Genomic DNA, 144,179 nt, shown 5'->3' with positions numbered 1-144,179 from the left:
TCTTGTTTTGGTGGGCTCAGCTCTAGACTTGAAGAAACAGCTGGGAGCACATTCCCAGTTCAGGTAGTAGAATAACACCTTGCTACAATTTTGCAAGGCTGCATTGATTTGTTGCTACAACTTGCAAAGACTCTCAGGGCATATTCACTTAGTTTCCTCCTACTTGTTATGACACCAAGGCTCACCCTCCACTGCTTGAAAATTTTCAAAAATGATATAAATTCTAAAAAGCAAACCTTGATTTTTCTAGTTTCCTCCTGCTTGTTATGACACCAGGGCTCACCCTCCACTCTGTTCTACATCCAGCTTCTGGCTAGAAGGAAAAACAGTCAGCCCTCTGTATCCATGGATATTTTTTTTATCCGTGGATTCAACTGCTTGAAAATATTCAAAATGATATAATTCCAAAAAGCAAACCTTGATTTTGTCATTTTATATGAGGGACACCATTTTACTTCCATTGTATTTAATGGGACTCGAGCATCCACAGATTCTGGTATCAATGGGGGGGGGGGGTCCTGAAACCAAACCCCAGCAGATACTAAGGGCCCACTAAAAGCAAGATTAAATGGTCCTTATCCTGTGTCCATAAGTAAATGAAGTGGAATAACCTTCTCATTTCACCTTGATCTGGGACCAACCCCATTAGCTAAGACTTCTGTCTCATTTTCTAAACAGGAAATATGTCTCATGTTGGTCTGTCTGCTTGAATGATAAGCTTTGAGCAACTATGGTTGGTACATTTGGCTTGGAAGCAACCCTACCCACCAAATGTTATTTATAGCCAGTAAAACTGTGGCCTATTTTCACCCAGCTGTTGTACGAGTTTGATTCTTTCTCTCTTTCCTGCTCTGGCTTACTCCCTACTCAGTGTACAGTTCCCCAGCTTTGTGGCTCAGCCTTGGTGGTGGGTGAGGGCATGTCAAGTGAATGGCATGGTCAACTGGTGGTGCCTCCTTGTGCAACCATTGCTTTACTTCCTCACACACACATGCATGCACAGGCACATGCATAGGCGCACGCACATACACACACACAAAATGGATAGTATGTCAGGGATGATGGGAGTTGTTGCTCTTCACCTCTGGCTCTAACTTACCACCTTGTTATGCAGCAGAGCTGACCAGCTTTGGTCAGTGGTTAATGCTTCCAAAGCAGCAGAGTTTCAGAGAATAGGCTGAAGACCCTGACAAACTCTCCAAGCCTTCTCACTCTTCTTCCTCAGATGTCTCCAAACTTCTCCAGGATTCTGCTGACTCTTGTATCTTCACCCAAGACACCAGACAACTCAGTAGTCTTATATAAAAGATCTACTTTATTCTACTATATATATAAACTATATGCCCTACAAATCACAATCTCTACAATCTCCAAAATATCTCCAAACTACTCAACTATCCAAAACTATCTACAACTACCCACAAAATACATTGGCAAACATAGCAATTATTATAGCCATTGTTAATCACCACCCACTAGTCAGTTTCCACCCAGTGGGCGTGTACACTCATTTTGATTGGTTCACATAGTTCAACCCATACTTAAGAATTTCATCATTTCACCTTGATTAATTATTAATTAATTGATTAATGAATCTCAGGTGTTTCCAATTGTACATTCTATAATTCTGCCCTTGACATTCAAGTCTTCTAAATTACATTAGCTTTTTCACCTGTGTGGTTTCTTAATTGCTCTTGCTTAGTCATTGTGACTTTCACATACATGTTTTATTTCTTTCACTGTATATCCCATGTTGCATTTTCCTTAACATAGTAGGCTAAGGGACTTCCAGAATTCTTCAGCCACTATGGCCATGCTGAAAATGGCAGTATATAAAAAAGGAAGCTTTCCAAGCCCTTCACAAAGGCCCAATGTCTGATCACTGCCTGTGGTTAAGCAAACCAATAATGTTTCTATTGAGTACTTGATCTATATTTTCTTGCTAGCTCCAGTAATAACATGGGTGCACTCTTGAATTAAAAAAATTAATAATCATTGGCCTCCCTTACTAATTAATTAATTAATAGCACTTTACATGGGCTCATATATCATGTGGATGCCACTTTCTGTCACTGCATCTAAACTTTTAATAAGACAGCCTATTACAAAATGAGATTTTATTATGGGGGGGAAGAGTGTGTGATAAAAGCACGCCCTTTTACTGACTTTCCCTCCCTTTCAGCACCTTGAAAAGATAAATATGCTTTATGATTTGGAATGACAGTCAAATGGCAGCCAAAGTTATTCTGGCTCATATGTGTATGTGCTCTTTGCTTTTTTCCCCCAGTTGTGATTTGTTCATTTTTTTATATATAGAAACAAAATTAGAGTGAAGGCTGGCATCCAAAAATCCATGCAAATGCTTTGAAAAGTCTGTATTGTGACATCTAAATAAAGAAGAGAACAGAATTTGCAATACAAATAATTAAGCTTTTGGAATGACTAGAATAAGCAAAAATACAATGTGTAAAATGCGTACAGCTCACCCTGTCATGGAAACTTTCTGAAGGATAATTTGTCTCATTCAGTGATTTTGTCATAAATTATGAACTGCAGCCAGTCATCGTGATCTTTGCCATGGCTACACTTCCAAGAGAAGTCTAAAAATGCAGACAGATGTATTGATCTTTATCTACCCAAGTCAATAGTATTCATCTCCAGTGGAAGCAGATCTTTTGTAAACCTGATGGATCTCAATTTGCTGTTGTAATTTGCATTACAATATATTATAGCTCAATATATTGTATACTGCATTACAAAAACAATCCATGTCCCCACCCCCACCCGTTACATTGAGCACTGAAACTAAACTAGCAGGAATAAGAAATGGTATGTGGGGGGTGTGTGTGTGGGGGGGTGTGTAGCAGATGATATTATCCCTATTAATCACAAAAGAAAAAAAAACTAATTGTTTTGATCCTGTGAACCTTGAATCATTTTCCCTCACCTATTTTGTTTTTGGGACCTTTGTTTGGAAAATTTAAATGATCACTTATTCTATTGAATCAAGTTCAGATATACAGTTGCCCCTCCATGTCTTTGGACTCTTTATCCATTGATTCAACCATCCACAGCTTGAAAATATTTTTAAAATATATAAACTCCAAAAAGCAAACTTTGGTTTTGCTATTTTATATAAGGGACACCATTTTATGATGTATTCGATGGAACTGGAGCATCTATAGATGTTGGTATCCATGTGTGGTCCTAGAACCAAGCCTCAGCAGATACCAAGGGCCCACTGTATAAGTCTGTATATTTTCATCAATAACTGGGAAAATGCACATCTGAGAGGCAAAGAATTACATAAAAACTGTCTCTAAGAAATTGGTGTTCATCCATTGAAAAAGCTGGATCTCAAACTTTGATTAAATTCCTGCCTTGCAATCCTTACTCAAAGATGTGCCAGCTGTAGTGGGTTATGGTTAAGCACAAACCCTGCTGACAGAAGATGCGCAGAGATCTGCTGACAGGGCAATGTGCCAGCAGAACAACTCTACTGGCTAAGATTTGCTCACAGAGGAACTAAAAAAGTGTCAGAGAAGGGATGAGATAAGAGAGAAGCCAAGTTACATTATATAATTTGGCCTTCCCAGACTGACCTCCTAATAGAACAGAACTAACCATCCCTCCAAATTAGCCCTCCTCCCCATACTACTACTCTGGCTTAATTGTTTTTACAAATTGTTAATGTGGATTTATGGTTGTTATTTTAATTTTTATATGTGATGATGAGAGGATTGGGGGGTGGGAGGAGACTAGGGAATGTTTTTGTTATTATCTCTGTATTTGCATTTGGTATGTTACCGGCCTCAATCCTCATAAAGGGAGAGGCGGGATATAAATAAATATTTTATTATTTTTTATTTATTATATCCCCGTCTCCTCCACCCAGAGACAGCCACATGTCAAACCAGGAAGAAGTTCTTCTATCTCTTCCAACACTCCTAAGGTGGAATGTGTTTGGGTTCAGCATTGCTTCAGCTAGCCTAGCTCAGTTCACCAGTCCTATGCAAATTTTCCTTAGGGTAATTCAATTAAATTCAGTAGGACTTGTGTAGTAGACATGTATAGGACTCTCTCTCTCTCTCTTTCTCTCTCTCTCTCTCTCTGTGTGTGTGTGTCTCTCTCTGTGTGTGTGTGTGTGTGCACGCGCACACACGCCCAACAGGCTACATATGGTGACTGCATTAATTTCATAGGGTTTTCTTAGGCAAGATGTGGGTTTGTATAGAATTATCCAGCTGGATTTTTTCACCTTCTATTTGGCATTCAGTAACCACATCCCATCACATCCTTCTAACACTACCCTAAGAAATCTTCAGGAGAGAAGAGAGATGGTCCTTAAATCAGCTGATACAAATGATGTGAAACTGGAGGTGACATCTTTAAATGCTTGAGGTAATGCCAGAAGATGCATGAACCTTTCAACCAAGATCTCATAGCAACTCCCAGTGATTGCATTTCCAAGAGAGAAAGAGAAAGAGAAATAATAATATAATGATGATGATGATGATGATGATGATGATGATGATGATGATGATGATATAATTATTATTATTCATACCCCGCTCTTCAGCCAAAAGGCTATCAGAGCATGAAAGAATAAAAGAGATATTAAATATTTTTCAATTAATAGATAAATGGTGGAAGAAAATTACTTAGAGCCTTATCACATCATGACAGTATGATGGCATACCAACATAACAGCACTGAATGACACTGTAGGTGTCTTGGCATCATACCATGGTATCACCATTGTAAATGTTCATTTTTTCACTTTGAAAATAATCCATTGCTGATGATCATGTCACTGGTTACCAGATGAAGGCCCCATTCAGACTGGCATCAAAAACCTGGAAGGAACTGGGCTAATTCGGATGCCCCTCCCTCGAATCTCTCCGTTAGCAAGTGCCCACTACAAAAAGAGGGGCATTTTAAATCGAATGCATTCTGTGCCTGCTGTGAAGGTGCCTGCTGTCAATCAAGCGATCGTCATGGTGACATTTTTGCAGGGGCATCAGAGGTGTCCTCCCCCCTCCTTTTTTTTAAAGAGCCATGCACAAAATGCCCCAAAGTGTCATTTTTTTAAAAAAAAACCTCTTTTTTGTGTGTTGCGTGTATATGTGGGCATTTGGGTCAGATCTGCCCCTGTCCCCATTTTCAATCCCATGCAAGCTAATGCACCCCCCACTCCTTGCCCCCCAGAATGCCTCTTACACATGAAATAATAATGATAATAATGATAATGATGATAATAATAATAATAATAATAAATTCCTCACCTCAGAAATGCCAGTAAAGGATGCAATTGCCATGTATTCTTTTTTTTTTCTTTTCTTTTAAAAGCAATTCAGGGCTGCCTCTGAATTCAGTAGCAAAAGCATGTATCATTATCTAATTGACAAGAGCAAAAATGTAACATTCGCATTGTAGGATTGTAACATTTGCATTCGCAACATTTCCCCTTTGCTTGAAGCGAGCAGAGAAACCCCTTGCACAAGCTGCTAGCCCTGCTCTATCTGCCTCAAGAAAAAAAATCATGCGCATATTTGGTCAAAAATAATTTTTAAAAAATATGAAAAGGGGGGGTGCCTGATGTGAGCTCCGTTTGTGCCCTGCCTTTGACCTGACCTGACCTGACCCTTTTCCTCCTGCTAGAGGAGCTTTGCCATTGCCTTCCACTGAGGCTGAGAGAGTGTGACCTGTTCAGTTCCAACTAAAGTAGACCCATGGAATCAATTGGGAATAAAATGGAAATGCAGCGCAGGCATTCCTGTAGCATCCTCATATAACACAAATAATAAGAATAATAATAATCCAGGAGCAAGAGGAAAGTAGAACAAGCAAGCACCCAAAAAATAATGTGCATAAATTGTCAAAAGAGGCTGATTTCCCTACATGCTCCAGCTTGGACCCACAGCCCTACTTCCCTGGGCAATCCTCCTTCCTTCCGACCCTCTCCTCCCTTTCAGCTTTCTCCACCCACCCCCCACCTCCCTCTGACAATAATCCAGGCGCAAGAAGGAATGAAAGAAGAACAAGCAGCCTGATTTCCCTACATGCCCCAGCGCAGCCCCACAACCCAATTCCCCCTGGAAATCCTCCTCCTCCTCCTCCTCCTCCTCCCTTCAGACACTCTCCTTCCTCGGGGATGCCCACTGACCCTTTCCTCCAGCTCCTTCATCCTCCTCCTCCTCCTGCTCCGTTTTAGGATCCCCTCCATGGCTCCCTTCCTCCCACAGCCCCTTTCTCCTCCTCCTCCTCCTCCTCTTCCTCCTTCATCACTTTCTCCACCCCCCACCTCTCTCCAGCCTTCTGCAGCCCAAAAGTCACCCCTGATTTCCCCCTTCTCCTGTCACCCTTTGCATCCAGCGATTCCCCTTTTTTCGGCTCTTTCCTCCTCCTCCTCCTCCCCTCTCCCTTCTGATGATGGGAGGGAATGCTCTGACCTCTGCCTGCCCCCTGCCCCTAATCCCTCCCTAATTTGCCCTGATCATGAGCGAGGGCAAGTTCAAATTTCAGGCAACCCGAGTCTTTGGGGAAAAGACGGATTTTAGCCTGAATCTGGATACCCCGGGGTAAGGGGCATTTCCTTGTGCAAGCCCTGACATGGATTGTGAAGAATTCAGATCCAATATGATCTTCACATGCAAGAATCGGTTTGAAACCCGGGTTTTTTTGTAGTCTGAATGGCCCCGAAGTGTAAGATGGAGCTTCAACCAGAGCTTGGGAAAGTTACATTTGAGATGATAACACCCAGGATTTCTGAGCCAGCATGATCACCACCATATTTGCAATGTTTTGCGAGCTGTCATCCAAATGGTAGCTTCTCCCAACTCTAGCGCTTCATCACTCAATGCACTAGTGACCAGGTTCATTCTTTCACACATGACGAAAGGAAAGGAAGAGTGAAGTGCTCTCAGACAACACTTCCCAGCATTAGCTACGTATGTTGCAAGGTTGCCAGCAGGCCTCAGCTGGCACCTGCTTACTCTTCCTCTCACTTCTCTGTTGAAGACCAAAGGCTTCTCAGACAATGAATGCAGGAGCTGTCTGAGAACATAGAAAAGAACTACACTCTCCAGTCATTGAATAGAGACTGCAGGAATGCTCTTAACCAGGTAGGAGGGGAAAAGGCTTTGGGGAAGAGAGAGGGGTTATAGAGAAGGGTTCTATGAGGAGCCTTTACATAAGGGATGGGGATGCCCATCTCCACTCCCAATCACAGAGAGACCCCTGGGGCAGTGGTTCTCCCCTTTATCTATCGGAAGAATTCTCAGAGGGTAGTCTTTAGGCCAGTGGTTCCCAACCTGTGGGTCAGGACCCCTTTGGGGGTCGAAGGACCCTTTCATGGGGGTCGCCTAAGACCATTGGAAAACACCTATTTAATTACAGTTATGAAGTAGCAACAAAAATAATTTCATGGGTTTGGGTCACCACAACATGAGGAACTGTATTAAAGGGTCGCGACATTAGAAAGGTTGGGAACCACTGCTTTAGGCTATCCATGGCATCCTCATCACTTTTCTCCAGCACCACATCTCAAATGATTTTCTTTCCGTTAGCTTTTTCACTGTCCAGATCTCATATCTGTATATGAGGATGGCTTGGACAATTCTAACTTTGGTGCTCAGTTGAATATCTTTACTCTTTAAGATCTTGTCTAGTTTTTTTCATAGCTACCCTTCCTATTTAACTATTTTGATTTCCTTATGACCTAGGTTGAATTTATATAACTCTTCTGTGGTCGTTATTTTTGTTTTCTTTAAGTTTAACATTAGGTCTGCCTTTGCACTTTCTTCTTTGACTTTCTTTAATGATTGTTCCAAGTCTATGCTGTTTTCTGCTAGTGGTATGGTTTCATCTGCATATCTCAGTTTGTTGATATTCCATCCTCCTATCTTTACTCCTTCTGAGTCAAAATGTGCTCTTCGTATGATATTTTCTGCATACAAGTTGAACAGATAGGATGATAAAATGCGGCCTTGCCTAACCAGTTTTTCAATTGAGAGCCATTCTGTTTCTCCATATTTTGGGACCTAGCTGACCAACCACCAGCCTGGGAGACCCCACCCCCTATTCCAATCCAATCCCAATTCAGGGATCAAACTACACATTTTAAAAACTGGGCCCTCTTGAAAACAGCAGAGTAAGCTTGAGGGTTTTTAAAAATTGCTTTAAAGCCCTCAGGCATTGAAAAAAAGTGTTTTCACATCAGAAGGAGAGGGACATAATGTGTTTTAACAGGACTGGGATTGAGGTAAGGATGCATTATTTAGGTTGTGTAGATTCAGCCCCAGATAAAGCACCATGAATACAAAACATTGTTCTTCAAAAGAATCCAGACCCCATGAGGCTGCTTCCCACAATGAAACTACCAATAGATAAATGTTTTGCATCAACAGGATCTTCCAAGTCAAGAGGAGTATTCATTTAATTCATTTCTGGACTGGTTTTACATGTTCTTGATATTTTAAAAAATCTTAGAGGCAGATTCATTTTTATGAAGATGGAAAAGAGAAATTGACTTGACTTGAGAGAAGATGAAGTTGCATGGTAGAGAGCAATTGACTTGAGCTCAGTATATTATCCTGTTAGTCACCCGATCACGGCTATTAGAAATCCTTTGTTGCCATTGCACTCTAACAAAGGTGAAGCTATCCTGGAGAGAACCTTAACTTTTGCTCACTTGAGAGACACCAGTAAAAGGACAGCCTATAATCCACATTTACATTTCTATACCGCTTCACACTGAACAAAGTAGTGTGTAAGTAATTTACAACATGTAAGCTAATTGCCTGCAACAAGCTGGCTACTCATTTTAGTGACCTATGGAAGGATGCAAGGCTGAGTCAACCTTGGAGTCCTGGGATCAAACTCACAATCTTGTGGCTGCATTAAACCACTGTGCCATCAGGGCTTCACTTCAATGATATCCATTCTCACCAGAGAAGACGTTTTTTCCTGTTTATACATATTATTCAAAAAGATTCAACAGTTATTCTATTCTAGACTATTTCACAGTATCAAAGAATTGGAGATCATTTTGTTTTAAATGACAAAATGTCTATCCCAAACCTATCACTTTGTACCTTAAAACCCACTCTGGCTAGACATGAAAGATTTGAGATTAAATCTCCTGATGGAATTTACATTTCTTTTTATATACAAGTTAATATACAAGATAAATATTTCATCTCATATGTCCATTGGCATATTGGAGAATTCTCTAAAGGTTGTAGTATGATCTGAATGTATAAAAGAACTGCTACCTCAAGAGTCTCTCTAGAGCAGCTAGGGATGTTTTGTTAACTGATATGCAGGGCTTAGAATTCACACATAAAGCAAATGGATACTGTAATATATGTAGGGGCGAAACAGATCACCCGAAAGGAGTGGCTTCTAGCCGCCCCTTTGAGTGCTGGATTGAGGCCACAGCAACCGCATGTTACAGCCCTGATCTGGCATTGTCCCAGTGCAAAAAGAAGCAGCAGAAAGCCATTTCTTTTTGTGACATAAAAAAGGCACCTTTGCCACAGCAGTGGCATTTTTTCTGGGTTTCTGTGGCGCAATGTGTGTGAGTGCTGCACCACAGAAATGCCATGAAGCAGCCACACATGATCAGCTGTGTGGCTTCCTGGCAGTGTGGGGCCGTGCTGCTGTCTGAACGCCATGCCCCCATGCTGCCAGGAAGCCAGCTCTTTTTGCCAGTCTGTACCGGCCCATATTTTTTATATTATATAAACATTATAGTATAATTAAACAAAACAAATTTAAAAAGTGGATTTGGAATTCCTAACCTGTTTCTTTACTATGTAGCATGTTTGATGAGGCAAATTATTTGACTGGTGGAAGAAGATTCTGTGAAAATTAGACTCCCCATAGCATTTACTGCTTGAAATGTACTACTAAAAATTTTGCATTACAAAAGTAGGGAGACTATCACATGGGGGGTAGGGGAGCTAGGAGTAAAAGGCATACTCCTGGCAAAGTCGCGTGATCATGGCGAAAATGTTTGCAATCTGAAAGGACTTATCCCGGGAAGAACCAAGAATGCTCCAGCAACAAACCATCCATGAGGAAGTCCTGATCTTCCTGGATAAGTTCTCTCCGATCGCGACGTTGTCTGAAAATCTTTGCCACAATTGCACAACTTTACTGCAAAAATGCCTTTTGATTTCCCAATTTTCCTCCATGTGATAGTCTCCTAAGACAGGAGGTAGTGAGATAAAAGTGGCTTTCTGTCTACATCTCCGCATGCCCTTGAAGCACATCCATTCTGTGCCCAACCCCTGGTACTGGTGCTAGCAGTCTGGATATTTCAACAGTCCTGAATCAGGCATATACCCTTCCATGAAACCGTCACCTTTAGCTCCACATCTTCCCAAAAGTTCTGGAGCCCTCCTTTGTGATGCCAGGTAGTTGTTTTGATCATGTCCCACTTTGTGGCCCACCACTGCAAGTGAGAATCGCTCACTCTTGAGATCAGAATGAAGGACCCAGCCATATGATCAAGGCTGGGCACTTCATTCTGACCTCAGAGTGAGTGATTCACTGACAGCAGTGGTCAGTGGGAAGTGGGAAGTGTGTGCAAACAGCTACCCAGCATCACAGTGGGAGTGCCCAAGTAGCAGGTAAATGCCACCACCAGAGATAGGACATTCAAGCAATGAGAAGAACTGAATAGGGTTTGGGCGAGCATGAATGATTTCATAGTTCAGAGTTAATGTGTGATCTAGTTGTATATTACTAAATTTCTACATGTCTGTTCTTTTTTACAACTGTATCTGGCTGTTCCTGTTAAATTTTGATAGATGCCTACCACAGTGAGCCCACAGAACAACACATCCACTGGTCAACATAGGATACGAATCACCTTGAGGCCCAAGTATCAGGTCCAGGAAGGGATCTCAAGAGGGAAAGGGGAATGACAGGAGCCCAAGGGTTTGGAACTGTGGGGTCAGCCTGCAGATGGGATCCATCATAGTCTGTTTTTCCTAGGAAACATGAAAATCTCCTGCATAAGGATCTCATTAGGTTCTTTTGTGTGGTAGCCAGAATGGTTATTGCTAGCTGCTGGAAGGAATCCAAGACACTTCACTTATCTGATTGGCTAAGCAGTTTATGGATAATTGCTTTATGGAGAAATTGAGCACCCAGGCTAAGGAAGCAAGCAAAGCAAAACAAAACAAAACAATGGCTTATTTTATGAAATATGACAGACTTAACATTCTTATACAGTTGTTCCTCCATATTCGCTAGGGTTAGGGGAACAAGACCCCCATGAATATGGAAAAACCACAAATAACAAAAACACAGTTTTTACCTGAGAGGACACCTCTCTAGGAATCTCTAGGTCCTCCAGTGCAACTCTGTGGTCAATGTCCAACATACACTGACCATAGAATGGCACTGGAGTAGCTACAAATAGTTTTTCAGTGCAACTTTTAGTTAAAGTTGACCACAGAGTTGCACTGGAGGACCTAGACAGTCCTAGAGAGAACATATTAATGAAATCTGTGAATAATCAAATCCGCAAATATCAAAGCTGCAAACGTGGAGGATGACTGTATAAATGGAAATACAGAGAGCTATTATCTTCCATCAACAAACAGTAATTTATGGAGGGACTTATTATCATGATTGTTCTTTTAAATATGTAGGTTGTACTCTGTAGACTTTGTGGGTACACACAGAGAGAATACAATGTGTACACATAGTGTTTTGTCACTCTATCTATAACTTTGATCATATTTTATTGTAGATTTTTATTATCTGTAACATATTAGTTTGGAGAATCTTCTATCAATTTTTCCTTTAAAAATGATAGATCGTTTCTGAGAAGGGATGGTAAACACCCCGCTGCCATTAGTCCCTCCTCTCCAGAATGATGTGATTCAGATCCATCGTTCCCACTTGTTGAACACACTTCAGAACTGATTCTTTTCAAAAGAACTGCTAGAAAACTAGTGTCTGGAAAAAAGTGTTTGTGTGTGTGTTTGCCTCACTTTATTGCCATAGAAACTGATCAAAGTAGGATTGGAACCGGTTTCAAGTGGGAACGACAGTCATATACCTTGATCAGAGATTCGCTTTAAATCGAATAGTGGGAACGTGCCCATAGTCTAAAATGGCTTGAAGGCACACAACAACAAAATGTATTATTTTTAGATGTTTATCATTTTAGATGTATATAATACTGTGATTTTTAGACTTGTGACTTAAAGTTAGAAAACAGTTTTTTCTTTCATTCCATACAGCATTCACATTCCCGTTATATTTCTCAGGAGTTAAAGATGTTAATATACCTTTCACTTTGCGGTTTTGAAATAATAATTTTTTACAAAAGCAAATGAACTGAGGTAAACCATCTTACAGCACCAACATCATGCTCCAACAGCTGAAGAGGCAACACCAAGCATTTTTGCTTTGACAGAGGCAGAAAAGTCTCAGCAACTAAACTGCAGGGCAAGAAGTTTATGGGGTTCACAGTGACAATTCCTAGTCTCCTCCTTCCCAAAGGGGCTTGGCCAGGTAAGTAGAATTGTTGAGAAAGTTTTAGACCTCAGCCCAGATATACAAATACCTTAAGATAGGGAAAGGGGATTGTCAAGGAATTTCATCAGTTGGACTGCTGGTAATAAATAAACCATGCTTTCATCACTCCCTATGGTATTATGCTACATCATTGAATTTCACTAGCTAGTTTTCTGAATGGACAAATTACTCTCTCTTCAAGTACACTATTAAGTAAGATATTATTATCATATATCTCAAACTTTATCAGATTTAACTGGCTGGTGCTCTAGGGCAGGGTTTTTCAACCAGGGTTCCCTGGATATCCTAGGCTTCTGCAAGAAGTAATAACTGGGGGTAACCCCTTTTTTTGAGTTCTAGGTATAATAATTTTTATGCAGGAGTTCTCTAAGAATTATTTCAAGGGTTCACCCCATGTAAAATGTTGAGAAAGTCTGCTCTAGGGGGCCATGACCAGAACAAAATCAGCATAAAACCAATTGGCAAGATACAATTAAATGATATTGTTTAAAACACACACACACAAATTACACAGCTAATAATATTAATTTTAAAAACCCTAAATTATGCAATGTACAACAAATACACACACACACGTACTGCAGAAATGAACCTGATTTGATAACTCAAACACCATCAACATTAAACCAAAACTTTTGTACCCACTCCATAAGAAGGTAAGATCTTATTTTAGGAGAAAAAACATGCAGACACTCAATCTGTAAAACATAACATAATATGTTCTTGAAATATTTAGTTGCAAACTAGTGTTGAAGTTCAGGTATTCATATGATACCATAGGAAACACAAGATTTCTCAATGAGCTCACAACATAGCTTAAACTTGAATTTATTTTCATGGTTTGAACAGTCAAAAAAATATCCCCAAGAATGAGATGACCATTTCACATGAATTTTGTCTCAAACAGAAAACTGGTCAAATGTTACAAACAACACCAAAACTACTGTAATGAATGATTTCTAAAAATAAATACTGATTTGCCATACTTTCTCATTTTAAAAAAAAACCACCCTCTGTCCCTACACAAATAAATTTCCTTGATACCCTTATCAGAATTTTTCATTTGGCCTTTTCCATTTTGTTTTCTTCTTGTCTGGTATTGAAATACATGAAAATAGCTGCTGCAAATCCCATACATGTATCAAGAAGAAAACACCACATAGAATGTATTTCATATATAACTATTAAGCTCCTTTATCTGCCTTCAGCAAAATTAACAAGTGCACTTGCCTTCAAGTGGCTATTGCAAAAAACCAAAACCAAAATCCATACTCCTAATTCTTCTTTTTAAAAGAGGCCACTCAACATGTGTATCACAATACAACTATACTGTAACTAGATTGTACACTCCTCCCTTTACAATGTAATGATGTTGTCCCAAAACATGAGGACACCAGGCTGGAGAAGACCAGATTAGACCAACGGAAAGTGGAAGAGAGCAAATGTTACATGGCAGCAACAATTTCACCATACTACAGCAGAGGAAAAAAGGAGTGGCCATTCCATTATTTATTTGAAAGACCATCTCCTTTTACTGTCAGCTGACAGCAGCCATTCCGTCAAACTACAACAGAAACAGAAAGGAGGATCTTTGCATCAGCTCCTTTGGGTTCCTCCACCAATTATCATCTGGCAGAAGACATTCCACCAATCTTTAGCTGAGGGAGATAGGAAGGAGAATCATTCCTTCAGCTGTGCTATAAAACTAACTCCATTGGGCTCCTTTGCCATTTATCACCTGGCAACAGATCCTTCTCTGATTGGACAGTTTCAGGTGATCATTGTATTCAGGTGGCCAGGTGGACTTAGAATCATAGAGTTGGAAGAGAGCCCAAGGGTCATCCAGTCCATTCCCCACCATGCAGGACTCAAAATCAAAACACTCTTGACAGATGGCCATCCAGTCTGTTTAAAGGCCTCCAAAGAAGGAGACTCCATCATTCTCCGAGGAAGTGTGTTCCACTGTCGAACAGCTGTTTCTGTCAGGAAGTTCTTCCTAATGTTGCAGTGGAATCTCTTTTCCTCTAGTTTGCATCTGTTGCTCTGGATCCTGTTCTCTGGAGCAGTAGTAAACAAGCTTGCTCCATTTTAAGTATGACATCCCTTCAAATACTTCATCACACCAGCCACAATTGTGCTAGTTTAAGAATAAAAGGATACCAGTTTGGCATCATTTCTTATCACACTTTCACCCCATGACAGCACTTTGGCAATTCATGGTTGTGTGATCTGTTTTCCACACTGCCAGATGTTACCTTCCAGGAGGAAGGGTGGGAATGAGTGGTTGTGGCTGTTAGCCACCTCCCAATGCTGGCTACTGTGTGAATGTGCACATAGCAGTTTGATCCGGGAAGCTGTTGGCAGCTGGGATTACCTCAAGGGGGTGAGAAAGGAGGAGGAGAAGAATCACACCCACTCACACCATGTGGCTGCCTAAGAATCAGAACTGCAGTGAAAGGAACCTATCACACAAAGGCAATAATGGAATAGCTGCAAGACTGAGAGCCTTTTGACAGGTTTTGTGCTACAGTAACAAATGGAATGCAAGGCAGCAGCAGGACAGACATGACGCTGTGTGGTAAGTACTGACCAAAAATGCTTTTATCCTATTAAAATTCCACTTCATAGCTTCATGTGAAAAGGTCCTAAAAACTAATATTTAACTTTTTAAGAATTCATGCTCGACATTTCCTGTCCATCACCACCCACCTTTCCCACCCATTGTTTTTCCCTTTGTTGTCTTGTCTTTTTAAACTGTAAGCCTGCAAGCTGGGATGATCTTGTTTATTGATTTATATGTAAGATGCTGTAGAAGACTTTTTCATCTGAAGAGAGAGGTAAAATGGTTTTAGCAGCAGGAGTAGCAGCAATCACAACAACAACATGCGATGCTGGAGACTTGCTTCGGAGCATCTATTAAGTCATTCTGGGAGACAGGTTGCCATTTGATGGTCCTGTTTTTCTATTATTCCTGGCAACAAATTGCTCCCTCCCCCCACCCCCACCCCATCATGCCTTTTTCACTGGAAACATTCAAAATGTACATCAGCATTTTTCATACTGGAAAAATATAAAATGTACATCAGAGCATATGGTTAATATGATTTGTTGTGCTGTTTTCTTCCTACAGGAGAAGCCACTTAAGAAATTGCTTGCGTGTGGCTCAGAATGAGTAATTCCTCAAAAAGATGACCATGTTTCATTATAGTTGGAAAGCTGATACAGCTACTCCACCACATGGATGGAGTTCTTCTGACGACCTGCATTATTTCATAGAGAAGGCATTCAGACTATGCTACCAGCGGAGAACTTGCCTTATTAGGATGAGACAGGCTTTTCAGAGAGGCTGCATTTTTTCATAACCCAGCAAGACAGTTAACAACTAACTCTCAGACTGAATGTACCTTTTAGGCCAAGCTAAGCTACAAGATCACACACACACACACACACACACACACACACCCAAATGACACAACCTGTTATTATAAAAATAACCTGTTATTATAAAAACACAGTGAGCTTTCTTAAGTGATCATTCTGAAGGAATTTTTCCTTGCTGTTCATACTTTCCACATCTCACAGATGAAAGCAACATCAGAGTGTGGTCAAGATGGCAAGAGGGATTAATCAAGAAGAACACACAAGCTATGAGAGGCTACAGCAGGTTGCTTTTGCTTGAGCCCTCAATAAACTGAGATGTGCTTGAGGGAGGCAGCAATTCATAGATCAACACAGTCTATGAATGAAGACCAAAGAGCCTAGCTATAACTGATGGCAGTAGCCCAAGTTCTCCTGCTGCTTGACATGGGAAAAAAGGGATTGCTGCTGTCCCCTATTTTCCATTCCCCTGTTCACTGTCTGCCTGTTTTTGTTTTTGTTTTGTTTTAAATGATGGCCTGTTCGTGCTGGTTTTGTGGAGATGGTGGTGACAAGAATAAGCATGAGTGAGCAAATGGGAAATGGAGCAAAAAGAAGGAGGGCACTTGCTGTCACACCTGGGCAAATGAGCAGGAATGGAGTGGGCATCAGGAAGGGACAGTATTAATAGCCATTGTTGTGTAAGTGAACAAGGGTAGGAGATGCCATGCCTGGGAAGGACAGAGGAAGAAGAGGTTTAGCAGTATGCATCAGTCAAAGTTTGGAGCAGAGGAAGGGAGGGAGAGAAGTTTCAGGCAAACACCACAGGAAAGTGTGATGACATGGGCTGGGAAGGATGTGACTTGAGATACCAGCAACAGGGCTTTCTCGCTGTAAGTCACCTTGAACAGCACATTCCACCAGTCCTAACATGCTACTGTCTGAGGCCATTGCCTCACTCTGCTTAATGATAGGGGCAACCCTGTTCGTGGTCTGTAAGCCATTCATCAGTTGTGTGGAGTTTTGCTTCAGTTTGCAGATTATTATAGCTATGTGAAGTGGAAGGCTTCCACAGCCAGTCTCCATAGCTTCCTGATGTTAAGATGAAGGTGAAACATCAGGAATAAATTTTTCCAGAAAACGGCCATGTAGTCTGGAAAACCCACAGAAAACTATTGCATCAATGTCTGGGTGGAAGACTGGAACCAGTTGGATGAGAAGGAATTCATATGCAATTGTACAAGCATTGACGATTGCCTAATTGCTTGTTAAGAACCTGTCATTGGGTGGAAGTACATCCTACCATGGATGAGCATATTAACATATTTAATATGAAGAAAAATTGTACAGGACAAAGAAAAGAAAAACAAGAACATATTATAGTTAAAAGTAACTATGGCCTGATACAAACGGGCATGAAGTGCCGTGCTCACGCCGATTTTAGGGTTAGGGACTGCACACCAACCGCATGGTCCCTAACCCTAGTACAGCACGGCAGCACAATAATGGCAGCATCCCGTCCATATGGGTGTCACCATTTTGACATAAGCAACGGTCAGCATCCGCATGTCACCACAAGTCACTTATGTCATGAGTGCGCCACTGGCGCACTCACAATGTCACACTGGCACCACAAAAAGAACCCGGAAATACTGGGTTCAGTTTACTCTGGAGTGATGGCGGGTGGTTTGGCAGCTGCACCATCCCTCAGTTGTTCAGCTGCTCTGTATAAATGGGGTCTTACTATATAAATGGTATCAAGGATGAGGCATAATGGAAGAAAAACATGTGGCGACCAATATTATTAATTTGTATAATGTATTTGCACATTATCCAACTTTTCATAATATATGAATTATGCTACCTGGACTTAGAAAACTGGAATATGGCGACCCTATCCCAAGGCCATTTTGTGCATCTTCTGCTTCCCCTAACTCAATTTGCTTCATTCACTGCTGACAAATTACACCACTCAAAAGAGTCCATTTAAAAAAAGAAAACCATTGTTTCCTCTCCTTTTCCATTCTGGAAGGGATGGAGACACTCTGGTTTGGAAAGGCTCTGTGATGCAGCTGGATCCTCTGACATCCTGTATCATAGGTCTAATCTGCACTGCAGAAATAATGCAGTTTCACACTGCTTTAGTTACCATTGACTCATCCTATATAATCCTGGATTTTGTAGTTTATTGTGACACCAGAGCTCCCTGTCACAGAAAATTAAATATCTCACAAAACTACAAATCCCTCAACTCCATATCATTGACGGTGAACATCTAGATGGCAATTCCATAATCACAAAAAGTCAACATGGGTTTAAGAGAAACAAGTCATGCCAGACAAATCTGATCTCTTTCTTTGATAAAATTACCAGCTTGGTAAATGAAGGGAATGCTGTGGATATAGTATATCATGATTTCAGTAAGGCCTTTGACAAGGTTTCCCATGACATTCTTGCAAACAGGCTTGTAAAATGTGGGCTAGACAAGGTAACTGTTACATGGATTTGTAATTGGTTGACTGGCTGAACCCAAAGGGTGCTCAACAATGGCTCCTTTTCATCCTGGAGAAAAGTGACCAGTGGGGTCCCACAGGGCTCTGTCCTGGGCCCAGTGTTATTCAACATCTTTATCAATCACTTGGAGGACAAAATTGGGGGGCATACTTATCAAATTTGCAGATGACACCAAATTAGGAGGAATAGCTAATACCCCAGAGGACAAGATCAAAATTCAAAATTATCTGAATAGACTAGAAAGCTGGGCCAAAGCTAACAAAATGAAATTCAACATGGAGAAATGTAAGGTACTGCACTTAGGGCAGAAAAATAAAATGCACAGATATAGGATGGGGGACACCTGGCTGAACAAGACTTAGAGCTTTATCGCACTGCGTTCCTTCCGTTCCGTTCTGAGCACGGAACGGAAGGAGCAGGGACGAGTGCAGAACGAGTAGGGGACGGATTTTACCGCGCGCACCCATCCCTCATTCATTCCGTTCCCCCTCTCTTCCGTTCTTAATCCATTCCAGAGGGGGAAATTTTTGAGAACTGTTCTGAACAGTTCTCAAAACGCGTTCCCTCTGGAACGGAATGGGCAGGAAAGAGAGGGGGAACGGAACGAGTGAGGGACGGGTGTGTGCGGTAAAATCCGTCCCCCACTCGTTTCCGTTTCCTGCCGGGCCGGGCCGAGAACCCGGTGTGATAAAGCTCTACATGTGAAAGAGATCTAGGAGTCCAAGTAGACCACAAGTTGAACATGAGTCAACAGTGCGATACAGCAGCTAACAAGGCTAATGCGATTTTAGGTTGCATCTATAAAAGTATAGTGTCTAGATCAAGGGAAGTAATAGTGCCACTCTATTCTGCTTTGGTCAGACTCTGCCTGGAATATTGTGTCCAGTTCTGGGCACCACAATTCAAAAAGGACATTAAGAAACTGAAGCGTGTCCAAAGGAGGGCGACTAGAATGGTGAAGGATCTGGAAACCATGCCCTATGAGGAACGACTTAGGGAGCTGGGGATGTTTAGCCTGGAGAAGGGAAGGTTAAGAGGTGATATGATAGCCCTGTTTAAATATTTGAAAGGATGTCATATTGAGGAGGGAGCAAGCTTGTATTCTTCTGCACCAGAGAACAGGACCCAGAACAATGGGTGCAAGCTACAGGAAAAGAGAATCCACCTCAACATTAGGAGGAACTTCCTGACAGTAAGGTCTGTTCAACAGTGGAACACACTTTCTTTGGAAGTCTTTAAGCAGAGGCTGGATGGCCATCTGTCGGGGATGCTTTGATTGAAATTTCCTGCATGGCAGGGGGTTGGACTGAATGGCCCTGGTGGTCTCTTCCAACTCTATGATTCTATGATTCTATGATCCATGGCAGCTAAAGTGGTGTCATTATTTCTGCACTTCAGATTTGACCAGAGAGAAGCAACTGCAGCCTCCAAGGATGTCTACCCTGAAATAATGTTACACTATGGAGTTTATCACACAAAGGAGATCAGGAGTTTATCCCGGGAATATCTCAGAAAAATTCCATAATTACACAAAATGATTTCACACGATGCCGCACAAAACCCGGCATTAAAGTGGTCACAAAGAAGCATTAACACACATCTTTTTACATTCGGGATTTCAGCGACAATGCGTTTCTGATATCACTTTATTTGCACAATTGTGTGTGATAATCATTCACGTAATTACTTGCCATTTTAGCTTTATTTGTGGGATGCTTTAAATGCGCTTTAATCTTTCTTTAATGCCAAAATTAGTTCCACTGTGATAAACTCCATAGTTGCTGTGTAATACTGTGTTTGGCCTTACAGTGGTGACTATGGATGTATCTAGCAGTAGTTATTTCCACAAATCTTGCTATGCCATGTCCTTGAGATGCCTTTGCATGACTTCATTTCCTCCTAAAGGAGATTGCTGTCCCTTTACATTGGAGATCACTCAGTGTGGCTATTTTTGAGAGTGATTTTGTTCAACTGATGATATACCAGGGTTCCTCGCCTGCACTTTGTTTCTGTGAAAAGAACAATGGCATGACTCCAAATGGATTCTGGCATGTTTGATGTCACTGAGAATGGCATCTTGATAGGGATCTTTAACAGAAGCCAGGACTGCTGTCTTCACTTTGCCTCTGGCTCCAGATAAATGTTCATTGAGAAAATTCTGTCAAAAGCTACAAAGATATCATGATCTCTCCCTATACTGTCTTCCTTAAAGCAGTTAGCAAGCTAAAGGCAGATTCTTCTGCAATGTTATACATACACAAATGCCTGAGATACAGCTAGGCATATCCCAGGAATCCAAAATGTTTGACCCTCCATCTTTTTTGGACAAGCACTCTTAACAGTCCCAGTCATTGGCCACACATTCTGGAGGGCAGAAAAACATGACACCAGGATTAGGGGGTGGGAAAGATTGTGATACACTTTAGAATAGGGGGGAATATTTCTGAATAACAGAAGCAATTCAAGTGGTTTTAAAAAAGAAGAAGCAAAAAACAACCCACTAATGAGTTCAGTTGACAGAATATGAACAGAATGAGTAAGAAACAGAAAAAATGTAAAATGATACAGTAACAGATTTGAAATAATTTATGAATTGTAAGCAAACAGTTGTTTTTCTATTTTTTATGATTGACTTGTTTTAATAATAATTTTCCAAATTCTGGATACCAACTAATATCCATCAGCAGCTACTAGATATTATGAACCTGTCAGAATAGTAAGTTCTCCTTAGGGAAGAGCTGTCTTTTGGTCTCACCACTGTCACAAGCCTGCCTGGTAAGGATACAGGAAAGAGCCTTTTTGGTGGCTCTCCCAAGGGGAAGAATGCACTCCCTCAAGGAGGCTAAGCTAGCCTCCTCTCTGCTCTTTTTTCACCATCCGGTAAAGACCATACTGACATTAAATGATTAATTATAGACTCAAGTCGATTCAATGACTCCACTTGGACTTGACTCGACTTACTTGAGTCAACTCATATCTTGTATATTTATACAGAAACATTACAGAATGGAAAATGGTTTTCCTCCTTTGAACAACACTTCCATCTCACTACTTTTTGCCTACCAGTCATGTGACTTAAGTAGTACATACATATGCTGTACAGAACCACCACCACCCCACCTCAAGCCCATTGCCTAATGCATTTGCTGTGCTCTCTGTCAAATGTACTCTGTGCTCTGTAGCTGAGGTAGGGGTTAGGTTCTACTTAGTCCTTTGTCCCCACTTTTAGAAGGAAAAGCTTTCTAAAGCTTTTCCTAGGAGCAGCAGGTAAGACCCGCCCCCATAGTGCAGTCCACGTTTCTCGGAGGGGAACAGCAAATGTTAGTCAATGGGCTTGAGGCGGAGATTGGGGTCTATTTAGCAGTTTGTCCCCGTTACAATTTGGAGGAGCCTTCTAAAGTTTTTGAAAAGTTTTAGATGGGGACAGATTTGGCATGCTTTTCTAAAATACAGTCTTGATAAATTGCCTATAATATTTCAAACATAATTTTGTGCATGTCTTCTTGAATTTCTAGTTACTGAGTTATTGAAACTCCACTCCCCCACTCACATCACCACTATCTCCTATTTTTCTGTTAAAGTTGTTTCCCAGACTTAAGACTCAACTTGAGACTTGACTAGAAGTATCTTGTAAGGAATTGAGACTCAACTCAACTCTAAAGTTACTATTGTACTTGGGACATATTGTTGAGACTGTTGTACTTTGGACATATCATAAGATGCAATGACACATTGTAAAGTGGAAGGCAATAGCAAAGAAAAAGACCACTTCTAGTTGAATTGATTTGGTAAAGGAAGTGGCAAGTTCACAAGATCTGAGTTCGCAAGATCTCAGCAGAGCTGTTAATAACTGACATTTGCTCAGGGCTGTGCCCATGCTGTTTAATATTGACATAAAACTGCTGAGAAAAATCATCTGGAGTGTTCAGGTTCAGTGTCACCAGTACACTGATGACACCCAACTCTTTCTCTTCTTTCCATCTGCTAAAGCTGTTTCTGTACTAAATCAGTGTCTGCTGTCAGTAAGGGCTTGGATGGGAGTGAACAAACTGAAACTTAATCCAGACGACAGAGGCATCCCTGGTCATTTGGAAGGAAGATCAAGGAATAGGAATTCAGTCTGTGCTGGATAGGGTTACACTCCCCTTGAAATCTCAAGTTCACAGTTTGGGTTTACTCCTGGACTTGGAACTGAGTCTGGATGCCTAGATTTCAGCAGTGACCAGGAGTGTGTTTGCACCAGCTGTGCCCATTCTTTGAGAAGTCAGATCTGGTTACAGTGACACGTGCTGTGATTATATCCCATTTGGATTACTGTACCATGTTCTGTGTGGGGCTGCCTTTGGACACTGTTTGAAGACTTCAGTGGATCCAAAAAATGCTGCGGCCAGGCTCTTGACCGGGGCTGGTGATAAGCTGAATTTGTACAATACCACACTTGATCACCAACAAAATATAATAACCCATACAAAACAGGAAAAAGAACAGGAAACAATTGCCAGAAGTAACAGTATCATAACACAACATACTTCAAGTTCAAGCTAAATTATATGTTTAGTACCTATTTAAGAAGAGATGTTTTGTGCAGTGATGAAAAACTTCCTTTTGTCATAGCACATATTTTTCTTTACCTCTGTATTCTGCATTAAGCGGTATCTGTTTTGTGACTGGTCATTGGAAGGCAACAAGGGCTTAATTTGCAAGTCTGATTCCTCAGACAGACATCTGTGAGGAAATATCACTGTGGGATCAAACACAGGTTTATCAAGTTTTATCACAGTGGATATGTATTCCATATATGTCTACAGTAGGTAGACCAGCAGTGCATTAGGCAGCAGAAGGAAATCCAATTTACTTGTCTCCATCCCTCTGCAGCTCCAGTCCAAACCAGAGCAGGGATATAACGTTCTGAAAATTTTCTTCAGGGACTTAAGCCAGACAGATACTAATTTACTAGTTATTGTTTCAGTACAGAAATGGTAGAAACTCATTGCAAAACCAGGTTTTGTGGTGTGGTATATATTGGCCGTGTGTCTGTAATGTCATAAGAGATGACTGAAGTTTGATCAGTCCTTCTGTTCCAAGTGACAGCATTTCTCCAGTGTTTATCTGCTGAATGTTTCAAATTGCACAGAAGTGAAACCTGATCGTGAGCTTGTCAGTCAGTACTCAAGCAAATGACTTCATGAGCATTTTTAAAAATAACAGTTTGCAAGGGCATGGGATGAATGTGCACTGCAGCCTTTTGAGGGAAAGTGGCTTGAAGACGAGTGAGATGCTGAACCCTGGAAAGTACCATGGCTCTTGAACTTGCACAGTAGGAGCTAATAATAAACACATAGCACTTGTCCTTTCACTCGGGGTTACTATCATGTAGCTAATGCTCACTTAGGCTTCCCTGAACCGAACAGGCAAAGCTGAGTTCATCAGTTCACCTTCTGTGATGAGCTAAGAAGCAGAAAGACAGCAAAATTACAAGTACATCTCTAAAATATCCACTCTAATCCTTGATAAACACTGAATCTGTCACCTTGAACTCTAATTGAAAAATCGGCACAACAATCTAAACCACCAGAACATGGAAAGACTCTCATCGTATTTTAAAAATTAATTTCTGATCTATCATTTAGCATGTGTAGCCTCTTTGCATGTGTTCTAAAAGCTATGCTTCTGCTCCCATTCCACTGGGTTTCAGGGCAAAGGAACAAGAGCATGGTTATGCCATTACCTCTGCTGAGAGATGAGCTTCATTAGGTCTTTCCTCAGGGATCACTTCATGGCAGCCATTCCATCAAGATGAAGAGTAATGGTGTAGTAGACTCAAAATATGAAAGAGCCTAGACATTTTGGTTATCTGAGTATGATGACGACATTTGCCACCTCCCTTGGATTCCTCCCCTCCTTCTAATCTTAACTGCAAAACTATCAGTTAATGGGAGAGGGAGGTATTTCCTCTGTAACAATACATAGTTGTTTCCCTTGCAAAATATTACAACAGAGACCACTCACAAATACATGTAGCTCTGCACAATACCTGTTCCTAGTGGCAGTGGAACTAGCTAGAACTGGCCCATTGACTTTGCAGTAAAGGCTACCTGCATTTTTGGACTTGGCACGGGGACATAGCTATGTATACTTCAAAACTGCCTCCACCACAGACCCTGTCCTCAACTGCTGTGCTCAAGTCCTGCAGGCTCAGGACCATGGCTGTCTAATTACACTGTGTAGTTATCTGGCTTGGTATGTCCCATTCCATTAGCTCACTCATCCCAAGTGTTGCAATGTTTATACATTCCATTTCTTGTTTTGCCATGTTTATCTTCCCCTGGTTCATTCTTCTCACATTCCTATAATATGCATTGTTCAGCTTCAGACTTCTTTCACCTCTGAGCAAGTCAACAGCTGAATGTCATTTTGGCTTGAGTCCAGTTGCATCATTAGCTGCAGCACTACTCACAGTAAATAATAATAATAATAAACTGTTTATTTATAGCCCGCTTTTCCTGGGAGATCAAAGCGGGTTACAACAAAGGTACTACACAATGTACAAATTTACAAACAGCATCCACATAAAAAATCCATGACAATACATCAGATTATTAAAAACAAGATAAAAATTGCAAGATTAAAAACCACAACAATAACTAGCTTAAAATGCTCGTGTAAAGGGGAGAGAGCAGAAATCACAGCATCTGGGGGAAAGTCTGTTGGAAGAGAGGAAGGTCTTCAGCTTCTTCCTAAACAGGTCAAGGGAGGTAACCGAGTGGAGCTCATCGGGAAGGGAGTTCCAAAGCTGCGGGGCCAAGATGGAAAACGCCCTCTGTGCAGTTGCGATATACAGCGCGCCCGTGCCATACGCGGGCGTGCCATACGCGGCCTTGAGCATACGCGCTCAAGCCACGGGGCGCGTGGGGTGGAAGGGGCGGTGCGTCCCATTCAATTGGATGGGCGCGTGCGCCCGTTGCACCCGCGCCGCCGCACACGAGCCCCATTGTTTCCAATGGGGCTCGAGCATAGGCGGAATTCACCTTACGCGGAGGGATCCGGAACGGATCCCCCGCGTAAGGCGAGGATGGACTGTACTTCGTGTCAGGAACCCTCAACAATTGCTTCCTGGCCGATCTGAGAGCGTGGGGCAGATTATATGGGGAGAGGTGGTCCTCCAAGTACCCTGGGCCCAAACCATTTAGGGCTTTATAGGTAATAACCAACACCTTGTATTGGGATCGGAAGCGAATAGGCAGCCAATGAAGATCTTGCAAAATAGGTGTTATGTGGCTAGTCCTGGAGGATCCAGTGACTAACCTAGCTGCCATATTCTGCACTAATTGAAGCTTCCAGGTTTGGTACAAGGGTTGCCCCATGTAGAGCGCATTACAGAAATCCAACCAAGAGGTCACCAGAGCATGTACCACCGTTTCAAGGTCCCCCCGGCCCAGGTAGGGTCGCAGCTGGCGTAACAGCCGAAGCTGATAACAAGTGCTCCTGACCATCACATCCACCTGAGATGTGAGGTGGAGCGACGAGTCTAGAAGCACCCCCAGACTACGAACAGAGTCCTTCAGGGGGAGCGTGACCCCATTCAGGACAGGTGGACAAATTTCCATCCCCGGGCCCGGGGAACCTATCATGAGTACTTTCTTTTTCTCTGGATTCAAACTGTTTTCCCTCATCCAGCCCATTACTGACTCCAGACAGGCATCTAGAGGAGAGATGTCATCCCTGGTCACTGCATCAGTCGGAGGCACAGAGAAGCATATTTCACAGTTGTCCTCTGCTCTACTCCAGTAGCTTGGTGAATGCCTTCCAACCTGGGACACTTATCTTCTGGCTCTGTCTTAGGGAGCTGGGTATGTTTAGCCTGGAGAAGAGAAAATAAATAGGTGATATCATAACTATTTGAAAGGGTATCGTATTGAGGCTGGAGTGAACTTGTTTTCTGCTGCTCCAGAGAATAGGACCTAGAACAATGGATGAAAACTACAAGAAAAGAGATTCCACCTCAACACTGGGAAGAACTTCCTGACAGCACAAGCTGTTCAACAGTGGAACATGTTCCCTCGGAGTGTGGTGGAGTCTCCTTCTTTGGAGGTCTTTAAACAGAGGCTGCATGGCCATCTGTCGGAGGTGCTTTGGTTGTCAGTTCCTGCATGCCAGAAGGAGTTAGAGTGGATGATGCCTGAGGTCTCTTCCAACTCTATGATTTTAAGATTTTTGTTTCATTTTAGATTGTCTCATCATAGAGTTTTCATAGTAATGGGCATTGAAAAGGAGTTTGTCAGTGCCTCCTTCTTTGTAGTACTAACAAGTGTTAACTATGGTGCTACTGCCATTGTCTTGGAGAGATCATCTTCCAGTGTCATCTTCCACTATTGCTGCTTCCCAAGAGTTGCTTGGCACATTAGTTCATCTCCTCAGCAAAAGCCTGCCTGACATGAAAGACCCTATCAGTGGCACTGCTGTCATTTACATAGCCTCTTGCCTCTAAGGAGCATGCAGTCCCACCATGGCAGAAAGGTAATGATTCAGATGGGAAAAAATCTTGCATTCAAAAGAAAATGCAGTTGTGAAATGAAACAACCAGGTCAGATAAGCCTTGCATATGTAAACAGAACATTTTGAATGTTCTACAGACCACAAGAGGGCTTCTTCCAAAATGCATCCAGGTGTCTTTATTTTTTTCCCCTTTCACCAGCCTCCACCTTTCTTAAGATTTTCATTTTAGTGGCCAAACTTATAGGTCAATTATTTTTTCTTAACATGATGGTGGGCAGAGGGGGGGGGGGGAGCTGGTGTGTTAGACTTATCTGCTTTCCCCTTTTCTCTGTATTTTGCTTTTCGCATATGCTCAGTAAATTCTGGAAATACCTGATATTTATTTTGCCTAGAGTGGTTCCTTTTTAGGGAGCATGCCCGTGCTGCGCCATGCGGCTGGCACGGCACTGACAAGAGGCAAAAACGGACAGCATGGAGCCACCCGTCTGTATCCCTTCTAACTCTTTGAGGTTTCTACCTCCAACAAAGGTTAAAAAACTTTTTTTTACTATAATTGACTGAGTTTTACCTATTCTGAACCTAAAAGATTTTCCAGATGTTGCAGTAGAGAGACTTCTTGAGATATTCAATGTTCTTTGGCTCTGCGGCCTGTAGCTTCACAAGAGACAGATAGACCCTGGATACCAAAAAGAGTTACTTAAATGCTCCTGATGGAGTTTAAAACTGTATTTTGTCTCAGTCTCCATTGGCCAAGAGAGGCATGCCCTCTGTCTACACAGAGGCCTCATTCCTAATGACATTCCTACTCACTCCGTGATTTGCCTCTGCCCTGGGTCTGAAAGCGATTCTAAAAAAAACCCAGTCCCCACTATCAAAGGAGATGTTTTCCTTACCCCAGTCCAAGTGACTTAATTTGCTCCAATTGTTATCCCCACTGGCAGCACTGCTTCAGCATCCCCTGTCAATCATCCATGATGTAAGCAGCTGCCCGGCTTGGAAATTGGGGGGGGGGGGGTTGGAGGCTGAGAGAGTGTGATGCGTAAGAGAGATGCAGATGCTGAAGGGTCAGAGGGTCAGAGCGGCACGAGGGGGAAGAAGAGGAAGAAGGAGGCAGGAGGAGGAACAGGAGGAAGAAGGAGGAAGGGTCAGAAGCAAGAGGGGGATGAAGGCTCTGGCAGGGTGAGGAAAAGGTGGGGGCTTGGGGCCCGACTGAGGAAGAGGAGGAGGAAGAAAGAGGAGGCAGGAGGAGGAGGAGGGACCCAGGGAGGGCACCAGCATCCAGGGAGACTTGTAGGAAGGAGGACAGGGCATTTTTTTCTTTTCTTTTCCTTTTTTTTGTAAATACAGTTATTAAGCGCTTAAGCGACAGAGTAGTTCAGCACCTTTGCAAGTAGTTGCTAAACCAACTGAACCATACAAAAACAACAGCTATACAAAATGTAAGCCTGTGAGTCCAACACCCTCACTTTTATTCCTCCTGTATAATTTTTTAAAACATCTTTCACCTGATAGAGAAGCCAATGGAACTTCGAAATTTTGCATTATGAGTTTTGACTGGCCAGTAATTACTCCTTTGTCAGTTCTGAATTTTGCTACTCTGAATAAGTTTTATAAGAAACATGGCATAATCCCAAGTGATTTGAATTTTCATAAGAAGTTTAAAAGATTTTAAGATCTGCAGCCAGGTGCAATAACATAAAGAGCTGGCAGAATAATCATCAACTTGATGTAGGAAAAAAAGAATAAATTATGGAGGGGCATGTTTTGTGACAGTATGATGCCATTCTGTGGGAGAAAATATATGTCAGACTTAAAATATTTCCTGCCTTAATTCTTTGACAATTTTGACTGAAAAGACATATTTCTAAAATGTCCTTTCTTAGAATCTCTCTTTCTCCCACCCTACTTCATCAGATTCATAATTAAATGGAGAGAAGAAACAGTGAATTTATCCATGCTACAAATGCATATCAGCTTTATTGCACTGTTAAGCATCATTGTTTCCCAAAGAATCTTGGGCATTATAATTTTTGTCAACTTGTTCAGAATGTCTCCTCAAGCTTCTTTCCTCAACCTCACATCTCAGGTTTCCTCCATAAGCAGGATAATAATTTTTCTACTTTACAGAGAGCAGCCCACTATTTCAAGAACTATCACAAAACAGTCCTCTTTTTCAAGGTGTCTAAGGCCAGCATCCTGTTAGTGACATACATATGTGTAAATAGCACTATTCATATATTGGGCTAGTTCTGGAACTCCCAGAACCCAACAAGGTTCCCCTTAGGAACACATCATTGCAGATCCAATAGATCCAAACAATAATACCTTTATTGGACCAACAAAAATGCACAATTACATGTTGCAAGCTTTCAAAGCCAAACTGGCTTCTTCATCAGGCAAACAGGAGAAAGAAATTTAAGATGTTATTCATAGGCCTGCATTTTCTGTTTCTGGTCTTAGTTCAGATGGTAGTATACTGGTCTTAGTTCAGATGGTAGTATTACTATAAACAAATACATAAATAATAACATCCAAAATTCACAAAAGAGTGCCAGCCACAGATGCTGGCAAAACGTCAGGAAGAAACTCTTCTAGAACATGGCCACATAGCCTGAAAAACCCACAAAAAACTATGGATGCCGGCCATGAAAACCTTCGACTTCACATTGACGTACGGTATGTTTTGCAGAAAGTAGCAGTGGGAATGAACTGGGTGTCTCCCAATGTTGCAAATGTCTCTTATTTGGCTGCTTTCCTGGGCACTAATTCTAAAGACCCTTATTGTTTTAAACTGTAACATTTCTGGCTTATTTGTATGTTCTTTTCACTGACCAGAATGATGCCAGCCACAGATGCTGGCAAAACGTCAGGAAGAAACTCTTCTAGAACATGGCCACATAGCCCGAAAAACCCACAAAATACTATACCGTACTTCATTTGTTGCTAGAATTTAGGAGGGGAAAGGGGAGATGATGAGGGTGACAGTGACTGTTCATTTACTCACCAAACCAGCTGACTCTTCCCTCTCACTTTTCACACATGGAGTGACAACCTCTGTATTACACAATGGACATCTTTTGCTGACAGAGGTGGAAGCAGAGTTGTACAAAGCTAGGGTGGGCATCATGGGTTGCCATGTTGTGCATTATAGCACATGCCATGAATAACTGTCCATATACAGCTTGCCACTTGCACAGTGCAGGACCCGAATCTGGAGCTTCAGCTGTGAAAAAACATGATCTATGAATAAGTGGACTGCACTGAATGGCCACTCTACAGGCATCCTAGCCTGCCTGTGTGGAGTCAGCACTTAAGGCAGCAACGAATGCCCCATTTCACCTGGAATATGTGAGGAGGGCAACAGCTCACATGTCAGAGATCATGCCATAGCCACACGTCCAGACAGCAGCAAGGGTGTCCTTTTTCCATCCCAAAAAATGAGCTGTATTTTACTGCTCCTTTTTGGGCTGGAAAAATGCCAGATTGGGGCCACAGCACTAAGGCTGATTGTCAGATGAGACACTGGCAGGACACTCACAGCTTGATTTCTTCCAGTTATCCATGGTAAACTCATGATAACACAACAGTGTAATGAGAGGATGTTCGGCGAAGGCAACAGTTACAAAGCAGCACCTTTTAACAACCAGCAACAAGGACAAAGGCAGATGTACCAAGGTAAGCAGCCACTGCAACGAGAGGCCTGTTTTCACCATAAGGTGAGCAAGACAATTTAGTTGATACCAGGGGATTAACTACACGGCAGGGACACACAAGGGAGGGGGTGCATGGACACACAAGGGGAGTGCAGTCAACATTGGGTGACACGGGGGGTGACACCACTGCTTCCAAAATGTCTGCCTTTTGGCAGAAATGGGCTGTGGCATTTTCCCGCTTCCCTTTAAAACCTTGGAGCTCAGTAGAAGAGAAGGCATGAGTGGGATGAGGCTCGGTGGATGTAGAAAGGAAAGGCCTCCATTGCTGATGTTTTTTAACTTTTGCTCTTTTAAACTTTTCTTGAAAAATGTCACATCTTACCAAATTTTCACCTTATTCACAAATTTTCACTGTAATCACATGAAACTAGGTAAATGCAAAAACATTTAGGCTTGCTTATAATACTGTAATTTAAAGGTATAAATTTAAATAAATTTTATTTATTATTATTATTATTAATTTTGCTAGTTGTTTATATCACAACCATTGCCATTACAGTCAGTGATTTATGGAAATTATGATTTATGAGTAACATTAGTACAAAAAAAATTACTAAGGATTCGTTATAGTGTGGTATGGGAGGATGTCACTGGGGAGTGACACCATGAGTTACCATACCACATGATGCCAATTGGAGTGACACCACCACCAATACATCAATCGCGAGTCTTAAATGACTTAAGTGACATCACACTGATTATCTAAACTCAACAGAAAGAGTGAAAACTGAGGGAAGCTATTGATTCTGTAGTCAAAATGAATTGCAGAATTCATTGTGATGCATTCCAGGGCTCATGTAAACAGATATTGCTTGCCCCAGAAGTATCTCTGAAGAAAAGCAGTAATGTGCCAAGCTCTGAAGATCTTGTTTGCTCCTCCATTTGATCCTCCACTGGGCCATTTGATGTGGGGTACTTTTCACAATTTCTTTTCACCCAGTGAGAGGATACGTGCGTCAGGAAAGTAGAACTTCAAACAGTATTTGCAGATGGAATGTAAAGCCATTTTTGTTGTTAACTGCCTTTGAGTCCATCTTGACCCATGGCAACCCTGCTGATGAGACATCTCCACCCCCCACCCCCCACCCCGTTCTCTACTGCTCTGCCCTATTCCTGCAAACTCATAGTCGTGGTCTCTTTAATGAAGTCCATCCATCTAGCATGTGGCCTTCCTCTCTTTCTACTTCCTTCTACCTTTCTCAACATTATTGTTTTTTCCAATGATTCATGCCTTCTCATGATGTGTCCAAAGTAAGTTTTGTCATCTTGGCTTCTAGGGATACTTCTGGCTTGCTCTACACTAGGACCCATTTGTTTGTCTTTTTGGCTGCCCATGGAATCCTCAGCACTCTTCTCCAGCACCACATCTCAAATGAGTTGATTGTCCTCCTATCTTCTTTCTTAACTGTCCAGCTCTCACATCTATACATGGTAATACGGAATACAATGGCTAGTATGATTCTGACTTTTGTGCTGAGTTGTATGTGCATGTTTTGTTCTGACAGTAGCCTCTTGTCCAGCGTACAGATTCCTCATCAGGACTGTGCAATGATTGTAAGTCATGCTGAATCATGACTGAGAATTGTCCGACTGACATCCACAAGCCCCAGTGGGAGTGTGCTGAAGCTGACAGCCATGGTGACTGCTGCTACTCCAAATGGGCCTGCAGGATACCCAGGAGTGGAACCATCTCAACAACTGTATATTGTATATGAGGAAGAAAGTCAAAAGAATGCATGTCTGTTAGTGTGTGAATCCTTAAAGCTCCTTCAGATTTCTCAATGAGGTACTGTTATGGCTGCTGGGTAACCACACTTTGAAAAAAATTAAGTGCTTGCCAATAATCAGGAATTGTCAGTTAATGCTTTCTCAGCAAAAACTAATGACCGGGGATGTTATCCTGAACAGGCAATTTAACAGCAAGGCTGTGGTGTGTAAAGTATTTTCCATGTTTTTTTCTGCTGGACTTGGCTAAAATGGAGGTTTCCTTAGGGTGCAAGTTGCTGTCTTCAGAAACCTGGTGCACCACCTTCTCTTTTATTTCAAATAAGTATTACAAAGACCCCATAGTTCCACAGCACTCTCTCAAGTAAAAGATGCAACATCCTTAATAATATTTCCTCTGGATTTCCCACCACTGTGGGAAGTTGGAAGTAATTTATCTGTATTTTCAAATGCAAATTAAAGCTCTTTATTGTTAAAAATAACCTTTTTGGCTAAAGAAAATTTGCTTCCTAAGCTTTGCTGATGAAAGAATAAATGATCCTTTCATTTACAAACATGTTCTAGGTGCATTTTTGCTGATACATCAGTGTTCAAGTATTCTTTGTCCATTCACAGGCTTGGTGGAGTGCCAAGCTTATGCAAACAGTTATAGCAGCAGCTTTAATCTGCAGTTGGGTGTCTGAGTGACAGTGTCTTCCTTTTTTTTCTTTTCAGAGTCTAAATTTCTCTTACTATGCATTACTTGCAGCATGGAAATTAATGCATTATAAAGCCAGTATTGTAAAAGATTAGAAAATATATGCGCAATCACAGAAAACCAGAATCAACCTGGACACATCCAAGATGAAGAACTGAATACAATGCAATAAAATGGAATTACCCACCTTGTTTTGGTTCCTGAAACACTTATATCCTTCCTTTCTCCCAGCATAGTATTAAAAGAAGGTGACCAATGAAAAAGGACCTTAAAACCAATTCTCTGTTGTTTCATTCACTCAGAACATTGAATATTTTCCCCCTTCTAGGCTATTATTAATATTGGAGAACAGGGTTCAATAGCCATTTCAGCCATGTAAAGCCACTGGGTGACCTTGGACAAGTCACATGCTCTCAACCTCAGGGAAAGGCCATGGCAAACCTCATCTGAACAAATCTTGCCAAGAAACCCCCATGATAGGTTCCCCTTAGGATTGCCATAAGTCAGAAATAACATGAAGGCATACAACACACACGACACACACACACACACACACACACACACACACACGTGCATGGACTATTACCAAGGAGAAGACTTGTCCACTGTAGAGAAACACTGTATAGATTCTCCCACATCTGGGTTCTTCCCATCCTGTTCTTTCTACTTTTTTCTGTCTGAGGTCAGTGCCTCACTTTGCCTAATAGTGGGGCCAGCCCTCTTTATAATTGCTAATCATGTTCGCTAACCTATAATAAATGAATAAAACTTTTATTTGTACCCCACTTTTTATTAAAACAATCATAGCGGCTTACAATGTTAACCTACAGTGACCAATGCAAATAAAAGGTACATCTGCACTACAGAAATAATACAGTTTGACACCACTTTAATGGCTATGGCAATGCTACGGAATTCTGTAATCTGTCTTGTAACAGGGTCCTACACTCTTGGACAGCATCATCCCCACTTTATTTACCTAAATAAAGCTTTCCTAGACAACCTCTAGGCTGCATCTGCACTGCAAAAGTAATGCAGTTCAATACCACTTTAACTACCATTCTGCAATACTAAGGAATTCTGGAATTTCTAGTTTTGTGAGATATTTTAGCCTTTCAGAGAGCTCTGGTGCCCATCAACAACAAATCCCAAAATTTCATAGCATTGAACCATGGAGAAGTGGTGTCAAACTGCTTTATTTCTGCAGTGTGGCAGCAGCCTGTCTATGTCAGTCCTGATGAAAACTGAGAAAAACTATTAGGTGTTGCATTTCCACACTCCTGATATAAGACCATAAGGAGTTTGTTTCATTCTGTATTTCTGTGGATCAAAAACTCCATAGTATTGACCCATGTTAGTTAAAGTGATGTCAAACTGCTTTATTTCGGCAGTGTGGATGCACACTCACACACACACACAATCAGACAGAAATAGGACAATGATAAAAATTAAGACCATTTTTATAACTGCACTTTTAATGCCCATGTACAGAATACTATCCATCCCATTTTCCCCAAGTGTTAGAAAGAGAACTCATATGCATTTCAAAGCATGTGCAATATCTCTTCCCTACTTAAGACTCCATCTAGTGGTGCTTTTAAAAATAATTCATAAAAAGGAGGAAAGAAAGAAGAGAAAAAGTCTGAAAGCAGCAATGTACTGGAACATTACACTTATCTGCTAGGTCAATGGTTCTCTTTGGCACAAACAAAAAATTATCCACCAGAACAAATGCTGTCTATTATATCATAGGACGTTTATTAAATATCCATGGCAACACTTAAAAACTGAATATCAGAATTCTGCCTCTGCCCCTTCTTCCGCTGCTTTATAGACAGATTATATAAATGTTTTGATGGTAGTGCATCAGAGTAGGATGAAGCTACGATATACCTTACTATATAGGTCAAACTACAATGGAATTAGCCACAGAGGAGCAAGCACTTATTGAAAGAGATGTTCCCATTGAAAGGAAATAGTCCTTGTTAGTACAGCATAATCATCGAGTTTACATACAGTGGAGTGGGCCCTTATAGACTGGAGACTGTTAAGACTCCTGGAGTAGGTGAGAACATTTTGTTTCAGCAGCCACCAGGGCAAGATACACTTTGGTCCCAGTTGCGAAAGATTAGCAGCATTTACCATCATCCAAATTGCAGCGTTTCCTAAGGAAGCAGCAAAGAACTTGTGCATAGTGCTTCTCTTCTCTCCTTCCCCAGATGACTTTAGGAGGGCTTCACAAAAACCTTTTCCAGTGCCATTTATCAGACAAGGGAAATTGGAAGTATAATCCAATGGCAATCGAAACGCAATCATGGGGTTTCACGTCATTGCGTGACAGACTACCACACGCAATTTCGGGCAATGGCAAGCTATTTTCGGGCAATGGGAAGTCAGTTCGAATGCAATTCAAATTCATGTAAATTCACTGAACTAGCGAATTCACATGAATGCATTCTGGCCCCACTTTCTTTTCATTCGAAATTAAGAGAAATTCCTTCCGTGTGATAAACTCCATTGTTAGAGTGGATTCCCAATCCTTATGCAAAGAGGACCAGCTTTGTGGGAGGATTCTCTGGGCTCAAAACACATGCCTACAAGCTGGCTTGGAGCTAGGACTAAAGTATGTTTAGAAGAGAGCCAGATTTTTGTTTTATTTTGTTTAAATCACAACTACTAAGAAACAACCAGAGCTTGGACACATTACTTTTCAAATAATAGCTCCAAGGATCCCCCAGTCAGCAGTTAAGTACTGTATATACTCATGTATATGTCTAGAAATTTTAGTAAAAAAAATAACCCCCAAAAGCTAAATTGACTTATCCATGGGTCAGTGTAAGTACTGTACTTTAACTCTTATTAAAAAGAAAAAAACTGAGGAACTATTCCCTGATGAAAGGCAAGTGTGTAATCTGTCCTGGAAACACTGACCCCCTTCTACTTTCTCATCCATCTGTCTTTCAGGGTGAGCACAAACAGTTAGGTCGGATGAAATTTTGTAAATTGTTTGGCACTGTTTCCCTTTGCTTCATTCTTTAGATCCTTTGTTACATCTCCCTAAGTTTTATCCTCGACATATCCAGGGACCACATCAAAATCCCTAATTTTGGCCTTCAAGCCTGCCCTCAATTTATAAATGATGATGACTTATAAAAGAGTATATACGGTAATTCTTGCCAAGCATTATTATTATTCACTAGCAAAGTTCCTCTCATTATGACAGGCGCCTTTTGTGCAGAGACAAAACAATGTGTGTTGCAAGGATTCATGGTGATCAGGTTAAAATAATTTACCCTGGTGGCAAAGTGGTTAAATGCCAGTACTGTAGCGACAGCATTGTGAGTACGATCCCACAGGGCTCCAGGTTGATTCAGCCTTCCATCTTTTCATAGGTTGATAAAATGAGTATCCAGTTTGTTGGGGGCAATTGCCTTACACATTGTAAATGGCTTAGAGAGTGCTGAGGTTACTATGAAACGGTATAGAAATATAAATGCTATTGGTATTGCAATCTCTTCAACAGTGGGTAGGCTTCCTAGGGGTAGGAGTGGTACCTCATTGCTAAAGTATTGTCTATAAGGTGGTGTCTGCAGAGGCCAGAATAATCCAGGAGCAGCTGTCCCAACGTTCCCTCCTTACTTGGGCACTCTGGAGCAATAGTGGGTGGCTGTTCACACACATGCCCTGCTGTGTCACCTGCCACTGTGGATAGCCCCCTCTGAAACCAAAAACAAGGCAGGCAGTCAGGGACGTAGCCAAGGGGGGGGGGGGTTCTGGGGGGCCGGACCCCCCTTCCATTAGAAAAATGAATGGTGTGTGCTGCTGCACCGCCGCACCCACTAGAAATACATTGAAATTTCAGACAGATTAGTGCAAGAAATGAGTCTTCCTCTAGAGGCGGGGGGGCAGGAGTGATGATATCAATCAATTTTGTTATCGGTATCAATAAAGGTATCAATAGAGGGGGGAGGCAAGTCTAATGGATCTAATGCAGGGGTAGGCAACCTGCGGCCCACGGGCTGGATGCGGCCCGGCGAGACCTTGGGACGGGCCCCAGCCCGGTCCTGCCGCCGATTGCCGCCGGGGACTTTGGCGTCTCGCACGAGGGGCGTGGTGGGACAATTGTCTATAGAAGCCTCGGAAACATGCATTTATCTTAACATTTTTTAAAAAATCAGCAAATTTTTTCGTGTGTCCTCCATTTTTTATTTAAAAGTGCCCTCCATTTGAAAATTTTGTCCTACATTTGTCCCAGCTTATTTATTTATTTAATTTTTTAAAAAAAATTATTTAATTATATATTTTTTTGGCTTCGGCCCCCCAGTTGTCTGAGGGACAGCAACCCGGCCCCCGGATCAAAAGGGTTGCCTACCCCTGATCTAATGGATCTAACCTAGTGTGGAAAGGCCTGCCTGAAGAGATTTGTCTTAATAGCCTTTTTAAAGGTTCCAAGGTGGTAATATGGTGGATCTCGTCCAGCAAGTCGTTCCAGAGCCTGGGAGCAGCTGATGAGAAGGTCCTCTGAGTCACTGCTGAAAGTCTGCTCTTCTTAGGTTGTAGCAGATTCTTCCCAGAGGACTGAAGTGTGCCAAGTGGATTGTATGGAAGGAGACACTCCCACAAGTGGTCAGGACCCAAGCCATGTAGGGCTTTAAAGGTTAGAACCAACCCCTTTTACCTTGCCCAGAAACTGATAGGTAGCCAGTGGAGAGATTTTAGAACCTGTGTAACATGGGCAGTTCTGGATGTGCCCGTGAGCAGAACTGGTTTCCCTTCTATTGGTTCTGATAGGAGGAAAATGTGAGGGGTATGTCCAGGGAAATAGGGAGGCTGTGAATCTAGTAGTTACAAAATCCCCCCAATCTCTCCTTGACATGTCCCCAGAACACCTCCTTTGGACACTTACCAATGTTAGAACACCAGTAGCAAGATGAACAATGATCAGACGTCTCCTTGTGTGTGAAGAGGGAAGTCAACTATATCCTGAGACCTCTGTTATGCCTTAAGAGTGTCTTTACCCTGCTGACCAGAAAATTAATGTCCAGCCATAGAGACTCTAACGCTGTTTTTTATTGTTCTTGCATCATCTTTTCATCAGCTCTATCTCTTTAAAACGCATTTGCAAAAGAGAGTAGTGATATTACAAAGTCACTCCCAACAAAATAAAGGCAATATAGCTAACTTATAGGCAAAATGTACATTATGTGTTGCAATAAAAATAGACCTTTATATAGTGATAATGTCACACTTGGTACCTGTGACTCATTTCTAAATATAGATCCATTTTCATTAGGGGAGGGAAGGCAGGGAATTTGAACCAAGCACTGGTATGTTTGCTATCCTTTAAATTTTTAAATCTAAGATTTCAGTTCTTGCGCCTGCCTGTGGCAACTGACACCCAGCCTTTCCACACCACACAGGGTAACATTCTTAGTTCAATGTGGCCATCAAAGAGTATTTTTAGGCACACATTCAAGCTCCCTTAGATGGGAATCAAAATCACAACACAGATGTATAATTTCTACCCACTGCCATTCAAATGACACATAAGTCATGCATCCTTAATTGTATTTGTCAAATATAAGACTAGGAGACATTGCCCTTGAAGGTTAGCATGGCAGGCAGGACTGGCTTTAGGTATTTGGCCATACTAGGCGAGAAATATTTAAACACCCCCTGTTGCCCCTCATAATTATTTTCACCCCTTGATTTCCACTGTTTCATTTGTTAAAGCTAAACATGACATAAAACTTAGGTTCCAATCTCTCATCATAGTATTGAGAATTAGTCAAAAAGCCCAAAAATTATACAAAAAAAGCCACCAAGCCACCCCTAAATTTTGTCACCCTAGGCGGCTGCCTAGTTTGCCTATATGGATGAGCCAGCCCTGATGGCAGGCTGCATCTCACTTCAAAATTAAGACATTCAATATGTATATTTTTCCTCCTTTTTGCTGATTGTACTGAGAAATTAAAACAACACCATTTATTGAACTAACCAAGGCTAATGTATGAGGCATTTTGTGAAAAGTCAAACACACAGGTCCTTTTACCAACTTGAGTTGATCCTATACAAGGTTTTCAAGCAACTTTTTTTTTTCTTGCACCCAGTTATTGAAACCTCTGAGGCTCATCCATAGACTGGTAGGACTCAGAGAAGCCAGCGTTCAAATCCCAGTTCAGCCAGGGAAACCCACTAGGTGACTTTGGGCAAATCATTCTCTCTCAGTCTAAGAGAAAGACAGTGACAAATCCCACTGAATAAATCTTGCCAAGATAGAGGTGCCATAAGTTAGAGTTGACTTGAAGGCACATAACAACGAACCATCATTCAACAATATATGATGCTCTTGATGCAAACCCAATTCTGTAAGCATGGGGAGGCAGGGGAACTATTGCCTTCTAGAGCCCCAAATTGCTAATGATCCCAAGCATGGTATTCTGTAGAACTGAGTTCAGTTTCTTCAACAAATCAAAGAATCACGACATTGCTACTTTTTCACAATCACAGACTATTTTGAACAAATAGACTATATTCCCCCAATGTTTAAGCAAATATCTTGAGTGGGAAATGTCTTACCAGCATACTTTTAAGGATGCTAACTGACAAACACCCACTTGTTGGAATGGTTGTGGGTTGATAAGACAGCTTTGTTTCTTCAATAGGCACTCATGATAAGAGATTACCCTTTGATTGCTGGTAATCTGAACACAAAACAAAACAAAAAATTCCTATTGCTATATATGGATGTGAGAGCTGGGGAGTTAAGAAAGAAGATAGGAAGAAAATCAGTTCATTCAAGTTGTGGTACTGGAGAAGTGTGCTGAAGGTCCTGTGGACAGCTAAAAGACAAATAAATGGGCACTAGAGCAGATCAAGCCAGCACAATTTCTCTGGAGGACATATTAATCAAATCCACAAATAATTAAATCTGCAAAAGTCAAAGACAAACAAATGGGGACTAGAGCAGATCAAGCCAGAAATCTCCCTTGAAGCTAAGATGACAAAACTGAGGCTGTCATACTTTAGCTACATCATAAAAAGGCATGACTCATTGGAAAAAAACAATAATGCTAAGAAAGGTAGAGGGAAGCAGAAAGAGAGGAAGGCTGCATGCTAGATGGATGGACTCTGTTAGGGAGGCCACAGATACAGGTTTGCAGGAACTAAGCAAACCAGTGGAGGACAAGGAGTCTTGGAGATGTCTCATCCACAGGGTCACCATGGGTCGAAATTGACTCAAGAGCAGTTGACAACAACAACAAATCTTTCTTGACCTTCTGGAATATGATACCCCTTCTTGACCTTCTGGAATATGAAACAGCCATAAACACAGTTTGTGGTTTTAGCCTGTGCAAAGAAGGAGGGAATGAGAGAGAGCGCAGGTTTTAAATAGAGATGAGCAGAAATGCTCTATTGAAATTATGTACCCTCTTTGTAATTTTGAAAGCTCAATTGCGCTCATCTCTTGTTTAAATTTTGTATCATCTTTATGACTGCCTGTATTATTCAGTGGTTTGAATGCTGGACCAGGATTCTAGGAGTTCAGGGTTCGAATCCCTGCTCACCTATGGAAACTCACTGGGCAACCTTGGGCAAGCCACAAGGTCTCTCTAGAGGAAGGCAGCGGCAAGGGGTCTCTGTAAATCAACTTGAAGGTACACAACAACAACAAACCCTCTTTGTGGGAATAAAAATGAGCAAGGACAGTATCTTAAGTTTCTCCAGGATTAAGACAATTTTTCCAAGTGATCTTTGTAGGTGGAACTCAGAAATTTGTGGCAGTAGCACAGCTTCACTTCTCTCCTCTCCTCTCCTTCCTTCCTTCCTTCCTTCCTTCCTTCCCTCCCTTTTACACATTAAATAAAAACCTGGTGCAAATTATACAAGTTAGGAACCATATTGGCAGTCTGGTCACCATTTTGCATCCTCTACAATGCATTCTGATGTATTATGGTAAGGACAATAGTGGAAAATATTCAAAGAATATTGTGTAAAGTGTAAATCATAATTTTTTCAGTAAAATTATTTTAAGAAAGTAATACGCAGCTCTGTTTCTAACAGATGTTAGCTGACAGTGTGAGTACCACACTGGTGGTGGAGGATTTTCTTCTCTTTAGAGCTCCCCTAATCCATTAGCCAGTATGGAAGCTGTAATCAAGAATAATTTTTCCAAGCTCTGTTCGGCAGTAGGGACCACATAACAATACTATGAGCCAGCATATGGCAGGCTATATATAGAGCTATTCTAGAATAGCTCAAGGATGCTGGAGCAGGACAGGATGTAAATTTACGCAGTGTCAGTACAGGATATTTGTTGTCAACACTGTTTTCTTTCAATTTATACCAAGGAACTAGGATTTTACTTATCCTCAGTGCACTCAGATGTTTTTACAAAAGTGGTTTTTTTTAATTAAAAGTCATATTTGTTTTCAAATGAAAATGTGTTATGCATGGGGACTTATAAAGGGCATACTTGAGATGGAGAATGTATTTTATAGTTATCCTGGATAGATGTCAGTAGAGGCAAATCCATACAAGTATAGTAGCCCCTCCCAAATATTCGGGTCCCATTGAAAATAATGGTGCACGCACACACTGCCATTTTCTCCCTCCCTGCTTGTCCCTCCAGCGAAGAGCAAGACTCCACATTCACAAAAAAGGAAGGACAACTGTATTAACTGTATTAACTAAGAGGAAGATGTTAGCTTCCTAAAGGAAACTGAATCTGTTCCAAATACAGTGGCCCCACCAAATTCATTGGGGTTAGGGGCACAGGACCCCTGTGAAAGTGGAAAAACTGCAAATAAAAAACACTTTTTTTACCTGAGAGAACACCTCTCTGGGAACACATCTCTATGTTGCAAACTATATATAGGACATTTTTTAAAAAAAAAAAATCAACATCCCAATATAATTTCATAATTGATATATAAGGAATATATATATATATATATATATATAGAGAGAGAGAGAGAGAGAGAGAGAGAGAGAGAGACTTTTAGAAAACTAAAAATGGTACAGAGAAATGAAGGAATGAATGGATAGCTTGGTTTGCGCAGTCGTTAAGAGGAATCTCTACATCTTCCTGCAAAACTTTGTAGTCAACATCTGCCAGCATATGACCACAGAATTATTCTGGAGGACCTACAAATGTCTAGAGAAGTGTTTTCTCACTGTAGCATCTTAGGCTTGTGGTCTCCATCTGGTCTCCATCCTTCATCATTCTGTATAACTCCCAAACTGGATCTGAGGACAAAACCTCTTTTCTCTCTCATTGTTTGTCCTCAGTTTCTATCTTCACAGAGCCTTCCCCAACTCAGATACTCTAGATACTGAACTACAAATCCCATGATTCCCATCCAGCATGACAACTGAACGGGGTGGCTGCAGATTATGAGATCTTGGAAAGTGCATTGTAGGAAGGCTGATTTAGAACAATGTTTAAGCTATCTGATCTGGCAGACCTACAGATTTCCTTCTGCAGTGTGCCCATTGGTTACAACTGTCTCTTGGAAACTCGCATGGGATCAGCAGCTGATGGCTTGTGGACTGGAACTGGCCCATGGACTACTACTTTCCCTAGCATCTCTTTGTTGTTGCTAGGTGCCTTCATGTCAACTTCAACTTCTGGTAACCCTATTCTAGAATTTTCTTGGAAAGATTTATTCAGAGAAGGTTTTCTATTCCCTTCCTCTAAGACTGAGGGAGTGTGAATTAGTCAAGGTCATCCATGCTGATCTCCCTGGCTGAGCATGTATCTGAACTTTATGTTCTTGAAGCCCTAAGAGTGCTGCACCATTTTGTCTCTCTAAGGGGGTGTTCTCATTGGCTTATATTCCATGCTACAAATCGAATCCAAGATACATCGTTCCTATTAGAAACCGAATTAACTCTAGAACAGTTCTAGAGCAACCCGCAATCGTTCCCACTAAAATGCGAATCGTCAATCTGATTTTAATTTGATCCGTGTTAAAGGCGTATAACCCGTGTTAAAAAAATAGAAGGGTCGAACCAACATTTTTTCCTTGATCCGAGATAGGAATCAGGTTATTTAAATAGGAACGATCAGCCTCAGAAATCGGGCTAGCTGGATGGGAGGAGCGGAGCGCGATGGGCTGGCTCGGGGGAGTCGCCCTTTCTTGTCCCCATCCGTCGTGGCCGTCGCCATCTTGCTTCCCTCGCTCTTTGTCTGCAGAGGTCTTGCGATAAGAGAGGTAAGTTATTTTTTTTATTTTTAAATGTCTTACAACAGACACTTAGTCTATTCATCGTTTATGCGTCTGAATTCCCTTTAGCTTAAGCGCCTGTGTATCTGTCAAAACCAGTGCTGCAGTCTTTTCCTGCATGATGTGACAACTGACCTTTTTTTCATGTGTTATAAGTTAAATTTAAGTTTACGTTTAACCTGATTAGCCATCAGTTAATCAGGTTAACAGAGCATTTAGGTTTCCCCCCCATTTGGGAAGGGGTGGGTGGTGTATGTTTCCCCCCATTTGTGGGCATCAGGTTTGGCAATTCAAGCAGGAGGGGGAAGGGTGGGTGGTTCAGCAGCAGCATTGTAGGTTTCCCCCCATTTGGGGGCATATTCAAGCGGGAGGGAGATGGGTTGGTGTGGTCCTCCAAAGAAGGTGGCTTCATTTATCAGTTATGCCTGGTAGAAGGAGAACTCTATTTGACAAGAAGCAAATAGGGTGGGTGGGACGTATGACACTTCATTTTCTGCAGGCATCTCCTACTTCAGTGCTGAGAAGAGACAAGAAGGGAGATGGGGAGCAAGAGTTGTAGGAATGGCAAGTGAAGGACTGAGGAGAAGAATAAGAAGAAAGAAAGGGAGAGAGGGAAGGAAGAGTGGCATTGTTAGAAGGGGGGTTCAGATCGCACTAGGTGACACCCTAAGGAAGGTGACACCACTGCTTCTCAGACATATGCATTTTGGCAGAAATGGGCTGTGGCATTCACCTGTTTCCATTTAAAATGTTGTAAGAGATGGGGTGAGTGGGGTGGGGTTCAGTGACAGAAGAAAGGAGGGGCCACAGTTTTTTCCCCAAAAATAAAATTTTAAATTTCAGAATTTTCAAAATTTTTAATTTTTTAAAAAATATTCCTTTATTTTTTTTTTCTTTTAAAACAATACATTTTACCAGATTTTCATTTTAACCACATGAACCTATGCATTTATACATTTAGGCTTTGTATACAATGTTGTAATTTTAAAAGTATAATTTTAATTTTGCTAGTTGTTTATGTCACAACTATTACCATTACATTCATTGATATACAGGAATTATGATTTATGTGTAACGTAAGTACAAAAAAAGCATTAGTAAGGATTCTATATGGCGTGGCGTGGCATGGCATGGCATGGGAGGAGGTCAGTTCAAGGTGATACCATTAGTTACTGCACTAGGGTCCAAAACACACTGAAGAAATAATCCTGTTTGAAACTGCTTTAATTGCCCGGCCTCAGTGCTCGGGAATTGTAGTTTTGTGAGACATTTAGCCATCTCTGGGGCCATTCAAACTACCTTTTGTACCAAATTGTAACTTGGATTAAAAGTGGGAAGTTCCCATTGGCACTGGTTTTAACACATCAGGATCAGGGTCTTTCCCACCTAATCCAGAGCAAATCCCCCTTAGAGCGGATTTTCTGAAAGTGGATTATTTCCTGTTTCTTTTTGGAAAACCCGTTTCTTCCCTGCTGCTGGCAAACGTGATCGGGTCAAGTTCAAGGGAGGGATTTAGGGCAGAGGGGGCAGAGGGCAGAACATGCCTCTCCTCTCGCAGGCAGCTCTCTCTCTCTCTCTCTCTCTCTCTCTCTCTCTCTCTCTCTCTTGTAATTTTTATTTCTGACAGATTATGCAAATGCTTGTGCTACAAGTTGATATATATTGATAGAATGTGTATGCTTGTGCTACATTTCCCTTTCGTTTGCTTGCTGTCGGCATGGCACCTCACTTTGCAAGTGGCATTTTTTTAAAATTATTTTTTGTGTGTGTGAGAGACAGAATATGCCAATGCTTGTGCTACATATGTTTCCCTTTCAATCTGGCAAATTGATACAATGTATGAATGCTTGTGCTACATATGTGTGGGAAACGGAGGGAAAGCAAGAGGATGCAAAGGAGGAGAGAAGGAGAGATTGCATTCTGGGATGGGAAATGGAGGGAAAGCAGAGGATGCCAGGGGGAGGGAATCTGAAATGACCTGAAGGCACACAACACATGCACATAAACACACAAGTTGAAAGAATATGCGAACACTGCCACCAGTTTTTTTTAAGAGGGGGGAAATCACCCATTCCATTGCCCAATGGTTGTAGGACACGACCTTTGATGAAAGCGGAAGTGAATTTGATTGACAACAAAGGAGGCTCCATTTTAATGCGGTATTGCAAATGTGAACTTCAGAGAGGCAAATTACATCAATCAAGGTAAAGGGTAGTGGGAACATCTTTTCAGGGAGATTCGGTACTGCCTCAGCGAATCCGGACTGGATCTACCCAGGGCAAATGAGCTAGTGGGAATGCAGCCTCTGTCAGAGAACTCTGGTGCCACAATAAACTACAATTCCCAGGATTCCCTAACACTGAGCCAGGGCAGTTAAAGCAGTCTCAAACTGGATTATTTCTGCAGTGTGTTTTGGACCTTGGTGGCACCAACCCTAAGGGATTCTGTAGCAGAAGGGATTCTGTAGCAAGATAAGAGATGAAAGCTGACTAAAGTGTTATAGTAAGGATTCAGAATGGAGGTTAACTGGGACAGATGTGGGAGCAGGAGTGAAAGAGAAGTAGACAAAGAGAAGCACATAATTTTTCATTATCTCTTTTTCCATCATGTCTTTTACCCCAACAGGAATATATGCTGTCCCTGTTTTGTCTCCCAATAGTTCCAGACAAAGCTTTTTTCATGTTGTCTCCCTTGTTCTTTACCTGATTTTTATAGGTCAGCAACATCCTCCATTCATTACTTCCACCAACTTGCATTTTCTCTCTCTGTTATCATGGAGTATCTGTTGCACAGAAAAACAGAATGAATGCATTATGCCTGTTATTGTGTCTATAAGCAGCCCCCTGTTTGGAACCCCCCCCTCGAATGTAATTATGCTCTGATTAGAAAGATGCTTCTATGCTTACAGCTTCAAACACTACCAGTCCAAAGACATTATACAGCTATTTTATCTTTTCTTTAACAGATGTGTTTGTGTCTGTATGTGTATGTGAGAAGGGGAGTGGGAGAAGATGTGAAAGAATACAGGAGTAATGCAAGTGTAAGTTGATGTCAGGACTCCTTGTAAAATTCTGTGAATGAAGCAGAGTAATTACAGTCCAAACCCTCACCACAAAATTAAAAAAAAAAAAACATTCCAGTATCACTTGCAGTAGTACTATGGGAAGAAAATTCACTACTACAATATCGTGATTGTCTGCTCAGTGCCTGTCCTCCAATATTCTTGACTGACTGAGGATAATCCGTCAGAAATTGAAATTCAGCATTTTGATCTTCATTTGTGATGCCTTAGTATGCTTAGAGCTACTCCAATAATAATGAGATCTACATAAATAAACCACTTGATTCTTGGAAAAATAGACTCAGCAGGGGAGGGAGCTGACATCCTATTTATAGAACAAAATTGGGATGACAGGTAGGGTGAAGCATTCATCTTATTTTATAAATTTTAAATAACTAGAATTTTTAGAAGTCCTATTCAGACCCAGAGAAACTTGAGTGCGATTGACACATGATATACAACAGTTGAGATACCTCAAACCCGGGCAAGATCGAAGTGGCGTCAATAATAAGAATAGGCATTGGTCATCTGAAAGGTTATTGTAAATAGAGCTTCTTAACTCAGTCTGAATAGGAAGGATATAATAATTTGACAGCCTTAGAGACTCTGAAAGAAAGAATTCTCAAATCAATTTGGTTTCATACAAAGGCTGCAAGCCTGGGCAACCTTACCTGAGTGTGAGCTCCCCTGAACACATTGGCACCTGTTTCTGGGTAAACATGCAAATTATTCCTGTTACTGGCTAATCTTTTTCATATTCCTCTATGTCAATGGGAACTGCTGTCAAACAAATGTACTTTGAAATAGTCTCGGACCACAATTCTCTGGAGAATGAACATGCAGTTAAACTTACTGAGTTCAATGGGACTTATTCTAAGTAAAATTGGTAAGATTGCACTGCTCAGTACCTCTGTATGAACATGTAAAATATGTTTTTTCTATCACCAGCTGAAAATACTGGAATTTATTTAGTATGAGAGATACAAGCCCTTAGTTATGGTTGTCCTCTTAACAGCAAGAAAGAAAAAAAAATAAAACAGGAAGGTTACCTAAAATGCTAGTTATATGCTTGAACCACTTGTCTAACATCACCTTTTCTAAAATGTTCAAGAATAAATATTATAGTTGTCTGGGATGCAACAGAAGTAATTCCTAACCAGGAGGTGGCAACCTCTTCTCACGGGAACTTCATGGGATTTTCTTAGGCAAGGAATGCATACAAGTTTAGAATTTGGGATCAGTTTATTAGCTGTTTTGGACAAGACTAGGGGGAAAACATCCAGCCCTCTGTGGTAAAGAATGAAAGTCCAAAGTTTCAAGACCTAAGGCAAAACTCACATACAGTTTTGCGCACATTAATTGTCATGAAATGGCTTTTGAGAAAACAAAATGAGAAATAGGAGACAGAAAGGACCTGCAGCTAAGCCAATGGGGAGCAGGAGATAAGAAACTCTATAGATCTTTTAAACTCAAGCTCAGAGAGAAGCACCTCCCTGTTTAAAAAGATATAAGGGAATCCTGTAGCATCTTTTAGACTTATTAAGAAAAAATAAATTTCTAGCGTAAGTTTTTGTGGACCCGAGTCCACTTTATCAAATGCATGGAGTGAAGCCTCTTTGAACAGACATATATAGCAGTGGTTGGATCTGTGTGCAAAATATGAAATAGAAATGCAAAACACATAGAAGTGGTGATGAGATGACAAGATAGTCTCCTTGATGGTTATAGTCATAAAGAGTAAGGACAAAGATGAGAGACAGGTAAACATATGAAGAGGAAGTTATTCATCTAGTAGTGCATTGAGATAGGGTTGTAAATTAATAATTACAGTTGGCCCTCCATATCCGCAAATTCTTTATCCACGGATTCAAACATCCACAGCTTGAAAATATTTTTAAAATATATACATTCCAAGAAGCAAATCTTGATTTTGCCATTTTATATAAGGGATACTATTTGACTGTGCCATTGTATATAATGGGTCTTGAGCTTTTGGTATCCATGGGGAGTCCTGGAACCAAACATCAGTGCATACCAAGGGTGCTCAGTACAAATGGAGTGAGCGAAATAATTGTTCTTAACCAGGGAAGGTTTGTCTAAGTATATTTTTGATAAGTGTTGACAATTTGACAAAGTTTCTGCCAAGTACTAACCAGGTCTAACCCTACTTAATTTCTAAGGTTAGAGAGATCTGGTGCCTTTAGGGTATTAAGGCATACATTAGGCAGCCCTATATGCTTTGTTGTTGTTGTTGTTCTGTCCCCAAACACTGTGTTTGGGACCAGAAATAATCCAGTTTGACACCGCTTTAACCGCCCTGGGAATCCTGGGCTATTGTAGTTTATTGTGGCACCAGAGCTCTCTTTGACAGAGGTTAAATCTCTCACAAAACTACAGTTCCCAGAATTCCCTAGCAGCGCCAGGGGCAGTTAAAGCGGTATCAAACTGGATTATTTCTGCAGTGTGTTTGGGACCAGAGTCATGGCCGTCGAAGTGTTGGTGTCAAGGTGCTTTAATGCTCCAGTGTGGAGACTACACTCAATCTAAGCTGTGAGGAATGGCCTCAAAAACTCCTCTAGTGAGGCGCGAGTGACGTAACAGTTACGTCAGCAATGGAGAATCTCTCTGAAGCGCCGGGAGCGGGAGCGGCTCTCCGTGCCAAATTGCAGCAGCAGCTTCCTTTCTCTGACGCTACGGACTTTTCGTAGCCGCCCTCTATCTCAGCCAAGCCTCCTAATAAAGAAAATGGCGGGCGCGCTTTCTTGTGCCCCGGCCTCTAGGAGGCGCAGCGACATTGAGGGCGCTTAGAAAAAGGAGGGGGGAACCCATCCTGAGGCAGTTTAAGGCTGCATCCACACTGGGGAAATAACCCAGTTTGGTACCGCTTTAACTGCACTGGCTCAAGGCTATGGAATACAAACTCCAACTCCCAGAATTCCATAGCCTTGAGCCAGAAAATAGTTAAAGCTTAGTGTGGATGCAGCCTAAGAGAGAGAGCAGAAGTGTCCGTCTGACAACCCCCGCCTGCTTTTCCATTAAAATTATAAGCGTCTGGTGTCTTTTGTCTCCTTCCTGCCGGGGGCGTCTTGATGGCGACGAAGAGGGAGGGATGGAGGGACTGGGATAAGGCCGCCTCCGCTTATTCCGGGGGTGGTTTCAACGGGTCGGCCTCGTTATTCTTGTGACTCAAAAAGCACACAAGTGTAGCCCTCGCCAAGGGGAAGAGCGAAATAGGAAAGGGAGGGAGGGAGGAGGCTGGCATCTTCTTCTCCCCGCTTGGCTGAGGAGGATACAGGGAAAGTCTGGAAGGGGGGAAAGGGATCCCTGGGGTTTGAAGTGGGAAGGAAGGAAGGAAGGAAGGAAGGAAGGAAGGAAGGAAAGGGAAAATAGGAAAAGGGCTCTATGGGGTTTGAAATTAGGATACAGGAAAAGTCTGGAAGGAAGGGAAATGAGGGAAAAGGGCTCCCTGGGGCTTGAAGTGAAGATACAGGAAAAGGAAGAAAGGAAGGGGTTCTGTGGGGCTTGAAGTGAGATACAGGAAAAGTGAAGGGAGGAAGGAAGGAGTTCTCTGGGGCTTGAAGTGAGGATACAGGAAAAGTATGGAAGGAAGTAAGGAAAAAGAAGGAAAAGGGTTCTAGGGGCTTGAAGTGAGGATACAGGAAAAGTCAGGAAGGAAGGAAGGATTATGTGGGGCTTGAAGTGAGGATAAAAGAAAAGGGAGGAAGGAAAAAGGAGCAAAATGGCTCCCTGGGGCTTGAAGTGAGGATACAGGAAAAGTCTGGAGGGAAGGAAGAAGGAATGGGGTCCCAGTAACTTGAAGTGAGAATAAAGGAAGGAAGGAAAAGGACGAAAAGGGTTCTATGGGGCTTGAAATGAGGATACAGGCAAAGTCTGGACGGAAGGAAGGAAAAGGGGGGGGGGGAAGGAGGAGGAAATGGGTTCTGTGGGGCTTGAAGTGAGAATGGAAAAAGGAGAAGGGCCCCCTGGGGCTTGAAGTGAAGATACAGGAAAGGTCTGTAAAGAAGGAAGAAAAAAGGGGAAAGGAGAAGGAATGGGGTTCCCGGGGGCTTGAGGGTTGGCTGAGGAGGTACAAGAAAAGTCTGGAAGGGAAAAAAGGAAGAGGAAAAGGGTTCCCTGGGGTTTGACGTGAGAATAAAGGAAAAGTCTGGAAGGAGAGAAGGAAAGGGGGGGGGGACAGAAAGGGGTTCTGTGGGGTTTGAACTGAGGCAAGATTTGGTTGATGGGGTACAGGAAAAGTCTGGAAGGAGGGAAGGAAAATGGAGGAGTAAAAAGGCTGGGGCTTGAATTGAGGCAAGAGTTGGCTGGGGATTCAGGAAAAGTCTGGAAGGAGGAAAGAAAAGAGGAGGAGAAAAGGGGTTCTGTAGGTTTTGAAGTGAGGCAAGGCTTGGCTGAGAGGATACAGAAAAAGTCTGGAAGGAGGGAAGAAAAAAGGGGGGAAAGGAAGAGAAAAGGGGCTCCCTGGGGTTTGAAGTGAGAATAAAGGAAAAGTCTGGAAGGAGGGAAGCAACAAAGGAGGATGAAATGCCTCCATGGGGCTTGGAAGTGAGGCAAGGCTGGGTCTGTGTGTGTGTGTTAAGGAAAGACTGACCAAGCGTCCTCCTTTTCCAGGACACAGCCCTCCATTTCCTCCTTGTAAAGGAATTCCTAAAAAAAAGTCCTCCATTTGGAGCACTCCCAAGAACCATCCATTTTATATTATTATGAGTGTATTTAGTTGTTGTTATTTTTTTTAAAATGTGGTCACCTCCCTACATATGTTTTGTTTCCTCCAGACATATTTAAAGCGGTGCCAAAACAGGTTATCCCTCCAGTGTGGATGCAGCCATTGTGTCTCTTGGCAGGAGGATGGGGGCCTTTGAGGTAAAGGGGTTGCCTAAGGTAAAATTGGTGGTGTGTGTCTTTTGGGAGGAGGGGGAAAGAAGGGGGTGTTGTTGGGATTTGGGGAGGAGGGGAAAGGGAAGGGAAGGGAAAGAAGGGCAGGGGGTGGCAGGAGGGAGGAGCGACAGAGAGAGAGAGAGAGCGATGTCGGTGCTGCCAAGCCAGCAGCAGCCTTCCTCGCAGGCAGCCTCGGATCTCCTCCTGCCAGCGGACGTGGGCGAGAAGCAGTTCTTGCTGGGTTGCAAAATGGACGAGGAAGGGTTGGGTCCCCCTTCGTCTGGGAAGGAGGAAGAGGGGGTGGCTGCTGCGGAGGAGGAGGAGGAGGAAGAAGAAGAGGGAGGAAAGGAGGAGGAGGAGGAAGAAGGGAAGGAAGAAGGGGGAAAGGAGGAGGAGGAGGAGAAGGAAGAAATCCAGAAACTGCCTCCCCATCTGATTGAACCGAGGAGAGCTTCTGGGGTAGGTACCAGCTTGTGCTGCTGCTCCTTTGACTCTGATGCTCAGGAACCTTCATGATGCCTTCATTCATTCATCCATTCATTCACAGGTGCTTCTGCTAAGATCACAGATGCTTTGATAAGAGAAGCTTGTTGTGTCTAAAATTTGGTTGCAGGGCAGCAAAAGACCTATGATTTGTCCCCCTTGCCATGATGTCTTGCAGGGGATACAGCTAGTGGCCCCTAACTGATGGCTGATGGATGGAGGAGGTCAAAATGTTCCCCTTTTTTGTCCACTGGATGGAGTCAGGTTGGTCTCCTCCTTGCCATGATGTCTTTCAGGGATGCACCTAGTGTCCCCTCAGTCTCATGGTTGATGGATGGAGGAGGTCAAAACATCCCCATTACCATAATGTCTTGGGAGAGATGTACCTAGTGGCCCCTGATGGCTAATAGATGGATGTCAAAATGTCCCCCTTGCTATGATGTCTGGCAGGGGGTGTACCTAGTGCCTCCTATGCCTGATGGCTGATGGGTGGAGGAGGTCAAAATGTCCACCTTGACATGATGTCTTGGCCAAGATGCACCTACTTTTCGCTAAGTCTCATGGTTGATGGGTGCAAGAGGTCAAAATCTCCCCCTTACCATAATGTCTTGCATGGGATGCGCCTACTGTCCCCTAACTGTCGGCTGATAGATGGAGGAGGTCAAAATGTCCCCCTTGCCATGATGTTGTGGACAGGATGCACCTCGTCCTCCTTAGATATCATGGTTGATGGATGGTGGAGGTTAAAATGTCCCCCTTATAGTGTCTTTCAGGGGATGTACCTAGTGGCCCCTAAGTCTGATGGCTATTACATGGAGGTCAAAATGTCTCCCTTGTCATGATGTCTTGGACAGGATGCGCCTGGAGAGGATATTGCTGAAATGGACAGACTAACGAGACTAAGATCTGATAGAAATTTCAAAATATTTGAGAAAGATTGGGAATGTGTGAAATTATATATGATACAACAATGGGCTGCTTTAGTAACAGAAGGATTTCGACAATAGTTGGTGAGAGAGGACAAATAAAACAAAAAGGAAGTACTTTAGTAAGAGATATAGCTTAGTTAGAGATATGAATGTAATAATTGCAAATGTAGAATCTTCTGTCATAGGGTAGTAAGTAAATGGATGAAGATGAATGTAAAGTTATTTTGTTAGTTTTAACAAGAGAGAGCTATTGATATCATTACAAAGGGATAAGAGATGGGAGAGATGTATGGAAGGGGGTTAGAGGTGAAGTATGCAGATGGAGGATAAGATTAATGTGTATTGAGGGTAAGAGGTATGTAGAAGTGAAAGGATGTTGAGAAGAGGAGACAGAGAAAGTAAAGGCAAGAGGGGGAAGAGGATGGAATCTAAGAAGGACTGGAGAAGAAGGAGTTTAAAAGGAAGAGGAACAGAGTGGGATGATATAGAAGATATAACCTAGAAGGAGCAGGAGGTAATGCTATCAAGAATTGTATGTTACACTTATAGGGATATAAGGGTGGGGGTTGTAATGTACTAGTTGGTTGTGGTGTATGTGATGATTATATTCAGATCCAACTGACGGTTGCCTTGGAACTGGAGAACTCAAAAGAAACACATTTTGACATCCTCCATCCATCAGCCATCAGACTTAGGGTGCAATATGTGCATCCTGTCCAAGACATCATAGCAAGGGGGACATCTTGACTTCATCCATCCATCAGCCATCAGATTTAGGGAGCACTAGGTACATCCTGTCCAAGACATCATGGCAAGGGAGGCATTTTGACCTCCTCCATCCATCAGCCTCCAGGCTTAGGGAGCCCTAGGTACATTCCCTGCAAGACATCATGGCAAGGGGGACATTTTTCTTTTCTTTTTTATTGAATCTTAAAAGCTACACAAACATTTAAGACATACAAATTTCCATAGACTTTACACAAATAACTGTATCTCTGCCAGGGAAGAGGAGAGCAAGCTCCCTGCAGTGGCTTCTTCACTGGCAGATGGCTAGGGCCAGGACTATATCTGCCTAGCAGTAACATCCATATTGGTTTTTCTTACACCCTCAGAGGTTACGAACATGTCAGTGAAGTACTGTAACCCAATGATGTATTGACTTGGCATATGTATTTACTAATATCAACCAAAAATAGACCAGGATTATTGGCTGTGCTCCCAAAAGAACTAAACTAAGACAGATTGCTTATGTCTGGCTGCCAGAACTGCTTTCTTTTTTATAGTTGAATTCTGATAGGTATCAATACATTAAAAACAACAACCATTGATGTAAATGAAAATTAAATTGCTGTTATTACAACAGGGAATTAAGCAATTTTTCATACCTCCATATAATATAAAACTATATGTGTTTTTAAACCCACATATAAGGAAGTCTTATAGGAAATTGTAATTCTAACATCTAAGTGATTCTGACGGTTTTATGGGGACCCTCTTTACTTGAAGTTTAAAGCATTCAGTGATTCCCACCATCTTTGCAGATAAATACATATGTTGCATGTGCTATAACTTGATCATATGCATATTTATTCAGAAGTATAACCTACTGCATTCAATAGACTTTACTCCATAGCAAGTACCTCTAGATACATTTTATAAGATTAGATATACCTTATGTGATGCAGTCAAGAACTGGTTAATCATATTCCACATCAGTTTTAACTTAACTTTAAGCCATTTACTTTCTGGCTTTATTTATGTTATTACTTTAACAGGAAGGAGTACAGAGCTGTATAGAACAAGAAGGCCCTGCCTCCTGGAAATACTGCTCATTATCAGTGTCATTTTGAATGGTTTGGGGGAAGAGAGGGTTGTCCCTGGCACTGAAGAATAGCATGTCTGGAAAAGGCTAGATTGATCTCTCTCTCTCTCTCTCTTTTTTTTTTTTTTTGATTATGTGCCATGCCATACCATTTATGGCACATAAAAACCTGTATCTTCAAATAATCTTAAATTAAATCTTAAATATTTAAACATCCCTCTCTGAATGGAATGAGGGAAAAGGTTCTGTCTTTCCCTGAAGTTATAATGAAGGAGAAAGCAGTTTTTGTATCGTCCAGCTGTCCCAAATCACCCAGGAATCTTGTTATGGTTATTAAATGATAAGCTTGGGTCAACTACCACCTTGTGAAAATATATATATATATGTAGCAGAGTCACCCATGATGCTTTATGAAAGCCAGACAAACATACTGAAAAATTGACCAAAGTTATGTGCTGCTTTGTTCCTTTAAGAGATATTTGGAGTTATTATCTTGACATAACATACCTATTTAATGGCATCAACCATTAATAGACAAGAGATTTTTGCTAGCTATAATAGCTGAAGATCTGGAGAACAACAGATCTCAGTTCCATAAGGCACAGTGAAAGCAGCTTCAGTATGTGTGACTTCTAAATATATGAGCATTGATGTCTGATTAAGTGGGGTAAAAGCATGCCAGGAGGCGGAATGAGCAGTGTTGGTTCCTGTCTTTTTCCTTTCTCATATGATTCATTCTCAGAGGAAGTAGGAAGGGAACATCTCTGTTTTCAAACAGCTTTGTTTTTGAAACAACAGACAACCATTCAGCCTGCCCAGAGATCTCTCAGCATGGCCACAGCTTGGAGGTGAGGCCTGGATTTTAAAGTGCATATTAAAACTGCTCCAAGCTGTGAGTCAAAGTGATGGTTTTCTGCGCAGCAGGCCAGACTATGACAGGTTCAGTTGAGGCAGGAATGAAAATCCAAGGCAACTTGTTTAGTGGCCAGTCTTGCTCAGAAGGATTAAATAGTCCAAGATTTCTGTCCTAAGGCCACATACTAGCTTGGTAGAATGAAAGTCCATCTTCAGTGCACATATTCAGTACAACTCTACTGAAGTTCAAAGTAACAGACGTTATAAGGAGTATTTTGAAGGCGTACCAACTCCTGGGGCAGTGGTTATATTTTCATCTACTTATCATGTGAGTAGAACATATATGTAAATATTAATGGCATATATTTCCAGTTGGGGTATATTAATCCCCAGTGTATAAAAATTCTCATTTAATGTTAATTTCTAGCCATTGTTTCTTCCATAGTTTAATAGCTAGTTGATTTGGCAGTTTTGTAGAATCATATTTTTCCAAGTCACCAGGAAAGCAAAGGATAAGATACTACAACTGTCTGCTATAAGCTAATAATGATGTTAATAGAAAGATGGCAAGCCTTGGAATGCTGCAAATCAGGGCCAGCAATCATATCACTTTCCAAATATTGTTGGACTGCAGTTCCCAGCAATCCAGCACAGCCAAAGGTAAGAGATGCTGGGAGTTCCAGATCAGCAACTTTTGGAGGGCCATATTATTTCTGTCCTAAACAGAAGGATAAATGGGTTTGGAATATGCCTCAGCACATTCTAGTCTACCTCATTGCTCTAAGCAATCTTATGTCAGTTAAATGCCATCTATGTCAAATTTAATGTACAGTAACCTGGTTAATTATACTGTATCACAGACAGATTGAATGAGGTTCCTCCTGCTTGCGAGTCAGTTAAAACATTTCCAAGGAGTACAGAATGTATTAGCCTTCAAAAACTTGAATTGAGCATACACAAAAAGAAAAAGGGCAGTGAAATACTGGGAATATTGTTGTAGAAGGAAAGGCTTGCTGTTGTGCACCACTTGTTTTTGTTAAAGGCTAAATGAACATGCTCCCACACTTGAAGAGGGCAGTGGGAGGAGTGCTCAGCATGTAAAACATTCTATAAATGACTAGAACAAAAACTTCTTAAAATTAGAAAAGTGAACAAAGCAGAGGCACTCACTAACTGTGTCTTGACATCCAACAAGTGAATTTTATGTAGCACATATGTCCACAAGATATGTGTTAGGTAAGGGAACAAAATCAGTCATCAGTGGCAAAATATTGTACTTTATTGCTGTAAATGTCCTATTAGATGTCCTAGCAGAGGAAAGGGCATTTAGATCTTTGCAACAATTTGAATAGAACTGTGCATTTGTCACATCTAAGTGAGCACAGTGATAGTACTAGAGTAAACCCATTTCCTAAGATCTTAATTAACAGTAAGGTCAGGTGAGGAACAATTTAAAGTCTGTCTTTTATTGGTGCTTGCTGTTGAATGACAGCAACAAGTTCCATTTTACTTCCTGTCATTTGTTGTGGGTTTTTTGCTGCTAGTAGAAAGTTCAGTTTGCCATCTGGAGGAAAAAAGCAGCAGGGGGTGAGAAACATTAATCAGCCTTTCAGCTATTCCTGAGCATCTTTTCACTTCTAGGCAAATCTTCATTTTGAAATCTTTCGCTTTCAAAATTCACAAATGTAGACAAAGGGAGAAAATTGTAATCATTCATATTTGTGAAAATGTTAACTCTTCATCATTTAGTGAAAACCTTTTGTTCATTCATATTGAGTAAGTTGCCAAACGTTCCCTAAAATTGGCATCCATCCTTTAGTGTGAACACAGTTATGCCTGCTGGAATTTTCTAAGTTCCTTGGCATTGTTTTCCTTTAGATCCTCTAGATCCTGTCTTACATGATCCTAAATTTCACTCTCAACTTATCCACGGGTCATATCAAAATCCAGTATTTTGGACCCCAAACCTGCCCTCGACTTATATATGAGGTGGATTTATAGTCAAGTATATATGGTAGCTGTAGGAGCTAGATCAGAATTAAACAGGATACAGAAATATAAAGTTGTGACACTTGTCATAAACTTCCAAGTGATGTGTGAAACAATATAGCTGTGCCCTCTGAAGAAGTATCAAAGATAAATATTTTGGACTTGTATATGGGACACATTGTGTGCTAAATCTCTTTTAAAAATTTACATAAGAAATAGAATTTTTAGAAATGTGATCATGATATAATTTTGAGTGTTAAATTAGATAAGATAATGGAGAGCTGTGAAATGAAAACAAAATCAAGATCTCTGTAATTATGCAGTCAGCGCTCCATATCCACAGATTCTGTATCCAAGGATTCAGCCAACCACAGTTCACAAATATTCACACACATAAAAAAAAAAAAACCCAAAAGCAAGCATAGATTTTGCCACTTTATATAATGTATACCATTTCACTGTGCCATTATATGTAATGTAATTTGAGCACACATGGCTTTTATATCCACAGTGATCCTGGACCAAACCCCAGCAGATACTGAGGTCCCACTGCATTTAGCATTCTTTTTTTTTTTTTTTTTAAAAGTCAGAAATGTAATTGCAGATCTTCCACATAATATTTATTGTACTTGCAACAGGAAGAAGCTAGTATTGAATTATGGAAGGATGTGAATGTTCATTTTAAACAGGAATTGATTTTATTTAAAGCTGGAAATTTATTTAAAACTGAAGCCAGTTACAGGTAGTTTTATAGATAGATATCTGTTAGTAGGTTGACAGCCAATTTATGTGTTTTAATAGAAACCTAACAAAATGTTCATCTATAATATATTTATTTACCTGCATGGTTTAAAGAGTTAAAGAGTTAGCAAAAGAGGTAATGAGAATATGTGTAAATATAGGACCATGTAAGAGAAGTGCTTCATTGTGTCTGGAAGGAACAGATGGAGATACAGGAACACAATGATATTTTAGTAATAAATGTCAATGCTGATAAAACATATTAAAGCATGAAAAGTAAAAGGAACTATTACACTGGGTCTGATTTAACCCAATAGATTTTGGAGTAGGCCGTAGTCCTATATAGTCTCAAATGGCGTCTATGGTGAGCTCAGGAATAGGGATTCCAAGCTCAGAAGCCCTCTCTCCATCTCACAGTCACTGTGGAAGACACCGCCAGCTATTTGGCGTCTGTGTTCCGGGAGTAGGGGAAGGTGAGGTGGTCTATAAAGTGTTTTATTTATTTATGTCAAAGATTTATACCTTGCCTTTCTCCCACAATGGAATTCAAGGTGGATTTATCTGGAGAAGTACAGCCTTTCTGGTCCACCAAATATACTCCCAAATTAGGTACAGATATAATCCTGAATCTGACGTAGATTGTTCTTTACAGCAAGAAAAAAAGTGTTCTGTAAAGACATGCCTCTGAAAGGGGATGGGGAGCCATTTTTCTATCCCCTTTTCCCCAAATCCTGATTTAAAAAAACAACAAAACCCACATATTTTCTTTAACACTGGCAGCAGTTGGAAAAGTGTGATCTGTATAAAATCAAGAGGAAATGGGGATCAGTGCCACTGTTAGCAGCTGGGGTCAGGACACTTGAGACCTTGGGGAGATTTTATGTTGTGCATCTCTGTATAAAGGTTCTCCAAGTGGATGGGAGCTGTTTTAACTGTGAGCAGCTCCTATACAGACTTACATATGACTGCCTCCTTGGATAGGGTGCAGTTGTAAAATTGCCATAAAATTTGCACTGCACCAGGAGCAACAGATACTAACTTCATGAAAGAGGTTCATGGGATTGAGTCCTGTTAATATGTTCATGTCATTTAACAATCTCCCAGTGTTCAGCACCTAGCCACAGGTGTGCTGGTACCTTACATACTTCAAAACTGTTTTGAAAGAGGATATATGAAAATGCAATGATGTTAGTACTTGTCCCTAACTCCTTTGCTTGTACACTCTAGCTAACAGCAATTTCAGCTCCAATTAATGCATACTGTTTTATAGAAGCTAGCTTTCATTATCAGAAATGTACCATGCATTCTGTGTACTCGGCTGTACCCACTGCATTTCATTTTCCAACATTGTTTTGTTTACTTCAGAGGCAATGAATTCAGAGTGCAAAGACTTGTCATTGGGGAGTTTTCCTGCAGTGTGGGGAGGCAATCTTATTCCTCCCAGTTAAGAAGCCCTGCCTTCTTAGGTAGGGCTTCTAAAATGTCTATCAACTTCCCTACCCTAAGTGGGAAAGCTAGTCCATCTCCCAGTTCTGTCCTGTTTTTCGCTAAACAGGACAGGTCTTCGCATTGCTCTGGCTTTTGACACAATTTAAAAGAGAATTTAAAGGATTTATAGGAGAAACCCCCTTTTCTTACATGCTTTTCTGCTCTAATGGGGAAGTTGGCTTTAGAGGAGTGGATTGAGTTAGCAGCCTTGAACTCTCCTTTGATGAGAAGTCAGGAGGTGGCTGGGCAGTGGCTGAGATGCCATTCGGACAGGACCAAATGGTGGAACGACCTATTCAAATTGAGGAATCCAACCTTTTTCAAGCCATGGAGGTATGTGGCAATATTTCGTGTGGCAGAGTTGAGTACACCAAGTGCCAGAAAGCATGGTCTTGGCCACATACGTGGCTAAATCCAAGACTCACATTTCCCTTCTGCCCCTTATAATTGAAAGACAAGTCCTACCTCTGGAGATGTGCCATTGAATCTCCTTAATTGATTGTCAGGCAGTAGGCACCCAGAGATGGCGGGGGGTGGTAGTGGTGGTACCATTTTCAGAGTTTCAGTTTCAGAAGCCAAACAAAATGACAAGCAGAGTAAGTATGCTAGGCACAAAAGTACCGTATTTTCCGACGTATAAGACAACTGGGCATATAAGACGACCCCCAACTTTTCCAGTTAAAATATAGAGTTTGGTATATACTTGCCGTATAAGACTACCCCAATGCACACCAAATAAAATTTTTAAAAAACATTAGATTTGATTTCAATATGGTAATTTTAATTGCAATGCTGACATGCAGGTACTTAGCAGGAAAACTTGTTTTATACAAAGCCTGCTTGGATTGGTCAGCTCTCCCTGCCTGCCCAGCCCTCCCTGTTTCCAATATTATCCGAGCAGTAGCACAAACACAGCTCTTTTTTCCATACCCCAGGTGTCCTGGACGCCTGCAGCTTGCTCCGCCCTTCACTTATACCATCTTGGTGAGGCGCCCCCTCACCTTGTCATCAGGACCGCATTTAAGTCAATTCTTTCCACAAATCCTGGTGAGTGGATTTTCTTCTACTGTACTTGTACAGCGGTCGCCGCATACAGTGGGGATGCAGCCGCGGTCGTTTTTGAGCTCCCCCACCATATGCAGTGACCGCAGATTCTCCAGTCCGGCTTGGAGTTTTCAGCACCTGCCCTATAAGACAACAACCGATGTATAAGACGACCCCTGAACTTTGAGAAGATTTTCCTGGGTTAAAAAGTAGTCTTATATGCCAGAAAATATAGTACCAATGCAGGCCCAATAAGAATTTGTCTGGTGAATAGAGGCCCTCTAGAAGCTGCAGTCACAAAAGGCATCATTCATCATAGTCTTCTTTCTCCTCTTGGTATCGTGAAAGGGGGATCTGTGGTGGCAAAGAGAGAAAACAATCGCAGTTCTGCTCCATGCCTGCTGAAATCGGTGGGTTCACTATATCCCATTGCTTTGGATAGGGAAGAGGGGAGTTATCTTTATAAGAGGGAGATTTTTCCCCCCAGAGCAAGCTTCTGTATGTTAATTTGATTTGGATGAGTTCCTATTTTTCTCAGGAAGATAGAAAAACTTCCAAATTTAACTCCTGCCAGTCAATTGTCTCGTGGTGCAACTGAATGAGTGCCAGAAATCATATCTAAGGCTTGTGTAGTACCTTTCCCAGAGGTGATGGAAGGGGACTGGTCTCTCCCAGGCTCCACTAGGGTGGCATCAGCTTATACAGTCTGCCCTTGCCTTACGCAGGGATCCATTCCAGACCCCACCGCATAAGGCGAATTCCGCCTATGCTCAAGCCCCATTGCAAACAATGGGGCTCATGCACGGCGGTGTGCAGGGTGCCACAGGCGCGCACGCCCATTCATTTGAATGGGATGCGCCGCCTGTACCAGACTCCTTTATTCTATCTCCAGAGGTTATGCAAAAGTTAAAGCTACCTCTTATTGATCCTCCTGTGTCTGGTTTAGTTTCAGGAATACTTTCCCCTCCAAGGATGGAGATTACATACACTTTGCCCAAAATCCCGAGGATAAAAAATTGAGGCTTTTTTGTGTACGTCTCACAAGGTGGCCGCTCTTGCCATCTGAGTTGCTTCAGTGACTTCCCTGTTTTCTAGCACTGCAGTCAGGTGGGCCAAGGATTTATATCTTCAGATTCCTAGTGATGAGTCTAGGTTTAAACAGGGTGTTCATAAATTGGCCAAGGCTTCTGCTTTTAGGGTGGATGCCAGTCTTAATTCTGTTCAATTCATTTCCAGGGCCATTGTGGCTGATATCGCAGCCATGCACCTACTTTGGGTTACAAATTGGAATGTTGATACTAAATAGCAATATAGCATAGCAAGTACATTTCTATACCACTTAACAACTCTCTCTAAGCAGTTTACAAAGTGTAAGCTAACTGCCCACAACAAACTGGATACTCATTTTAGCAACCTATGGAAGGGTGGAAAGCTGAGTGGACCTTCGAGTCCCTGGGATTGAACTCACAACCTTATGGCTGTCAATGGCTGCAGTACTGGCATTTAACCACTGTGCCACCGAAGCTAATTAGACTACCTATCCTTTTAAGGGTCCTAAATTGTTTGGTGATGCCTTGGATGATGTGTTGGTCAAAACCAAAGATAGGAAAGATCATTGGCTAAAAAGGAAGAAAAAAATTATTTTGTTCAGAGATTCAATTCTTTCATCCCTACAGATCTCAATTCAGACAGCAAGAGATTTAATTGGGATCCCCCCAAGCCACAGCTAGACAGCAACAGTCCTCAGGATTCAACAAAGCTTCAACCTCTTCTACCAACAGATCACACCTTCTGGCTTGGGGCAGCTCCCAATGGGAGCCCACCTCCAATACTTTGCCCATCTCCCAATGCTTGGTGTGCATGACTATGAGGGAAGGATACACCATGGACTTTCCCCTAAAAGCCATGGGATTTCTTTGTTCAAGCTTGCATGCCCAGTTTTCAGGAGAGACGTCAGCAGATACTTCAAGCAGTTTAGACCATTTAGTTCAAATAGGGCTATAGAGCCAGTGCTTCATCACCAGAATTTTTTGGGATCTTACTCAATGTTCTTAGTTCGAAATTAAAACAAGGACTGTGGAGCTATTCTGAACCTTCACAGGCCAGTCAATTTGTACTGAGCTGGAAGTTCCTCATGGAAACACTTTGGTTCATTTGGAAGGGATGTAGGATGGAGATTATTTGGCATCCCTTGATCTCCAAGAGGTACAGAGAACAGAGTTGGAAGAGATCTCAAGGGCCATCCAGCCTAACTCCCTTAGCATGCAGGAATACACCATCAGACCACCCCTGACAGATGGCCATCCAGCCTCTGTTTAAAAACCTCCAAAGAAGGAGACTTCACCACTCTCTGAGAGAGCGTGTTTCACTGTCGAACAGCCCTTACCGTCAGGAAGTTCCTCCTAATGTTGAGCTGGAATCCCTTTTCCTGCAGTTTGTATCCATTGTTCCGGGTCCTAGTCTCTGGAGCAGCAGAAAACAAGCTAGCTCCCTCCTCAGTATGGCATCCCTTCAAATATCTAAACAGGGCTGTCATATCACCTCTTAACCGTCTCTTCTGCAGGCTAAACATACCCAGCTCCCTAGGTTATTTCTCATAGGGCTGTCGGGAAAGCAGCCAAAGGGCTGATAAGGCAGCTAGTTCTCAAACAAACAAACCCCCTCCCAGCACAGCAAAGTCAGTGTAAGCTACACAGTCCTGGAGATTCACAGTAGTTCTACCAAAAGGGATTACCAAGAGAATTGTCAGACGGTCCGAGGTTCAGGGCAACAGATAGGCAGGTCGATAAAGCAGTCCAAGGTCAAGGTTTCCGGGTAGTCAAGACAAGAAGCCAAAGGAGCCAGAGACAGGGTCTTTCCTCTAAAAGAGTCAGATATCCACTGGCAAAGAACCACACATGCTCCAGGTGCTTAAGAAGGCAAGGAGCCGGCCTTCAGCTGTGTCTGATTACGAAGACGCTTCTGATAAAGCCTCCGAGATCTTCGAAGGCCCTCTCTTTCTGCTCGACGCTCATTGAAGGTAGGCACACTGCCCAGATCCTCCTCCGTGTCCACAGCCTCGGCACCAGGCAAACTTGACTGCTGAATCTCTGGAGGGGCCATAGACTCTGCTCCAGCAGAACTAGGGCCAGCCTCTGGCTCCTCCATTACAGGTTCAAGCCCCAGGGGCTCTGGCTCCTCCATTACAGGTTCAGGTCCCAGGGGCTCTAGCTCATCCTCTGAGTCCTCCAAGCTGTCCTCCAGGCTGGGCATGACAAGGGCATGGTTTCCAGACCTTTCATCATTTTGGTCGCCCTCCTCTGGACATGCATATTGTGGTGCGCCCAGTTCACAGGAAGTACATCAGATTTGTTTACCTGGAGGAACATTACCAATATATGGTCCTTCCATTTGGCTTGTCAGTCTCCCCTCAGGTGTTTACGAAGGTGTTGAGATGGTGTATCTGAGGGTATTGGTGCATGTTTACCCATATCTGGATGGCCTGCCTATCTGATCATGCTCCCTGATAAGAGGCAGGGAGGATATATCATCTAGGGATTTGTGGGTTTGGCATCAACAGAGAAAAGAGTGGTTGAGTTACCCTATGTCCACCGTTCTTTTGTGGAGACTAACTGCTTTATCACACTAGGGGGCAATTGGGATTTAAACGAGTTAAACTAGAGAAAACCAGGAAATGCCTGATGTTTATCACATGGCATTTCCTGGTTTTCTCTAGTTTAACTCTTGTTTAAATCCCAATTGCCCCCTAGTGTGATAAAGCAGTAAGGTACATTCTACTCATTGTACTGCAATAACTGCGGCCTCAGGTAGGGTGGCGTCTTTGCTGGAGATTTACAGGGCAGCCACTGGGGATTCCTCTTCGTCCTTTTTCAGGCATTGTAAGACTGACAAATTTGCTTCTGCAGATCCTTTGGCAGGTGTGTTGTGCAGCAGGTTGTGTCTTTGTAGTTGGAATTTATGGAGATTCTGCCCACCCAGTGGGTAGGGCGACTACTTGTGTAGTCCCAACAGAAGGATTGCCTCCCTACACTGCAGGAAAATGAAACTTTGGTACTTACTGTGAAGGTTCCTTTTCGGTAGAAGTGGGAAGGGAATTCTCCCCATCCTTTTTTGGAGCATGTTTGTATTTTGCAGTTCCTGGCAGTGATTTTATATTTGTCTAGACCTTGTTATTCCATCATTTATGAGGAGGGGGAAATTAGCTCTCCCATTTAGGGTGTAAAAGTTGATTGACAGTTAAGAAACCCTGCCTCAGAAGCACGTGGGAGGAGCAAGACCCAGTGTAAGGATTCCCTCCCCACTACTGCAGAAAGGGGACCTTCACAGAAAGCGCAGTAAGTTCCCTTTCTAATTCTTCTGAAGAAGCGGATCCTCGTATGTGCAGTACAAATCTATCTTGGTACTATAGCATCCTGTGTATGATTAGTTTATAAGAATTCAGCCTACTAAGGTCTAAATGGCACTTAATTTGTAATGAAATCAAATCAGTGGGTGTTACACTGTAATTTTTGAGAAGGAAATCAGAGCAGTTCTGTTTCCTTAGCTATTTGTAATGGTGTGTCACATAGTGTACTTCTTAAAAGAATCTTCCCCATCCCCCAAAAAGAAACACTTTATTATCGTACCTCAGAAAAGCTACCTGGAATGCATTCAATCCCTGTTCCATCATTAATCATCACTGCATTAATCATCTGTTTTAATTCTTAAGCACTACTTGCTTATAGCAAATGCTGTGGTTACAGCCTGTACAGAATCCTTGCTGGCAAAAGGAAAAAGAGTTCATGACTACTGTCAGCAAATGACAGGAGAAATTACAGGGTGTAGCCTTATGTTTTTGATTGTCAGCGATGAGGAGAAATGAATCATTGGCTATTTATTAGGTAGTAATTTAATAATGCAGTCAAAAGGCTACATGGAATTCTTAGCCACATGGGAAATCTTTAAAGCAATATGGGAATTGCAGATGTTTTTGGTCTGCAAGTGAAGCAGTCCTGCCTAGAATAGCCAATGGTGAAGGAGTTACAGTCCATCAGCACTGCAGATGTTTTTGGTCTCCAAGTAAAGCAGTCCTGCCTAGAATAGCCAATGGTGAAGGAGTTACAGTCCATCAGCACCTAGAGAGCCTCTTTTAAAGCGTTAGCTTCTTCTACTACAAAAACTCACTTTGAAACTTATTTCTGTTCATTGAAATATGAGATATTTGTGACAAAGTTTTATATCAGAATTTACCAAAATGGTTAAAATGTAAGGTATTATTGAACTGTATATTGTTTCTATGTGCTAAACTTTTAAAATTATTTTGTCCTTGTCTGCTTTCAAGTCATTTCTGAATTGTGGTGACCCTAAGGTGAACATATCACCGGGTTTTTGTGGCAAGATTTGTTTAGAAGGAGTTTGTCTTTGTCTTCCTTTGAGGCTGAGAGAGGGTGGTGTGCTCAAGGTCACCCAGTGGGTTCCCATGACTTGGTGGGGATTTGAACCCTGGTTTCCAGAGTCATAGTCCAGTGCTCAAACCAATGCACCATATATTGTTTCTATGTGCTAAATAAATAAAACTTCTTATTACTTTCATTTAAAGAATGTTCAAGTTGAGAAATTAACACCTGTGAATACATACTGTAGCTTCAGTGCAGGATAGAATGTATTTTCACATGCAAAATTTATATGTCTTTTCTCAAAGGGGCATATGCAGTTTGTCAGCCAAGTGTTCACTCTAAAGAGCAAGTTGTGGCATCAGCTCCTTTTACTGATATCATTGATTGGGAACAGCCTAATTCTGACAATATAAACTTTCAGTTTCTTGCAGTGTGGAGAGGTAAAATCCTTCATGGTGGGCCTGGCTCCTCCCTTGTGCTTCTGATCTGTCAGTCATCCTTACCACTTTTAAGAGGGACAGCCAATCCCACCTTTCCAGTCCAGTCCTGCCTCAGCTTGAATCAGGACAAGGCTTTTCATGCTCTGGTGACTTTGGCCTAAGAGACTGGTTTTGGAGGAGAATTTTTCCAGATGATGAGTCAGAAGACTTTGATCTGTATTGAGCTTCTCAACCTAACGGGGACTGTCAATCTCATTTTAATAGATATGGATCGCAATCCTGGGCTCTTGTCTGGTGCGGAGTTGGTAGTTGATTGCATGATGGGCGAAGCACCTTTGGGATATGCCAATGGAATGGATCTATCCACTCTTACTAGGAGACATGATCTGGTCCCTGTTCATGCTGCAGAGGTGGCTGGAGAGTGTGGCATTGGTTCATGATGTGGATCAGACCATGCTACAGAACAGTTTTAGCCACACAAGTAAGTGTGTCAGATGTTCCTGCTCTCCTTCCACCTCTAGTTATGAAAGGTTATCAGTGCTTAAGAGCTCCCCCGTGAGTTATGTAAGTAGTTTCCCCCCATAGCCAAGTAGGCTGTGGGACTCAGGGTGTTGGGGATAAGACAAAAGAAGCAGTGAGTCTGTTAACAGGCCAAGAAGGCAAGTGTGTTGAGTGCCATAAGAAAAGGTGCAAGAAAAATCCGCAAGCTCAGTAATGAAAAGCTCTCCGAGACTTGTAGGTCCTCTAGTGGCCAGAAGCTTGAAAGACGTTCCAGAAAGTGTCATGCATCAGATTCTTCATCCTCTTCATAGGAGAGGAGGGGAAATGTGTGAAGGGGCCACTTTGATGGGTTCAAAGTGAAAAGAAAGACAAAGCATGTCTCTCCTGTAACTCCTATGATGAGTGGGGAGTCTTCTGTTTCTCCAGATACTTCAGACAAGGAGGAAGGAGAGTTATCAGTGAGGAAGAGGGTTCTCTTCCTGAACATGTTTTCCCCCATTTGTTTGAATTTAAACAATATCCTGTCCTTCTCTGAAAGCTGGGAAAGTCTTTGGAGTTGACTTCTAGCAGCCAGGTTTGTAGTACTAATGTGGAAAGGACTAAGGCTAAGAAAGAGCACTGAACTGTACCATTCCCAGAATTGCTTGCAGAGGTTATGGGGGGAGAATGGATTCATCCTGCTGTGGCAAGGGCTGCTCCAGCTTTTTCTAAACACTTGTATTTGTTGCCTACTGAAGTGATGAAGAAATTGAAGCTGCCTTTTATTGATACTTCATAGTCTAGAGCAGTGGTTTCCAAACTTTGTTTCTCCAGATGTTTTGGGCTTCAGCTCCCAGAATTTCTGACTGTTGGCCAAGCTGACTGGAGCTTCTGGGAGTTCAAGTCCAAAACACCTGGAGAACCAAAGTTTGGGAATCACTGGTCTAGAGGTGAAGAGATTGGACAATCTTTTGTGCAGGTCTCATGAGGCTTCCATTCTTGCCATCTGAGCTGCTTTTCTACTATTTAATGGGCAAAGGGTTTACAGTATCTGTAAAGAAGATACTAAGCTCTGAGAGGGCATCAATAAACTGGCAGATGCTAATCTTGATTCTGCTCAGTTTGCTTCACATGCCATGACAGCTGATGTCACTACCAGGCATCAGCTTTGGCTAAAAAATTGGACCACTGATAACAAATCCAAAGCTAATTATTTGTTGACGCTTAGGATGAGGTGTTGATTGAGACCAAGTACAAAAAGAAAGTACTGTCAGTTTGTCATCATTGACTAAAAAGACAAAAGGTCCTTTCAGTTTGGAGCTCAGTCCTGTAGAGGGTATAGGCCCCAGTTTTTGACAGAGGGAATTTAGGTATTTCAGACCAAATTGGAGTTGTTCTAAACAACAGCAACCTTGGCGGCAGCAGCAGTCCTCTGGGTTCAGTAAAGGCAGTTTCACTTCTTTCAACAGAGTCCTTCTCACTTGGGGCAGCTCCCAGTGGTGGCTTGCCTCTTGCACTTTGTCCATCGCTGGAAGCAGATGTCTCCTGTTGTTTGGGTGTACACACCTGTTAGGGACAGTTATGCCACTGATTTCATTCAAAAGCCCCCAGACTTTTTTATCCAGTTACACAACTCTAGGTCTGTAGAAAAGAACTGCCAGATGATTTAGGCCAAAGAATACCTGCTTCAGGTAAAGGTTATAGAGCCTCTGACTCCTCAGTAGAGAATTTTTGGGATCCTACTCAGTGCTCTTCTTGGCCATGGATAAAAACAAAGACTGGAGGGCTGTACTGAACTTCCATAGGATAAATCATTTTGTTTTCAAGAAATTCCACATGGAAACTCTACAATTGATCTTGGAAGGGGTGCAAGAGGGGGATTATCTGGTGTGCCTTGTCCTCCTGGAGGTGTGCTTACACATTCCAGTACACCCAGCTCATAGCAAGTACCTGAGGTTGGCTACCTACATTGTCACTATTAGCATAGGGCTTTATCATTTGATCTGTTGGCTTCCCCATGTGTATTCATGAAGATGCTAGTGGTGTATCTGAGGCTGCAGGGTGTGCATGTGCGCCCATACCTGCACAAACTGTTGGTCTGTGCACCTTCCCTGGAAAAAAGCAGGGAAGTTGTGTGGGTCACCAGAGATTGTCTGGAGATTCACATGGGAAAAGGTCCAGTTTCTGGTCGGGAGAGTGTTGAGGTAGATGACATCACAAATTGTGTTAGCCCAGTTTTACGGTTGATGGTTGGTTTTTCAGACTCAGTTCCTTGAATTCTTATGCCAAGTTTGCTCTTTGAGGCCTCTGTGGATAACAAAATCCATGGATGCTCAAATCCCATTAAATACAGTGACATAGTAAAATGGTGTCCCTTATACAAAATTGCAAAATCAAGGTTTGCTTTTTGGAATATATATATTTTCTGAATATTTCCAATCCGTGGATGCTTGAATCTATGGATGAAGAATCTGTGGATAAAGAGGGCCGACTGTATTTTCATGTTCCAAAGATAGTTATGAGTAACAACCAGTGTTCTGTTCTATTCTGAAAAACAGTTGTTTCTTGAACTAGAAGTTTTGTAATATTAAGTCATAGCATCTGTATTTTTTTCTAATTGCAGGGATTGGAGATGGGCCCCAAAAATGTTATTTCCCCCTTTAGCAGTTTCATTTCGACGATCAGCCAAAAGAAAGATGATTCTGGAAGTGAAAGTCCACCTACACAGTTTGTTATTTCAGATATAAAAAATGGTAAGAGAAAAAAGGCTTCATTATTTAGTCACTTCTAGCTGCAGGAGGTACTTGGTACACTATTGTTGCTAGCTGTTTTTCTTTTTATTTGTGTTGTGACATGCTTTGGGTACTTACTAGTAGAACTGTCTTTGTGCAAAGTACTGCATAGTCATAATAAATGACACAGCACAGCAGGAACTAACATTTTAACAAATGCAAGTTATAGCAGGTAAATCAGTAGGGAGCTCTAGGATGAAAGAACTCTAATGAGGTTTGGCATAGGCTATGTGCAATTTGTACATGCAACAATTAGTAAAAAAAGGCTTCTATAGTGGGTACTATAGAAGCAGAATTAATTAGCTGTGTTCTCAGATGGCAGATTTTTCACCTGTATTAGTACTATAAAAAAGTAGTACTGAAGGAAGTGCTTAACAAGGTGTAAGGACTTTCTGTTTAAATATTTGAGAATAATTGCACCTGAACCTGCCATTCTAGGCAAAGAAGACCATTTACTATTAAATTTAATATAAGAATCAGTAAATGGAGAGGTAAGAAAAGAAAGGCTGCTTGGAAAAACAGGTAAGAAAAGAAAACTTTCAGGACTATGGTAAACATATTATAATTTTGTTAATATTTTGTAGCACGTGCAGTATACAAAGTGCTTCCTACCTCTTACCCTCTCACCTATCTTCAGAAAAAGGGCCTAAGAAACTGCTGATTGTTTGACGTAGCAGAAGTTGTAGCTTCAAAGGGTTAAGAAGTCAATTTACAGCTGTGTTTAGGCTTGAACTCCCTCATCTCCCCACATCCAAGTACAAACTGTAGCTTCTGGACCATGCTGTGTTTCTTTCTTAGAACACATTAGAATAATTACAAGCTGTGCGCAAAAGCAGCATTCATTAATGAAGAAAGTAAACACTTTGAATTTTTTTAACTAGACAAAGACCTTGATCCTCTAGATATGAACATTCTGTGTTACATAGTACAGTGTTATCACTGTTACTCCTCCCTCAGAAGTCCCTTCAATCTGACAAGAGGCAGCAGCTGACTATACCCAAACTCTCAACTGAGCTCTTTATTCTGTTTTTTGTTTTTAATCAATGCTGTGCAAGATATGCACAGCTTCGTCACTTAACTAACACTGTTTGAGAAAGCCTCTTGGGACTTGTCTACATTATATATAAACCCCAATTCCCCCCAGACTCACTGTGCTGTTTACATTACACAGGCCCCAAACCCTAGATTGGGTCTGGGCTGTTTTCACAACAGTCCCACCTTTAAAAGACTTGGCTTTTTTTCCAAGTTTCCTTTTCCAATGGTCACTGTGAGCATTCCTGTCCAGTTCCCCAGGGCATGAGTTCCTCTGAGGTCAGAATGAGGCTGGGCACCTTGTTCTGGTCTCAGAGGGACTTGAGCCCACAGAAGCAGCAGAAGGCTTGTAGGGACCGAACAGGAAGGTATATGCCAGTCAGTCACTGAAAACATGCAGAAGGTAAGGGGAGTTCGGGGTGGGTGGGGTGGATATAGTGTCAGAATATTCTGGCAAATGTAGATGAGCCCATGGAAGCACTGCTGGTGTGATGGCAAAAGCCTGAAGCTACAAGAACAGTGTGGTTCTTGTACACAAGCATAGTTTTGTCAGTATATTGAGCTCAACATGTTCATCATGTGTGTTCTGCTGTGCTGTCCTGTGGGAGCCTTCTTATAAAATGTTGTTACCACATAGTAGGAGCAGAGAGGTGTAGTCAATGCAAAATGAATATACATGACTTGTTTCTCCCATCTCACCTGCACTTTATTATCTTCTCCATCCATTTTGGGCTATGGAACATAATTAAGCTATTTCTATGCCCTGCCACCAATTGTCCTTAGTTGTCCTTTTTATTTAGGTGTTAGAAAAGGACCAGCATTGTTTAGGACCACTTTGAGGTGGGAGCTCTCTACTTTCACTGGACGTAGCAAGTTTGCTGAGGACTCATCTCTCCCAAGGAATGCCAGTTTGTTGTTGTGTGCCTTCAAGTCAATTCCAACTTATGGCGACCCTAATGCGAATGTATTATGGGGTTTCCTTGCAAGATTTGCTCAGAGGATGTTTGCCATTGCCTTCCCCCTGAGGCTGACTTGTAACTTGCCCAAGGTCACCTAGTGGTTTCCATGATTGAGCAGGGAATTGAACCCAGGTATCCAGAGTCATAGTCCTACACTCAAACCACTAGAACTCCCTGGTTCTTCTGTAGTACCACAGCTAAAAAACAGCTATAATTTCAGCTGCATCATATCCCTACAATGCTCCCATCTCCTGCAAGTGATTGTCATTCCTAGCATAGAAGCAATCCACATTGACAATTTGGAAAGTGTCATTTTCTGAATCAGTCATTGAAGAAAAGCTAGTGTTTTACACCCATTCATTTTTAATTTCATCATAATTAAGTCTCCATTCTCTTCCCAGAAATGCTTTTGTTCATCAGATTTTTCATTTACACCCTTGCCTTTCGTATATTGGTTAAATGATTTTTACATAATGTAACCAAGCAACAATCTAAAAGCAGTTGCCAGTAGTAAAAAGAAGTAAAAATACTACTAAATAATTGAGCTCATGAAGGTCCAGTTATCTTCATAATGGATGTAAAACAGTATTTCAATTATTTTTACAGTAAATATATTTCATGATGAAAACTGTAATAGCACTGGTAGATCTATAAAATGAGTTGGAGATTATACTATCTTTTTATTGATTTTCATCTAGATTGTTAAGGGATTTAAATCACATTTAACATTACCAGTACTGAAATGCAGAAGCATATGGATGTTCAAAATAAGGCATAAATCTATTGTATGGCTAAAAATATTCTTCAATTATATTTTCTTTTTGAGTTTTGTGAAACTTTGAAACCTTTCATAATGTCAGTTTAAGTTGATATAGGGGCAAAACAGACAGCCATGAAGAAGTGGCTTGAAGCTGCCTGCCCAAGGCACCGTGGGACCACAGCAACTACACACCACAGTCCCAAGGATGCCCTCCATCACTGGCCCAAATAGAAGCAGAAAAAATCCACACATTTTTGGGCTGGGTTTGGGCAGCCTGGAAGCAGCTTCAGCGCGGTTTCCACATGTCTTGGGGCGTGCACCATCTAATAGTCACACTCCCAAGCTGCACAGAAGCCAGCTTTTTTGGCTTATCTGTTCAGGCCCATAATCAGAGATAGCTATGATTTTTCTTTTCCTGTTGTTAAAATCTGAAAGTCATTCTGGAGGCATTGTAATACAACATATTGTACATTAAAGTATCAAAGAAGGGTGCCTGCAATTGGGGTTAACCCTATGGAAGGTACGTACTGTAATCATATTTAATTCTCAGATATAGAAACTTGGAATCAAGGAATTTCAAATAAAAATAATCATATGTTATATAGACTATAGCAAAGCCTTTGACTGCACACATCATGAAAAACTATGGAAAGACATAGGAGTGCCACCACACCTGATAGTCCTTATGAGAAATCAAGGACAAGTAGGACAAGAAGCTACTGTTAGGATAGAACATGGTGAAACCAAATGGATCCCAATTGGCAATGGGGCCAGGCAAGGCTGCATCCCTTCACTCTCTTGGTTCAATTTATATGCAGAACATACTATTTGAAGAGCTTGGAAACAGAACAAGCAGGAGTAGAAATAGGAGGAAGGAATATCAACAGTCTAAGATATGCAGACAATAATGATACTACTAGCAGAAAATATCACAGACCTAGAAGAATTACTAAGGAAGATCAAGCATGAAACTGCAAAGGAAGGCTTACTACTGAACATAAAGAAAACAAAAATAATGACCACAGAGGATCTACCCAAATTTAATCTAGACAATAAGAAAATTGAAATAGAAAAGGAGTTCTCATATCTTGTATCAAACATTGATCAGAACAGGGACAGCAGCATTAACTCCTAGGGTGTTTTTCACACGGAGATTTTTGGAGCATTTTGCAGCTCAGTTCTGATGTGACTGTGGGTCCAACTATGCGAATTCAAGTGATAACGTGATGTGTTATCACATGTGATTCATTTCTATGGGAGCTCCTTCCCTGGCGCTTCTGCAGTGAATCCAAAGTGACTCCTCATTTTGGTGAATTCAGTAAAAAGTGAATTCACAGAATTCGCATTCAAGCTCACTTCTTGATCTGATCACTCCAATGTCGCCCCCCTTGGCCCCCTGCATCCTGCTCCTTCATTCCCCTCCTCCTCCATCTCGTGCTCTCTGCCACCCATCCCATCAGCCCCTGCCTGCTCCTTCATTCCAATCCTGGCCCCAGTGATCCCCTGCGACCTATCCCATCATCCCCTGACTGCTCCTTCATCCTGATCCTGGCCCCAGTGACCCCCTGCGACCTATCCCATCATCCCCTGACTGCTCCTTCATCCCGATCCTGGCCCCAGTGACCCCCTGCAACCTATCCCATCATTCTCTGCCTGCTCCTTCATCCTGATCCTGGCCCCTGTGACCCCTTGCGACCTATCTCATCATTCTCTGCCTGCTCCTTCATCCTGATCCTGGCCCCAGTGACCCCCTGAGACCTATCCCATCATTCTCTGCCTGCTCCTTCATCCCGATCCTGGCCCCTGTGACCCCCTTGCGACCTATCCCATCATTTTCTGCCTGCTCCTTCATCCCGATCCTGGCCCCAGTGACCCCCTGAGACCTATCCCATCATCCCCTGCCTGCTCCTATGCCCCAATCTGCCCCTCTCCTTCACCCTGCTGCCTATCCCATCATCCCCTGCCTGCTCCTACACCCCAATGAAGGAGGACAGCTAAGGAGGACAGCGTCCAGAGCCCCATTGAGCATGCGCAAGGGTGCCAATTCAAATCGTTGAACCCTCAAAGTATGTTACGGTGTGGTAATACAATGTGCACTCACCACGCTTTGCTTGAATCTGCATCACGTGACTTGTCTGGAATTGAACTGACTCCGCTTCTCCCTTGATTTGGAAGGGCAACAGAAAGGCAACCAGGTGTGATAAAACATCATGTTTTAATGTGAATTTGCATTGCTAGACTGGAGTTACTCCAGATCTGGTGTGAAAAAACATCACGTTTCGCGTTGCTAGAACAGAAGCGACTCCAGATCTGAGCTACAAAACCTCCATGTGTGATAAGGCTATAGGAGAGCTATGAAAGAACTAAAAAAAAAAATCCTAAAGAGTAAAGACATACAGTTGAGCACAAAAGTTAGAATTCTACAAGTCATGTATAGATATGAGAGCTGAACAGTGTGGAAAGGGAAGAAGAAGAATATTCTTTTGAGTTGTGGTGCTAGAGAAGAGTGCCAAGGATATTGTGGATAGCAAAAAGACAAACAAATGGGTCCTCGAACACATCAAGCCTAAAATCTCCCTGGAAGCCAAGATGACAAAACTTAGGCAGGCATACTTTGGATACATCATGAGAAGGCATGACTCATTGGAAGAGACAATCATGCTAGGAAAGGTTGAAGGCAGTACAGGGAGAGGAAGAACATATGCTAGATTGGTGGACTGTATTAAGAGTATGAATTTACAGGACCTGAGCATGAGCACTGGAGGAAAGGGAGTCTTGGTGATGTCTTATCTGTGGGGTTGCCATGAGTCAAGATCAACTTAAGGGTGGTTAACAACAACAACAATGTCTGAATCCAGTTAAATTACATGCATGAGTTTCAGGCTTGCTTTCTCTTTTTTTAGCCACAATTTCTGTTTTTAACTAACAACAGGACAAACTTCAGTTCATTTGAACTATTTAAGGAAACAAGCCAGGATCAGAAACCAGAGTTTGAATTTAGCTTGTTTCCTTAAACTGTAATGAAGTTTAAATAGAAATGAATGGACTGTATGAACATATGGCAAGTTCATGCTGTGGTTTAATGAGCTTGGATTTTTATGTGAATAAGTTTATTGTTTAGCTGCCACTCTATCCAGTATTCAGATACTTGTTTATCCAGTACAGCCGCCCCTCCGTTCTTGTGAGCGATCCATTCCGGACGCCCCTACAAAAACGGAAACTCACATATATTCAAGCCCCATTGACTTGAATGGTTGTGCGCTCGCACAGGCACACATGCCATTTTACCCAGCGGGGCTCACCCCTCCATGAATAATCAAGACCACAGGTTTCAAGTCTGCGAAAATTGGGGGAGGGGGGGACTGTATTTTGCAACAGAAACACAAAACACATTAGTATTTGTTAAATTATAACATTGGAGCTATATTCTTTCCATTCATGTTTTTAAAGTATCTTTAAAAAGATTGAATTTGTTCTCCCTGTAATTGCTGAATGTACAAAAAGGAAAATCAGTTTAATATTACTTTAAATGTAACATATATGTAATACTTGACCAGCAGCAGCAGCAGCAGCAGCAGCAGCAGCCTGGCCCACAGCTGAGGAGGAGGGAGAGAGAGAGAGAGACGCTGGGAGGAAGCTGTGCAGGAGGAGCTCTGCAGAGGGCTTAAAAGACCAGTGTGGACCCCAACTCTAATACCAACATCAGCTTGACAAATATTTAGTTTAAGTTCCTGAACTTTGAGAAATCTGTGTCAATTAAGCAATGGGAAAGAGAAAACGAAGGAAACAGTTAGGTGGGAGCCCAAACTCGCTTCCCCACATGAAACTCCCAAAACAGCCAAGAATCGACGAGTGTTTGGCAGGAAATGGTAATGTAAGAAAATCAAACCCCATTCATAGTGCTAATAGATTTGAATCCCTGGCAACTGGCTTACATTTAGAGTTAGAGGAGGAGCAGCCTCTCGAGCCCCCCCCCCCCACCTCCTAGTGTCAAGTTGATTGAAAACCAAGATGAAGAATTGGGTTCCCGCCACAGTTTGTTAGCTCATGCAAGTTGTCTTGATAACAGTCGTACGGATTATGAATTAAAGTCCAGAAATAATTGGACACTTCCCAGAAATGTTGAGATTCAGAATGGGGAACAACAACATGGGGAGAACCCAACACAACTTATGACGAAATACTGCCTGATTACCACACAAACTGTTATTCTGATATCTGAACAGTTAGCTGAGCTAAAACACAAATTGAACGTGTTAACTGGAGATATAGAGATGCTGGAGCAAAAGATATCTGCAAGACCTCTTACCAGTCCCCCTTGTACAAGCAATTGTGAAATTGATGTGACCAAGTTAAACGAACATGATCAAGTGGGAAACTTAGTAGATAGGACTAAAGGAAATGATATAAACATAGACCCAAGGAGGTTACTTCAAGAAACAAACAAATTATTGCCTGGGATAGCACCTCAAGAGGATCATGTATACCCCAAGGAGGCCATAAAAAGTAAAAAACCTTTTTCTGTGAAAGATAACTGTATACTCCGACCGGAAAGGATTGCACTGAGTGTCCATAAGAACAGAGTTAATGATGGTCAGTGGATTTCCAAGAAAGTAATCAAATCCTCCCTGGGAAAACTTCTTCACTGCCAACTAGGGCAGATAGACTTAGACACTGTTGAATGGCTCCCTGGGTCATTAAACCAAACACGAATCCTCCTGTCCTTTAAGCATTCTACCATCCCTCTGATGCTACTCAGGATGAAGGCTTATTTAGCCCGATATCAAATTTTTCCTATCAGAGTCTTTCATGAAGAAAGAATTAAGCCTTTACTTGATAGCTCAAGAGCTGCGAAAGTGGTAATCCCCCTAGTATTGACACGGAAGGATTCTGAAGGTGAGAATCAACCCAGTCTGCATCAGATTGAAGACAGTTTCATTGATGCATTTGGTCTACTCTCAAGAGAAGAGCAAGATACCATTTTGCTCCAGTTGGAAAAATTAAAACAGTCTCTAAGGAACACCGTGGTTTCTACAGAGCCTTTGATAGACTTAGGTTCTCCAAATTCGGGTTATAGTGATTTGCTCACACAAATGAAAGAACTGCCTAATCTTCAGCAACCAATGACTAGTGTACGTGTTCCTTTGGGGCAATTAATGGCTCCTGAAACTAGGATGAAGTCACCATCTGACCATATGTCTGAAGAATGTGTTCCAAAGTTGCGGTGTGAGAAGGGGGTTGGTCCAGATATAACCCCTCTGAAGAGGATCCATGTACAAAGACAATTTTCTGCTAAGCAGCTCCCAGTAATTGAAGAGAGGACAGTAACACATTGGGCCTGGTCACAGGATGAGACAACAGGGATTCCCAGCTTGACTGGCACCGAGAGCAAAGATCAACTACAACAACATCAACATCGTACCACCTTATCATCAAAAGGTGATCATCCAATCAACAATTGTGTCTATTCGGGTAGTATTGACAATATTGTTGTAGACAATTTGAGGGAAAATACAAATTCCAATTGACTGAATGTGTCAGAACATCATTTCCCCTCTTCTGATTTGGAACAGTCTGGTAATAAGGATTGTATCCAAATAGTTACATGGAATGTTGCCGGTTGGAAAGAAGGTGTGAACACTGACTCAGTGGGTTTTCTTTCTAAATTTGATGTTGTTGCTATTCAGGAAACCTGGTTAACTGCGGAGGATGAACCAATAAAACTCCCGGGCTTTCAATGCTGGGATATCCCTGCCCAAAAACTAAAAAACAAAGGGAGAGCTTCTGGCGGCCTTTGCACTCTTATTAAACAAGATTTGCACTGGCAAGCTGAGTTTTTATATAATGGGGATAAATTTTCTCATTTCTTAGTTATTAAGTTCACATATAAGGATTTAGAAGTGATATTGATAAATGTATACATTCCACCTATTTCATCTCCTTTCTTTAATACCAACCTGTGGACAAGTTTAGAAGTTCTTATGGATGAACTAACAATCAGATATCCTCGTTTTATAATAATTCTTTTGGGGGACTTTAATGCTAAAGTAGGTCCTTCCCTGCATGATTTTGCTAAAAAGAATAATATACCAAATGAATTCTTTGATAATCATCCTCAATGGCGCTCTAGAGATAACAAATGTAATAGTGCTGGATTGTCCTTGGTTTCTCTAATTTTTAAAGCTAGTCTTCAAATTCTGGGAGGCAGAGATGAAGATGATAGATATATATACCCTTATACATACCATGCACCTAATTCCAGTAGTGTGTTAGATCTTATCTGTGTTTCAAGAAACAAGGTTGATATGTTTTCTGAGATAGACGTCCACCTAAGAGGGGAAAGTGACCATCAACCTGTGAGTGTAAAATTTCGGGGCTCGTCAGATCGAAGACCAAGTTGTCGGGCAGACAGTTGGATTGTAAATAATCAAGAGGTGAGGCAAAATGGCAGACTTAGATGGGTTAAGGTTGATACCACTGCAATAGCAGGGAGCCTTAAACTTGAAGAGATAGATAACTGGGCTAATATAATTCGGTCATCTTCAGCAGAATGGCCATCTGTTACCAATGCATTTACTAATATATGTCAAACACTGAAGTGTCACCTGACAACCAACCTTGTGGGTAATAGTCACCAGAAAGGTTTTTCTCCCTGGTTTGACATAGAATGCAGGTTAATGAAAAAGAAACTGATGTCAGCACTGAGATCTGCACAGCGGAGTACCTCTTGTGAGGTACAAGCTAAGATGCTGTCCCTCAGAAAGGAATACAAAAAACTAATAAAATCAAAGAAACAAAATTATGCCACATCAATGTGGGCAGGTTTAAAGTTAGCCGCAAAGAGTCACAATTCAGCTATATTTTGGCATTCTGTCTCAGGAATTCTAAAGGAAAGGAGATTCCCATATGATATCCCTATACCTGCTAAGGAATGGGAAAATTGTTTTCAAGGGTTATTTGCTTTAAATAGCTCCACTGAAACCCAGCACTTAAGCTCTGATTCCCTAGCTATCGAATTCCTGCCTCCCTGGCCACCAGTCTCGGAAGAAGAGACTTTGTCTATTATTAATGGGTTGAAAAACAATAAAGCGCCAGGGGAGGACTTTCTTCCGGCAGAATTATTTAAACAATTTAGTGAATGGTGGGTGCCTATTCTGACAGGTCTCTTTACACATATAAATAATACCTGTCAGGTTCCAACTGGCTGGAAATTGGCAATAGTGGTCCCCATTTATAAAAAGGGGAACAATAAAGACCCCTGTAATTATAGGCCTATCAGCTTAATAGACATCGTAGCCAAAATCTATTCTAGGCTCCTTTTGAATAAACTTGAAAGTTGGGTTAATGAAAAGAGCATCCTATCCGAAGAACAAGCAGGATTTAGACAAAATCGATCCACCATAGATAATTGTTTTATTTTAAATCACATGATTGCCAAATATCTCAGCAAAGGAAAACATCTATACGCTGCTTTTATCGATCTGTCAGCAGCCTTTGACACTGTGAATAGAGAAATTCTCTGGAGTAAACTGATTGACCTTAAAATAGAACGGAGACTGCTGTTACTAATTAAAGCCCTGTACACTGGTACTTGTCTGAAAGTGAGATGTGGGTTAAATGGAGCCTTATCCAATAGAATTGACACATATAGAGGGGTACGACAAGGGTGCTTACTAGCCCCCTTGCTATTTAATTTGTATATAAACGACCTACCAGGACATTTGAAGGACTCAGCACTCCATATGCCTTGTGTTTTACATACTTCCTGTAACATCTTGCTCTATGCTGATGATAAAGAAAACTTAGCTGTTATTGCCAGAATAATTCTCTGACCATTAATAAGTCTAAGTCAAACATAATGGTTTTTGGTAAAAGACAGCAGAGACACAGATGGCAATTAGAGGGTGAACCAATTGAACAAGTAAAGTCCTTTTCTAATGAGAATGGATCCTGGTCATGCCATCACCATAAAAGCTCACTTAGAACAAAGGCACGTATGAATCTCATTCTTAAACTAAAAGTCAACAAGTACCCAGGCTCTTTAGCCCCAATAATTAACGTATACAAAGCTAAGGTTACTCCTATGCTTTTATATGCAGCAGAAGTATGGGGTCTAAATTCCTCCGCAGTAGTTGAACTAGCCCAGTCTCAACATCTGAGAAGTATCCTAGGAGTAGATAAAAGGACCTCAGCAGCTGCTGTAAGAGCGGAATTAGAAATTTATTCTATCTGCTCTCAAGCTAAAATCAGAGTGTTCAATTACTGGTGTAAAATTAATGAAATGGAGCCAAACAGACTCCCTAGATTATGCTTATTAGAACAGTTGCACTCTCAATTGCAATCTTCATGGTCCAGGCAACTGTTAAATTTTATAAAGAGCTGTGGCCTCCCTGTAGCTTGTACTATGAATGATCAAGCAAGAAAGGGTGCAAGACAGAGAATTTTGGACATTGCGGCTCAAGAAGACATAGCCACACTCAGTAGGGTAGGCAATTTAAAATGGTTGAGCCAATACAAATGGTCCTTTCAAATGCCATCTTATCTAAAAATACAGATCCCTAAACATCTCAGAGAGGCATTCACCCGAGCAAGATTCGACCAACTTGATACCATGGTAAGACATGGAAGATTCCAGGGTATCCCTTACAACGAACGAAGTTGTATTTGTGGGGATCATGAAATTGAGGATCTAGCACACATTTTGTTTAGATGTAATTTGTACCAAGTAGAAAGGGATCAATATCTTCATCCCTATATTAAACGAACAATATTCTGGGATACCCACATCAGAACATCATACTTTATGAGTGGACAAGATTCAAAAATCTCTATTGCCACAGCTCGGTTCCTTCATAAAGCATCGCTGTTGAGATCTAGATATGTGGGAATGATTGGTGTTAATTGTAAGGGGGATGAACAGATTTGACGTATGTCGACGGTTATTTTATGTTACTTCTGCCTCCCATTTCAATTCCAATTTTAATTCTGTTTTACTTTCTATGGTAACTATCTTACAGATTACTGTTTAATTGTTAACTATTTTATTTTATCTGTTTATTAGTATATCTTTTAGCACATATTGTATATCTTTTAGATATATATAAGCTGTATACAAGTAGTGCATGTTCTGGTCCTGGTGCACGCTTAGGTTATGCATATGTATTTATATTGTATGGAGATTTATTGCACCTAGTGCACTACATTTACATTTTATATATAGCTGTGTGATACTGTTTTTTTATTATGTTACTAGCATTTTGAAACAGCCCTTGGGCTACTCAATAAATTGTTGTTGTTGTAATACTTATTACTGATCAAGACAAATCACTTATGATTTTAAGGAAACCACAGTTCCATATTTGTGCTCAGGGAACGGCTTCAACACATGTTAGTGAGAACAAGTTGAAACCATGGATTCTAGCATGTTTTGAAACTTTAAACAAATCACAGTTCCATAAATGTGGATGTTACAGAAGATGGTGGCTAGTTTAAAGATAAAGGTGGATGCATCTTATCTCTTCCTTACAGTACACACATAATGAAGTGGGAGGAGTATGCAATAAGATAATCACAGCTCATTCAAATATGTCTGAATAAAGTCTTTGCTATTGTATTACCAGTGTGTCTTTTAATGAATTGGCTTTTGAGCAGCTGCTAAACCTTGGTGCCTCCTTGGTAAAAACTTGGCTTTCTCTGCAATAAAATAAATATTTTTCGATACCAAGTTGATTTTCTGTCACCCTTCATCACTGTCCAGCTTTCACAACCATATATAAAAGTGGGAAATACAATGGCATACATCCTCTCTTCAGTATTCAGTTATATAGCTCTACACTTCAGGAACTTGCCCAATTCCTTCATAAATGCTCTTCCTAGTATTCTTCTGATATGTCTCCATTCTGATTAAAGACTGAGCTAATGTATAGAAAATCTAGAACTATTTCAATGCCTTCATTGTCTGTTTTGAAGTTATGAAAATCATCTGTGGTCATTATTGTTAGTTTCTTAATGTTCAGCTGTAAACCTGCCTTTGCACTTTCTGACTTGACTTTCTTCAGCAATTTTTTCAGATCTTTGCCTTTTCCTGCTAGTAGTTTGGTGTTGATGCATAAATACCCTAAAGGCACCATATCCCGTCTGATCTTGGAAGCTAATCATGGTCAGCCTTGGTTAGTATTTGGATGGAAGTTGTTGGTGTGTGCATTCAAGTTGTTTCTGACGACCATAAGGACCCTAAAGCGGACCTGTCGTGGGGTTCTCTTGGCAAGATTTGTTCCATTGTCTTCCCCTCAGGCACAGAGCATGTGCCTTGCCCAAGTTCACACAGTGGATTTTCATATCCGAGTGGGGATTTGAACACTCTTCTCCAGAGTTGTAGTCCAACACTCAAACTGTGACATCACATTGGCCTACCCTTGGATGGGAGGCCACCAATGGAAACCAAGTGCTATGGGCTATAATTTAGAGAAAGGGACTGGCAAAACCACCACTGAGTATTCCTTGCATAAGATAACCCTGTGAAATTCATGGAGTCACCATATGTCGACAAGCTCACTTATCCCAAATATTACAATGTTTATACATTCCATTTCTTGTTTTACAATATCTAACTTCCCTTGATTCATCCTTCTGACATTCTGTGTTCCTGTAATTTGTGTTGTGCAGCTTCAGATTTTCCTTTCCCCTCTCAGCTCATCAGCACATGAATGTCCTTTCGACTTGAGTCCAGTTGCATCGTTAGCCACAGTGCTATCCATAAGTGTCCTCGGTTCTACCCCAATAGTATATTGATTGCCTGGGAGTATCATCTTCTGGCACTCTCTCTTGTTTCATTTTGAATTGTCTCATCACATGGTTTTTGAGTTAAAATACATTCAAAAGGGGCTTACTGTGTCTCATTCTGCACAGTACTAACAAATATTAGCTATGATGCCACTGCTGTTGTCTCTGAGACATCCTCCACCAGTATCACACACACACCCCATCTCCTGACCAGTAGTAGTGTGGCACATTTGGTCTGGCTCCTTAGAAAAAGTCTCTTTGACACAGAAGACCCTACTAGCATCATAGCCTCTTGTCTTGCAGGAGCGTGCCATCCCACCACCATGAAAAGGAAGTGCAGGAAAGGTTCTTTCTTTATAATAACTATGTTTAACTGGAAATGTGTTGATTTATTTCGGTAGTGTTTATTTTCAAGTGCACATGTGTAGGTAGTCACGCTACTATATTTACTGTTTATTTGGGTCTGTAGATTAATTATTTTTATAATTACTGTTTACGATTATTTTTTTAAAATCTTAATCAGCAAAAGAACTTCCATCCCTTGGCCATGACGTTAGACAAAAGCAGCGTACCTCAGTGGATATACCCCCAGCAGAAATGAAAGTTTCAGTCTCTCCACAACCTCCTCTTCTAACCCAAACAAAAACTCTTAAAGACTTCCAGTAAGTAGCATTCCTAACTGTAACTTAACGTGTTTTTTCATGTAATGAATTACCATATATATTCTACTATAAGTCAATTTCATGTATAAGTTGAGGGCAGTTTTGGGGCCAAAATTATGGATTTTGGTATGATCTATGGATAAGTCGAGGGTAAAGCTTTGAGGCTCCCTCTGTGTGTATGTGTGTGTGCATGCACACGAGAGACAGAGACTCTTAAGCAGCAATCAATCGCCTACCACTCTCTGCTTCCCCAATGGCTCTTTCAGAGTTCACTCCTGAGGTAGCACAGCGAGAGAGACAGAGAAGGTGTGTGTGTGCACGTATGCGCGCATGTGCACCAAAGAGAGAGAGAGACTCTGAAAGAAGCAGCAGCCAATCAGCTATCACTCTCTCTGCTTCCTCAACGGCTGAGAAGAGAGAAATTGCTCTCCCCACCGAATGGATGGAGAAATCTGAAAGAGCTGCCATTGCATTACTATATTGACCTGTATGTAACTTGACCAAGGATTTTGGGGGCATAATTTTTTCGATTTATAGACGAGTATATACGGTACTCTTACTGCTGCTAGACTGGGACTTTGGGATTAATAACCCAGTTATTACAGAATTTGCTGTAGTTTCATACATCAAAAACTACATGAAGCTGTTGAAGTGTCTTCTGCCACCTCAGATTTCAAATATGTACACATCTGTTCTAAAACTGAAATCCAGTTATTAACCCCAGCTAAAGTAGATACAATTAATAAATTGCTGAATGGGTAGCTAACAGTTATGTAAATTCTACTAGTTAGACAGATGATACCAATGGGGAAATACTGAAGATTTGGTTGAAATGAAATCGTGATCGTTCTCTAACTTATAGATCCAGCCCCTCACCTTGTTTTTAACTCCAGGAAAGATAAAATATATATTGAAAGTGTTTTAGAAGTTAGTAAGTCTTGTTTTAGAAGTTAGTAAGCTTAGCTCAGGCTCCTTTCTTCCATTGTTCACATAAACAAAACTTAGGGAGATGGTTCTCTGACATGTCCAAGACCCTCTTATAATACCAAAGGATTGCCTTCTCCATGCTAGCTTTTGCAGATACAATACCTGTCTGGCCTGAGGAATGCAGCTGGAGTCCCCAGGGATACTGCATTTCAGCAATCACTTTCCCTAAAAACACTTTCAGTGTTGGAATTACCAGCCTGCTGTCTCTAGAATAGAAAAAAAAATCAGCATGGCACCTACTGACTTCTGTGTTGTTTTGATGTTTTGCAGCTGAGTCATCCAAGAATTTTTCTTATTAAAATATACTCCCAAACAGTTAAAAGAGGAGACCTGGTCTATCTTATTTTCTCCTAAATTCCAATTAAATTTAGGTGATCATTTGCCACCTTTGATTTAGCATAGTTTATTCTAAGTTGTTCTGCATGACTAGACTCATTTACTTAGTTTTCTCTTCAGCCCAATTTTATTCATGGATAAATAATACAATGTCATCTGTATATATCAGGCTTGCCATGTTACAATTCCCTTTTCAGGGAAGGAAATAATTAGGGCAATTTGATTTAGTTACAATATTATTAATATAACGATTAAACAGGAAGGATGCTAACAAGCAGCTTTGTCTGATTCCTTTTGTTGTATGAAGTTCCTCCATCAACTTTCCATTTGTGTTGGTCCTTACCTTCATAATTCTGTTAGTGTATAACTCCTGGATTAGGAGACACAGCCTTTAATCTATATTAGTCCTGTCAAGCTTACCTCACAAACTACAGTTGGCCCTCCGTATCTGCGGACTTGCAATCCCCGGATTCAAGCATCCTTGGCTGGCAAGTCCGCATTGTTCCCAACAGCAGTGCATCCATGTGATTTCTCCGCCATTAAGTCCCCTGCATGCACGTGCTGCCACAAGACAAGAGAGGCTGTCCGCAATAACAGCAAAGCCATGTGCACATGCCACTATTGGGGACAACACGAGCTTGAGCATCCACGGATTTTGTTATCCGTGGGGGTTCCAGAACTGATCCCCCAAGGTTACCAAGGGCCAACTATATTCCCATTGATTATATCAAAAGCTGAGAAGCGAGTAGACGCAGCAAAAAGTCACTGGAAGAACCACTGATATATTTATGCATCAAATGATGTAACACAAAAGGCTGATTCATTGTGCAGTGGCCCTCCCTAAACTCAGCTTGTTACTGATGAAGAATATTGTTTTCCTCCACCCAACTTAGCAGCTTCTAGAGAAGAAAGTGGTTGTAAATCTTAGCTAATACCCAATAAACTAATTGGCCTGATAATTTTGACGGTCCTTTCTTATAAATTGGGAAGATTATGCTTTGCGTACATCACCCATAGAAAATTTCTGTAGAGTTCATATGGGAAAATAGTTTTTGCTAGTCTAGACAAGGGCAGCCACAATTCAGAGCTTATTGTAGACCTTTGATGGAATTATCCTTCCCAGATGCTTTATCTGTTGATAGAGCATATATGAGTTTGCTCAGTTCATGAACTGAGACTGGAAGCCATTCTGGTAATGCCATTAACAAATGATTAGAATGTCTTGTTCCATTATCCACATCACTTTAACAAATATTGCTAAAGTAAGTATAATAAATATTAGCTGAAATATAAGCACCTTATGTGGGATTTAAGCCCCTGTCTAGACTGATATTGAGATCAAATTCCAGAACTGTCTTTCATTCCTTTTCAGAACTGCCAACCCCAGCTCCTTCCACAGAGCAATCATAAATGTCCTTTCTGCTTTCTTAATAAATCCTTATAAATTAGGCAACAGGAAGCCAATGTTTCCAAATCAGCTTTCATATAGCTTAGTTTTGCTATATGTCCACAGCCTTGCTTGGGGGTTTATGTCAAATCACAAATATCCTGTGAAATTTTCCTCAGTAACAAAAACATTTTGCTGCATGGCATAGAAAATGCTTATTCTAGAAATAAAAATTCCCCACAAATAGATGATATATAGATGTTTGATCAGTTGTGCAGTTCTTTGGATCCTAGCCTCAGTTTTATCCTTTATTTCACAATTAATCCTTAACCAAAAATTAACCAAAAATAGTTGAATTTAAGTCTCTTTATGCAGACTGCTTATTCAAATGTAATTAAGCATATTTTAATATTATTTAGAGTTTTAAAACTTTAGCAAAAGAAATCATCTACATGTATGAGACTATAAGTATTGGATACTAATTAGTATTTTGTATTTCTGGATGTCTGAAATGTGTTGAACTCTGTGTCAGATGTTCCAGTACTATATAATTGGATGTGTTTTATATCTTCTATTTAGGGAAGACATAGAAAAAGCTAAATTAACAGGAGAATGGAAAACAGTGTATGATTTTTATTCAACAACATTTGATTCTTTTTTGGAAATCAATACTGCATTTAAGGTAAAATATATATATTAACTTTCACTCTCTCTTTCTCTCCTTCCCTCTTTCATTCATGGGTTAAACAGTTAATAGCAATAATGTGAATATGTGTTGGTATATGCATTAATTAAGTCTGAACAACCAGAAACCAGAAGTTAGATGAAGTAAAGAAAATTTGATATTTTTTAAAAAGCGTGTTTCTTAAACATCTGCTTCTGTATAACAAAATACTATTTTTGTTTGCACCAGTTTTATGTATTGTGTGTGTAACTTAAGCACTTCTTATGAGATTTTGCATAAGTCTTATCAGTGGATAAATGAAACCCCTCAAATGCTTCCGTACTGATGAATGTATATGCAAGAAAACAACATGCACCTGAATTACACATAAAAGGGAAAACAGTATTGGCATTGCACCCACACCACCAAACAGAAGATTAGCATTTTCAGAGCCGCCATCATCACTCTTCTTTTCAGTAGATGAGGGAGTGATTTAAATCACCCTCTTGTACACATGATCATTTCTATGTACAACAGTGGTGTCACTTAACTTAAAAAATGAACTAAACTTACGAGTAACTGCTCAGTCTCAGCAAAATCTTATTCTATTAGTGTGGCCCATTTAGGGTGACTGCTGCTGGCATCATGTATCACTAAAAATATGAAGAGAAAATTCAAAATGCATCTGCTGTTGCAGATCTCTGTTCTTTAATGTATTATCTTACTTTGCAGAAATGCATGGATGGTCCTTTTAATTCCATTGATGATTGCGGCGTGGATACTAAATTTGTGAATGAGGTTTATGACACCTTACTCAGTGCAGTAAGTAAAATGCCTCTTGTATATCAGTTACACAGATGCATTCATTTAAAATATATAATCATTATAATACACTTACAACATCATAATACTAATTTGTTGTACACATGTATTTTTTTGTATTAACTTCTGTTGTTACCTGTCTCAATCCCCAAAAGGGAAGAGGTGGGATATAAATAAATATTTTATTATTATTATGAGTTGGGGTAGTCCTGAAAAGGAGTTAAGAGTTCCAACATTATTATAGCAAACTTTAAAAAGTAAAACATTCTTAAATATTTCCAATTGTTATATATCAATAAGTGTTAAGCTATTCAGGTTTATCTGAGGCAGAAGAAAACAAATTTATTTTAGATACTATGGCTGCATCCACACTGCAGAAATAATCCAATTTGACACCACTTTAGCTGTCATGACTACCTTTCTCTGGAATCCTAGGATTTGTAGCACCAGAGCTCTCTGACAGAAAAGGGTAAATGTGTCACAAAACTACAAATCCCAGAATTCGATAGTACCGAACCATCGCAGTTAACGCTATGTCAAACTGGATAATTTTTACAGTGCAGATGCCTCCTATATCAGAATTGCGGTGGAACAGAGAGAATACAAAAGGAATCAAATCTCCAAATACTACAAGAGTGTTTGTTTTGTTTTTAACCTTGATAATAGATACTCAGGAGGGATGTATATTGTAGTCTGAAAAAGTACTCATAGGTCAAGGAGGATGCCAGCATACTTAATGGACCAAGTCAAGGAAACTATAGATGTAAACTAAAGCTGTATTTTAAAAGTTGGTGTCTTGCACAGAGATTTACATAATTTCTTTGAACTGTAGCCCATTTGTTTTCATGATTCCAACAGACTTGTTTACTTTAGAATAATATTGTTTATATATATTACATTATTTAAACCCATTTAAAAGGTTTATGTAATTGAAACTGCTTCAGCTGATACACAGATTGCAGCTAGAACTCAGGCTACAGAACAGCCTGTTCTGCCCCCCTTTGTGTGGTTGTGATAAAATATTGATATTTCATGGGGGATGGGTATCAGAATAAATTGTTCTTAGTCATTGGATACAGGAACTGGTCTTTACTAAGGCCCAAAACAGATAGGCCATTCTTGCATGGACCATGGTAACTGCATGTGCCTGGTCCCAATTGTGGCGACCACCACAGTCCTGAACCGGGCTGCTAAAAGGAGTGGATTTTATCTGCTCCTTCTTGGCCCGGCTCTTTGTAAATGGTGCAGCTTTGGAGCAGCTTCAGGCCGCATTTGGGGTGTGTGTCATGTATACAGCATATCCCCAACGTGGCCTGAAGCTGTGTCATTTTGCCTGTGGGTTTTGGGCCTCAGTCTACTAAAATCATTTTATTACCAACACTTTCTTGGCATAAATTGTGAAACCTTTTCTAGGCTACATCAACACAAGAGTTTCCTGGTCTGTCTAATCTGTTGCACTTCATTAGTATTAAATAGTGAGTTATTTTGTGTTTTTATTCTGTCTGGCAACAACTGCGTAGGTTCCTTCCAGTTAATTCCTATCAGTTGTCAATCTTTTCCTTTTCTTTTTTTGCCAGAACATGTTTATTCACTTCCTTACAATCTGTCAAGGTGGAAACAAGATAAGGATAACCGCAGTATGAATTTGCAAATATAGTCATTCTGTTTTAGAAACATTCTTTCTGCTGATGGTTAGTGCATGCAAATACATGCAAGAATAGCTAATAGCCCCTTTTCACCTTGAAAATTATTTTCAAGAATGACTACAGTAATTTCTTTTCATGGCCACTATTTTCTCTACTCCAAATAATGTCCATTGAATTGTTCCCAAATGCATATTTAAGAACACAGTTGAGCAACAGTTACATGTGTTTGTACAAAACATGCAGTTTGGTCTTTAACCTGAATGCTACTGGTTATCTGGAAGGTTTGTGAGTATAGCCGGTCTGGTTCTGACTGACAGCTGCAGAATTCTAGACACTGTTTTCTGAAGCCATCAATAGTTGGACCTTTAGGAATTACTAGTGTCCTTCAATCCAAAAAGATTTAGCATGATTTTTATTTAAATTAATGTATATGTACAGTGGGCCCTCCATATCGGCAGGGGCTCAGTTTGGGGTGCTACCACAGATGCCAAAAAACATAGCCCCATGTTATTCAGTGATGGTGATGTGAACACATTATTCAGCATGTGCATGTTCACATTCTGATCATGGAATAATAAGGGGTGTGGTAATCTGTGGATGGCCAAAACCACAAATGAGAAGTTGTCTGATAGGGCAAGCCAACTGTATAAGGTTGTTGTTATTCTTTATTCTCTTGATTATCTCTCCTCCACCACCTCTTTGTCCTCCTTTTTTCTGAGAAATAGTCTAAGAAAATAAATCACATATGATTAAGTTTGATTGTCACTGTGCCAGTTACAAAGAGGAGTAGGATTCATTGTAAATATCACATCTTATTTTATTTATTTAAGATTATTCATAATGCTAAAGCCAATTTTAGTTGGAGTTCATAACAATGATAAGTGCTTGAAAGCAGCCTCCACTGGTCACCAGCAAAACCTTGTCTTTAAAATTGCCTTCAGAAAGTCAGCTCTTAAAATACAGATTCCCAAGAGAGAAGCAATGTACTTCTGACAGGTGGATGCAAAAATGCAGCATTTTCAAATCTATTTTTATGAGTCTGGACACAGATTTTTAAGTGTTAATAACTGCCTGAAAAGCTCTGTATGTCTTATGAACAAAGAATTTTAGATAGAAAGTTAAAGAAATGTGTAATGAAATTCCAAATACTGTATTTTCTGGCATATAAGATTACTTTTTAACCCAGGAAAATCTTCTCAAAAGTCAGGGGTCGTCTTATACGCCAGGTGTTGTCTTATAGGGCAAGTGCTGAAACTTCCAAGCCAGACTGGGAGAATCTGCAGTCGCTGCATATGGTGGGGGGAGTTAAAAAATGGCTGTGGCTACATCCCCACCGTATGCGGCGACCATATGAAAGCAGCAAGGGCAGCACTGTACAAGTATGGTAGAAGAAAATCCACTCACTCGGATTCATGGAAAGAAATGACTTAATGCGGTCCTAATGACGAGGTGAGGGGGTGTCTCACCGGGAAGGTGTAAGTGAAGGGCGGATGCCTGAGGTATGGAAAAAGAGCCGTGTTGGCACTACCGCTCTGATAGTCTTGGAGACAGGGAGGGCTGGGCAGGCAGGGAGAGCTGACCATTCCAAGCAGGCTTTGTATACAACAAGTTTTCCTGTTAAGTACCTGCATGTCATAAGCATTTGAATTAAAATTACCATATTGAAATCAAATCTCATGTTTTTTTAATTTTTATTTGGTGTGCGTTGGAAGAGGGGTAGTCTTGTACGGCGAGTATATCCCAAACTCTATATTTTAACTGGAAAAGTTGGGGGTTGTTTTATACACCCAGTCGCCTTATATGCCAGAAAATACGGTACTATAGCCATTTTGAAATCAATCCATGTAATGCAATTTTCACCCAAGTGTGTAGAATAAACTTTGGAGTAGCAGGATCAAAGCTATCTTTTAGTCCCTCTCTTCCAGCCACTATGTTTTTCTCTATTCACATGTTGGATATGGGCACAGAATGCCTTGATCATGCTCCACAAATTGGGGGAGGGTAAAGATTGTGTGTTGCTGTTGTTCACATGCCATAGCAGAAGCATGGGTGACCAGGAATGACATTGCTTGGCTCTACATTTGGACAAGAACTAACATCAAATGTGTACCTCTAATTATTCCACTAAATCTGAAAAGGAAATGATGCAATATGATAGTGGAGAAATTTAGATTGAAGATTTGGGGAGAAATGCAGATTTTTAGAAATGAGACTATGAGGAGATTTAAGGAAAACATGAATGGCTTGGGGGGGAAATTAAGGTTTCCTCTGAATTTTTGAATCACATTAATTTTTTTTAAAAATCATGATCCAGCCACAGTTTACTGCAAATTTTTCTTTCTCCACTTGCTCTAGCCTCAAGATATCCAGAAATGTATCCTTAAAGGAGTAATTAATGGATTATTACAGGAATGGAAAGGGTAACTAGCTTTTACATATGTTTTACCATGCCAGTAATTTTTAAAGTTTCTGTTGGAATGAAATTCTGAAAAGTGTTTAACATGTAACACAAACAACAATTTAAAATCATATAGCCAAATTTCACTTTTTATCAACAAGAAGAACTTATTCTCATCTGGTGTATATATTTATATGGAGACAAGTTACAAAAAGGTTTACAAACAGTGAGTTGCTGCTCCCTTTGCACTTGGTCACCCTGGGAGCAGCAACTGAGCAGCTGGCTGAGCAGGAACCAAGAAGCCTCTTGCCCATGCTGACCTTACGGCAAAGGCCAGTACAGGTGAGAGGCATTTCAGTCACTGCCCAGACAGCTGCCTGATTGCTGTTCGCATTGCAGCCAGTCATCCTAGGAACAGCACGTCACAACCAGCCAGCTCAATTCTCAATGCAAAGACATTGCTGTGGTGAAAAAACAAAAGAAGACACTAAGAGAGAAGTCACTGGCAAAGTGTTTAATTTGAATCTAACCAGTTCCAGACCCCAACATAATATTAAAACAGTATCAAAACTCCTCCTCCCCCCACATATTGACGCACAAACCTTCATCCTCACCTGCTCTAATGGTTTCTTATCACCCACCTGCCTTCCCTACTTGCCATTCCTAAGCTCTAACAGTCTACAGTTCTTTAAAGATAAGAAAAAACCTCCCCTACATTCCATCTCTTTGCAGAAGCAGACAGCATTACCAAGCAGCCCAGGCTTTGATGTTACATTGCTTATATCAGCCCATCCTCCATCCAAGACATGCTCTTTCCTTACACACAATACAAGATATCTCCCCATCTACACAGGATCACACAGCCACATACATTGCAATACAGAAACCCCTCCCACAAACAAAATATATCATGGCAGAACCAAACATGGATTTTGAAACCCCAACTGCCTGAGCAGTGATTGAGAAATTTCTTACCTGTGGCAGCCTTGCAGCGAAGGACAGAAAAGAGCCTCAAAACAAATCTTCAAACAGAGAGTGCAGTGTGAAAATCAACTGTAATTTATCAGTAAATTCCATTGTGTTTTTTTCTGTGCTTGATTATAATTCAGATATTTTTGTATTATGGCACTGACTCTCTTGGGTTTTTTTTAATTAAGAAATTAAAATAGTATTATCAACTACTGTGAGTGGGTAATTCTGTTTTAATGTTCTTCAGAAAAGAAGCTCCTAGACAGAGTAAATAGCCTCTGAACATTCATTTTATGCACAGGGGTGAGTTGTGAAGTGACCAGGTTTGCTAATGACACAATATTATTTAGTGTAATGATCACAGAAACTGATTATGAAAAGCTTCAAAAAGATTTTTCCCCATACAGGGGGAAAGAGTATTAAAATGAGATTCAGTGTAAGCAAAGTTGAGTTGCACATACTGGTGCAAAAAAATAAATTCCAACTTCATGCATACAGTGATCAAGCTCTGAGCTGGAGGTAACTAAGGCTGCATCCACACTGCAGAAATAATCCAGTTTGATACCACTTTAACTGTCACAGTTCAGTTCTGTGGAATTCTGGGGACTGTAGTTTGTTGTGGCACCAGAGCTCTTTGATAGAGAAAGCTAAATGACTCACAAAACTACAGTTCCCAGAATTTCATAGCATTGAGCCGTGGCAGTTGAAGTGGTGTCAAAATGGATTATTTCTGCAGTACGGATGCAGCCTGAGTGAAGGATCTTGAGGTTGTGGTTGATAGCTCAATGAAAATGTGCAGCTGCTTTTTTAAAAAAAAGTCAGATTCTACATTGGACATTATTGATCTTTCACAGTGAAGACAGATACAGAGAATTCATTGGGCATCTCTCCAGTCTATCTAATTCTCTTTTAGCATTTACCACATTCTTTTTTCAAAAGATCTGACCACTTCAGTATTTCTGACATATTTAAATTTGTAGTCATAATGTTAATATCAATAGACTTTATGCATATGAACATTAAACTTGCATGGAAACATCTGACCTAGTAAATTCTTAATTATTTATATTTAACCAACCGAAACATTTTTCTTTGATTTTTCTGAGACAGTAAACAATTTTGCTAAATATTTTGAAGCAATCATCTCTTCAGAAGTAAGTTCTTGTATGTAGTCTGAAAATAAATAAAAAGACTACATAGCTTTTGTGATTGGCTCACACTCATTCTGACTGGTGAAAAAGGAGTTGGAATTACATATGGAATTACAAATGTATTTATGGTGTGCATATGCTCCCTTAAATTGTACTTTTCATTTTATATTCATTAATTTGCTTTCAGGCCACGAACAAAAGATGATCTTAGAGCATATTTTATACTTCTACAGGTAGGTAAAATGTGTGTTTACTTATTATAAGGGAATATTTGTCATCCAAAGCTTTTACGCAACAGTTTGTTTTATTTATACTGTTCTTAATAATTGCTAAGGTGGTCTTATTCATAGTACCTCTATAAAGGACAACACAGCAGCTATGAGTTACATAAGATCATAAACAGAAAAGCCAGATCATTTTTTCTCTTTGAGTCATATTGCCTCTGTGCTCATAAGCATATTCATTTGTGGGTTAGGCAGCTTATTGCTTTACACAATGATGAATGTTATAGTACACAATCAATTTACATATATATCTTCCAAATTTGCTTACCTTGGGTTGAGTACACCTTGTTACACTGTCTTTTGCAAATTTTAGCTAAAGAGGCATCTTCTGATATATATCAGAGGTAAGTAACTTTCACCAAACTCCTAAATTGTTGTTGATTCCCAAGATACCCCCCCCCCCGCCGCCTTGGGCATATCATTAAGGAGGGTTTACATCAAATACAAGGTTTATTACCTTCACTGTATAGATATGTATTCAACTCCTGCACCTTTGGCAGAAATGCCAGCTGCCTGTCTTCTTGGGTAAGACTCCATCAACTTTGCACATTGGATCCTGTGAATTTTTGCCTGTTCTTCTTAGTAAAATTGTTTCAGCTCTGTCATGTTGGATGGCACCATTCGTGAATGGCACCATCTGTCAATGAGACAGAAGTCTGGTTTTTGAGACTGGGCCTTTCTAAGATATTCAGGTCCTTGTTTGTAAACCACTCTAGTGTTACTTTGAGTGTGCAGTTAGGAGTGATTGAGCTGCTGGAGGATAAAATTCTTTCACAGTCCCTGATCCCTTACAGACTTAGAAAAAAATTCCTCTAGAGTTGCCCTGTAGTTGCCTCCATCTTGCCCTCTGTCAATGGGAAGTTTCCCAGTCTGGGATACCACATGATACTGCCACCACCATGCTTCACCGTGAGGATGGTCTTCTCAGGACAATGAGCACTGGTGGTTTTGTACCAAATATAGGGTTTGGAGCAAGGTCCAAAGTTTAATTTGGTCTAAACAGACCTGTCAACCCTTTCTGGCATGTTTCCTGTGCATTTTTGCAAATTCCCACTTCCCCATAAATACCTTCTTTTTTGGAGTGTCTAGATGATAGTTGTCCCATGAACAGTTTTTCAACTGCAAATCACTCCTGCTCCTTCAGACTTACTATTGCTCTCTCGGTTGTTTATCTGACTAGTGGCCTCCTTACCCACTTAACTGAGTTATGATGGCCTTCTCCAGGAGGAGACACAATTCAGCCTTATTGTTTCCATTTTGTAATAATGGATTTTATGTTCCACAGTTTGGGATATTTTTTTTAAATCCAACCCTGATTAATGGTTCTGCCCAACTTTATCCTGGAGTTGTTTTGATAGCTCCTTGGTCTTTGTGATGCTTTTTGTTTAGATAAGCTCTCCAATAAACTCTAGGACTTCCAGCAAGAGGTTGTTTAATCAGAGATTATGTGGCATGCAAACTGCATATAGGGGCACTTCATTCAACCCCTTATTTGATTCCAAGAGGCATTGGGTTGTACCACAGCTTATGCAGGCATTTTAGAATAAAATGGGTAAATACTAATGGAACCAACAAGTAAGATGTGGTGTGGTATTTTATTTGCATATGTATAGTTACACCTACTTAAAGCGTTTAAGCAAAGATGTTCTGTATTAATAGAATGAGGGAAAGAAGGAAAAAATGCTAGTTTTTTAAACAAGGAAAAGCAAAAAATGAGAAATAATTATCTATTCTAGCTTGGCAGTGGTGGTTGTTTGTAGGGATAGAATTAATGTGCCTATTCTGTCTTCTAAATTGATATGATTTGTGCTTTGTCCTGTCCTGACTCTGTCGCAGCTCAGCAGTGCAGCGTAACAAACTATTATTACATGATACTCCCCCCATGGCTATTGAATTCTCATGAAATTCAGTAAAATTCTCTGTGCAAGGGAAGGGGGAAGCTTTGAGCGATAAGATGAGAATCTTGTGTAGCAAAAATTATTATGCTGTGTAGGAGTTATTATATCCCAAAAGCTTATTATGAAAATTTTTGTAATAACATTTTCATTAAAATAGTATAGTTTATTTTTGTACTGACAAAGTGTTTTTAATCTTTTTCAGAATCCTCTGTTTAGTAACACATCAACGTATGTCATTTATGCTCACTTGCTAAGACAGATTGCTGCCTTAACAGAAGGCGATCATCACTTCCTAATTCACTGGTTTAAAAAGTAAACTATTTTCTGTTGTCTAGGATGACAAATTTAAATGATAATTGTAGGGAGGGGAAGGGAGGGGAGGGGAATTGACTCTTATTTGGGGAAAAAGTAATAGTTTGAAGAATAGAATCTGCAAAGCAGCATAACATATATACTCATGTGTAAATCTAGAAATTTAATTAAAAATTTTATCCAAAAATCCTTGGTTGACTCATCCACGGGTCAGTGTAAGCACTGAACTTTAACTCTTATCAAAAAAGGGACAAAACCCTTCTCTGAACAGAGTGGCGAAAGGTGAGAGCTTGGTCTATTCCAGGAGACCCTAAAAACCCCCAACCCCTTCTACTCTCTCTCCCACAATGCCGTGTCTGACCTTTTGGAATGCTTGGGCAATAAAATGGCAGCAGTGGCAGCTCTTTGGCACTTCCTCTCAAAGGAATGCCAAGAAGAATCAGGCTTTGAAGGTTATGAATAAGCTATTTGTATCTGTTTGTCAGCTTTTCTAGGTTGAAATCAGGCAAAGTTATCACATTAAAATTAAAGACTATAATCACTGCTACCGTAGAGCCTCCACAGACTGGCATTATTTGCCGGCGTGGGGGCGTGATGTATGCATGCCGGCTGCCCCCATGCTGGCATCATAACGCGCAGCCATCTGCATGACGGGGGCATCACGGCACTCCATTAGCTCAGTGTTTAAATGTGCTGTGCCAAAAGAGCACTGAAAAGCCGTCTCCACCACCACAGCTAGGGCACCCTTTCTGTGGTGGCTTCTGTTTGCTCCACGGAAAGGCCGGATTGGGGCCGCATCGTGCGGTTGCCGTGGCACCGATCCAATGAGGAAAGAGGTGGTACGGAGCCGCCCCTTAGGAGCTGTCTGTTGAGCCCTGTAGTCTCCATTTTCTTTGCTTTGCCTTTTTGTCCTTTTTGACATGTGTGCATTCTCTTAGCCCTACCTGTAACTGGTCGCCTACCACACACATTGCATAGACACCATTTATGGTAGTTGCCTCCTCATATATCCAGCCTTTAGGGTAAGCACGAACAGTTTTGTCTGCTTTAATTTTGTAACTTCTTTGGCATCATTTTCCTTTGCTTTATCCTTTATATCCTTTCTTACATGCTCCTATATTTTACCTTAAACTTATCCATGGGTCATATCAAAAACCATAATTTTGGCCCTGGAATCTACTCTCACCTTATACATGTGGCCAACGTATAGTCCAGTGTATATTTATTCCACTTCATGCAGAGTTCTGTAAATCTTACCTCTTTGTTTTTAAATAAAAAATGGGCAAGCAGTTCTGAGCAGAAATAGGTTGGACAGGGATGAGTTAGGGGCTAAACAGACAGCTTCAAAGGAGCGGCTTGCTGACGCCCCTTTAAGGACCAGATTGGGGCTGCTGCAACTGCACGCCGTAGCCCCAATCCAGCGATTTGCCAGCTCCAAAAGAAGTGTCAGAAAGCCGCATCTTTTGGAGCCGGCAAAAAAGCCACCCTTCCTGTGGTGGTGGCGTTTTTACTGCATTTCTTCAGCGCAACATGTCTAAACAATATTGTTGACACCATCTTGATAGTAGTCATTCTGAACTGGCCCATAAGAGACAAGTGGGGCCTTGGTATCCACTGGGGTTTGGTTCCGGAAGTTCCTAGTGATACCACAATCTGTGGATGCTTAAGTCTTATTATATAAAATGCCATATTAAAATGGTGTCCCTTATTGAAAAATGACAAAATTAAGGTTTGCTTTTTGGAATTATTATTTGGAGGGAGAGATATTTTCAAGCTGTGGATGAGGAAATCCATGGATGCCGAATCCGTGGCAATTAGGACCAACTGTAGTGCTAACCATTTAATAGTATTTTGAGATATATTCATTCTTCATGGAGACTGTGGCACAATTTTTTTGGAATGTTTTGAACTTTTAAATATGTTCAGAAAGAATTGTGAGTTTCAATGATATTCTACTAATGTCATGCAATAAACAAAATAACATCATATTATTTCTTCTAGGATGTCACAGAAGAGATTCAAGCAGGTGATAGAGAGGCTCCTCCAGTTTATCTCCTTACGTCTGTTTCCTGCAAAACCTGAAGAATTACCTCTTATGGAGAAGTGTACCTGGTGGATTCCATCAGCAGCCAAAGTCTTGTCTTTATTTAGTAGGTTTTCCCAGGTCAATTAGTTTTTGTTTCTTCTTCTATTATGATGCTTATCTCACTGGAGTTACTTTTTATTATAGAAAGTATCTCAATATCTGCAGCCAGTAACCTAGATCTATACTTCCTATCTATACTTCCCAGAGTTTTTTGTGGGTTTTTCGGGCTATACGCCCATGCTCTAGAAGAGTTTCTTCCTGACGTTTCGCCAGCATCTGTGGCTGGCATCTTCAGATCCCAGCCACAGATGCTGGCGAAATGTCAGGAAGAAACTCTTCTAGAACATGGCCACATTGCCTGAAAAACCCACAAAAAATTGTGGATGCTGGCCATGAAAGCATTCGGCTTCACATATACTTCTCAGAGCTTGGAAAGGTTACTTTTTTTTACTAGAAATCCCAGAATTCCCAACCAGAATTCCCAGCTTTTCCAAGTTCTGATATTAGTCAGCATGTCCCCTTGTTCTCATCTCTTTGATCTCCCTTGTGTGACTCTCAGTCTCTTCTCCTAGGAATATATGGTGGGATAAAGACCACCCAAAGTGGACGGTCTCCTGCCGCCCTAGTTTGCTCCACGGGGAAGCCACAGCCTTCAGACCACGGGGCTTCCCTGCGGAGCAAAAAGAACCCTTAAAAATCAGGTTCTTTATGCTGCGCCATTGTGACGCTGCAATGCACTGATGGTGCATTTGCGGTGTCACAATGGTGCCGGGACGTGCAAACACTAAGCATCTGCCACATCAAAATGGCAGCACCCATGTGTACTGGGTGCCGCCATTTTGACGTACAGATTACGTACTAGGGTTGCGGGGCATATATAAGCAGCGCCCCGAGGCAACCCTAGTACGTATGCAGGCCGGCGCTTTCGCCGGTCTGTACAGTACCTATATTTGTTTATTTACAAAGTTATCTCAAGTGTAGTTATCATGGGATATCAGGACAACATACCATGCTATTAATTTAATGAATTTAAAACAATTTTAAAAAGTGAAAAATTATTTCAAAGGACTTCCTTAGAATTATCCACAACAGCTCTGCCAGTCATGAGTCCTGTATCAAATGTTTTTATCACATGCATTTCGATTTTTTAAAAAAAAAACATTCCTTTTTCCCATTTCTAAAATCCACACTTTTGGTAAATATTCTATTGCTGCCTCAACAACATATTTATGAACATTATGTATAACTGAATATTGATATAGATTAGCTATAGATATGATGCTGCCATCAGAACAGAACACAGAATGGTTCTCAGTCAGCAAAGGGGTCAGGGCAAGGCGGCCTATTTAGTCAACCTGTATTCAGTAAATATAAAGGACAAGCTCAGACTCAGGCAGTAAAAGTGAAGATCTGAGGAAGGAACAGTTAACAACCCAAGATGCAGACAACACAGTACTACTTGCAGAAACAAACAAAGTCTTGGAGCAATTACTGAAGGCGGTCAAGGAGGAAAGTGCCAAGGCTGGATTAATGCTGGAGAAGAGGGCTGAGGATACTGGGGACAGCCAAGAAGACAAACAAATGGGTTCTGGAATAAATCAAGCTTGAGATTAATTCTGGGAGCCAGGATGACTGAATTTGGCCACATCCTGGGGAAAAATTAATCCTTAGGAAAGGCAATGACGTTAGGAAAAGTGAAAGGCAGTAGAAAGAGAGGAAGACCACATGCCAAATGGTCAGACTCAATTAGGCAGGATACAGGCCGGGGCCTGCAATACCTGAGCAAAGAGGTTAAGAACAGGGAGTCTTGGAGAGCTTTCATTCACAGGTGTGGGAATCAGTGAAAGATGCCTGCTCTCCCACTTCCTGCTGTGGAACTCAGGGAGTGTTCTCTCTGGCAAGGGGAGCCCTGCAGTGATCCATTGTGGTGTTTGAACTCTCATATTTCCAATTCCATGGGCTGAGATAGTTTTTCTGGTAGTGACTGTGGCAGGCTGTTCATATTTGACCACGGGTGTTATAGCATAAATGCAGTTTGTTTACAGAAAAAAATGTAAAGGTTTTCCCATAGTTCATGAAAGGTTTATGAAAATTGAGCTGGCCATATATAATTGGCATACTGAAGAAAAGGTTGCCTTCTCACATGATTCTCAAAGCAAGTTGCTCAAGGGAATCTAAATAAATAATTTCTAGACCAACATATAACAGAAGAATTGTCTGACATTCAGTGATTTACAGAGTTATTTTACAGACAGAAATTGCTTGTTGTAGTAAAGAAGTTACACATCTTGATCTAAGGGTATTATTTGGAGTGAAGAACACATCCAGAGCTGTAGTATACATTTCTACATACCCTCTGACAGCCAAACTTAACAACAAAAAATGTGGAGGAGCTAGGCTAGTGTCTGGTCTTTCACTTTTTGTCCTAAAATAAATAGCAAACATAGTGGTAAAATTCAAAGATAGGCCGTGTTAGTGTGGATCAGTATGCAAAGGGATCTTGTAGCACCTTTGAAACAGAGAGAGAGAGAAAGACATTGTTAGCATAAGCTGTCATATGCTTAGGTCTTTTTCTTAGTTTGTCGCAAAAGTGCTACAAGATCCCTTTGCATACCAAGCATATTGGAGTAGCTGTATGCAGAAATTCAACAACAATAACCAATAAATGTCCAACTGCAAATTAGCTCCTTGCATTGATTTTAAAACACCAAGGACATGGATATAATACAAATAAAAGTCTTGTCTTTTCCGGTAATATGATATAATATAACATAAACTATTAATTTCTTTTTTTTTGACAGATCTTAATTTCATTTCTCTAAACAAAGTTAATTGTCAAGAACCATTCTGAAAACTCATTATTTGAATATGTCTTGCAGATGCTTCAAATAGTCTAGTTAACCCTCCTGTTATTCCATATACGGATTTCTATAATTCCACATTAGATCATATTGATCTCATGGAAGAATATCATAATTGGCAATGTTATGGAAATTCTAATAGGTAAGAAAAATGTGAGAATTTAGTGCTATTGAGGGATTACTAAATGTAATGGGGGAGATTATCAATATTTTCATGGTTTGCTTCCACATAAAATTGTACAAAATTTATTGTTGTACTCATGTCATCATTTTGAATTATAGGTATTTTGAAAAGTAACTTTTTTCAGAACAAGCCTCTTGCAAGAGATTATAGGTTATGATAGATTATCAATTTGGTGCAGTTCATTACTCTTTAAAAACAATTAAAAAGTACAATACTCATCCAGTTATATATATCAACTTCTTTTTGAGCCTTTAGTGTAGTGCTTACTCAGACATATTTTTTCAGCAATGTGTATGTCCATTCACAGGAACCTCTGAGAAGACCTCAGCCAATTCTGTTTTTAATCTACATTTACTATAATATGTACTGTTTGAAGTATTAAAGTTAGTGCTTACTAGACTCACTTGATTCTGCGAGAAATATAAGCACTGTCTATTTGTCTTTAATTAGAACAGTAAGAATTTTTGCCAACTAGTTTTTAAGTCGTAATTTATTGGGGTTTCTTGTATTCTGAGGCTGCCAAAACTGAAATGCATTTAATGTGTTGTATTTCTCTTGCATGATAAATATTCAGTGTTTTTTTAATGTCAGGTATATTGCTTTCATTGAATGCATGATTAGTGGTTTTGTATTCAGCTGTTACACACTATTAGCTATTCACTGCTGACCTTTTCCTTTGTATTGTAGCAAATTGTCCCTCCCAAAGTAGGTTCCTATCTCATTTTATAGGAAGTAATTGCGCTTTAGTTGTCAATGAAAAACTTATGTTTTATTGTGTGTTGTGTATAATTGATGGTAAAATTACACATTATCCCAGCACCTTGTTTGCATTCTATATTTGTTACATAACAAGAAAATATGATTGGAAAGCATTCTTCCTCTAGAGCATAACACCGGTCCAAACATGAAAGATCTGTTTCTGTAATAAGAGACAAGGGCCATGCTCACCCATTTTCTGCTACATGAGAAGCTTCATTGCAAGACCAGCATTTGTTGTGATTTTGCTTTGTTTTGTTTTTGGTTGACTGGTTTGGTTTGGTTTGGTTTAGTCTGTCTTTGAGTACAGTTGAAGCTACATCTTAAAACTTTAAAAAAAAAACAATGTGAAGAAAGCCAACTAGGAAATAATTGAGAATGGCACACAGCCTTTCCAACTTCTAGAGTCTACATTAAAGTAGTTAGGCAGAATAGGTGCAAAAGAAATTCCAGGAAGCCATATCTTGGGGAATTATCACTACATAGTATGAGTATGGTCTTTTTTAATTTCTCTGATCCCACCATAGTTACTGATACAAGCTGAAACCTGATATTCCTTTGGATAATATATTTGTTCTAGCCCGGTGGTGGCAAATCTTCGAGAGACTGAGTACCCAAACTCAAATGCGTTCCTGCATCAGGTGTTATGCGGTGCTGGGGGGCAAGATTTCTGGGGGGGGGGGAGGGAGACAGCACTTTCGGGGGCGAGACTTTCTCAGAGATAGCTGGAGAGGGGAGGGAAGAAGAGGAACAGGTGCATGTCTGTTCCTTCTCTTCCCCCTGCCCTCCCAGGCCTTCAGCTGCCTCCCCGGAGAAGGAAGAGGAACAGGTGCAGCTGAAGGCTTGGCATGGCAGAGAGAAGAGTTCCTCTTCTTCCCCCCACCCTCCCATGCCCTTGGCTGTCTCTTCCCTGCCCTCTTGGGCCTTTAGCTGTCTCCGGAGAGGTAGCTAAAAGCACGGGAGGCTGGGGGAAGAGCAGGAACAGGTGCATGCCTGTTCCTACTCTTCCTCTGCCTTCCCATCTCACCACATACCCTCAAAAATGGCTTTGCATGCCAGAGAGTGCACGTGTGTCATAGGTTTGCCACCATGGTTCTAGGCCTTTGCATTCTTTTTCAGTAAGACTATTGACCTCAAAGAATCTTGAAGGGAAATTCACAATTGAATGTTGGCATATTCTTCAAAAACATCTATTTTCCTGCATTTTAAAAAAAATCCCATCAGGTTCTATGGTTTCTACTATAGCTATGCTTTAGTAACCATTACTTCTGCGTCAAGACATAAGTCAACTGCAGTGTTCTATTCTGTGCTGAAAAGAGAATCTGGACTGTTTTGTATTGAAAGTCCCTCAACAAATCTTATGAGTAGGTAAGAAGAGGCCACCAATTATAGCACCAGATAATTAGCTAGTTTTTACAAAATTTAACAGACACTGATTTGCATATCCCTGTTTATTATTATGCTCAAGTGATTTGGAAGTCATGGTCAACAATGTTTTCCATCCCATCAGCATCAAGCAAGCTGGAGACTTTGTACAAACTGTATGATTTCATCCTTGCTCCTCTGGGTTAGCATCCAAAATAGAACTCTATAATGCCCGAGGGCAGGAATCCGTCTAGCTAAAAAGATTGCATGTACAGTGCTGTATAAATTTACAGCGCTTCATAAATAAAGGTTAATAATAATAATAATAAATAATGCTGCACATGAAGTCCAAGACTTCACACTGTCTTCACTCCACTCTGGCGGATAAGGAAGGCAAGAAGCTTGATACCATAGGGAGAAAGTTCTACTTCACATCTGCTCTCATCCCCAAGATTTCAAACTATCTGGCATGTATGGGTGCCTACAACCATTTTCTCTGGTACAAGATGACTCCATTCCTGGCCAGGCTTTGTTAATGAGAACTATAGAATGGCTTCTCTCCTGCAGTCAGAGGCTTGGAAGTTGGCAGATCATCAGATTATGACCTCTAGGCATGTTGCTGTTTATGGAGGGAAGGCTATGGCTGTTACTCTCTGTTGGCACGTTTGGCTTCAGTCCTCAGGCCTGTCGGACCAAGCCCATACAGTCATTGTTCAATTCCAAGACCAACTTCAGGCTAGAGCACACCCACAAAATGAGGTCAACAGTGAGGAAGTTCAGGTACAACCTCCTTCCAGGTCCAGGTATGGCGGCTTCAAGTACGTGCACTTCTCAAGACAGTCTTAAAATTCATCAAGATGGCACAGTTACCATTTTGCTGCCTTCTCGACACAGAAGTCTGAGTCAGAAATTTAAGTCTGGACAACTGAAGAAGATTCTACTGACAGTTCAAAGCACCGTCTTTGGCTTCCTGTTTGAAGATACTTTGGCTGCCATTCCTCCATCTGTACCACCAATGCCTTCTCTGCCGCCACTCTCCATCATGAATGCTTTGGAACCTCTAGCCACTGTTCCACCGATGCCTTCTCCTCCATTCCACAATTCCCCTTATGCGGGGGGGGGGGGGGGGGAGAGTCCAGAACGGATCCCCCACGTAAGGGAAGGGCAGATTGTACGGAACAACAATACCATGGTCATGTATTGTTTCAACAAGCGATGTAGTGCTTAATCTTGCATCCTCCTTCATCTCACTCTTCAGATTTGGGACTGGTGCATAAAGAGGAACATCTTGATCTTGGCTGTCTATCTTCACGGAGAGGAGAATGTCTTTGTGGATGCCCTCAGCCAGGAGTCACACTCCAGCCATGAATCCCAAGGTTCTGAGGCCCTTCTTCCAGCATTGGGATCTGCACTAATGACTTGTTTGCTTCAGTTCACAACACCCAGTGTCAAGAGTTTTGCTTGAGGATACATCAGGGCAGGGCAGGGGCTACCTTTTCAACTGTCATGGTCTCAAGATATAAGCCTTCTCTCCATTCCCTCTGCTGACCAGAGTCATTGCCAAGCTTTGTCAGGATCAAGCAAGGTGCATCCTGATTGCTCAATGGTGGCCAAGACAATGTTGGTTCAGCCACCTTCTGCACATGCCTTGAGGGTGATGTCTTCAGTTGCCATGCAGATCAGACCTTCTCACCATTTACAGTGGCCATGTCAGACACCCAAACCTTGACATCCTTCACCTGTTGGCATGGAGAATCCTTCCAGCTGTGATGAGGAATATCATTGATGCTGTCAATCAGCCATCAACCAGGAGGCTGTATGAGTACAAGTGGAAAAATGTTTGTCAAGTTCCTGCTTTTACTGTCCATCTGATATCAACATTTTATATGTACTAGCTTTCCTGCTCACCTTATCAAATTGAGGTCTTTCCTTGTCCTCAATTTGTTGTTATCTGGCTGCCATCTCAGCACATTTTCAGTCATTGGGCAAGACTTCTTGTTTTGTTTTGTTCACCTCATAGTTAAGAAGTTTTTGAAGGATTCTACACCCTCTTGGGTTGGGCCCAACCCCAAAATGGCTCTAGACCTGGTGTTGTGCCAGCTCTGTGGCAGACCCTACAAGCTGATGGCAACTTGTGACCTCTGTTTTCTGTCTTGGAAAACTGCTTTTCTAGTTGCCATTGTGACTACTAGGAGAGCTGGTGAGTTGTATGCCTTGCAGGTGGACAAACCTTACCTACAATTCCATCCTAACAGGGCAGCGTTGAGACTGGACATTACCTTCCTACCAAAAGTCGTTGTGTCTTTTCATTTAAACCAGGACATCATATTGCCTTCCCTTTTCCAAAATCCTGCTTCGGAGTGTGAGAGGTGTTGGCACCGCCTCAAGGTATTTTGCCTTCTGTGGACAGAACTACGGCTTTCCATACTGCACCCAAACTCTTTGTTACTTGGGCTCAAGGAAAGGACTGCCTGTTTCCTCTCAGCATTTCTCGAAGTGGGTGATGTTTGCTATTTGCTATTAGTTGGCTTGAAAGGACCTTCCTACTTGGGTTTGAGCACATTCCACTTGGGCGATTGCTACATCCCATGTTTCTATGGCTGGTGTATCAATCAAGGACATTTGCTGTGTGGCTACCTGGTCCCAGATTGTGACCTTTATCTCGCACTGTAGGGTGGACTTAAGGTCTCGAGCTGCTACTGTATTTGGGAAGGCTGTACTGCATTCATTCCTTAAGCGATTTGTTACCAAAGGGTAACTCTTCTCTGTACTGAAGGGTTTATGTTTTTGTGTTTATATCTACCTCTGTACCATATTGCTAGATGTGTTTGAATCCAGCTATCTTTAGATACCATGTTTTTTGGTTTCAAAGGTTTTTCTTCTGAAACTGTACTTCTGGTTTGATATGTCAATATAATTTGTCTTAAACCTCTCAAATGTCATTATGTGGGAGTCGTGTTATTCATACTTGTTGCGTACACATGTATTGGTGCTTGTTGCTGACGTTTAATTGTTTCAGTAAAGTATTTTATTGTTTGCACTGAACTCCCACCTCCTGCTTTTTGGTAGCTTGCTAGTTTACCAGTTGTATAAGACACAGAGAACATGAAGAAGAATGACAGGTTCGTACATAGAGTAACAAATGGGGCAGTGCTCCATATTGGCTATAGATACAAGAACTGGGGTTCAGTAGGGTTATCCTGCCTGTCTGGTCTTGGGTGGTACCAGATGCAGACAATATCCTTGTTCTTCATAGGAACTTCCACCAAATGTGTTCCACAGGAAAAATATTTAGGCGGTTTTATACGTTAGTTTGATTTCTCATAATGCTTGGGAGATGTTTTCTTTTTTAAAAAAATCATTCTACTATCAAACGTAAAGAGAATGGCACACCACTGATTCTCTTAAGGCATTTATGTACTGAATTTAGTATATAAATAATTTTACTACTACTACTGCTACTACTGAGAATGGAGGGCTTTTTTCTTTTTGTTACCTACTGCAGTTATTCCAGTGGGAGGGAAGTAGACATTCAAGTCTACACTTGTCTACTAGGTAGGTTACACTGTAGCTAATGCAGTTGCTATGCTGCCATTGAAGTGAGGTACTTCAGCCTATTAATTTTTTTCCGCTGTGCCATAACCTTATAATGTTCTTCTTGAGGAGTCTGCCTTCTATCAACTCAGAAGAAGGCGTAACTTCCCAAGTATTCAAGTTAATGGCATGCTTGTGACGTGGTGGAGAATCCGATGCTCTGCTATTTCCCTGTTGTTTTCTTCCTGATAATTTTTTTTACCACAAAGTATACTGATCCCAACTGGTGAAGGTGAAGGATTAGGGCCAAGGCAGCCAGGCAAGAAGCTGTAGAGGGAGAGCAACAGACAATGGAAAGGTTAAATACCCATCGGACTTTTCAGTCTGAAGTTATGCACACATACCCCCCTATACTGTATTTTGCCCAACAAGCACAGGATTAGAGCTTATATTCACTGCATAAATGAAACAGACAGCTGTCTAAGGAATAATAAATTCTTTTTTACCGTAACTTCTTTTGACAGTTGGGTGTTTATAGTAACTTCTTTTGGCAATTGGGTTTGTGTATTTATGTATTGTAATTCATAATGAAGTTCTTAATATATTACCTTAGAATAATTATATTTCCTTCTGTTTTATCATTCAGGTTTTCCTTTTGCCAATATCCTTTCATTATTTCTATAGCAGCCAAAAAGATAATTATTCAAAGGGATTCAGAACAACAGATGATAAATATTGCACGGGTAAGTATTCTTATCTCTAAAAATGAGCGACCCATTGAAAATGGAATAATGACTAATTTGTACTACTGTGCAGAGAACAAGAGAAGAATTACAAGTAGCAGTTTTGACCCACTTCCAAATGTCATTTTTATACTCTGAATATCCCTTCAGTTATATTTTTTATATAATACATTCAGATGAGCCCAATATAACATACAAAAATTATCAGTGTTGCACAAAAATGAGAATTAAAGAAAGTAAACTTAAATTGTCAGAAATTATTACTTTAACCAAGGCAGTTAAATTCAGCATAATAATAAATTAATAACTATTATAATAATAACAACAAATATTATACAAAACAAGTATTCTGTAATTCTTGTTTTCTGTTTTCATAAACAGCTATTGACCAAACCAAACATTAAAGTATTTTTTTTAAGATTGTTAATAGGCTCCTCCAATGCAGCCTTTTACTAGTGCAATTAAGAAAGTAGCAAGAGATCCATATGACAAAGCAAGTTTGCTCTTTGTGCAATTCCATTTTAAATAAGGCCAACAGTATATTTGTCTCTTTAATATCTTGTGTCAAAAAACAAAAAGGGAGGTTTTTCAACCTCATCTGATCCACAATAAGACAAATGTATTTTAGTCTATTATCAAGAGCTGAACAGGGCCTTAGTTGAAATCTGGCAGGATTTAGGCTGCATCCACACTGCAGAATAATCTGGTTTGACACCGCTTTAACTGCCTGGCTCAATGTTAGCTCAGTGTTATGGAATCTTAGGATTCCATAGCAGAGCAGAGCCACAAGAAACTACAAATCCCAGGATTCTATAGCATTGAGCCAGGCAGTTAAAGCAGTGTCAAACCGGATTGATTATTTCTGCAGTATGGATGCAGCCTCTGTCTTTTCAAACTGAATTTAGCAATAACAAATTAACCCTTTTGGATCTAGATGAATATATTTAATTCAGTTATCCCAAGGAATATCTTGAGTAACCTTACAGAAGCAAGTACACCCTGCAAAATCACATTGTTAGTATTTATGGTACTTTATTGCTAGAACATATTGTTTTTCAATGGAGTACATCTCTTAAATCTTAAATCCAATTTTATGTCAGTAGTGATGATAAGATTTTCTGCCCTTCCTCCCTGCAGTGTTCTCTGGTCCCTAAAACCTGGTTTGGTGAATTTACCAGCTCTCCAGTATTGATTTTTAGGGTGTGAGGCAGGGCTAAAACAGGAGGATTGCCTCTACTCACATGCACTTGTGGAATCTACTTTCACAGATAGAATCAGCTGAAAGCTCTTCCATAGCATTGATTGATTGATTGATTGATTGATTGCCCCATAATAGCATGTAGCTTGTACTGCTTGCAACACTCTTGTAATTTGCCTCATTCTGGTTGTGTAATGAAAGTGAAGTGTGATTTTTGGAGGACAGAGAAATTGACACATTATTAGTCAGATCCTCTAAAACATTGTTTCTCAGGCTTTGTCGTGTGAGGGTTCAGGAACTCCATTTTTCTAATGTGCCAGGAAACTCATATTTGCTCACTGGCAATAGCTGGTTTTTTGTTGTTGTTTGTTTGTTTCTTGGAAATTTGCCATGCACCAGCAGCTGATGGCTTGCAAACCAGTTAGTAGCCTGCTCTAAAATATCCTTGGATTGTAAAATAGTGTTGCCTGCTACTTGGCAGCAGTATACTGGCCTAATTTTTATTAGAGCAAACTGGCAGCCCAAAATGATTTGTTTATTTATTTATTTAAATATTTATATCCCATCTTATATCCATGGATCTCAGGACAACAGTTGAAAAGATTCAGAGGGAAAACAGTTATTTGAAACATTTAATCAGTTGTTTTTGTTGATGTCATTAATAATTAACTCAAAAGCAGGCCTCAAGTTCCAGAATTGCAATTTTACATTTACATGTAGGTATCCATTTTATTTTCATCTGACTATCGCTTTCTTAATTTATCTTTTTCCTTAATTGGTGATTAATTATTTCACATGTAGTTACAGATGTTCAGAAGCATTCGTTGTAAGGAAGAGCTAGTTTCTGGCAAATATTGAAGGCTAATTTAGCAGACTAATTAATTAGTTAATTTTTGAGACTGTAGACCAGGCTGTGCCCTGGCAGTGTCTTCATTCCTGCAATGAGCACACTATTCATCATGCTATCTTGAGAGTAAACAGTCCCATTTCATTGTTATACTTTAAACTGATATAGCAAAGATTTTTGTCTGATGATAAGTAAATGTTAGTATATACTATTACACAGATTTTTCCAACTGCTTAATTTGGCATTCTGCTTTTAATAGTATTTTTTTCCTGAAAATTAGTAGCACAGCTACAGATTTGATAACTACAAAAATAATAAATTAAGTATGGATTGTTCATGCAAAGTAAATTCTTGTGCGGCTACCATGATTAGACATGAAAGATTGTTGGGATAATTAATTCAAAATCTTACATAAGACACAAAAGATAATACACAGTTGTTAATCCCTTATTGTTGTTGTTTTCTTTCTTTGATGCTGTGCAGCAAAGCCTTGTGGACAAAGTGTCTCGGAGGCAAAGACCTGATATGAATATGTTGTTCCTAAATGTCAAAGTGAGAAGGATGCACCTAGTTAGTGATTCATTGGATGAGGTACATAAAATATTTTTTGTAAAGATTGCTGAAAAGTATATGTACGTAATCCTTTGCACTCTTGACAGATTCAGCTGGCTTGATGGACATATCTTACATGTACATTATGAACTTATCTGGTTCTTATCCTTGTTCATAGTACAGGCTTTCCCAGTTCAGTTGAAATAGAAATCTATTTTAACGAACTGCAGAAGTCTTCAGCTCCAGCATTTGAGCAAATAAATAGAGGAGGGAAAGGACCTGGGCCCAACACTTAATGTAATAAATAATGGTCAGTTAGACACAGTTCATCTGACTTAGTGTGTTCTTTGCTGCATCTGACTCATATACTTCCCAACTGAAATCAGTGAAATGTATTCATACTTAAGTGGGTCTGCCACACAGTGTATTTTTATTTCATGTTCCTAACCTACATGATATTTTAAACAGCTGACAAGGAAGAGAGCAGATTTGAAAAAGAAATTGAAAGTCACATTTGTAGGCGAAGCTGGTCTTGATATGGGTGGCTTAACAAAAGAATGGTTTCTTCTTCTAATTCGTCAGATTTTTCATCCAGACTATGGTGAGTATTTAAATTGAAGTACTTCTAGGCTACTAAACTGAACTACTAGAGTTATGAAAATAAATAAATGCAAAGGTGTTTGATTTTCATGGTTTTTAAAAACACACCCAAAATGAGTCCATAAAGATTAACAAGTTAACTCAAAAACTAAATACTGCTAAATAGTTCAGGTTATTATGGATCTCCTTATTCCGTAACATGTAGAAGGTTCTATGGAGGTCCAGTTCAGTGTTGCTCTTCCAGAATTAGAACTATGATAGGTGGTAATACAGGTGGACTTTTAGTGTTGTGGAACTTGCTTTACAGGTAGGCTTGCTTTCTGTCCTCTGTTAAAAATAAAACATTGAGTAAAAATGTTTAATTGCAAGAAGAAATCTGAACTCAATTGAATTATGAAACAATGGTTGAGATCCTACATCACAGATGTAGTTAAGAATATTTAACTACATATGGCCCAATTGCCCAAACCTGTCTTCATGGGCTACAGGCATTCAGAGTAACCGAGGTCTGTTCTGCTGTCAGTCAGACTGCAGCAAGATGATATTTCCAACTCCCTTCCTCCTGTGGTGCAACAATCAGAAGCTGGACACTTGTCACAATTCCTCATCACACCAAGAATTGCTGGCAGGAGAGGGCTGGAAATGTTTTGTTGCACTCCAATTGCCAGCAGAATAGAGCTCTCTGTGTGGTGTGGCTGCTGGCAGTTAATGGAGGGCTGGGATGCATTTGTGATCATGACAGTAGTGCCAAAACGTGAATGCTGAACATGCTACAGTTGTAGAGAGATCTTGTAGCACCTTTGAGACTAACTGAAAGAAATTGGCAACATGAGCTTTCGTGGACTTCTGTCTACTTCCTCAGATGCATTTGGTGGTGTGGAAGCCACGCACAGACATATATATGCCATTGGTATGTGAGGATACAGCCTCACATACCAATGGCATATTTATGTTCATCCACTAATAACAATATCTAAATTAATCTAATCCCATGCAGTGTATTCTCTAATAAAAATGTCTGCGACACAAGAAATTATTTAAAGGACTCTGCTGTCTAATACACCAATGGTACAGTCATATAGTCAATGTAAGCCATCATACAAATAGACCTGAGAGCAGCTTTTGTGTTTTTTGGAAATCATCAGGGCTTGAAACTTCCTGATTTTGGCTAGATAACTGAATTTGGGATAAGTAGTTGAATTTCAATGTAAAAATATTTTGTTTTATTCTACAGGCATGTTTACATATCATAAGGACTCTCACTGTCATTGGTTTAGTAGCTTGAACTGTGATAATTACTCTGAATTCCGATTGGTTGGAGCTGTATCCTTTTCTGCCCACTAGAAGGTGCTGTATGCACAGTAGATATGCCATGTAAAATAAAATTCAGTTTTTAGAAACTAATATTTTCTTTCATTACAGCTGAAATAGTATATGTTTCATTGAATGTGCAGTTCAGGTATGAAAACAAGCAACTCAGAACTGAAAATTAGGATATAGTTTTTACTGTACTCCTGTTCTGAGATCTCTAGTTATTTTGGCTATATCAATACTACGGGAAGGACTGATATTTTGAATGCTTTTGTTTAACCTCCAGCATTGCAAAGGAATTCTTCACTTTCCAATATTATTATTTATTAAATTTGCCTTGCAGAACATTATATGAAGATTTCTATAGAAGTATCAGTATTTAAAACATAACTTTTGTCACACTTACTTAAAATTATTTACAAGCTATATTTAATTCTTTTTGTTCAGGATTTACTAAAACAGTGGTCTGATATTGTATGTCAGAAATATGGTTTTAAACTTAACGTACAGCATGTAGCTTATGGGGCTTGCTGTCTATAATAGTATCACCTTGGATATTCGATTTCCACCATGCTGCTATAAAAAGCTGCTTAGTCCTCCTATTGTGCCATGTGACCAGAGTACACCTGTAGGAATCAGCAGTGTTACTATTGAAGACCTGTTTCAGGTTATGCCGGTAGGTACCAAACGTTATTTTAAAAGAACACTTAGAAAAGAACAGGATTTTCTTGATATTTTCCAGGATTTCATAAATATTTATCCATCCACATTTTTATATTATAATACATTGGGATGCTAAGACATAATATATTGAAAATATCAGTAGTAAGGGCCAATGTTCACTACTCCGCATATGTTGTAGGTTATATTTGTCATAAACAGGATGGTGCTGCCATTAGCCATGGTTGGAAGGTTTGTAATTGTGAGTCAAATGGCAGCTTCTATATTCAGTGATTGCCACAAACAGAACTGTAAAGAGCAAGTGAAGAATGCATCTGCTGGAAGCAAAGAGATAATGTGTTGGCCCTAAATTTTCTAAATCTACAACTGAAATGGATTTTGAAAGCTGTCTTAAGGATACCATTCACATCAGCAGTTACTGCCCACTATGACTTCACAGCTATTACCGTGAAGATTTGATTTACATACCATTGGCGCGGGACAGACTGCCAAGAAACGGCGGTCTACCGGCACCCTTTTTGCTCCTCTGGGACAGCGCAGCACCCAAGCAGCACACCGCCACTGCGGAGCAAAAAGAACCCAGAATGTCCAGGTTCTTTGTGTGATGCTGCATTGACGTCACAAGTGTGCCATTGGCGCACTCGCAACATAAGCAATGCATGGCGCTTACATCACAATGGCGGCGCCCATACACGGGGGGCACCATTGTTATGCCGCCGCCATGTAGTAGGGTTGCGGGGCATGTGGTTGCGCTGCCCCCGGGCAACCGTACTATGTGTCCAGGTCAGCGCAAAGCGCTGGTCTGGATCAGGCCATTGACAACTAAAAGAAAAACAAATGAGTATTAGAATAAACCAAGCCTGACCTCTTCCTAGAAGCCAAGATGACTAAATTAAGGCTATGATAGTTTGGCCACATCATGAGAAGATATGATTCACTAGAAAAGAATAATGCTTGCAAAGGTTGAAGGCAGAAAGAAGAGAAGGCTCATTTACATAGTCACTCCCTTCACTTGGTAGGTAATTACTCTGATGTCCAATTTGCAGTTTGACAGACTTGTTAGACATGATTTGGAAAGGCTACAAAACATATAGAAACAGCGCACCCACACCATACACGGGTTCACCATACGTGGACTCAAGTTCATGTGGATGGCGAGGCCTGGCACCGTTAATGGTATGCGCGTCCATGGCATCTGCACAGGAGCACACCACCACAGAGAAAAACAGGACTCGAGGTTCTCCATTTTTTCCTTTATGTGGGGGAGTCCAGAATGGATCCCCTGCGTATATGAAGGGCACACTGTATTTTGTAGATTTTAATGTAAAGGAGTAATGGAAGGTATTCTGCCTGCTCAGAGTGCCCCACATTCAAATTTACTACATCAAGACATTATAATAGATTGGAAGACATACATCTCGTCTCTGTAAAGATTTTCTCTTCAGATACTGCACTGAAAGTAAAAATCCTCTTTTTAGTGCCTTATTATAAGCAGACTTACAGGTGACACACTATCAAATGAAGGTATACATATGTGAAACAGCCATCATTGTTCATACAGTGCAGCCAGTACTAAATATTGTTTAACATCTCAAAAGAGGCAGTTCATCATTCAGCTGCAGATTGTTAAGAAATCATCAGTTCAAGTATGTATTTGGGTTTTTGTTAACTGCCTTCAAGGATGTGTTTATGTTGTTGTTAACCTTCTTCAAGTCGACCTCACCTCATGGAGCCCCTGTAAATGAGACACCTCTAAGACACTCTATCCTCAACGGTTCTGCTCAGGTCTTGCAGACTCTGGGGCATGTTGATCATGACCCACCTGGTGTGCAGTCTTCTTTTCTTCCTTCTGCCTTCTACCTTTCCAAGCATTATTGTATTATTATTATTATTATTATTATTATTACTATTATTGTTGTAGGCTTGTAATGGGGACATTGCAAATCTCAAATGTTGCTCTTGCTTCACCAGAAAGCTTTTGTACCAATGCAGACATTACCAAAGATGCATTTCAGCAATTGCAGTATGAGCTAACAGATTCTTAGTATCTGGGGCATAATCTAGTAAAGAAATCTCTAAAAGCAAGCTACCCATAATAAACACAAAAGTGCGCATAGAAGTCAATAACTCTCCTGCCCTTGCAGCATGAATACTGTATTCTATGATACCCCTCAGAATGTTTTGAAGAAGAAGAAAAAACGTGGAGCGGTGATAGTTTGAGGTTTGGCAGAGTTGGCCTTGAAGTGAAGCAGAGCTATCATGGTGCCAAGGTGGGAAATGGGTCTGGGGCTATTAGTGTGAAAGGAGATGGAGAAGAAGAGGAGGGAGGCAAGAAGGACACAGGGCAGGCAGGTGGTGGCAGAGATCTGTGTTGTATGTAAATGTCCCATTTATCTCTAATTGACATCAGTGCTGAGAAGGGGTGCCACATCCTTTGCTTGCTAGTTTGCCCTCCCTCCCTCTCTCTCTCCAATGAAGAAGGCAGACTGGATTGCTCCTGGCTGGAAAGGAGGGGAGGAAGAGGGGAGCAAAGGCAGGCTAGCTGTTCTGCTGTCACTTGGCTGCTCAGTCCATCTCTTCCCCGCACTACAGCAGGCCCAGCCAGCCTTTATCTTGGCTCCTGTCACCTGGCTGCTCTGCTACTGGGAGTAGGTGGGCTGAGCAACTTGGCTGAGCAGCTTTCATGTCTTCATGGACCCCTATGAGGACATCATGGCTTCCTGGGGATCTGCAGACTACTTCATTTTGGCACAGAAACACACATACTGTACAAATTATAGTATGAGTTGTGAATATAAGGGTAAATGTAAGAAGACACTTTTTTTAAAAAAAGTACATGGAGGCATAACATTTTAAAAAAGGATTGGGACTTGCTAGCCTACGTTTAAAAAGGAAAATAAAGTACCCCTCACATTTGATGCAGAATGAGTACAGCTTAGTATTTTTAAGGTGAGTTGCTCATCCCTTCCCAATTGAACTCCTATACCATATACTGTGTTATTTAGATGAAAGAAAGACCGCTTTGTGAATTATGTTATAAACCCTTCTTACAGGAGCTGGCTCATGGACTGAATGAGCTTCTGTCTTATGAAGGGAATGTTGAAGAAGACTTTTATTCAACTTTCCAGGTATAATAGGTATACAGTTATTATAAAATAGAACATACAAACCTATTATGGTAGATTTTTCTATGTTCCGTGTCTAGAAAAAACAAAATTAAAAGGAAATTAGCTTTATTTCTAAAAATTATAATTCTGATAATTAGAAATTAGGTTTTACTACTCAGTTGGCAAGATAGATGTCCAAAAGGAATTACTGTATATACCCATGTATAAGCCTAGACATTTAGGTCAAAAAACTGATCCAAAAAACATGAGTGGACTTATCCATGGGTCAATGTGAGTACTCTACTTTAACTCTTATTTAAAAAAAGAACCATCCCCTGGTGAAAAGCAAGAATATAATCTGTACTGGAAGCACTGACCCCCCTCTATTCTTTCATTCATCCAGCCTTTAGTGTGAGCACAAACAGTTATGCTTGCTGAAATGTTGTAAGTTCTTTGCCATTGTTTTCTTTTACTACATCCTTTACATCATTTGTCAGATGCCCCTAAGTTTTACCTCAACTTATCCATGGGTCATATAAAAATCCATAATTTTGGTTCCAAAATATGCATGAGGTCAACTTATAGTCGAGTATATATGGTAGTGTTTGGTTGAAGGCAGGAGGAAAGCCCAATCAGTATTGTCAGGATACATAGCATAAAGATCTTTTTGACAGCGAGGACCAAATATAAGATCCCATATCAGGTATGGTCAATAACTGTAGTGTATATAGAATATAGAGACAGAATAACAGTAGTAAATGAATAATATTCCTTCCTTGTTTTATCTCAACAACAGAGGGAGGCAAGGCAGAGGGATGGCCAGTGAGCTTCATCACTAGTGGAATTTCAACCGACGTCTTCCCAGTTCTAATGTGACACTCTAATCTGTACATCACACTAATTTTACCTTTTCTTATCAGGTTTTTCAAGAAGAATTCGGAGTCATAAAATGTTACAACCTAAAGTCCAATGGAGATAAAATTCCAGTTACCAATCAGAATAGAAAAGGTACAATTTCTCCCAGACTGACAGTTCTGTCTCATTCAGTTTGCAAATGTAGATTTTTTATTTTTAAAAATTAATTTCTTCTTTTTGAACTAGTTTGTAAAAATTCATTTGGTAATAATAAAGGAGTGCTAAATAATATTTATCATTATAGTATTCAGTATAAGATACAGTATACAGTAATGATTAAAATTTCCAAAAAGAAAATCACAACTATTTTATTTGCAGAATATGTGCAGCTTTATGTGGATTTCCTTCTCAACAAATCAATCTACAAGCAGTTTGCAGCATTTTATTACGGATTTCACAGTGTCTGTGCATCATATGCATTGATGGTAAGAATAAAAATAAAAATATTTACTTAATCTCCCTCCAAAAAATAGTTTAAACAATTTGAGATATACTAGAATTTGTTTATGTGCTCCTTGATGCAGTAGGTATTGTGCATGTATAATTACAGTTTTGGAGACTTCTATCTCCAAAAGACAAAGGTAACGATAATACAGTACCTATTGATGAATGACTAGACCACATATTAAATTTCCAACATTTACTTAAGATATGGTTGCCATACCACCCAGATAGTCTATGCCTCTCAGTGTTTGTTTGGATCATTAACTGGCCTAGTTTCCAAGCTTTCATTGGGGGAAAAGTCTCTATCCCTTGTTGAAGCCAAAGTATGTGGCAAAATATGGAGGCAATCTTCTGTAAAATGGATCTGCAACAAAAAGCAAAAGGCAGTGGTGGCATTCAAAAAGTTATGAAGAGGGGCAGTGGAAGGGTAGGAGAGATGGGACTGGTGGAGTGCATGGAGCAAGGGAGGGGTGCATGGAAAGAATACATTGCACTCCACCATAAGCACCAAGCAGAAAAAGAGTGAAACCAGAAGGAGAGCGAGTAGTGTGAGTGGCTATGTTCAAGAAGGACACATTATGAGGGCAGGCAAGGGAGGGAGTAGGAGACAAGGGAGCAGGAGAGTATGGCTACTGCAAGTGGCAGAGTGGCCAGAAGCAAGAGAAGGGGCAAACAGGGCATGCATTGTGAGGGTAGAAGTACAGGTAAGGGTAGGAGTAGGAGAGATGGGGAAGCAAGTGGTGTGAACAGCAGCATTCAAGATGCAAGGGGTCACACTAAAAAGAGCACCGTGACACAAGGAAGGGAATTTTGAGAGACAGGAGAGTAAGTGTTGCAAGTTTCAGAGTGCAAGTACAGGAGGCACAAGAGAGTGATACATTCAGGCATGGAAGGGGAGGTAATAGGGAAGAGTGACAAGCGAGTGTATGATGGCAAAGTACAAGAGGTAAAGGAAGAGTGGAAGGGAGCACAAAGGAGAGTGAACAGCGCAAGTGGTGGAGTTCAAGAAACAAGAGGGTCACACTGGGATTCAGTTGTCGAAGGGAGTAGTAGACACTAGGGAGCAAGGAGAATGCAAGATGCAAGGGAAGGGCACAAGGAATGCATTGCAAGTGTCTGAGGACAGGTGAGACAGGGAGTAGGAATTCAGGAGTACAAGTGGTGGAGTGCAAAAAGTAAAAGAGTGATGTGTTCAGGATGACCAGACACCGTAATTTTCTAGGACACACCCTACATTTCAACCTTCCATCCAGGAGGAATTTCAAAATGTCCTCCATTTTGAACATGACTAAGAAGCATGAATTTATATTAGTGTTTTTAGCTTTTATTTTGTAATGTCCTACATTTTGGGGTGTCTTGTCCTCCTTTATGGCAAGGACATCTTGTCACTCTGGATGTGTTGCAATGGTGGGAAAAGGTGAGGGGGGAACAGGAGAGACAGCACAATCGTGGTGTGAACAGCAAAGTAAAAGAAGCAAGGGAGAAGTGCATTGAGGACATGAGCAGAGGCAAGGGAAGGGAGTAGAAGAAATGCAGAGCAAGTGGTGTGGATAGCAGAGTGCAAGATGCAAGGAAGCAGCATGCTGAAAGGCCACAACATCAGGTGAGACATGGAAGAATAAACGATGCGTGGAGGCAGTAGGAGAGTGACCAAGTGAACAGTGTAAGTCGTGATATGCAAAAAGAAGGATCCATTGCATGGGCACTTGGAGAGGCAATGGAGGAGTGGGAAACATGTGAGAGCAAGTCGTGCCAATTGTGGAGTGCAAGAATCAAGAGGAGAGTGCATTGGAAGGCAAGAGCAGAGTAGGAAGGACAGGAGATTGAACAGTGGAAGGGACTGAGTGGAAGAAGCAAGGGAGGAATGAAAAGAATAATCCTATTTTGAGATTACAGGGAGAGGTGAGGCAAGATGTCTTAAAGTACAAAGAGTGTGTCATGTGAGTGAGAAGAGAAAAGAGGGGCACATTGCTAGGACACAGATTGAGGTGAGACAGCAGAAGAGAAGAAAGAATGCGTGAACAAGATGCAAGGGCATCAGAAGGTGAGGGGAAGGGATAGTAGCAAGTGCAGCAGTACAGTGCAAATAGCAAGAGAAAGTAGCATGGCAGAGGTATGAGGTGGGTACAGGGAAGGGAAAGAATGGGTGTTGAGTAGTTTTGGAGCAGAGCAAATGTTCTCCAGCAGGAGGGGAAGAGCGCAATCCATTCCTCCAGTGCCCTGAGTTGGTCACCTTATTCATTAAGATTTTCAAAAATACTTCCTTTTTAAAAGACAACTGGAGCTGCTTGGAAGGACCTGAGAGCTGAATGTTGACTAGCTATGGTACCTGTGCCTTGTGCAGGAACAAAATTAATTTGGATCTGAAGGTGACATGAAGAGAAAACAATCAGTAATCAGTGAGGCTCTCTGTTTCAAGAGCTGTTGTTTCTTTGCAGTAATCTGTAAGAATCTCAAGCCTTTATTTGTGAACGATCTCCACATTTCTGTCTAGAGAATTTGCTATGGGCATTTTAACTGTTCACTCGCATATGTATCCTACATTTACCTTATATTGTATACTTTATAAAGGAAATAAAACAGCAGGTTTGGGGATTAAGGTGTAGAAAGGATCTGCGTTGAGGAGCACTACAGGAATGGAATTAAGGGTGGGGGAACACTTCTGCCATGTTGGATTGGTATTCATTTTGAAGTATTTTTTTCTTACAGGGGGGCAACTGTGTTAGGTACCTGTGTTTTGCAGCATACACAACCAGATTTAATGTCTACTTTTATCCAGCCAACCAAAGCTACCCTTACAGGCTAATAAGTCTTATTTTTATAAGGGACTGCAGCCTCTTCATTAGATGTAGGGAGTAGTGCATCAATTGGCAGATGTTTATATATAGGATTCGGATGGGAGAACAGACATCCTAGCATAGATTAACTGTTTAATATTTTCATTGTAATAAAAAGTTGAATGTATCAAGGAAAGCTAAACTAGGCTGTTTTCTACTTATAATACAATAGTTAATCTGCATTTTTGAACAAAATCATACCATGCGTTTTTATTTTTATTATTTATTAACATTTATTTATATAGTGCTGTAGGATTTACACAGCACTTTACTTATCAGCAATCAGAATAAAAATAAGAATAAAATGAAGTAAAACCTGCCAAGTGCATACATTCTAAAACAACAAAATTATTAAAAAGTACCAGCTAGTATACAAAGAAGACACAGACATGGAAACAGATTAATAGCCAATGATTCTGAAAGCCTCTTTAAACAGAAACATCTTCAACTCGGCCTTAAAACTGGCCATGGAAGTGATGGTTCTTAATTGTCTAGGGATGAAATTCCAGGCGTGGGGAGCAGCATGGGAGAAGGGGCAGATCTGAGCAGAGGAAGAGGAGAGTCAAGAGACTGGAGTTACAGGATCTTAATTCATGAGAAGGGTGGTAAGGGAAGATGAGTGCAGACAATAAGGGGGAGCTAGTCCATGAAGGGCCTTCAAAGTTAATAAAAGAAGTTTGTAGTGGTTTTTCTTGAATGACTGCAGTTTGTCACTCTGTTCTGCATTTTGCCCTGTGAATTAAGGAAGTGGAATATGTCAACTATAGCTTAAAGTGTCTTGTGTACTCACTTTGTTGTTTCTCTGCTTCAGGGTACTTTTTCACCCAGTTTTAAAACTGGTCACCCCTTAAGCTTAGGGAGAAGTATTGGAAAGAGATGTACCTGAGAGATGGATGGTGTATCAGTTGTACTTTGTCTTGTTGCCTCTTGACATTTGAAGATACAGACATCATTTATAGGAAAGAACCTAGGCTTCTCAAATATATGATTTCCCCCAAAATCTAACTATTCAGTGCATCTTGTGTGGGTGTAGTTTGATAAACTCTGTAGAAGTCAGGATGGTGCAACAGCTTATATGCTATGCTTATACATAGGAGAACCTGGCTAAATTGCTGATCTTACCTATGGAAAAGTCTGTGGTTGCAGAAAGTGCTGAATTGTAGATTAGATGCTTTTCTTCATTCTTGTATTTTGTAGGATAGTAACAATGTGGTTTCTTTTCTTAACATCTTAGCAGTATTATACATTAATACATACTACTCCATATACCATCAATTAAAATTTGTATTAATTTCAGAATCAAAGTGAAACTAAATAAATATAAATACAGTGCTTCTTGATTAAAGATCTTCCTTTCGAATTTACTTTTTGGCAGCTACTACGTCCTGAAGAAGTTGAAATTCTAGTTTGTGGAAGCCCTGAACTGGACATGCATGCTCTCCAAAAGCACACACAGTATGATGGCTATCAGAAAACTGATGTCACAATCCGGTACACATATTTTGTCCTTAATTCTTAATGCTAATTTATATTGAAATGCAGTAAAAGCTAATACTGAATGGGAGCGAACATTGCATTTATGCTTTCTATAGGTACTTTTGGGAAGTAGTCCTTGAATTTCCACTTGAGCTTCAAAAGAAGCTCTTACATTTTGCTACGGGAAGTGACAGAGTACCTGTAGGGGGACTGGCTGACTTGAATTTCAAGATTTCAAAGAGTGAAGCATCCACAAACTGGTAAATAAATTTAAATAAATATTGTTTCCATGTTAGTTATTCTTACTTTAAAACATTATTTTCAGTCTTCCCTAATTGCATGTGGTTGGTGGGAAAAGATTTTTAAAATTAATTTCTTTATGATTAATATTTTTCCTGATTTATCTAGAACCTCCTGTTTGGGGTTTTAAAAAGAAAGGCAAAATCCAACCAGATATGGTTAGGTCAGTCTATCTTGAAATAAGGCACATCAAACTTTCTAAAAGCAATAGACCATACTTTATGAAGAACAGTGGGTCTTTGTATTGTGGAAAAAAAGAGAAATGGTGTTCTGGGCAGAAGGAAAACCATGCAGCAGGAATTGGTAGTTCTGTGCCAGGGACAGATAGTTTGGGTGGGTTACATAAGTATTACTTTCAGAAAATTATCAGCACAGGAGAAGCTATTATTCCTGAAATCTATAGTAGCCCGACCCAGAAAATTGAGCTCAGTATTGGGACCTTACAATCCAACAGCTGCTACTTTCCCAATACTACAGGTCATTTTTTTCAACAGTAGGTTCATGGCATTCCTTCTGCTCTGAACACCACTCCCATTTCAGGATAGAGAGCCAGTTTTTATGTATTCATTTAATTTTTTTAAATCATCCATTTGAAAGTAATGGGATACATCCAGAGCTTGGATAAGTTACTTATTTGGAAGTGGCTATACAGGCTAGAGGATTCTGAGAGTGGTGGTGCAGAAAAGAAACATCTCCAGGGTCTAGACGTACCTCACTCACAACCCAAAATACCTCCTCTGCACATAGAACGCTGCATTTCAGCAATGGTGTAATTTAGTCAACTGCATTATTTCTTATTAAAAATGAGTTTGTTCTTTACAATAATTCAGGTTACCTGTTGCCCACACTTGCTTCAATCAACTCTGCCTGCCTCCTTACAAGACCAAAAAGGAGCTGAAGCAAAAGTTGACAATTGGAATTTCAAATGCAGAAGGCTTTGGTTTAGAATGAGAATGAGAAGACCAGAAAAGCATAGCGGATGTAGCAATCGCTTTCTTCTGATTGTGCCTTCAAAACTTTTCATGTTTCTATCTCTTAATATTATGACAGTATTACCTAGAACAGTGGTTCTAAACCTTTTCTTTACCAGAGACTCCCTTTAAATATCTTCTGGTGCTGTGGATCCCCAGGACTTAACTCAAAATTTAAAACCAGCATCATCACCATCATACCAGAACACCTTCTCTCTGAGGCCTCAGAGGGGAAGAAAAAACTTTTCTCCTGCTTTTTCCCTCCAATTTGGGGCTGGAGCAGATTGAACAGCAATGCACAAGCCCAGCCAGACAGCTTTCCCCTTGGCTTCTGTCACATGAACACTCTACTGCAGGGAGGAGGTGGACTGAACAGCCTTCAAGCCTTCACTGACCCTCTATGAGGGCATCACAGCCCCCTGCAGGTCCACAGACCACAGGTTAAGAACCACTGGCCTAGAATATGTGGAACTGTTGTTGACTTTTTTAATGCACTCATTTTTTCTGTATAGAAATAAATCTACTGTTTCTTACAGAATTTTTGTACAATATTCATAATATTTAATAGAGGAGAGCTGCCAAGGCTATCAAATCTGTTTGTATATATTTGCCAAGTATAGCTAAAGAAAACTGCTTTGCTCTCTTGGCAAGGGGAAGGCTGCTTGGATACAGCCTGTGCTGCGTAAAGTCAGCTAAGTTTTAGGTGAGAGATGTAGAGAATTTTACTATTTATCATAACTGACTTTGCACATGTTTATTCCCCTGCAAAGTGCAACATAGATAATATATTTCTCAATTAGTTAAGGGCATTGTAAGATTAATTCAGCACACACTATAGCAAAACGTCTGTCATTAACCCAATGCATATGCCTGTGTTTTCAGGTTAAAGTAAGTAACAGTTTTGAAATGGATTTAATATTCTTTCAGTTTTCATTCTAAAACAATCAACTGTTGATTTAAAAGCATGTAAATAACTGCCTGTGGAACAATATGATTTTGATAGTGCCATTTACAGCTAAAGATTTATTTTTACAAAAGGTAGGGTTTCAGATGTTATATATTAAGCTCTTACTGCTGAACAGAGTTGAATGTACAAAAATTGTAAATGCTGCTATTTTAAATTTATCTAGATTTATGGACCAACTTTTAAGTATTTAATTGTTTGCATGGTTATGATATTTGAATCAGCAGTAACTTAAACAATTTGGCTGTTGTTATTGTACTTTTGTAATAGTAATTTAAAGATGGAAATGTAATGTATAATAACGCATTTGAATTTGTTTATTTAATGGAAAACAACCACCTCTCAGCACAATAAGAGGTGTAATTTTGATATTTTAAATTATGCATCTTTTAATTAGGAACTTCATACTATATTCTTTTGCACAAGGTTTAAAATAAATTGAGCCAGTTTTTATATAAAATTGAATTTTAAACTGAATTATATGACCGACTTTTTATTTAATAAGATGTGGTGGTAGACATTAGCCAGATAGATGCATAAACAGCGACAAATCCATGATGACTGTAATAGCTATGATAGCTAAATGGAACTTCATCTTCCTAGCAGGGCTGTGGAATAGAGTCATGGAGTCAAACCTGGAAGCAGTTTTGGGTGGAGTTAGAATAATTCTAAGTGTAACAACTCCAGCTTCAAAATAAAACTTATTTTATACTTTTCAGTTTTTCAGGAAAAACTATTCCTAATTTTGATGAACAATTATTTGATTGACAGTATCAAAGAAGCTTCTCTTGAAGTCAGCTGTATCTGAGTACTTCACCATAACTCAAGATGGGGAAAAAATTCTGTGTCAGTGTATGACATGGCCCAGATAAAGACAAATGCTGTAATGCCAAGAAGAAGTCGGAATTGGAGAGTAGAAAAATAAAGGAGTTGGAGTTGAAGGTTTGTTATACCGACTCCTGTTGTGCTTCCCAGACAGCACACCTCCAATTACCAGCTGCTAGAGGCAAACAAAGCCATTAAGTTAAGCAGTTGTCTTCATTTTATACATTTTCTGGAGGTATTTGAATGGCAACTATTGAAAAGAGGATACTAGAATAAATGGCTCATGACTTTTTGGCTTTAGACCATATATGTGCACATAGGAGATTTCTGTACATTTAGAATGCCTCAGTCACTTCTGTGGTGGGAAGGGAATTCTGATGTTACATCCCCCTTTAGAGAGTGGTTTTTGGAAAACTGACTCAACTGTTCCACATAAGCAAAACAAAAAATCATCAACCCACCATCCAATAGACAGAGTTCTAGTATCCTCCTGTTTTCATCAGCAACCTTACTAGGACTACAGTTTAGCATACTGGGGAGATTTATTTGGAAAGATCCAACTAACAAACCACAAATTAGATTTTTTTTTCAGTGAGTAGACAGAGTTATTAACTTCTGGGCAGCCTAGTAGCCCAATAAAGTCACAATCTTTGGGACTGCTTTTTCACCCAAGCCTCTCTTTGAGGTTTCTGGCTCAATTCCAGTGTCTAATTAAAAGCCAACATATGTTGATTTTAGTTTTGGTCATTCGCTCTCTTGGCCATGGTGAAAAGCTAAGAGGTGCAAGGGACTCTGAATGTCAGAAATGCAGACGTTCATATCAACAGTTTATGACAGTCAGCAAAATTGTCATAGAATCAGTATTCAGTCAATGAAAAGAACTTAAAGGAAGTGACTGTCAATCTATATGGCACATTTTTTTTTCCTAAATACAATTCAGAGTTGTCTGGAGAGTCTTCAGACAGCTGTGTAGCAATGCCTTGGATAAATAGGTTAAGGGGACATTTCATTTCAAGCATAAATGGAAATAAGGCCATTCTAAGGTTCAGTAATCCATTGTCGGAGCAAGAGTGCCTCATCTTGTTACTGTGGGGTGAACAGTGTGGTGAACACCCTCCCTTTGCTTGGATCATGTGCCACCAGTGCTGGTCACCCTTTACTTTATACAAGAAAACCTTGAATTATGGATGGGGACAGATAGTCTTTCAATGGAATCTTCCCAGCTATCTGAATTTTAATTCTCTATTCTGTTTCTTAGATTTCTATCACCTTTTTTGCCAAAGAGCTCAGGGCTGTGTTACATTGTTGTCTCCTTTATCCTCAGCATTGCTTGTGTAAATGTATAACTTTATTCTATATGACAAGTTAGCTGGGAGTAAATATTTTCATTTCTTTGTAGCTCCTTTATCCAGAAAAGTGAGGGAAGAAATGCAGGAAAAATACTTTTTCTAACAACAACAAAAACCTGTTGTTTGAACAACCCTACCTAAAAGTCCTGAACATTCATGGTCAGAGTAAGTAGGGAAAGTTAGTTGGTTTTCAACTCTGCATATAGAGAAATATACTTTCCATAGGCACAGAGGCATATTGGTAAACAGAAGAAAGATACAAGGAAAGGCTGTAATTGCTTGGGAATAGCTAAAAGCTTTTCTTTGAACCTAAATATGAAATTGCTTCTAAAGGAATTAAATTGAGAAATTACTTCCATAATTTTGATAACAAAATGTAGGCCTATGTCAATCTCAGCCATGGAGAACAGATTCCCTAACAGGCAGGTAAAGATCACATATCTCTATCCATGCTGTTGAGTTGTTGGACTTTGCTTACAGAAAAGAAATTAAATTCAGAGGGGGGAAATCAAGCTGGGAAAAAAGGTGAGCACAAGGTAAAAGAATTTATATACAAACTTTAACTGTTGTATTAATACAAACCAAGCAACAATATGAACTAATTTTTAAAGTGGAGCCAGCATTAACAGCTGAGAAGGCTGGCACTATGCATTGCAAACCAGAACTGGGCTGAATCTTGAACAAGCAATGAGTCAACCAGCAGAGAAATGTCTTGGCTTGTGTATAGGAATAATTCTGTCACTTCTGTTGTAAGACCTCTCAACAATATCTCATGCAACTGAAAAGCACTGTATCATTTTTAAACCTGAGAGGGAATTGAGCTTCCAAAGTATCATTCATTACTGTTCCAGTAATATAAATGGATAGTTGACATGCACAGTAGATGGATCTGTCTCCAGTACATGAACAGGTACTGAAAAACATTATTTTGCAAAGATGGGCCCCCATATAATTGTCCATCCCTGACGTAAAGGAAGAAAAAAGAGGTAGGTAGGTACGTAACAGTTTTTGTGTGTGTGTGTGTGAGAGAGAGAGAGAGAGAGAGAGAGAGAATGCTGTTAAGTAAAGGTACATTTTATAGACTGATTTTCATTCCTTTGCTGCCCTGGTTAAGATATTTCCTGTCTCCTGGAGACTCAAGTCCAAGTCTGCTGTCCCTTTAGCCCTTTATTGCAATCACATTTATTGCATCAGTCCCAGAGTCAATTCATGGAAGCATCAACAGTTCTCAACAAGTTCCAATTCCTTCCCAGGAGAACTTTTTTCCTCCCTAAAGCTATTCTTTAAACACCTGATATTCAGATTCTAGAATTTGGGATAATTGAACGCTTGACGTGATTTGTGATCCTCTTTATGTTACCCTGGAGCCATGGATCTCATTTCACCCAAGAATGCAAACATCAAAATAAAAAACCTATATAACACAGGAATTAAGGAAATCAGTTGGCATTAGTTCTCACATGGAGATTTCTCACATCAGTTCTACCACTATTAAATAAGAAGGGATACTGTCATGGTTCCTTTCTATAATTCTCTGTTACTGTGTTTGTTTTTTCATGTTTCTAGAGCAGAATGGGAAGCGGTTTGCATCATGTGAATGGGGGGTCTTTGCATACAGCACCATGCAGTCAAGTCTCACAGGAGTTTCACATGACTAAACAAAGTAGAAAAGTTGGTATATGATGTCATAGAATCCAAGTGCTGAAAGAGACCTCAAGGGCCATCCAGTCCAACCCCCTGCCATGCGGGAATACACAAACAAAGCACCCCTGACAGATGGCTTTCCAGCCTCTGTTTAAAAACCTCCAAAGAACAAGAATCCACCACATTCTAAGGGAGTGTCTTCCACTGTCTTTTACTGTCAGGATGTTCTTTCTAATGTTTAGGTGGAATCTCTTATCCTACAGTTTGCATCCATTGGTCTGTGTCCTAGTCTCTGGAGCTGCAGAAAAGCTTGTTCCATCCTCAATATGACATCCTTTCAAGTGTTTATTTATTTACTGTCAAGAACTTCCTAATATGTCATGTCTTAACATGTAAATAAGAGTAGAGCACTGAAATATATTTTCAGTGTAATTAGTTACAGTATAGGTTGAGCATTCCTAATCCAAAATGCTCCAAAATCCAAAACTTTTTGAGTGCTGGTATGAAGCTACATGTGGAAAATCCCACACCTGACTTCATGTGATAAGTCACGAATGCTGAAGTCCTTACATATAAAATGGTGTATGGCAGCACCACCTGCCAAACATGCATTGTTCTGCCTCTGGGGAGTCCACCAGCTTGCCAGCCGCCCACTTCTGCCTTCCAGGTGGCAGATGCAGCCCTCATGCTGGTTTGTTTGCAAGGCAGAAGGAGGTGGCTGGCAGTCTTCCCCGAGGCAGGGAAAATAAGAATGCAACCTGCCAGCATGGGCTTACCACCACCTCTGCTGCTGCCCTGAGACCATTTCCAGGCCTGATTGTGCTAGATATTGCTAGATTCTGTATTTACCCCCAAATACTACTGCATTTTCAGTCTGCAGTTGGATAAGTCCAATGTTTAATATTTATATTGTTAAAAATGTGGAGTAAAGATATTGTTGAAAATTTTGCTTTCTGGTTGCTCAATGTACAAAAACTTTGGACCAAAACACACTGAAGAAATAATCCAGTTTGAGACAGCTTTCACTGCCCTGGCTCAGTCTGGGGACTATAGTTTTGTGAGACATTTAGCCTTCTCTGTCAGAGACCTCCAGTGTCACAATAAACTACAATTCCCAGGATTCCCTAGCACTGATGCAGTGTAGTTAAAGCAGTCTCAAAATGGATGATTTCTGCAGTGTGTTTTAGACCTTTGATGGACAAAATTAATTAAAATACTATATAAAATTAACTTCAAGCTATTTGTATAAGGTGTATATGAAACATGTGTGAATTTTGTGGTTAGACTGAAAGGTTACCACTACAATGGGTCCTTACTATCCACTGGGGCTTGTGTCCAGGATTCCCCATGGATACCAAAATCCATGGGTGCCCAAGTCCTATTGTATACAGTAGTGTAGTAAAATTGTGTTCCTTATATACAATGCCCTGTCTGTTTCAGCCCATATCTCTATAGGCCTGAGATGGGACTTGTGCAGCACTTCAGACACTTGGTCTACAAGTCTCAGCAGACCTAGCCAACATAAACATCTCAATCTGGCTGTAAGGCTACATCTGCACTGCAGAAATAAGGCAGTTTGACACAGCTTTAACACCCATTGCTCAATGCTTTGGAATTCTGGGATTTGTAGTTTGTTGTGGCACCAGAACCACGACAGCCAGAAAAGGTTAAACATCTGTCAGAGCCTTGTAAGAGAAGGCTAAATATCTCAAAGAACTACAAATCCCATGATTCCATATCAATGAGTCATGGCAGTTAAAGCAGTGTCAAAGTGCATTATTTCTGCAGTGCAGATGCAGCCCCAGTCATGTCATTTAAAGTATGGCCAATTAAATAAACGTCGATATTTAATCTAACTGCATTATGCTGGCAATACAATAAAATTGTGATGGATTGTAATCATTAGTGAACTTCCTTCAGACAATTTTAAAACTGTGAGATGATATTGGACTGGGTAAGTTGTGGTTTGTCTTATTAATAATACTGAAGATGCTCCACCCACCCAATAAATGGGATACGACTATTTCTGTGGCTTTTCCCTCGACATGTGCTATATTTCGAAATAACTCAGGAGAAACCCACTTGTCTTTTGATACAAAATGTAGTTGATAAATCATTTGAGGTGTCTGTGTTCAGAGTCTAGGCATACCTTTTAAAGAGAACAACTGTCTTCCCTAAAAAAAAAAAAAAGATTGCTGCTATGCTTGACATGGAATGTGTGTTACAGCTGGATAACATTTTTCATCGTAAAGTGGGTGTCAAACTACTGTCCAAATTAGTTCTCTCCTTACACTGCTAGACATAAGACACTGGTGAGACATTGCTCCTTCTGGACACATAAGGTTTCAGCGCTGAGAGTTTTGCATACTGGAAATCAACTGGAGTCTAGCAAAAATTCCTCCCTGCATTAAGAATTCATTCTGGCTATGTAATGGGAAAGTTCTCAGAAGATCGGCAAGCCCACATGTAGTATTATCAGCTGAACTGGATGTGTTAAAGTCTAGCTTTTTTGTCAACAGCAACAGCACATGACACTTTGAATGGGGTGCATGCTATCCTAAGGGCCCTAGTGGAAACACACCATCCTTCCCCATCCAAAAATTTTAAAAAATGTTTTTTAAAACAGAAATGTTTTTCACCAAAAAAAAGTGCCTTGCCCCCTAAAGACCAAAATGGACTCCTGTGGCCCTTGAAGGGTGTGGGGTATATGTGGGTGGTGCAACCCTCCCAGTTGCATTTGCAGCCCCAGACTTCAGGATTGCCCCCCCCCCCCCCACATATAAGGAAAAGAATTACTGCCTGTTGATGTATACTGAAGGTATTGCTAGAGAAGCATGAACACGAACTAGTAAAAATGGGAGTAATTTATCCATAATGATGGCTCTGCTATGTCTTTAACAGTAGCCTGGCAAGCAGAACATGTTTGGTCAGCTTTGGAATTGAGATTATTGATGAGAAAGTGTTGCTTATACAGGAATAGGAGAGATGGTGGGAAATGTGAGGCGGGATGAGACAATCTGAATAAAGAACATTCAGTTGAAGTGATGGCAATTATCCTAATTATTTATGCGTCTTTCATCTTAACAAGAGAGAAGTCTGTTTTTACGCCACTCTTGACACATGCATTTAAAGCAAGGCTAAAAATTAATATTGGGATGCTGCAGCACATACCCTGTCAACTGATTTCAAACGATGGTATTGTTCTGTTGATTACTGTTTCAACTTCCCATAAATAGTTAGACATTGTTGATTATGTCTGAGCTTGGTTATTTTATAAGAACCTGTAACAAGGTTGTTGTTTCTGGTAAATCTGGTGTGTGGGAGGGGGTTAATTGCAAAAATAAAAATTGATGATACAGTGGTCACATCTCACCTACAAAGAATAAATGGAAAGACTCTTCTTTTCCAGGAATACCAATTATTTCATCTTTCCATGTTGTCTTCTTTGCATTGCATTTATGATCTTCCAAATGATGAAATTTCATTCTCTCCAGCATGCACCGTGTCATGCTGCAACCTGGGTCAGTCTGACCTATGTTGGCTGAAGACATCTTTGTTGTTTGTGAAAGTACTCAGCATTCAAAAACTTGACAGTTTCCCAGCTGTCAGCGATTCTTCAAATGACTCTAAGATGCCCAGAATTCAGCAATAACCTCATCTCTACCATTCTGCCTTTATTTCTACATGAACTGTATGACAATTGCCCAATTCTTCTACTATTCAAAAATAACCCCTCAAGTAGCCAACTCTTGATGAGCACTATTCCCCTCAGTATCTTTTCGATCTGTGCTGATGAATTATTACCATAATCTGTTCTTACAGTGAACCAAATCTGAGTTTAGCGATACCTCACTGGCTGGTTTTGGATAAATAGTTCTATTAATATTTGCCCTTCCCACTTGTTGGATATGTATGAGGGACAGGAAGAGCCACTAAAAACAGCATTTGTGTATTGCTTTTCATTTTGCTACAATGAGCACAATGTTAACCTTTGCATCCAGCAATGCTGACAACTTGGGCTTTCTCTTCCAGCACTTATTCTAGATATTTATACCAAATCTTAAAATTCCTTCTAACTTCTGAAGCCAAGCTGTAAAAAGGATTCACTGAGATGTTCAAACATCTGAGGAATCACAGGAAAATCTCATTTGGAAAGCAAAAATGGAATTATCCAATCCTGAATTTCATATATTTCTGTTCAAAATAAACTAATCCACTCCAGAGGATCTGAACTGAATTTCCTTGGAATTTATCCCACAACACTGTTATACCGCAATTGCAGTACGTTAATTCTATCTTTGCCTGGAATTTATTGCATGACATTCTGGCTCTCCCAATGCTGTTCAGTGCTGTATCATTGCTGGGTCATTTGAAAACTGATTCTTCTCCCACTGGAAATAATCCATTAATAACCTCCTATCCCACTATGGTTAAGTAATCATCTTGGGTGTAAATGTTCTAACTTGAAGGTATAATTTTAATTCCGTGAGTTATTCATGTCACAGCAATTACCATTAAATTCAGTGGTATATGGGAGGCCCTGGACAGACGGGCCCTTTGCGGCGTCATGGCGACGTGCTAGGGTTGCCTCAGGGTGGCGTGTGCACACCCCCCGCAACCCTAGCACATGATGAGGACGTCGCAGCTGCACAGCACCATCCACACGGCGCACACAGCTATGACGTCGCAGCAGCGCAGTGTTCAAACAGTGCTGTGCAGCTGCGACGCCATCATGCCGTCTGTGGTGGTTTGCAGCTGTGCTGCAAAAAGGAGCCTGGAAAGAGGCAATGTAGTAATTAGCACCTTGGACTTTGGCTAAATTCAGAAGAGAAAAGGAAGCACAAGAGGACTGAGATGAGATCTTCCACTAATCTCTGCTATAGCCACCAAACATGATGATTTTCACCAATCCCTGAACTACCACCGAAGTTGAGGGGTTCCACATATGCTTCATCTCTGCCACCAATGTGTGGACTTCCTCCTGTCCCATCACTGTGACTACCAGATGTGGGGACCTCCTAATTTCCCTTTATGGCTCCTGTGTGAAACTTTATTCATCTTATCTCCCCACTGGATACCACCACCCTGGATTAACTATAACCATCACAGAGATACTGTGTCTGAATTTAAGGTTTCCAACATGTCTCAAGTTTCCAGTATAGCATTCTCAGAGGCTCAAGTATATAACATTAAAATAATGATAATAATAAAAAATTAACCAGAAATTGAACATATCACAGATTACTTATTTAAGACATATAAAGGCCAACTGATACTAACTCTAATCTTTCATTCTTATACTCATATCCTAACTCTGACCCTGATTCAAACTAATTCAGACCCTGATTGACTCCTCTCACACCCCAACAACCTGTCATCTATCACTCTTTGCAAAAGCCCTTCATACATTCCATCCATTGTCATTCACTCCCAATATTTCATTCACTCCCCTCTCCTGACAGATCTTTTGGTATATCTATTACACCTTGAATACACATATACTTTTAGGTACATCTATTTTACCTTGCATATTATCTTAATATATCTAATAAACGGAATATTTTCCACTGAAAAGTCCATAACATCACAACTGGTAGGTAACATTATTGCCCCTCTTAAAGGGTCCTAGATCTTTGATCCCCAATAAACCTGTTAGACCTGAGAACTCTTCATCAGAGTTTATGCCATATTTTATGCTGTTATTCTTGTAAACTGCTGTCAGGTCTACTGAAGCATGACACAGAAATCAGATGAATAAGTAAAGATCTCTAATCTAAGGCAGAAGAATTTAAAGCAATGGTTGCAATAATATCCCAATCTTCACTTCTTTTGCTAGCTGTCAGACAGCACTGATACCATTACAAAGAGTCTTTGTTCCCCTGCCAGCCTGCAGAGCATGAAAAGAAGTGTTTTAAGTAAGTTTCTCTACTACACAAACTCAGGTTCATAGTTTAAGGTGTGTGGGATATTACTGCTTGAAGCAATTTGCAGTTCTCTGATGTTCCCACCTCATCCTGGCATGAAAAAAAAGAAATATAATGGTATAAAATGCATGCCATAAATTACCTCAGATCACTGTATATTCAGCATAAGCATGCTTTTATTCATTACCCCATTATTATCACTTTCCAGAAGCATAATATATGGGATCAAGTTCCTATATTGAAGCTGTATAGCACAGTACTGCTTAAAGTTGCCGCTGGTCCACAAAGAAAGAAACAGTTGTAGTCAATGGACGCAAACATGGTGCCAGTTCATGGCATGTTGGCATAAAAAAACCTTCCAGGCCCCCACGTCAGATAGAAGCTATGATGTATATACTTCCACATACAGAGCTGCATGTTGATTGTTGTGGTAGTGTGCCTTCAAGTCATTTTTGACTTATGGTGACCCTATCATAGTTTTCTTGGCAGGTTTCTTCAGATGGGACTTGCCATTGCCATCCTCTGAAGCTGAGAGAGTATGACTTCTCCTCTGAGGCTGAGAGAGTATGGAATCCTGATCTTTGTAATTTGGTGAGACACTAGAGCTCTCTTACTAAGAATTATAAAAACCCTACCTACACTGCCACTCCCAGGATTCCACAGAATGTTGCCCCAGAGGTTAAAGTGGATAATAGTGCTGTAATTGTGTAGTATGAGAGGACCCGTGGTCTAGTGTAACAACAACAAAACTGAAAGCCATATCTAGTGTAATAACAACTTAAAGACAAGCAAACTGATTGTGACATCTGTTACCATGGGTTAAATTCTTCTGGTCTCATGCCATAATCAATCTGTCTCTCATTAAGACTGGAAGTGAGGTCAAGACATCTTGCTGCATGAGACTATACACCAACTGGTGTTGCCACCCCAATGCAGGAGTGATGCCTTTTAAGGGGTGGGAACTTTGCAGCCCTCCACATATTGTCAAACTGAAGTTCCAAATATTCATCACCATTGACTGTGCTGGTGAGGGGTGCAGTTCAACAACATTTGTGTGGCCACAAGCAGCCCACTACTGCCTTGAGGTCATGGTACATAATACCACAGACAGATTTAGACACAGTACAGATGGATGGCTCCATGCCATCTGTTTTTGGCCCTGTGTCTGTGCTTCAGCATCCCCATGCTGCAACACAGGTGCGCTGCAAATAAAGAGCCACCTAGAGCAGCTTCTTTTTTGTGGTGCCGGAAGCAGGAAGGGGCGCTGCCATGATACTACTTCCTGCCAGTGATGTCTGGTTGCTGTCCAGTGGTGGCGACATCATGGTGGCCTCTGTATGGATGGGAGGCTGCCATGATGCCTGTGTCCGTACGTATTAGGGTTCAGGAGTGTGCAGTTGCTGTGCACTCCCAAACCCTAAAATCGCCACCACCATGCCACAAAGCACCTGTGTGTACCAGGCCAAAGTTATTCTGGCAGAAAATCTCAAAAACATATCTCGCCATGTTCCAGACATAGAGTTTATAGAGTTTGAAATACAGCTCCCCGAATCTCTGGCTGGGGATGCCGGATGGGAGATTTTGGAATCTTTAGTTGAAAAAAACTTTTCCAAACTCTGCCTTGGTAGTAAAATATGCAATACTGTAATACTAAATAACTAGCAATCTGATGTCTTTTCTTGAGAGTCCAAATCTGTTGCCTTCAGCAACTGCCTCACTCTGCATATTGCAAGGGTGAAAATCAAGTACTTACACAGAGATAATCTATCTCACAGTGGAGGAACTGCATCTTTTTTTTCTCCTTTAATAAATCGCAGCTTTTAAAGACAAATAACATCTCTAAGCTGCAATCCTAGCAACTAGATGTAATCAAAGCACTGTATGTTATATGGAGCAACCAACACATGGAGATAGCTTTGAACAGCCTTTGGAAAGAAACTGCAGAGTTGAAAATTCAGGAAAAAACACTGCTTCCATATTAGTGCAAATTGATTTCATCTTGACATAAAATAATGAGATGTAATCAGTATAATGGAAAGGTTTTAAAATTATTATCAGAGTCTCCCATGAGAAATGTGTGTGTGTATATACAATCAGCCCCCTTACAGTGTCAGAATTGCAAATCTCTAAAGTTCTTCTTTAAAAAAAAAAAAAAGAAGCATCATGTACATCCACTTAGTGCAAACCTTCCATAAATCTTACAGAATTGATTTACCTCATTATCACAAGATGCCTGTTCTTCTTCTAATCAGAACCTACAAGTCTTTCACATTCGGAGAATGGAAATCACAATGTCATTTTTAACCTTCACTCCCTGACCTAAACATGTGTTTAGCTTCTCTAGGATTGTTTTCATGCCTGCTTAGATTAGTTAAAGAGGTGTTAAACTACATTATTTCTACAATGGAGACGCATCCATAGAATTAGGCAGTTAGATGGGTAACAGTGGGATCTTCAATAACATGTATGGAATGCTTCCTCTAGAGTTGTAGCTATTCAGCCATGTTCTTTTTCATGACACCTTATTCCAGACTCTTGCCTTTCACCACAGTTGGTCAGCCTTCCATGGCAACTGAGAGAATCAGTACTTATCAGACAGCTTCTGTGGGTTTTTTGTGGGTTTTTCGGGCTATGTGGCCATGTTCTAGCAGAGTTTCTTCCTGACGTCTCGCCAGCATCTGTGGCTGGCATCTTCAGAGAATGCTTGCCTGGAAAAAAGTTGGTTATATATATACTGTGTGAGCCTGGAAATGCAGGAGTTATTTGCATGTGTATTGTTCTGCATTTCCAGGCTCACACAGTATATCTATAACCAACTTTTTCCAGGCAAGCATTCTCTGAAGATGCCAGCCACAGATGCTGGCGAGACGTCAGGAAGAAACTCTGCTAGAACATGGCCACATAGCCCAAAAAACCCACAAAAAACTATGGATGCCGGCCATGAAAGCCTTCGACTTCAGCTTCTGTGGGTTTTCCCCTTAAAAGCCCCCAATGATGTGTTGTACTACAAACCATAGGATTCTCCCAAGCTTGGTGATGACTCCTTGTGTGTGGATGATATCATCTTTTTCTACATAAGGACCCACATTTCAAGTACTTGCTATTAGGAGCCTCCCCCTAATATAAAGTTCTCAAGTGAGAACTTTATACTGTTGCTCACTCACTCCCTGCTTCCTCAAAGGCTAAGAGGTTCCCCAGAGAAGTTCAAACAAGTTTAGCTTCCCCTTGGTTAGAGATCACATGATATTTACAGCATCTTTGTAATGTTTACTTCATTTACAAATATAGAAACAGAGCACATGAAGACAAACAAGCATCCCCACAAGGCAGAAAATCCCCCAGGTAGTAACATGGTGAGCCATGAGGTTCCGTGTGCAGTTGCAGCTAACTCCATCTAGATTATAAATTCTCTGCTCATGTGTTAATGGGAAAGTTTGCCCAGTAAAGTGCGCAGAGAAGCTCAGACGTAATGGCTTTAACTAGATGTACAGTTTGTGTTGTATATTAGCTGCCATTTCTTGGCTAATGTGTCCAATTATTCTGAGAAAAGACGCAAACGTAAGAAGTTTGATGACTGCCAAGGACATAAATATGTGCCCAGACAGTAGCATTAATTACCTGTGTCTCCATTGGTCAAATTTAAAAAAAATTATCATGTCCTTTTTTGCTAATAAAATTAAAAGGAGTTGGCCCTATGGGAACTCTTGACACATGCACATTGCATTCTGCATCACACACACCATAAGAATAACTTTAACTTGACTGGTCCAGAGCTTGGCAGGAAAAAAACAGGCCAGATTCTGAATGCTCTCACTGCAAAATAAATCAGATGGTGGAACATCAACTGGGCATTTTTCATAATACTCTGCTGTTCTGTTTAATCTCATGCAGTATAAAAAGGAGAAAGGATGGGGAAAGGGAAAAAATGTGGCAGCACTTTTAAGACGAACTGGTTTTTATTTTAGCATGAGCTTTCATGGATATAAACTCATTTCTTCCAATACAGCAACAAGTGGATATTCTCTATACTTTCCCTTATTTCCCGGTCATATAATTTTGGTAATGCTCATTATGTCAGTATAAGAGTCAGTCACCCTGATTGGAATTTTAAAAGACCACAACTTTATTGGCAGAGCCCATTAAATAGTATGAAAGTGAAGAGGGGAGGGCCTATGTATGCAATGCTGGTCCAGCCACACTTGCAGGCTTGCTATCTGTGCTGGACCAACCTATCTCAGGCTCAAACCCAAAGCTTCTACTGATTAAGAAAGAATAGAGGGAACTAGCTCAGTTCACTGGTTTTGTTACCTAAATCCATAAACCAGATGCACACCAGGAAACATCTGTTTTATTGTATGGAAATTGCCTGTAATCCTGGTGACCAGCTTCCATCCAGATACTGGTGTGATGCCATTTTCACCAAGGTACAATACCATAAGAAAGCCAGCTTAGTGCAGTGGTTTGCACGTTAGGCTATAACTCTGAAGATCAGAGTTCAATTCCTCACTCGGTCATGACCCAATGGGTGACTCTGAATGAGTCACACATTCTCAGCCCCAGAAAACTCCATGATAGGAACACCTTAAAAAGGTAAAGGTAAAGGTTGTCAACCCTTTGACAAGATTATGAAATCATTACCGACTGTAGAGGATAGTACTCATATCCGTTACTAAGCTGAAGAGCCAGAATTGTCAAAGACATCTCTGTGATCATGTGGCCAGCATGACTGCACAGAATGCTGCTACCTTCCCACCAAAGTGATACATACTTATATACTTGCACTTTTACATGCTTTTGAACAGCTAGATTGCCAGAAGCTGGGACTAGTGACAGGAGCTCACTCTGTTATGCGGTGCTTGGATCTCAAACTGCTGACCTGCCAATCTTGCAAGCATCAGAGTCAGTGTCTTAACCGCTAAGCCTTTGCATCCCTTTTCACCTTAGGATCATCTTAATTCAGAAATGACTTGAAAGCACACAACAACATTATAAAAGGATGTGGGTCATCCATCACCTTCAACTTGATCAAGTGTGGTAAAAGAGTCTGCCAAAGCATTCTTGTTTCTCAGATCACTTTTTGTCTAACATTTGTGATGCTCCCAGGCCCTTTTACACACCTGTTGCTACTGCATGCCTTTCATCTTAAAAAATTATACTGTGGCCACATATTCAGACTCTGTGAGGCCACTCTAAGGAGTTTATCACAAGGGGGACAACTGGAAGTATAAATGATGATTAACCCATGATAATCCCTCAATTGCGCCATGGTTTTCAGACAACATCGTATTAAAAACTCCTATTATCCTGTGAATAACCCATGATAATCCTGAAAATGGTTTTCACACAACGTCAAGATGAAATGTGATTAAAGTGCAATTATCCTGTGGATAACCAGGCAAGAAACAGCAGCAAATCATTCACAGGATTTTCTCGTAAATGACTTTTTGCTGTTTATTGTCTGGTTATTTCCTGGTTATTCTCGGGGTAATGGCTCTTGTGTTAATCTCATTTTAATCACGTTTTAGTCAACTGCGCTATTTTCACAGGTTAATCGCTGTTTAAACTCCACATTTTCCCCCATGTGATAAACTCCTAAGAAACATAAACAGTTGAGATAGGGTCTTAGTGTACTAGTAGAAGGGGGCCAACTTCCAACTTCCCAGCTTGAAGTTGTCCCATGGGTCTGCCCCTGCTGCAGCCATGGCCATGCCAATCCTAATGGAGTGGGGTGAAAAGGCATCTGAGGTTACACACACACACACTACTACCTAGCTACACTTGAAAAGTCCATTGCCATGAAAACTGATTATGTGTGGTTGAGGCAGCCTGTATAGATAACACAGGTGTGTCTGTACCCGATATACGTACCAGCTGATGGGTCTGACTTTGCACCTGCCACTTCCTGTTCTATAGCCTGTATGGTGGTCTTTGTCTGTGTTTTGAGAATGGCCACTACCTGTGATCATGTTGCCCTGTCAGGATCAACTCTTAGTTGTGAGGAAGAAGTATATACAGAAGTTGACACCAGCTTCATGGCCTCAGCTGCCTCCTGCATAAACTGAAATAACAGATTAGTAGTTTGACCAGTTGATGTTCCAGCCATGGCCCCCTCACATAACAAGTGTTCCCATTGGCTGATCGCATCAAGTGTAGCTAGGTAGTAGTGTGTGTGTGTGTGTGTGTGTGTGTGTGTGTGTGTGTTAGCACTGATGCGTTACCACCATCTGTACCTCCCTGCCTCATATCTGAGGTAACTACTTGGCTCATGCTAGTTGTTGCAGGGACTATTAATTGTGAAAGAGTGGCTTGCTAAAGTGGAGCTGGGATTATGACCAAACCATGTGACGATTGGGAGGATACAATACCCATGTGCTGTGTCTGCCTTTCAAATGTGACCATTCTATTTTGCAAGTCAGCCATCTGAGCTGAGCTACAGGCTCCTGCATATATCATTCATCCTTGTCACTGTGTAATCTCCAGCCAGGTCCGCAGCACACAGTCAGCACAGTAGCCATTTTGCCTGACTGGCTCCACTGTGGAGACAGTCAGAGATGCTGACCTAGCATGTGTCTGTTTTTTGCTTCCTATTATTCTTGCACCATCATGGCCACAAAGGTGTCAATAGCCAGAGAAATAATACCTGCAGGAAAAACAATCGAAGGTGGTGCTGGAATACCAACAACCACATTAATAGCACATGGTCATTGGTGCTTGCTCAGTTAACTCAGTCATGCTACTTATGGTGTAGAGGATGATTTGTTTGCTAGCAAGCAGGGGCTGGAATGGAGATAGACAGCTGTGGGATTGAGCCCCTGCCCCCTGATAGAAGAGAAGTGAGGTCAGGAGGTCCATGTGAAAAGTCTAGACCAGTGGCTCTGAAATGGTGGGGCAGGATCCCCATGAGAGTTGCTCAAGTGGGATGTGAGACTTCGAGGCTGTGATTTCTCCTCCTTCTCATTAATCTTTTTATTATTATTATTTCACATTTTTGTGCAATTCCTGAGCTCTGCAGCCTCAATTTAAGATTTTAAAAACTTTTTGAAGCTTGAATCATGGTTGCAGAGATCCATAATTGTAATAAAATAGTTGGGGGGGGGGGGAATAAATTTTTTTTAAAACCCTTAAAAACATTCTGAGTAGGGCATAAAGGAGGGAGGTCAGGTTAAGAGAGAGGGAAACAAGGGAGTGTGATGGGGGCAGCAGCCCCCACTCATACGAATGAAAGAGGTGCAGTGGTGGCTGCTCCACAAACGGTGTTACCATTTTATTTTACTTCTGTGACTGAAGTGAGAAACGGGCTGATGTGATAATCGCTAGTTAATTTCAAAGGTGCTGCCCAATCCCTCCTTCTTATACCTAAACAGACTATCTCCTTAAAAAAATTCTGTTTTTCAAATCCAAAATTTGAATTTCTGTCAACCTCTGGTTTGAGGCATGCTTGTCATCCTATGCCTGCCTTCTCGGAGTATCCCAAGGGCAGAAATTGATGCCTAGATGCACCACAGATATTCATTCCTACAGGAGAGCCTAATTTGAGTAGGCAGGCATTGCAGTGTTTGGAGTTTATCAGACAAGGGAAATTGGAAGTATAATCCAATTGCAATCTGAACACAATCATGGGGTTTAATGTTATTGCATGATAACCCACTACACACAAAGTCGGGCAATGGGAAGTCAGTCTGAACGCAATCATGTGGTTTCACGTTATTGCGTGATAGACTGCCACATGCAAATTCGGGCAATGGCATGCTATTTTCAGGCAATGGGAAGCCAGTTTGAACGCAATGCGCATTCATGTAATTGCACTAAACTAGCAACTTTAAGTGAATGCGTTCTGGCCCACTTTCTTTTCATTCGAATTTAAGAGAAATTCCTCCCGTTTGATAAACTCCTTTGTTACCATGATAACTACCTTCTTAAAAGAGATGTTCCTCTTTCTCCTCCCTCACCTGGGAGGAAATGACTCATCCAAGGCTGCATCTATACTGTAGAATTAATTCAGTTTGACACCGTTTTAACTGTCATGACTGTCATGGAATGCTGGGATTTGTAATTTGTTGTGGCACCAGAGTTCTTTGACAGAGAAAGTTAAATAGCTCATAAAAGTACAAATCCCAGAATCCCATAGCATTTCCCCATGGCCGTTAAAGCAGTATCAAACGGCATTATTTTTGCAGTGCAGATGCAGCCTAAGATGGTCCCTGTTGTGTGATCTATGTGTTATGAAGAAACATATAAAGAATACACCTTTTATAAGCAGTTTTTATTAATAATACTTATATTTTAACCCCATCATTCCTTTTGGCTTCTTGCTCAAGATGACCAGATGTCCTCCTTTTCCAGGACATGTCCTACATTTCAACCTTCTGTCCAGGAAGAATTCCAAAATGTCCTCCATTCTGAGCATGACTAAAAAGCCCATTGAGTAACATCATGTTTCCTGTTCTCCTACAAGAAATATATCTACTTGGCAGCCTGTCCTTACTACTAATAGGGAGATAGGATGGATCCTTCTAAAGTTATTTGTTCTTAGAAGCAGCACCAGACAAGACTTGCACCCAGAGATTGGATCACATGTGATTCACATAGGGAAAATGATAGCAAATATGTTAGGCAATGGCCTGCTTGAGGACACAATACAAAGGGCTTTTCCCCCTTAATTTCAGCACAATGCAGAAAGGAAAGGAATAATTTAAATATACATTTAAATCCAGTCATGATTCAATCATGGGTTTGTTGCTAGTAAAGTTCAATTTTAAGCATTTGTCTTGCTCAGATGTCCATAACTATATTGCAAGTCAGCAAGGCATTTTATCAAACATAAGTTCATCAAAACAAATATCATTGAGTACATAATAAATACAGTATGTGTAATATAGCTTTAAATAAACCATATGAAATGAATTTATATTTATACTAGTGTTTTTAACTTTTATTCTGTAGTGCCCTTCATCTTTTCTTGAATGTCCAGCATTTTGCGGTGCCTTGTCCTCCTTTGCAGTTAGGACATCTGCTCAGCCTGTTCTCGCTTTATCTATACCTTAACAACCATGTTATTTGTAGCATATTCACTTAATCATTTTTAAAGCATTTAGTTAAAGTTCACTTATTTAATCAAATGATTGCGCTAAATAAGGTGACAGACCTACTTTAAATGGAAACTGGTGAATTATTATTAATGTTTTCGTCTTTGAAATTTTGCATCAGTTCCATAAGGAAACAATTCTTGGGTTCACCTTTATCCTGTACCTGTGTGTAATCCCTGTGGGGCTTTTTTTCCCCAGTGTAATTTTTTTAAAGTTATTTGCTGGTACCCTGGGAGATGATGGGATTGTAATTCTCTCTCAAAGAGTGCACACAACCCAAAATCACTATGTGCTGGTTTTTGTTCCTTGCGGCTTTGATTGTAAAATGAGAACATCCCCTTTGGTGTTGGGGGAAAGAGCAGGGATGTAAGGATAATTTTACAATCTTGGTAAAACTCGGGAGGTATGATGAGAACTCATGCAATATATCCCCAGAGGAAAATGAATAGCTCTGCCTGTGAACACATTGAAAACGTTAGCAAAAAATACACCTGTTTTAACCAAATGCAGTCATCAGAGCACCTTTTGATTTGGCATAGAGGCAGAAGTTGGGGCATATTAAAGAGCTTCGAAAGCTTGCAACAAGTATATTGTGCATTTCAGTTGGGCAATAAAGGTATCAGTGTTTCGTGGATTTTTCTTTGAATTTGCTAAATGGCCAACACAGCTACCCCTGCATAATTTATTTAAGGTTTTTCTATAAATGTTTCTGAAGCCAGCCAAGGCAGATAATTCAAACAAATGAAAGAATAATCAGATGAAAACATAACAAAACACAAAAATCAACATTTTTAAAAAACATGATAACTGTTCTAAAAGAGATGTCTTATCACACCCTTTCTGGAATAAAGGGCTAATCACAATCCCACAAGAATTTGGAGTT

At 40.6% G+C, this 144,179-nt stretch overlaps 1 protein-coding gene across 8 annotated transcripts; it reads left to right on the top strand.

The window, feature by feature from the left end:
• The first annotated feature begins 49,444 nt into the window (after nucleotides 1-49,444).
• LOC149318693 (putative E3 ubiquitin-protein ligase HECTD2) lies at nucleotides 49,445-124,909 on the top strand. Of its 8 annotated transcripts, XM_089510288.1 has the most exons (22): nucleotides 49,445-50,365; nucleotides 51,147-51,234; nucleotides 69,560-69,648; nucleotides 83,744-83,882; nucleotides 87,172-87,274; nucleotides 87,989-88,078; nucleotides 92,080-92,144; nucleotides 94,430-94,475; nucleotides 96,627-96,736; nucleotides 98,738-98,886; nucleotides 101,702-101,825; nucleotides 108,169-108,265; nucleotides 110,794-110,901; nucleotides 111,331-111,463; nucleotides 112,697-112,785; nucleotides 113,291-113,449; nucleotides 116,508-116,582; nucleotides 117,482-117,569; nucleotides 117,795-117,901; nucleotides 122,133-122,248; nucleotides 122,350-122,493; nucleotides 123,364-124,909. In XM_089510288.1, the coding sequence occupies exons 2-22, from the start codon at nucleotides 51,191-51,193 to the stop codon at nucleotides 123,482-123,484; spliced, it is 2,196 nt and encodes a 731-aa protein (XP_089366414.1). In that variant the 5' UTR covers nucleotides 49,445-50,365; nucleotides 51,147-51,190; the 3' UTR covers nucleotides 123,485-124,909. The 8 variants fall into 8 exon arrangements, with proteins under 8 accessions (XP_089366414.1, XP_089366413.1, XP_089366412.1 ...); XM_089510287.1 differs by having other exon boundaries at nucleotides 49,445-51,234; XM_089510286.1 differs by having other exon boundaries at nucleotides 49,445-51,234; nucleotides 69,519-69,648.
• The last annotated feature ends 19,270 nt before the right edge of the window (nucleotides 124,910-144,179 follow it).

Source organism: Sceloporus occidentalis, unplaced genomic scaffold, assembly GCF_023333645.1.
Source record: "Sceloporus occidentalis isolate IW3139 unplaced genomic scaffold, rSceOcc1.0.p SCAF_2, whole genome shotgun sequence".
Taxonomy (NCBI): domain Eukaryota; kingdom Metazoa; phylum Chordata; class Lepidosauria; order Squamata; family Phrynosomatidae; genus Sceloporus; species Sceloporus occidentalis.
The sequence above is the reverse complement of the archived record's forward strand: the minus strand, read 5'-3'. Positions and strand labels throughout refer to the sequence as shown.

Coding starts and splice junctions, on each gene's coding strand:
- LOC149318693 (XM_089510282.1), top strand. CDS start 51,397: ATGTCGGTGCTGCCAAGCCAGCAGCAGCCTTCCTCGCAGGCAGCCTCG. Junction 96,737..98,737: donor CTAATTCACTGGTTTAAAAA/GTAAACTATTTT, acceptor TATTTCTTCTAG/GATGTCACAGAAGAGATTCA. Junction 110,902..111,330: donor TTAGTGATTCATTGGATGAG/GTACATAAAATA, acceptor TATTTTAAACAG/CTGACAAGGAAGAGAGCAGA.